This window comes from Pan paniscus, chromosome 4 (assembly GCF_029289425.2).
Source record: "Pan paniscus chromosome 4, NHGRI_mPanPan1-v2.0_pri, whole genome shotgun sequence".
Lineage (NCBI taxonomy): Eukaryota > Metazoa > Chordata > Mammalia > Primates > Hominidae > Pan > Pan paniscus.
In genome coordinates this window covers 84,728,152-84,872,330 of record NC_073253.2, presented here as the reverse complement: position 1 = coordinate 84,872,330, position 144,179 = coordinate 84,728,152, and positions in this window count along the sequence as shown.

Sequence of the window (144,179 nt, the reverse complement as noted above, 5' to 3'; positions counted from 1 at the left end):
GTGCAAATATCCTTTTATAATAAATATCTGAATTAATTTTCTCAACTTTCATTTTACTTCCTCTTGTATATGGGAAAATATATAGCTAAAATGACATTTCTCTTATTCCTTTGAGCTACAATCATTGATGTCAATTAAATTCTAACAATTCAGTGCACTCGTGAATTTGAGAGATAAAAGGAGGTAGGTGCCTGGTAGTATAACCTGCAGCATGGTTACAAAAATGTAACTATAAATATATCCCTAAATTTACCTGTGGCTATGTTACAATGTAATTAGGTCTTCAGCAAAATGAATTAACCCTACCTTTGGAGAAATATCATCAATAATCCTTGAGATAATTCTAATCTCTATAGCTACAATATGCGCTATGGTACAGCAAATTGGGTAGTAGGTTTTTGTTTTGTTTCTGTTTTTGCATTAGTCTATTTCATGGAGAAACCAGTGAACAGATATTCTGTGATTGTGGTTATTCCCCTAGATCTTCAATCCACAGTCAGAATAGTCATAAGTTTTTAACTGGCAGAATCTATATTGGCCCCTTGCAACATCAGCTCATTGACATGGGAACATACACTTTTACAGTAGGAAAGACCTCATAGGGTCTTAATGAAAAAGCAAACATGAAAAAACATCCAGGTACAAAGTTGGTTTTCATTATATATGCTGCATAAAAAAATGATCACCAAGAATTAGTGACTTAAAACAATACTTTTATTAGATCTCATAGTTTTATGAGTCAAGAATCAAGACTAAGGCTTTGCAGGTTGATTCCTCTCCTTAATGTAGCATTGACTGTGGCTTATCAAGGTATTCATCAGATTGCTTGCCAAAGTTAGAGGGTCTCAGATGTCTTTACTCATATACCTATGTGAGCATGGATGACTATTAAGTCTAGACTCCTGTGGGCCTCTCTTCCACTTCCTGTAGTCCCAGAACCCCTCCACATGTCTCTACAAAAAGGTATTTGCATTTCTTACAGGAGGGTTCAGGTTTCGTGGAGAACACATTAGCACCTACTCGTCCTTTAATAGAATATGCTCAGAACTGGCATTGTGTTACTTCAACCATATTGCATAAGTCAAAGCATCTACATGTCATACATCTATGAGACAAGTGTCAAAAACTGAGCCACTTTTAATCTGTTACATCCATCCAATCTAAGATGATCTCAGTAATCAATGATCAAATCGGTTCTTTCACTTCCCAGGTTATAAAAGAGATGGCAATATCCAGAAAAGGGGTATCTGTAAAAAGCATATCTTTTTATTGATGGCAAAAAAAGGTTGTTTGCTGCCTCCTTGCTTGGGGGTATTGATAAATTAACAGAGCATGAAGAAAACTTCCTGTAAAGTTTTCTTTAATTATTTTTTTCAGGAGAGGCTCACAAAAACATAAATATTTCTATTAAAGCACAACAGAACTTAGCCGTTTTATGACTGATGGTCATTTCTCTTCAGGAGTTATGTGTGTGTATGAAGAATGAGACTGGTGTGGGGACAATGTTTGGAGAAACCTAAGGGAGAAGACTGTTGCAATACAATTTCTAGGTGAGGCCTGAAGAAAGAGAGTAGCAATGAGCACAGTCTGGTCCCTATTAAGTGTGGAGGATCAAAGGATAATTTTTGTTGTTGTTGTTTTTGTTTTTTGTTTGTTTGTTAGTTTCTGTAGCAATTGGCTGAAATTGAATGTTAAATGTTTAGTTTTGCTTGTTCATAGACTGTTTCCTGTCCTCCTTGGTACAGTAAGTTAATTCCATGAGGGATGAAATGTGATTTTTAAAATCTGGCTTCAATTTGCAACCCTTAACTTAGTGTGTATTTTTCCTTGAGATATTTAATTAATATGCTTTAATTAATATATATATGTATGTGTGTTTGTGTGTATATATTCTTAGATTAAATTAATATAGTACTGTAGAGATATGTGAAAGAGGGTAGCAATGGTCACACACATACGTGTGTGTTTGTGTATACATTCTTAGATTAAATTAATATAGTACTGTAGAGATTGTACATTCATATCTCTCTCAATTAACTTATATCATGATTTTTATATGTAACTAATTACTGTTATTTTATTTTAAAGACAGCTTATTCAAGCACACTAATGAAATATCTCAAGGAAAAATACGCACTAAGTTAAGGGTTGCAAACTGAAGCCAGATTTTTTAAATCACATTTCATCCCTCATGGAATTAATTTACTGTACCAAGGAAGACAGGAAACAATGTATGAACACGCAATATTAAACATTTAACATTCAACTTCACGTGTGTGTGTGTGTGCGTGCGTGTGCACCCATTGCTACCCTCTTTCTTTATTTGCCACATAGAAATTCTATTCCAGTAGTCTTTTCCCTAAGGTTTCTTCAGACATTGTCCCACACCAGACTCATTCCTTATACACACACATAACTCTTGAATTTAATATGTATATAATTTATATGTATATGGATGGAATTTATTTTTTACGGCAATTTTACATCCACACAAATATGAGTAGAAAGGTGGAGAGATGTCTCATGTACTCCCTGACCCACATATGCACAGCTTCCTCCACTATCCAATTCCTGCACAAAAGTGATTCATTTATTACAATCAATGAACCTATATTGCCACATCATTCTCACCAAAAGTCTGTAGTTTACATTGAGGTTTACTGTTGGTGTTGTACATTCAATGGGTTGGGACATATGTATAATGACGTGTATCTACCATTATATATTATGCAGATTATTTTCACTGCCTAAAATTTATCTGTGTTCCACCTGTTTATACCTTCTTCCCTCTCTCCCCTCTAACTCCTGGCAATAATTGAGCCTTTACTGTCTCCACAATTTTGCCTTTTCTAAAATATCTTATGATTGGACTAACATAGTTGTAGCCTTTGCAGATAGACTTTTGAAATTAAGCAGTATGCTTTTAGGGATCCCCCATGTATTTTCATGCCTAAATAGCTAACTTCCTTTTAATGTTTGCTATAGTTTGCATGTCTCCCCTTCAAAATTTACGTGTTGTTAATGTGATAATATTAAGATGTCGGTTTTAAGAGGTGATTAAACTCTGAGGACTCCTTCCTTATTGGTGGGATTAGGTCTTTATAAAAGAAGCTTCACTCAGGATATGGCTGGCTTGTCAGCTTTTTCCTTTGATCTTTTGTTATGTGAAGACACATCATTCAACCTCTCTTCTTCCTTCTGCCATGTGAATATTCAGCAAGAAGGCAGTCACCAGATAACAAATGCTGGCACTTTGATCTTGGACTTACAGCCTTTAGAACTGTGAGAAATAAATTTCTGTTCTTTATAAATTACTCAGTTTGTGGTATTGTATTAGAGTAGCAAAGATAGTCTAAGGCAATGCTGAATAAAATTCCACTGTCTATAAATATCACAGTTTATTTATCCTTTTACCTACTGCAGGACATCTGGTTGCTTCCAAGTTTTGGCAATTATGAATCAATCTTCTGTAAACAATTATGTGTAGGTTTTTGAATAGACATAAATTTCAACTCATTTGGGTAAATAAATACCAAAGAAACTAGTTGCTAGATTATATGTTTAATTTGTAAGAACCATCTCCCAAGCTGTCTTCCAAAGTGGCCGTATTACTTTGCATTCCCACCAGCAATGAATGAGAGTTCCTGATGCTCCATTTCCTTCTTAGTGTTTGGTGTTGTCATTGTGGTGGATTTTGGCCTCTCTAATAGGTGTGTAGTGATATCCCATTGTTGCTATAGTTTGTAATTCTCTAACAACACATTACGTTGAGCATTTTACCATTTGCTTACTGGCCATATTTATATCTTACTTAGTAAGGTATTTTTGCCCATTTTTCAGTCAGTGTTACTTTATTATTGTTAAATTTTAAGTGGCTTTTAAAAATATTTTGGGTAGGCCAGGCACGGGTGGCTCATGCCTATAATCCCAGCCCTTTGGGAGGCCAAGGCAGGTGGATCACCTGAGCTCAGGGGTTCGAGACCATCCTGGCCAATATGGTGAAACTCCGTCTCTACTAAAAATACAAAAAAATTAGCTAGGCATGGTGGCAGGCACCTGTAATCTTAGCTACTCGGGAAGCTGAGGCAGGAGAATCGCTTGAACCCGGGCGGCGGAGGTTGCAGTGAGCCGAGATTGTGCCTTGCACTCTAGCCTGGACAGCAAGAGCGAAACTGTGTCTCAAAAAAAAAAAAAAAAAAAAAAAAACAGTCCAGGAGCAGTGGCTCATGCCGGTAATCCCAGCACTTTGGGAGGCCAAGGCGGGCAGAACCCGAGGGCAGGAGTTCAAGACCAGCCTGGCCAACATAGTGAAACCCCCTCTCTACTAAAAATACAAAAATTAGCTGGGCACGGTGGTGCACAGCCTGTAATCCCAGCTACTCGGGAAGCTAAGGCAGGAGAATTGCTTGAACCTGGGAGACGGAGGTTGTGGTGAGCCAAGATTGCTCCACTGCACTCCAGCCTGAGCAACAGAGCGAGACTCCACCTCAAAAAAAAAAAAAAAAAAAAAAAAAGGAACTGCATTTTCTCCATTGTTACTGACTGACTTAGCTCCTTTGCGAAAAATCAGTTGACTATGTTTGTGTGAGCCTGTATTTTGAATATTCACAAAATAATTGCTGGGATTTTGTTTGGAATTGCTTTGAAGGTATGAACCCAATTTGGAAGAGACGATATCTTGGCAATATTGAGTTTTTCTATCAATGAACATGGAATATATATTCATTTATTTAGTCCTTCTTGGATGTCTTTTATCAGAGCTTTATAGTTTTCCTCATATAGAATTTGTACATATTTTGTTAGACCTATACTTACATATTTTATTTTTGGGAGTGCTTCTTTAAATAGTACCATGTTTTAAATTTCACATTCCACTTATTTATTTCTGGTGTAAAGAAATGCATTGGCTTTTTAATATTAACCCTGCATCCTACAACTTTCCTGTAATCCCTTACTAGTTCTAGGAAGTTTTGGATCAATCACTTTGCATTTTCTAAATAGATGATCATCTTTTCCAGAAAAAAATATGTTCTTCCTTTCCAATCAGTATACCTTTTATTTCCTTTTATTGAATTATTACATTAGCTAGGACTATTACTACATTGTTAAAAAGGAGTGGGGAGGGGACATCCTTGCCTTGTTTTTTAGTGGAAAACTTCTAGTTTCTTACCAGTAAGTATGATGTCAGTTTGTGTGTGTGTGGTTTTTGTTTGTCTGTTTCGTTATCAAGTTGAAAAAAATCTTCCTGTATATATAGTTTACTGAGAAGTTGTAGCTTTTTGTTTTTGTTTTCTTTTTTGTCATAAATAGATGTTGGATTTTGTCAAGTGCTTTTTGTCTCTAGAAGTTCAATGCACTATCCATTGAGCCACACAGCCAGAAATCAAGTGCTTTTCCTGCATCTATTGATAGGATCATGTGATTTCTGTTCTTTAATTTGTTGATGTGATGGATTACACACATTGATTTTTAAATGTTGAACCAACCTTACATACCTGGTATAAATGCCACTTGGTTGGAGTCTATAATCCTTTTTATATATTGCTGAATTTGATTTGCTAACATTTTGTTGAGAACTTTTGTGTCCATGTTCATGAGAGATATTGGTATGTAGTTTTCATTTCTTTTAATGTTTTTGTCTATTTTTGGCATTTTGTAATACTGACTGCAGAGGACGCACTAAAAAGTATTCTCTCTGCTTCTGTATTCTGAAAGAGATTTTAGATAAGAGCATAATTTCTTCCTTAAATTTTTGGTAGAATTTATAATAGAATACATCTGGTTCTGGTGTTTCTGTCTTGCAAAGTCATTAATTATTTATTCAGTTATTTTAATAGCAACAAGCCTATTCAAATTGCCTGTTTCATTTTGTGTGAGCCTTGGTAGATTATGTCTATCATGAAATTGTTCCATTTTATCCATGATACCAAATTTATGGGCACAGAGTTGTTCATATACTTGATGTATAGTGATATCCCATTCCTCACTTTTGATTTTTAGTAATTTGTATATTTTTCCTTTATTTCATAGTCTGTTTAGAGGCTTATTGATTTTATTTTTTTTTTTTCTCAAAGAACCATATTTGGTCTTCATCGTATTTCTATATTTATTCCCTGTTTTGAGTTTTAATGATTTCTACTTTGTAATTAATTTGTTCTTATTCTTATATTTTTAATGTGAAAGATTATTCATTTCATATTTTTCTTCTCTTCTAATATAGACATTCATGCTATCCATTTTCCTCTAAGTGCTGCTTTTTCTACATACCATAGCTTTTGATAGGTTGCATTCACATTTTTATTTTGTTTAAATGTTCTTTTAATTTCTTTTGAGATTTCTTTTTTGATTCATGTGTTATTCAGATGTGTATTTTTCAGCTTTCATTCTGTTGCTGATTAATATCAGTTTGATATCATTGTGGTCTGAGGAAAACATTGCATAATTTCTACTTTTAAAAAACAGTGAATTGATAAGGTGAATTTATGGCCCAGAATGTGTGGTTCATCTTACTAAACGTTCCATGTGAGTTTTGAGAACGTGTAGTCTGCCATTTTTGAATGAAGTAGTTGATAGATGTTACTTATGTTCAGTTAATTGATGGTGTTGTTGAATTCAGCTATATTCTTACAATTTTTTTGGCTTCTGGATCTATTCGTTTCTTACAGAGGGGTATTAAAGTCTCAAATCATCTTAATAGATTTATCAATTTCTCCCTGCAGTTCTATTAGTTTTTGCCTCATATATTTTGACATTCTGTTGTTAAGCATATAGACATTAAAGATTGTTATGTCTTCTTGGAGAATTGACCATTTTATCTTTATGTAATTCCCCAATTTAATCTCTGATAATTTTATTACTCTGAAGTCTGCTCTGTATGAAATTAATATAGTTATTCTACCTTTATTTTGATTAGAGTTAGTGTGATAAATCTTTCTACATGTATTTAGTTTGAATCTACATGGATTTTCATATTTAAAGTGTGTGTGTGTGTGTGTGCAAACAACATATGTAAATCTCTCTGTTTACATTGCCTTACTGTTCTTGGATGCTGTCAACTTTGTCCATTAGAGTTCTTACTGTATTAATCATAGTTATTTTAATTTCATGTCTCATAATTCTATCACCACCACCACATCTATGTCTGCTTCTGATACTCATTATGTCTCTTCAAACTGTTTTTTACATTTAGTATTTCTTATAAGTTTTTATTGATAGCTGGACATAGAGTATTGGATAAAAAGAACTGTGATAAATTAGGTCTTTAGTATTGTAATGTGGAAAAGTGTGGTGGTTGAGGAATTCTGTAGATCTCTAACTAGGTCTCAGTCTTTTAGTGAGCCTGTGTCTCTGGACTGTGAACTTCACAGGTTCTCATTCCTCTTCCACACACACACACACACACACACACACACACACACACACACAAACACACACACACACAATCTTTTAGGTGGGACAGGAAGCCTGCTTAGGCTTGAGAGTGCTGGAGTTGGATGCTGTATTAGTCCATTTTCTTACTGCAGATAAAGACATACCCAAGACTTCTCAATTTACAAAAGAAAGGGTTTTAATGGACTTACAATTCCACATAGCTGGGGAGGCCTCATAATCATGGCAGAAGGAAAGGAGGAACAAGTCATGTTTGACATGGATGGTGGAAGGCAAAGAGAGAGCTTGTGCAGGGAAACTCCCCTTTTTAAAACCATCAGATCCAGTGAGACTTACTCACTATCAAAAGAATGGCAAGGGAAAGACCTGACGCCATGATTCAATTACCTCCCACCAGGTCCCTCCCACAACAGGTGGGAATTCAAGATGAGATTTGGAGGAGAACACAGACAAACTATACCAGGCATTTTCCATCTCTCACGTGATAGGCTAGAGTAGACTGGAATTAGTTATTTCCTATCTCCCAGGTAGGCTAGGCTCTGAAAATTAAAAAATAGCCCATAACTTAAACCTGGGTAAAACAGGTTCTCTTGAGAGCAGGTCTTGTTTAGGAGAACAGAATGTTCTGGTGTATTTCAAAATGGCTACTCCCCTCTCTCCTGACTAAAAGAATGAGAGAATTTTTTTCTCCAGTGCTCACTGTGGGAGTCTGGTTGAGCACCTGGAAATAAAAGTCAGAAAAGTGTAGGTATCCCCTTAGTCTGGGTCCCTCTGCAGATTTTAACTAAAACTTGCCACACTGAAGCCTAGTAATCTGTAGATTACAGTTTAGATTTTTCTACCCCCACACTGGTTCCTGCAGAAGTTTCTTACAGGTTTTGGCTCCAGTAAGTTGTGATATTCTGAATCTGCCTATCTGTATTTCCAGTTTTGAGGGCTGCAGTTTGTCCTATGACCTCTCTTCTCTGACAGATCTAAGAAGAATTATTGATTTCTCAGTTTGTTCAGTCTTTACTAGTTGTTAGGATGGATTAATGACTTCCAGGCTTCTCACATGCCAGACCAGAAGCTGGAAGTCCAAGGCTTATATTTTAAATCATGTAAATTATGCTGGCAAATTATGTCTGCCTCCCCATATTCTAATCCAATATTAACAATTTAGCAGTTATCTTCATGACAGATTGATTGATCATCTAATTAACTGCATGTAAATGTTTAATTTTGTATTTCTTTTTGATTAGATCAATGATCTCGAAAACTTTTTTATCCATACACTCCTATTAATAAATTAAAAATTGGAACATTAACTTCCACTATCTCCATACTTACTTATGATGTTGAAAAACTGTAGGTATAATACCAAACCCATATAGACTTTTTATATTTTAATGTACAGATAAGATAGACATTAAAAAATATGAATCTATATGTGTTTCTGTACATACTCACCACACGGACACACATATGTAAATTTATAACGTATAATTCCTGTACCACAATCAACAATGAATTATCCTATAAATCCCATGGGTTGCATGCCTTCAATTTTGTGATGATGGCCTAGATAACTATTTTAAGAGATTCAAGCTAATTCCTAATATTCCCCTTGCACATAGCCTCTCTGACGCTAAAGAAAAGAGAATATCATGGTATATAAATGTTAGAGTAAACTGTAATCTTCAAGAAATACATTCTATTTGCTATGAATGTCATATAAATTATTAGAATTCAAAAGACACAAGTATTAAAAATTTTCTAATGGGGTACCTTGGAAATACGTGTTTTATGTGATTTGTACTCATATGGGAAATGTTTAAGAGCTCAAATTTCTGTCTCCAGAGAATTTTCTCTTTTTATCAAGATAACTTATTCCCCCAAGATCCACAAAATTTCTTTGTTATTACTCTTTTCTAGATTATTTTGGAACCCCAGGAGGCTGTGATTGCTACAGGAAAGATTTCATGTACTGAAACACACTTTACAACACAATACAAAAATTATCTTAAGGAAAGTAATCATATTATGTTTTTACTGTGATTATATAAAAGTGTACATCATGCACACTTTTATATAATCATATACACTTTTATACAATCACAGTAAAAACAATATTTATCCTACATGTCAATATTACACATTTTAAAGAAATAGTGGTGCTTCTATTTTTCAATTTATGTAGATATCAAGCTATATAATAAACAACCCAATGGAATCAGCACAGGGTTTTCCTTATAAGAAAGTATCTATTTCTTGATATTTTAACAATATCTCAATTAAGATGTATATATTTTAAGTGTATCATTATTTGTATATGAAAATGTAGAATTTTCTTTACAAAATGACATTTGACAGCAGAAATTATTTTTCAAATTACACGTACTTATTATAAATATGTGTGTCATTTTTAAAAATATTACTAGTATGGCTCTTTGACAAATTGCCAGCTGAAAACTGCCATTCAACTGAAAAGAATCTACCTTTGAAGACATAGAATAAGTACATTTAGAGGATGTGAAGAAATAGGGACACTTTTACACTGTTGGTGGGACTGTAAACTAGTTCAACCATTGTGGAAGTCAGTGTGGCGATTCCTCAGGGATCTAGAACTAGAAATACCATTTGACCCAGCCATCCCATTACTGGGTATATACCCAAAGGACTATAAATCATGCTGCTATAAAGACACATGCACACATATGTTTATTGCAGCACCACTCACAATAGCAAAGACTTGGAACCAACCCAAATGTCCAACAATGATAGACTGGATTAAGAAAATGTGGCACATATACACCATGGAATACTATGCAGCCATAAAAAATGATGAGTTCATGTCCTTTGTAGGGACATGGATGAAATTGGAAATCATCATTCTCAGTAAACTATCGCAAGAACAAAAAACCAAACACCGCATATTCTCACTCATAGGTGGGAACTGAACAATGAGAACACATGGACACAGGAAGGGGAACATCACACTCTGGGGACTGTTGTGGGGTGGGAGGAGGGGGGAGGGATAGCATTGGGAGATATACCTAACGCTGGATGACGAGTTAGTGGGTGCAGCGCACCAGCATGGCACATGTATACGTATGTAACTAACCTGCACATTGTGCACATGTACCCTAAAACTTAAAGTATAATAATAATAATAATAAATAAATAAATAAAATAAAAAATAAAAAATTTCCAAATTAATAAAAAAGAATAAGTATATTTGAACATGGAAAGAAACATAATAATAATTGATTCATAATGTGAGAAAACACTAAGCAAAGCTACTCCTGTCATTAATGAAACTTAGGCAGCCAGGGTTGCAGATGTTGGGTTAGAAATAAGTCAAAACTAAGTATTTTTGTGGGTAAAAAAACCCTTGAATAACATTTAATATATGTCAGCAAATACAAATGATCTACCTCTGGGAGTCAAGTATATCAGCTAGACACAAAAATTTTCAGAAAATCAGGAAATTCTTTATCAAAAGAATACACATACATACTGTTTAAAAACACAAAAATAAAATGACTCATCAGAGTTTGTTTTTATTCAAACATTAGCTGAATTAACAACTCTGGGCAAAGATACTTCTTATTTTAGATAAATGTTTCCAGAATGATTTTGATATTTTAACTACCCTTTCCCTCTTGGTCTCATAGCAGCTTATATTTGAATTTACCATAACTTTCACGATGCTATATAGTAGTCTTGTTAACATGATTTTCCCTGAACAAACTCTCTCTTAGGACCAGAATCATGTTTGCAAGATGATTGCAGTGTTTTTGGTGCTAGCACATGGTCTGTAATAAATTGCCTCGTACACATGAATAAATGGAGAATTGAATGAATGACTGATAGAATAAACATTTTAGACTAGTCTAAAATTTACATTTTTTAATTTAACACATTATTTAAAAATACAGATCTCTAAAATAACAGACAAGTGATCAAGACATTACTAACAAACGTGCAAGAAACATAGTAAAAACACACAAAGTTGTATCCGATGGCCAAAATCAAATAAACGCAAAGAATGATAAATATATGCCACCCAACTGCACATTAGTATGAAGCAGAAATATTTTTTTAAATGCCAAATGAAATTGGCTGAACTTTTGCCATGCTTAGGGCGAAGGAGTGATCAATTTGGTAAGAAATAGGGCACTTCTGGAGTCACTAAAACAGAAATATCATACTGCATATCACAAATGTAGAATGGCTTCGTTTTCTCTGTTTGAAAAAACAATTGTCTTTTTATAAGTAGATAGTCTGTATGAGATAGATATGAAAGTTTCTAAGAATAGTTTCATGAAATTTTTATTTTAAATTTTTTTTAAAAGTATCACCTAGATAGTCAGGCTAGTGAAGTTTTCAACACTAATAAGACATTTCCAGAGGCACAGCTGGGAGCACTATTTCCTGACAGGTTCTTTCTGGTATGGACTATCTTCAGGAATTTGATTTATCAGCTCTCTGATTGCCACATGAATTAGAAAAAGAAGAGAGATGCTAATCACAAGATGCAAGCTATACCATTGCCTGTAATTGTGAGGCATTATTACATGTGGTTGGAGGTTAAGGTTGCTTGTGTGCTTTTGTGTGTGTCATACTCAGAATTTCCTATATACAATTATTATTATTTTAAAATTTTCAAACAAAAATATGAAAGGCCCTGGTTTCATTGAAATCATTAACAGAAAGATGATCTTTCTTTCTGTTTGTCTTTCCGTTTTGTTTTTGGAGGTTTTTTGCCTACATATATAGGCTTCAAATGTTTACCAATTCTATGAGAAGTTTTTAGGCTACCTAAGAAGAGTTACAAAAAATTTAACTACAACCTAAAAATTTTGTGGAGGCTAAAGCCTATTCTCCCAATAATAATATAGAAAACAAAAAATCTGTTTCATTCATGTGAATATTTAAGCTGGTGCTTAGAACATAGTGTATGAATTATCATTAGTATAACTCTAAGTAGTTACTAGAAGTAGTAGTAATAGTAATAATATTAAAAGAGTTGTCTTGATGTCAGGTACAGAAAATGTTAGAAACAGCTCAAAAGCACTTACAATTTATGCATAAATGTATAGTATAAATTTATGCAATAATACATATGTATTGGATGATTTTGATTGAATATTAATGCCACCATAATCGTTAGAGAAAATGTATTAAAGTTTTTGAGAGGGTCAGAACAAAATAGAAATATGAAAACACATTTTAATATTTCTCTAAATTTTCATCATGCTAAAAATAGCTAGAAATTGTCAGAACACTATTGAGATTAAAAAGTAATGAGAATTAACTAATTGAAATAATGCAGCTATTCTTAAAATGTTAAATACCATTAACATATTTTAATTGAAAAGCAATTCTGCTTGAACATTTTAAAATTTTACATAATCAACTTGAAATGATAGGTAGATCATTATTGTAAATAAAGTTTAATCTATTTTATACAAATCAAAATGTTAGATAAATATTAAACATGAAATGGACAAAAGAGGGTAAAAATACAGTAATTATCAAATCAAATAATGAATCATATTAGCATTCAAAAATTTAAAAAATTATAAAATATAACTTTTTTATTATTGTTATACTTTAAGTTCTGTGACACATGTGCAGAATGTACAGATTTGTTACATAGGTATACACATGCCATGGTGGTTTGCTGCACCCATCAACCCATCATCTTCATTAGGTATTTCTCCCAGTGCTATCCCTCCCATAGCCCCCCACCTCCTGACAGGCCCCACTGTGTGATGTTCCCCTCCCTGTGTCCATGTGTTCTCATTGTTCAATTCCCACTTCCCACTGAGTGAGAACATGTGGTGATTGGTTTTCTGTTTGTGTGTTAGTTTGCTGAAAATGATGGCTTCTAGCTTCATCCATGTCCCTGTAAGGGACATAAGCTCATCCTTTTTTATGGCTGCATAGTATTCCATGGTGTATATGTGCCACATTTTCTTTATCCAGTCTATCATTGATGGGCATTTGGATTGGTTCCAAGTCTTCGCTATTGTGAATAGTGCTCATGTGTCTTTATAGTAGAATGATTTATAAACAAACGTGTTCATGTGTCTTTATAGTAGAACGATTTATAACCTTTGGGGTATATATATACCCAGTAATGGGATCACTGGGTCAAATGGTATTTCTGGTTTTACATCCTTGAGGAATCACCACATTGTCTTCCACAATGGTTGAACTAATTTACACTCCCACCAACAGTGTAAAAGTGTTCCTGTTTATCCACATCCTCTCCAGCATCAGTTGTTTCCTGACTTTTTAGTGATCACCATTCTAACTGGTGTGAGATGTTATCTCATTGTGGTTTTGATTTGCATTTCTCTAATGACCAGTGATGATGAGCTTTTTTACATGTTCATTGGCTGCGTAAATGTCTTTTTTTGAGAAGTGCCTGTTGATATCCTTTGCCCACTTTTTGATGGAGTTTTTTTTTTCCTTGTAAATTTATTTAAGTTCCTTGTAGATTCTAGATATTAGCCCTTTGTCCGATGGATAGATTGCAAAAATTTTCTCCCATTCTGTAGGTTGCCTGTTTACTCTGATGATAGTTTCTTTTGCTGTGCAGAAGCTCTTTAGTTTAATTAGACCCCATATTTCAAGTTTCGCTTTTGTTGCTGTTCCTTTTGGCGTTTTAGTCATGAAGTCTTTGCCCACAACTATGTCCTGAATGGTATTGCCTAGGTTTTCTTCTAGGGTTTTTATGGTTTTAGGTCTTACATTTAAGTCTTTAATCCATCTTGAGTTAATTTTTGTATAAAGTGTAAGGGAGGGGTCCTGTTTCAGTTTTCTGCATATGGCTAGCCAGTTTTCTCAACACCGTTTATTAAATAAGGAATCCTTTCCCCATTGCTTGTTTTTATCAGGTTTATCAAAAATTAGATGGTTGTAGATGTGTGGTATTATTTCTGAGGCCTCTGTTCTATTCCATTGGTATGTATATCCGTTTTGGTACCAGTAACATTCTGTTTTGGTTACTGTAGCCTTGTAGTACAGTTTGAAGTTAGGTAGCGTGATGCCTCCAGCTTTGTTCTTTTTGCTTAGGGTTGCCCTGGCTATACAGACTCTTTTTTGGTTCCACATGAAATTTAACATAGTGTTTTCTAATTCTGTGAAGAAAGTCAATGGTAGTTTGATGGGGATAGCGTTGAATCTATAAATTACTTTGGACAGTATGGCCATTTTCACGATACTGATTCTTCCTATCCATGAGCATGGAATGCTTTTCCATTTGTTTGTGTCCTCTTTTATTTCCTTGAGCAGTGGTTTGTAGTTCTCCTTGAAGAGGTCCTCCACATCCCTTGTAAGTTGCATTCCTAGGTATTTTATTCTCTTTGTAGAAATTGTGAATGGGAGTTCACTCATGATTTGGTTGTTTGTCTATTATTGGTGTATAGGAATGCTTGTGATTTTTGCACATTGATTTTCCATCCTGAGACTTTGCCGAAGTTGCTTATCAGCTTAAGGAGGTTTTGGGCTGAGACAATGGGGTTTCCTAAATACACAATCATGTCATCTGTAAACAGAGACTATTTGACTTCCTCTCTTCCTATTTGAATACCCTTTATTTCTTTCTCTGGTCTGATTGCTCTGGCCAGAACTTTCAATACTCTGTTGAGCAGGAGTGGTGAGAGAGGGCATCATTGTCTTGTGCCGGTTTTCAAAGGGAATGCTTCCACTTTTTCCCATTTAGTATAATATTGGCTGTGGGTTTGTCATAAATAGCTCTTACTATTTTGTGATATGTTCCAGCAATACCTAGTTTATTGAGAGTTTTTAGCATGAAGGGCTGTTGAATTTTATTGAAGGCCTTTTCTGCATCTATTGAGATAATCATGTGGTTTTTGTCATTGGTTCTGTTTATGTGATGGATTACATTTATTGATTTGCATATGTTGAACCAGCCTTGCATCCCAAGGATAAAGCCAACCTGATCGTGGTGGATAAGCTTTTTGATGTGCTGCTGGATCCCGTGTGAAAATCCTCAAAATATAACTTGTTTTAAATATCTAGCTTATATGTAGCAGTTTGTCACATTCAAAGCCCTAGCGATTAACAGCACAATATCACACATAAAAGGCAGATATATATCAAAGGCATATATTGCTGTATAATTTACTGTAATTCAAATGTTTAACCAATTTCCTGAAAGGAGAAATGGCTAGGTATATAGTCTGATATATGTAAATACACAGAAATATATATTAAAAATTTTAGAGTTATAGCAATATGAAAATACATCAAATAAAACGAGATAGAAAATTCATCAGAAATATCTCATACTTAAATAAAATAGCCTATTGTATTGAAATAAATAAGTTCCCCACCATGTATCCTGGTAAACTATCATGATTATTTGGGGTGGTAATTTCACAAATATTTTGTTTCTTTATAATTTTCTAACATTAGCCACACTTTAATAATAACCATGAATTGTTTATAAAATAAAAATTAAATATTAATAATTAATCAAATTCCAACGTTAAAATCAGTAAGCATCTGGGGTGGTGGCTCACACCTATATCCCAGCACCTTGGAAGGCTGAGGCAGGTGGATCACTTGAGGCCAGGAGTTCAAGAGCAGCCTGGCCAACATGGGAAACCCCATGTCTATTAAAAATACAAAAACATTTGGCCAGGTGTGGTGGTGCATGCCTGTAGTCTCAGCTACTCGGGAGGCTGAGGCAGGAGAATCTCTTGAACCCAGGAGGTGGAGATTACAGTGAGCCGAGATGGTGCCATTGCACTCCAGCCTGGGTGACAGAGCAAAGCTCCATCTCAAAAAAATAAAATAAAAATAAAAAGAATAAAATCAGTAAGCCCTAAATTGTCAAGCTCAAAATTAGATCTTATTTATAGTTTCAACTATTATTTAATTCTCAATTGTGGTGTTCAGTATAATGTTTAAAAAAGTGTATATTTTTAAAAAACTTTTTAACTTTTTAAAATTACATGTATATATCAATTTAACATAGACAAGATTACTAATTTGAAAGAAAATGGTTTTTTCTTCTATAGACATTATCTTGTCTGACTTCTATATCAAGGGTGAAACAAATGACATTTACATACTGTCATAGCTAAATTTTGTTCAGATATAAATTAAGAAAGAAAGGCAATTTAATAGAAGAGAATTTGATTTGTACAAACAATCTAACATATTGTCACACTGTGGAGGAAACATTTTATAATAATCTTATTTTTGTAAATTACCTCTTTGGAAAAAAAAAAAGAAGAAGCTTAACCCACCTGAGTAAGTTTCATATATTTACTAGCAGGGAAAATATAATATTTAAAATAATCTCACTTTTTAAGGACATTTTAGTGGCATGAAATGTCATCTTCTTTCCATGCATTTTTGAAACTAAACATTTTTATCTGTGGGCTTCTTCTTTGCGGCAATTCAGTATAAAAAACAATTCCAATGAGAACTGAAACCTGAGACATTTGCTTATCTTACTGTCTATATTAGCATGAGCTTTCTCTTTGGTTGTCTGCATCAACATGGCTTTACTATTTCAAGAAACTCTTATATAGAAACCTACACATATTAGTTATAATTATTAGCAATAATATCTATATTATATCTATATTATAATTATAACAAATTATATTATATATATAAATATATATTTATATATAAAAATAATATAAAAATAAATATAAAATATATATTATTATATTATAACAAATAATATCTATATTATAATTATTAGCAATAATATAGATATTATTGCTATCTAATAATAACACAAACTTAACTACTCAAAAATAATTAAAAAAAAACACTAATCACACAACTCAGAATTGGAGATAGATGACTGGTTTGTTGTCTCACAGTTTCATAGGCCAGAAGTCTGGCCTGGCTTGAATGCTCATGTTTTAAAGTATTGCAAGGCTGAAATCAAAGCGCTGTCCAGGTGGAACTTTTGTCTAGAGACTTTGGCAAAGACTATGCCTCCAAGCTCACTCAGGTTGTTAATTAGAATTCTGCAGCATACCGTTGTAGAACTGAAGCCACCATTTCCTTCCTGGCTATTGGCTGGGGCCTGCTCTCAGCTTCTAGGCTCCCTTATTCCCTGCTGCAGGCTCCCTTCCATCTTCAAGCCAGCAATAGTACTTAGGAATCCTTCTAATGCTTCAAATCTATCGTATGTCCCTTTCTATCATGAATTAGAGAAAACTCGCCTTTTAAATGGCTCATTTGGCTAGATTGGGCCCACCTGGATATTCTCTCTTTTGAATAAGTCAAAATCAACTGATTGGTAGCCTTAATTACATATGCCACATCCCTTTGTCATGTAATGTAACAATCATGGGTTTCATATTTCATCATATAAACAAGTGGCTCAGAACTTTTTTGGCACCAGGAAGGTTTCCTGGAAGAAAATTTTTCCACAGAATGGAGTGCTGGGGCTGAGGATGGTTTCTGGATGAAACTGTTCCAAAGAAGGTGGTGCTGGGGCTGAGGATGGTTTCTGGATGAAACTGTTCCACCTCAGATCATCAGGCATTAGTTAGATTCTCATAAGGAGCACACAACCTAGATCCCTTGCGTGCAGAGTTCACAACAGGGTTTGGGCTCCTATGAGAATCTAATACCCCACTGATCTGACAGGAGGCGGAGCTCAGGTAGTAATGTAAACAATGGGGAGTGGCTGTAAACACAGAGGAAGCTTCACTGGCTCTCCTACCACTCATCTCCTGTTGGGCTGCTTAGTTCTCAACAGGCCACAGACTGGTACTGGACTGTGGCTTGGGGACTGCGGACTTGACTTATAAACAGTATTGCATGGATTTTGGTAGAAAAACATAAGGGTAGCATTTTAGAACTCTTTCTATCACAATTCAAATCAGAAATACAGTTTTCGCTCATTTTAAAAGCTTTCATAAAACCTAACATCCAGTATAAGATGTCACTAAGATTCACACTAAGATTGGAACAATCTTTGGAACAGTAGTCAAGAAATGGGGGGATTATCCTGTGGGATTATCCTGAGGACAGCTTTACAAACAAAACATGCACTGATGTGGTGGAGAGAAACACTTGGGAGCTTTTCTTGTAGAACACTGAATGATTAATAAGCCAAAGGTTTCATGAGGGAATGAAAAAGAGCTTCCTTTCGAGGGAAGGTAGAATTTTGCTGTGCACAATTGGCAGCAGTAGGCAGCAGTAAAGGCCAGGATTATACACAGCAGAACAGAGGGGCAAAGCAGGCAGCACCAGCACAGACCAGCAAAGCAGAACATCTGCTAGCCAGGACGCCAAGATAAATTAAACTAATCAAGAGATGACTCAACAGTTGGAGATTTATGAAGACACTGTTTACTACACCAGTGCTTGGGTGACCAGCATATGCCCTTGAGTGAAAAGAAGGGACAGATGAAGTGGGAAGAAACAATGAAAGACTGCCTGTATCTCCCGAAGTGATTAAACTATAAATTGGACAATAATGACAATATTAATCAAATCACTAGATCTGACTGAGTATACTGAATTGAAATAAAATAAAATTTTTGCTTAGGCAAATTGGGGAAATAAATTAAAATGTAAGCTTGTGTGCAGAAATTAATGAAAATTTGTTTTTATCTACATGTGAATCCCAGCATCTAAATTTGATTCTACTTCAGTTTCAAGAGATACAGTAAACACATGAGAGGTAGAAAACTATTGTGTCAATTTGTGGGTTCAATGGGCTCTGAGGTCCTCCCATCACACTTGTTTTTTATATCCATTGCATCATTGCAATGATACAACATCTGCCCTCTGAAATGTAGAAAATAAAGAAAAATTCCAAATAAGCACTCCTCAATGAGCAAACATATAGATGTATCATCTTTAACATTAGCAACTCCCATATATTTTCTGTGTGTGTGCATGTGTGATTTACCATTTCTGGAAAACTACAGATATGATTCAAAATAGTCCTGGGTCACTTGTTAATTGGTCAACTTGAAATGTCATGAGATTCTCATTCTAATCACCTGTAAGGGATGGAAAAGGTGGCGAGGTCAGTCACTGACTTGGCTTAAAAAAAAAAAAAAACAGAAACAGCATGTGGACAAAAACTGCTCTTACAACTTTGGTGAGTTCAGAACCACAAGCAAAGAGAGGTGTTATAGTTAATTTATCTTCCCTTCAAAGAAGAGAGGAATCTGCGGGAAAAATACACCTCAGTTATTTATTTCTTGCTGAGACATATTGTTGAAATCTCATTGAAAGAGCTTGAATACACTAATTCGTATCGTTTCATCCTTTTCAAAAGCCCTACAATAGATAGAGACCAAAGGTGGTGGGGATTTCATTTCAATAAATCAAAATTCTCACTATGTATTACTGTATTTTCCAATCCTTTTTATTACGTCCTTCTTTTCTTTTTAAAATCATACTCAACTTTTCAATTTCCACTGGCTGTTTCATATTATTCTAACAAAACGACTTTTGAGAGTAAGTGAGGCTTTTGTGTTGTTGATAGCCAGACTCATTCTGTGATATTCCCCAATCTCCCTAGGACTGTGTCAGAACACCAGACACTAAAAGTCTTACTCAATGAAAAAATGCGATGCAACAAACTGAGATATTTAATTATCATAATAGTTCATACACATGTAGTATTTTATATTATCTTACTATGTTTATATACTGCCACAAAATTATTAAAATAATTTAAAGTTAATATTTTTCTAGGCTCTAAGGAAACAAAAATGAAGTCGAAATTTCTGACTCAAAATAGCTCCAACCCTAATGGGTGACACAGAGAGAAGACCAAGTATCTACAAGAAATTCTCATAACACACAGACTTATGAGAGTCTGCAGGAGAGATTTCTATTCCAGTTTGGCTGCCTGATTTAGAATCTCTTAGTACGTGCTTCAGCTTCAGGGATAAATCCTAAAGAAAGAATGAAAGTTTTCACAGTAAACAAGATAAGGGGCAAATTTCTCAGATCTCACAAGGGAGAGAACATGGAAGGCCAGTAACGATGTAGTGTAAGAAGTTTGCTCCATTTGTCTACTAAGCACAATTTTAGAATGGATGTGAAGTGAGAGAGAGAGAGGAAGGAAGGAGTAAATCATAGAGGATCTTGTCATATTATAAGACCTGTATCATGTTATTTTAAAGGTGATAAGAAGCTTCACAGAAGGTTTATAAGAAGAAGAGCAACATAATCTATTTATTATTGCACAGTATAGGGGAGCAATATAGGATGGATAATGACTAAATTAACTACTTCTAGACTCTTGAAATGGGTTGCCTATTTTCAAATCTCTGCCCTGACACATGTGAGCTATATGTACCTGGGAAACTAAGTATCTCTGTGCCTCAATTTCTTCATCTCTAACATAGGATTGGGTAGGGGAATGATAAAATAACAACAACAACAAAAATAAACAAATACAGGATTGCTATGTGAATTAAATTTGGTTAATATAAAGTGCTTAGAACAATGTTTGTGTGAAAGGACAATAAAATCTTGGGACCCCAAACTCAATATGCAAAAGGAAAAGTTATGCTTGGAAATGGAGTCACAGAAAACCTGCCTTTCCTTTTGTTCCTATACATACATCTTGCTAGGTGATCTCCCTCATCCTGACAGTGTAGATGAATTGTTTATCTTCATAGGTATGGGACAAGAGGAGACTAAAAATCACCCCTCTGCCCACCCTGAGACGAATGCGTATTTGACTTCTTCCTCAACTCTATGTTTACATTATGTTAAGTAAAGTCCAGATTTACTGAGCGTGAGATGAATACATAATTGACTGTTCCTCTGCCCCATCTTTTCACCACAACATGTAGATTCAGTGAGTACTAATCAAGGCCTCAAATGAATGTAACTACTTGCCCCATTTGTCTACTCTGCCTTTTTCTTCTTTTTTCCCCCTCCGCCAACTTTTTCCCTTTTAAATACTGAAGCCCGCAAAACCCTCTTTGGAGAAGAGCTCAGGCCACAGATCATACTGTGGCACATGTCTCCTTTACGTGGGTGTGTCCTCAACATTGGAAAAATAAACCTCTAATTTGATTGAGAACTGCTTCAAATACTTTTTTCTTTTACATCTGAAATGCTTGAAAAATAATAATAGTTAAAACTAGTCTCAGTGTTGTTGCTAGAAGGTGTAATAATAAGGAATGCAGAAAGCATATATTAGAATATTGTATTTTTTTAAGAAACATAGTGTTGAATCTCTGAGATTGATTATTTGGTTAGAGAAAAAAAGATGAGCTTAAAAACACAAGGATGTTGGCTGAGTGCAGTGGCTCACACCTGTAATCCCAACACTTTGGGAGGCCGAGGTGGGCAGATCACCTGAGGTCTGGAGTTGCAGACCAGCCTGAGCAACATGGAGAAACCCTGTCTCTACTAAAAATGCAAAATTAGCCAGACATGGTGGCACATACCTGTAATCCCAGCTACTCAGGAGGCTAAGGCAGGAGAATCACTTGATCCTGGGAGGCAGAGGTTGCGGTGAATCAAGATGGCAACATTGCACTCCAGCCTGGGCAACAAGAGAAAAACTCCATCTCAAATAAATGAATAAATAAATAAAATAAAATAAAACAAAACACAAAGATGCCAAATTAGTATAAGATGGTAATTGTTGCAAGTCAAATTTGTTTCTCAGGTATCTAGTTCTGTTGATTGGTGTGCTACAATTTCACACAATAAACACAAGAGTGACAGATTTTTAAGAAGAAGGTTAAAAGAATTTTTGTTTGGAAAAAAAATTGGGTTTTTCTATGGTACTGGCAGATAGTAATGCTTACGCAACAACTGGATTCGTGAAAGATTTAGAAGTTTCTCTTATAGTTGCAGACTTTCTTAAATTTATCTTGTAATAATTTCACGTTGTAATTGTGCTGGTAAGAAGGGATAAACGAAGAGGTATTTTTTAATGTGTTACTAAAATTTGCCTCATTAGGCAATAAATAAACATTAGTTCACTATTTCTTACTGTATGTAATAAAAAATAATGCACTGCTTTTGTTTAAACAATACTGTGGGTAATGGAGTAGAGAAGGAGGATAACACTGTCAGAAAATTAAAATATCATCCTGAGGTAAGACTATTATGGTGTGCATTTTGCTTACACAGATGATTTACTGATATCCTGGGATTAGTATCCATTGTTACCATATTAGTTTTAATTGCAAAGCGATGAATACCAAACCTTCAAATTTTTAACATTTAAATTTAAAAAAAATTCTTGCACATGTATCTATGAGTCAGCTCTGTTTCTGCTGGCTTGCCAAGGCTTGCTTCCATGCTGAAATTTGGGTTCAGATTTATTCCTCAATTTTCCTCATTCTGCAACCAATGTCTCTGTTTCTCTCATGGTGGATTAGAGAAAAACACAAAAAAGCAAACCAAAGCTTACAGTAACATGTACAATATCTGCTCTCATCATATCATGTGGCAAAATGACTCACTGAGCTAAACCAAACATCAAGGTAGCAGGGAAATATATTCTATCATCTGTTTCTGGCATTGGAAAAGTCACATGGAAAAGCATATGGAGACGTATATGCAGAGAGAGAGAGAGAGAGAGGATAGACAGATAATAGATAGATATACTTCTATTATCAGAAATAAAGGATTGGCCATAATCTATTCTGTAACAACCTTAGTTTTTGTGTGTGTGTGAACAAGCAAATAAATTGGAAGTAAACTTTACTGAAAATTATTTAAACTTGTTTCTTTAAAGCTGTCTGACAATCCCATGAGAGAAAGTATTAATATTTTCTCCACTGTTAATTCTTCTAACTCACTCACCAGCTGAATGGTACAATTTGTAAATTCAACCCAGATAAATTTATGATTCTTCCTTACAGATTGTGTACAGTGAAAAGAGCCATTTCAGGAGCTCCAACATGTAAATGGTAGATGGAATAAGAGAAGATCACAGAGACTAAACAGGATAGGCCAGAGAGAGAGACACTGCAGAATAGAGTGGAAGAGAAGACAGAGCTCAAGAAGAGAGGGGAAAAATATCAATTAAAGTTGAGAATAAGAGGGTGACGAAGACTGACACATATCTCTTAGATGTGACAACTAGCAGTTCATTAATGACCTAGGCAATTAAGTTAATAAAAATTATTATTCACTTTATAGTTTCCGATTTTAAATAAATAGCAAAATTTAGAAAGTTTTACCAGCCTGAGGTAATTAAAAATGGATTATACAAATTCATTTTCTTGATAGCCTAGGATGATAGGAGTGCTTTTGAAAACATAATTCAATCCCTTAGTTTATGCTTATGACCAGAAAAAAACAATAATTTTAATATTTTTAAAGATTAAGTTAGAGATCAATAGCTTCCATAAGATGTTTAGTGGTTTCAAACTTCATAAAGAAATGCCCTACATGCTGATTATAATCACTGACCTCATATTTCTACAGATAAAAATAAACCAAAGTAACATACTTCTAATGTAAAACTTTCTATACTTCACTCCAAATATAATTGTTTTTCAGACAATGCTTCAGTATTGTTGCTTTTTATAACTTTAGAAACATCTGATATATTTTAAAACATATGATGCATAAGAATAATTTATAAACAATGTGTTCTCGTTTTGTTCTTTGCTTAGGTTTATTTATAAGATTAATTAGTTTTATATAAAACATGTAACTTATTTAGTGAACTGTTTAATTTATTTCTTCTTGTGTGTTCTGTTTCCAAGCTTACATTTTTAAGGATATAATGTCATTACCAGGAATTGGTGAACTTTGGTCTATAATTGATTTTAAATCCTGAAAAAGAGATAATTATATTAATGCCAAATATGTGTGTGTGTATGGACATGTGTTATGACATAACTGACAGCTTGTTGTAATCACATTGCCTTTAGTCACAAGCAAAGAAAGTAGGGATAATTTCCCATTAGCAATTTTGGAACACAAACATAAATCTTGATAAAAATATTATTTTAAATTTAGACTATATAGAAAATAATTGAGATAAGAGATACCTATTGTGAAAAACAAATGTACGTATTTTAGGATCTCTAAATATTTGCTGAATGTAATTTAGTCATCCAGAGAGTACCTCAAAAGTATTGTTGCACATGTTTGCTTTATAGTCAATAAGAGAGAATAACACATACTAAGCAAAAGCTTTAAAAACACTGATACGATGCTAATATATTCTTACATTTTTTCTCACTTCAAAAAAACCTCCGTATATAGTATATGCACTTCTACCAGAGACATGGAATAAAAATTTTCTCAACCAAATCTTCAACAGTTCTCATGTCATTGAACTAACATACGCTTAAAACTTTGCTTTTTCTTTTTTTAAAAAAATATTTACAAGAGTTGTTGAGCCTTCTTTCAGAATGAAACATTATACTGGCTTTTCCCTTACTGTGCTGATTTGTGGTTATTTTCATCAAAGGTGTTTAATCAACATATGGCCACTATGCTTTTGTTATTTATACTGAATATGAGTCAGTCGATATAATGATATTCACTGAAAATGATACAGAAACATAATTGTTCCAGAAGCTGTGGTTACATAACTAATTACTCCAAAACTTAGTGGCATAAAATAACCCTTTACAATGCTTATGGAGTCTGTCGACCAGGAATTCACATAGTGCTCAGCTTATTTTACTTCTCCAAGGGATAGTACCTCACCTGAAAGCCTAGAAGACTAGGGAATTTGAAAACTCACATACTCACTTGGCTAGGAGTTGATCCTAGACCTTGGCTAAGACCTTAGCTGGGATGGTCACTGGAACACCTACAAGGAGTCTAACCATGTGACTAGGATTTCTTCATTACATGGAAGCTAGGTTCCTTGGTTGAGGGTGAGAGAGAGAGAGAGACAGAGAGAGAGAATCTCTTTTTAGTGGCATAGCCTCAGAATGTTATGATCTCATAGCCTCAGAATGTTTCAGATCTCTGAAAAATATCACTTCTGTCATACATATTGTACAGAACAGTCAAAATCCTCCTTCCTTCAAATCCAAGGAAACAAAATTGATTCTAACATTTGATAAAAATGGATAGGTTTGGAAATGTATATGGAAATAGAGATGTTGCTGTGGGAACTTTTGGAAAACAATCCGCCTCAATATTGAAAAATCAAATGTGGTAATCTTAGAGATGTTGGTCTAGGGGTACTTATTTATGTTTTAATTTTTATTCTTTTCTTTGTGACACATTTTAAATAATAATCATATATTTCTCCATTAAAATAATTGAAATAAATAATATGGGTGTATACCAGGAAAATCATCAGCATCACGCATTTCTTATACAGATTAGAGAAAATATAAAACTATGTTTTATCCCTTTAGCTATTCATATGGTTTATATATATAGCAGGCATGAGAGTTAACCGTTTTATCCTGAATGTCCTTTATTTAACAAGAAGAAAGTATAGTAATTGTAGGCTACATTTAAAGATATCTATCAACTTTAAGATTAAGTAGTTGTGAGACCACATTGTGGAATAGAATAATAAAATGGTGATCAATGCTGTGATAACCGATTAATAACAATAAATTTAGAAAATATTATTCCTGCTTTTCAAATTTTTCTTTGTTGCTAAAGTATCAGTATTCATTTCCTAAGGGATTTCATAACAAATTACTACAAATCTTGGCTTGTAGATACATCACTTTGTCTCTTGTAAGATACTTGTCATTGAACTTAGGGTCCACCTAAATTATCCTAGGATGATGTTCTCTTGAGTCGCTTATTTTAAATACATCTGGAAAGACTGTTTTTCTAAATAACATTTTCTAAATAACGTTTCTAGTTGTAGGTGTGCATATCTTTGAGGGGACAATCATTAAACTCAATACAGTATCAATGGTTATATTACTCCAAATATATAAAGAAGTTATTAGTATACAAATTGAAGTCTTTTTAGCTGCTTAATTTTCAGTGGCTATTTTTTTTCCCAAAGTTATCAGCATCGTGCTGCTAGTCATCAGTAATTCACGTACTTTACAAATTCAGGAAATTATTTTTGATGCTGAATTAGCAATGAATTAATGTTACCATAGATCTCTGTAATATTTTATAAAGTTATAAATAACACTATTTGCTTATTCAACTAGTTGGTTTAAAATTCAGTCCACATGTGAACCAGCAGATTAAGATATCTCCCTGTTCACCAAGATACATCCTCCCCAGGAAAACAAAAGGAAAAGAACAAAGAAAAATATGGACTATATAATTTTTTTAAACTCTTGACTATCTACATGGCCTGTAATCATTCAGTTTATTCTAAAGTATAGGTAATAAGTAACAGATAAATTAAATAGATTATAATACCAGAAGTCTAATGTAACCAATTAATTTTTATTATTAATTTTTTATTGATATGTGCTTGTTGCTGACTTTCAACTTTTCCCAGATAGCCTCATGTATATTACTTTTAAAAAGCCTGATATTTACGTGTTCAAATAAGGTATAAAAAGTTATCTATTACATGTATGTACAAATTTTCACAATCTTTTTCTGACATCGTTCCTGTCTCTATAACATTATGATTGAATATAACTTCATGACGTTTGAAAATACATTATATACAATCTACATATTATAAAATCTAAGATGTTTATTTCCAAGAAAATATTACTTTCTGGATTAATTCATGTTACGTAGCGACTGTAAATTTTTGATACTCTTTGTAGATGCTTAGGCTTAAAAATATTTTCAAAATTTGTAGATAGTACAAGAGAGCAGTTTATTTGTCATATTTTTGCTTGAAAGTTATTGAAAGTATTCTTCACTTTAATATATGTGTACAGATTCCTGTTGTGACACTTGGTGAATAAATATAAAAGAATATAGAATTCAACACTGATACAGAGAAATAATTTAGATTTTAGAAACTCTGTGAATGAATTGTGTGTTATAAAACAACTGTTAGGGTGTTGAATTGATGAGGACGGTTAGGTCTAATTTCACAGACATGAGAATTTGTAGCTTGAAGAGAACTTCGTAAATTATGAACCTAAGGCAGATAAAAGTTAAATAACTAGCTCAAGCCAGTTTCAGGGCAAGTGAGAGAATATTTTGACTTCCAGCCTATTTTCTTTATATTGTATCATTACATTTAAGAAAATGACTTCAAATTGTGCCCCATATTAATGGCTTCATACTTTAGTTACAGACAAATTATTCAACAATAATTAAATATTATTGTTATCTGAAATTCCATTTGTGCATCATAATGTCTTTGAAACTTCTTTACATTTTTTAACAAAGAAAATATCTTATTTAAGCCAAAGTTAAAATAACTATTAACTAAGTTAAAAAATGTACAATATTATGCAAAATTAAGAGTTTAACTTAAATTGACATATGTAAATTTGAAAAAATAATCTTTTAACTTGAATGGTCTATTTTATGAGCCTGCAACACAAGTAGATATCATAAAACTAATTGTTTTAAAATTTGAAAAAGTTTATGCTTTTATTAGGTTCATAGAGTTATAATGTAATAACTGCTATTTTAATACTTCATAACCTAATTAAGTGTGTAGTGTTTATGAATCTGGCTTTCACTGAAACTTTTTCATTGGGTTTTAACTAAAACTATCTTCTGTTAACAAAAGGACTGGAAATAGCAATCTTAAAATTGGTCTGCTTTCAAGTAAATTTAATGCTTGAGATATCATATACTGTGTCCATGAATACTTTTTGAAAATTTTGTACATTCAAATAATTATTTATTCTTCTCTCCCTCTCCCTGTTTTCCCACTACACTTCTCAGCCTCTTAGCTTAAGATCTGGAAGGTATCCCTTCTTACTAGGTAGTCCTGCTCTCAGAATCATGAGGGCACCCTCTCAATGTTAACCACTGCTCTTTGTGTATCCTGTAAGGAAAACAAATGACCAATGTACATTCTTCCCCAGAAATCTCAAAGTACATCATTCAAATAAATATAATGTCTTTCCCCACCCACCATGGTTTCTGTTATTTTCTGTTCAATTTTTCTTATTCATTTTTAAAATCAGACACACAGTTTCAAAATTGTCAGATTTATTAAATATATTTAAAGTAGTTAATTTTACCATAAAATTCTACCTCAATGAAATAAAATTATGGAAGACAATATGGAAGGTCCTCAAAACAATAAAAAATAGTTCTCCCAAAAGATCTAGCAATCTCACTTCTGGGTATACCTCTAAAATGACTGAAATCAGGTTTTCAAAGAGATATCTGCACTTCCATGTTCACTGAAGAATTATTTATAATAGCCAAGATATAGAAACAACCCAAATTCCATCAACAGATGAATGAATAAAAAGTTGTGGCATACACATACAATAAAATATTATTCAGTTCTAAAAAAGGAAATCCTACCATTATTTGCAACAACATAGATAAACCTGAAAGAAGTTGTGCTCAGTGAAATAAATCAGTCACAGAAGGACATAGAGCACATGATTTATATGAGGCATATCAAATAGCCAAAGGTATGGAAGTAGACTGTAGAGTGTTGATTACCAGGGAATGGGAGAGAGGGCTATTGGAAATTGTTTAATTGATATAAAGCTACAGTTATACAATATGAGTAAGTTGTACTATGCAACATGATTCCTATAGTAAATAATAACGTACTTACTTAAGTACTTAAGCACTTTTTAAGAGGGCAGATCTCATTTTAGGTGTTCTCACCACAAAAACAAACAAAGCCAAAGGGACACACAAAAGCTTTTGGAGGTGATAGATATGTTTACTATCTGGATTGTGATGATAGTAACATGAGTTTATACATACATTCAAACTCATCAAATTGTATGCATTAATTATATGAATTTTTAATACCATTATACCTTAATAAAGGTGTGGGGGAAAAGAAATCATAGGAAGTCAGACAGACAATGTTGATCTCTGAAAAATAAATAGTGAGATTAATAAAAATGGACAGTAATAAAAATTATTTGAGGAGTCGTAAATCATTTTACTAGCTTTAGATTTCATTATGTGAGCATTTGCAACCATTTGGAGTATTTTTTATACAGTAAGTAAAATAGCCTAATATACATTTTAAGAAAATCACTTTTCTTATTTATTGAGAAATAGACTGAAAGAGGAGGAATTGAAATAGGAGACAAAGCATCATGGATCTAATATCTTTGCATTATCTTAAAGGCAGTGATGTGTGGTAAAGGTTGAACCACCAGACATGTGAGGAAAACCGAGAAAGAGAGAGAGAAAGGAAGAAAGGAGGGAAGGAAAAAAGAAGGAAGGAAGGAAGAGAGGGAAGGAGAAAGGGAGGGAGGAAGAGGGGAGGAGGGAGTGGGGGAGAGAGTGGAAGGAGGGAGCAGGGAAAGAAGGAAGGAAGGAAGGAAAGAAGGAAGGAAGGAAGGAAAGAAGGAAGGAAGGAAGGAAGGAAAGAAGGAAGGAAGGAAAGAAGGAAGGAAGGAAGGAAGGAAAGAAGGAAGGCAGGCAGGCAGGCAGGCCCCTGTTTTGTACCTATGACAATTTCCTTGGGTAAATACTTCTGCTATTGTAAATTTTCAGATACCAAAGTTATGTCAACTAGCCCACAAAATTCAAAATATTTAAGAATTGAATTTTATAGTTCTGTATGAGTATATATGAGCCCACCAATCTCTGGGGAAGAGATTGATTTTTAAAATTTAGACATGATCTAATAAGTCATGGGAAAATGTTAATGGTTACTGAAAAATATGCATCTGGAGAGTATAATTTTAACTTCCTTAAAACAAGGAAGAAATCAAAAGGTAGTGTATAATTTCTAGGTCAATTTGTTGATAACAAACTTACCATAAATGTAAAATCTGTGTCTCACCAGCAAAGTTATATGTTCATTTCTGATATTTTTTCATGATAAAACTTACATGGAAATAGAAGTGCCAAGAAGAGCAAAGGATGTCTTGAATAAAACAGTATATGTGGGATGACTTGTTCTACAGATATCAAGTCACATATTTAACAAGATTTTTGCAGTATAATTTAGGTAGAAGGAATGTACATTTTAAGGTTACAGTTTAATGAATTGTGGCAAATGAATACTATTACCTTGAACCAAAACACTTATTAAGAAATAGAACATTTATATCACCCTAGAAAATTCTTAGCTTTCCTTGTCAATCAGTTCCTTACAAATCTGTCCCTGGTAACAACTGCTATGACTTGTAATACTATGTAAGTATTGCAAAGATTATTTTTCAGCCTGCGGCTTGCGGTTTGATTATGTTAATAGATTTTTAAGAGTAATTTTCATTTGGTAAAGTTTAACATATGATTTTTACTGTCATTTTTTTCAGGCAGGGTCTCATTGTGCTTCCCAGGCTAGAGTGAGTGCAGTCATGTGATCTCTGCTCATTGCAACTGCAACCCTCCAGGTTCTAGTGGTCCTCCCACTAGAGTAGCTGGAACTGCAGGTGCTCACCACCAAGCCTGGCTAATTTTGTTTATTTTTTCTTTTTTGTAGAGACCAGGTCTTACTCTGTTGCCCAGGCTGGTCTCTAACTCCTGAACTCAAGTCATCCTCTTGCCTTGGCCTCCCAAAGTCTGGGATTACAGGCATGAGACACTGTGCCCAACAAATATGTCATATTTTTAAATGTTATGATTAGTGAGTTTGTGTGTTCTTTCAAGGAATCTGTTTCTACTCAAGATTCTATTAATAAAATTTTTGTGTTACTCTTTAGAAATTGTACAGATGTTACCTTTGGGCCTATGATCCATTAAAATTCGTTTGTTTATATGGTGTCAGAGTTGGGATTGGTATTCTATGTTTTCATTATATATAATGAGTTGGGCTAGGGCCATTTGTTTAACAAATTAGTCATTTTCTATTGAAGTACACTGCATCTTTGCCATACATCAGCTGACCAGATATACCTCTATTTTGGACTTTTTTAATTCCTTTCGTTTGTCTGTATTTACATAAATGTCACACTGAGTTCATAACAGTAGCTTTTCAGTAAGTACTGCTACAACTGGGTATAATTTCTTCAAGTTTGTCATTTTCAAAATAGTTTAGGCTATTTTGGGTTCTTTGCTGTTCCAAATAAATTTTAGAATTAGCTTTTTATTTCTAAAAGTCAACAAACAGAATCTCAGTTGGAATTTGATTTGGATTTTATTCAATTTGTTGATAAAATTTAAAATGGATGTCTTAACAATACTGAGTCTATCAATTCATGAACATAGGCCATCTCTCAATTTATTTATATGTCCTTGAATTTCTCTAATTTTTGTAATGCTTTAATATAGAGTCTTAGACCATATTTCACAGAATGTATTTCATTAAGGGTATTTCATATGGCTTGGCTGTGTCCCCACCCAAATCTCATCTTGAATTGTAGCCCTCATAATTCCTGTGCATTGTGGGAGTGACCCAGTGGGAGATAATTGAACCATGGGGGCAGTTTCCTCCATACTGTACTCATGGTAGTGAATAAGTCTCACAAGATCTGGTGTTTTTATAAGGGGAAAGCCCTTTCACTTGGCTCTCATTCTCTCTCTTCCCTGCTGCCAATGTAAGATGTGATTTGCTTCTCCTTGCCTTCTGTCATGATTGTGAGGCCTCCTCAGCCACATGGAACTCTAAGTCCATTAAAGCTCTTTTTCTTTATTAATGACCCAGACTTGGGCATATTTTTATTAGCAGCATGAAAATGGACAAATACAGTAAATTGGTCCTGGGAGTGGGGCGCTGCTGTAAAGATACCAAAAAATGTGGAAGCAACTTTGGAACGGGGTAACAGGAAGAGTTTGGAACAGGCTGGAGGGCTTCAAAGAAGACGGGAAAATGTGGGAAAGTTTGGAACTTCCTAGAGACTTGTTGAATGGCTTTGACTAAAATGCTGATCATGATGTAGACAATGAAATCCAAACTGAGGTGGTCTCAGATGGAGATGAGAAACTTGTTGGGAACCACAGTAAAAGTGTGTCTTCTTATGTTTTAGCAAAGAGGCCAATGGCATTTTGCCCCAGACCTAGAGATCTGTAGAACTTTTAACTTGAGATGATTTAGGGTATTTGGTGGAAGAAATTTCTAAGCAGCAAAGCAATCAAGAGGTGACTTGAGTGCTGATAAAAGTTTCAGTTTTAAAAGAGAAACAGAGCATAAAAGTTTGGAAAATTTTTAGCCTGACAATGTGATAGAAAAGTAAAACCCATTTTTTGAGGAGGAATTTAAGCCAGCTGCAGAAATTTACATAAGTAATGAGGATCCAAATGTTAGTCACCAAGACTATGGGGAAAATGTCTCCAGGGCATGTCAGAGAACTTTACAGCAACCCCTCCCATCACAGGCGAAGAGGCCTAGGAGGAAAAAAATTGTTTGATGGGCCCCTATGCTGTGTGCAGCCGAGGAACTTGGTGCCCTGCATCCCAGCTGCTCTAGCCATGGCTAAAATAGGCAAAGGCACAGCTCAGGCTATTGCTTCAGAGGGTGCAAGCCCCAAGCCTTGGCAGTTTTCATGTGGTGTTGAGCCTGCAGGTGTACTGGAATCAAGAATTGAGGTTTGGGAACCTCCGCCTAGATTTCAGAGGATGTATGGAAATGCCTGGATGTGCAGGCCAAAGTTTGCTGCAGGGGCAGGGCCTTCATGGAGAACTTCTGCTAGGGTAGTGCAGAAGGGAAATGTGGGGTTGAAGACCCCACGCAGAGTCCCCACTGGGGCACAGCCTAGTGGAGCTGTGAGAAGAGAGCCACCATCCTCTAGGCCTTAGAATGGTAGACACACCTACAGCTTACACTGTGAACCTGGAAAAGCCACAGACACTTAATGCCAGCCCATGAATGGAGCTGGGAAGGAGGCTGTATCCTGCAAAGCCACTGGGGTGTAGCTGCTCAAGACCATGGGAACCCACCTCTCGTATCCGTGTGACCTGGATGTGAGATGTGGAGTGAAAGAGTATCATTTTGGAGCTTTAAGATCTGACTGCCCCCTCCCTGGATTTCAGACTTGCTTGGGGCATTTAGCCCCTTTGGCCCATTTCTCCCATTTGGAATGGGTGTATTTATCAAATACCTGTACCCCATTGTATCTAGGCAGTAACTAACTTGCTCTTGGTTTTACAGTCTAATAGGCGGAAGGGACTTGCCTTGTCATGGATGAGACTTTGGACTGTTGACTTTTGAGTTAATGCTGAAATGAAATAAGACATTGAAGGACTGTTGAGAAGGCATGACTGGTTGTGAAATGTGAGGACATGAGATTTGGGAGAGGCCAAGGGCAAAATGATACAGTTTGGCTGTGTCCCCACCCAAATCTCATCTTGAGCTGTGGCTCCCATAATACTTGTTGTGGGAATGACCCAGTGGGAGATAATTGAAACATTGAGGCGTTGCTCCCCATGATGTTCTCATGGTACTGAATAAGTCTCACAAGATCTGATGGTTTCAGAAAGGGGGAACCCGTTTCAGTTGGCTCTCATTCACTCTCTTCCCTGCCATCACGTAAGATGTGACTTGCTTCTCCTTGTCCTCTACCATGATTGTGAGGCCTCCTCAGCCACATGGAACTGTGAGTCCATTAAACCTCTTTTTCCTTATAAATTACCCAGTCTCTCATATGTCTTTATTGGCAGTGTGAAAACGGACTAATACATATACTTCAGTAATATTTTCTCATCGTTTATTGCTATTATATGTAGAATTGATTATGTGTACTAACCTTGGACCCATGTCCCTGTAAAATTAATCTGCTATTTGAGTAGATAGCTGTAGATTGCTTGGGATATTCTACATAGACAATCATATCTTCTGCAAAAAGCAAAGAATTATTATTATTTTTATTTCGCTAAACGTATACCTATAATTTAGTTCTTGCATTATTTAATCTGTTAGTAATATCAGTAAAATATTGAATAGAAGTGGTGAGAACAGAAATCCTTGCCTTTAACCAATTGATCATAGAGGGAAAGCATTTAGCTTTTCACTATTAATAATGCTGTGAGTTATAGCATTTACATAGATAATCTTTATTAGGTTGAGAAAGTTCTTTAATTCATAAACTCCTGACAAGTTTTATAATGAATAGGTATTGAATTTTGCCAAATACCTTTTCTGCACCCATTTAGGTGATCACATGGGTTTTCTCTTTTTCATCTCTTTTCTGAAGTTATACCTTCAGAGATTTTGTATTGTTGACCTAATCTTGCATAACTGAAGTCCATTTAGCTATTATGTATTATCCTTTTGATATCTTCCAAGACTTGATTCACTAAATATTAAAAGAAGGTTTATGTGTGATAGTGTGATATACTTCTTAAAAATGTTTTTTTTGAAATGTCTTTATACAGTTTTAGTATCAGAAATGTGATAGCTTTATACAATGAATTGGGAAGCATATTGTCTCTTCTATTTATTTAAAGACAATCTGTAGATTAATTCTAATTTTTATTTTTATAATTCACCAGTAAATAATGTGAGGTGAAGTTCAAAGCCAGGTTTTTTATTACAGATTCAATTTCTATGCATTACCTTTTTGATATCTTCCAAGACTTGTTTCATTAAATATTAAAATAAGGTTTATGTTTAACAGTGTGATATACTTAAAAAAATTTTTTTTGCAATGTCTTTATACAGTTTTGGTATCAGAAGTGTGATAGCTTTCTACAATGAATTGGGAAGCATATTTTCCTTTTTATTTGTTGAAAGATAATCTGTAGATTGATTTTTATTTTTGTAATACACCAGTGAAATAATGTGAGGTGAAATTTGAAGGCAGGTTTTTGATTACAGATTCAATATCCTTAACATGTAAAATTTAAACCAAACATATTTGTTCATTTTGTTAACAAAGTAATTTACAAATGTAACTGGTTAACACAAAATAATTTGTTTGGTGTCAGTTATGGACAACTGTTTATATTTGCCATGTACAAGGGATTTGCTCATTTTGCCTATGTTAATTCTTATTCTTCTCAGAACTATGAATTATTTAAAAGTGTTTTTTAATTTCCAAATATTTTGGTTCTTTTCTGTTTTCTTGATATTTACATTTATTTTAATGTTGTGTCAGATAATACACTGTGTATGATTTCAATCTTTGTGGTCTGTGACCCAGAATATTGTCTGTCTTCGTGAATATTTCGTGGTCATTTGGAAGTAATTAGGTTTTTCTACTGTTTGGTGGATAAGTTTTCTGTAAATATAAAATAGATCAAGTTAGTAAATAACATTCCCTAAATCCTCCACAACTCTACTGATTATCTCTATCTATCTATCTATCTATCTATCTATCTATCTATCTATCATCTCTATATCTATAAATATACACATATTTGGTCTAACTCGTTCTATAATTACTCAGGGAGTGAAACTAATGTCTCTGATCCCAGTAGTATTGAAAATTTATTTATCCTTTTTATTTTCTCAGTTTTTGCTCCATGAATTTTGAAGCACTATTTTTAGGTCTGTATATGTTTAAGACGTTATGGGTTCCACATGAATTGATTCTTTTAGCATATGAAATGCCCACTTTTATGTCAATGAAGATAAAAACTCTTTTTGTTAAAGTCCACTTTGTCTGATAACAATACAAGGTGTTTTATGCTTACTTTTTTATGGCATACAATTTTCCATATTTTCAATTTCACCTATTTGAATCATCATATTTAAAGTATATCTCTTGGAACCGTATGTAGTTGAATGTTTTCTTATTATCTTGGCTGAATGCATGATTTTCTCATATAATTTAAGTACAAATCCCATTTCAAATGTAGATATTGGAATGATATTTTCTCAGATTATTAGCTATCATTGAATTGTTTATGATACCCATTATGTCACAGAAATTGTTACTTACTTTGTAATATAATTAATGTTTTTTGTCAACTGTAAAATTTGTACTTTTTAGATTTTTGCTTTAGAAGACGTTTGTCAATGAAAGATTACTAAAATAGCATATGTTTTTCTATTTGACCTATATGTTGCTTTGATATTTAAATTTTTATATTCATTTGAAGTATGCTTCATTTGTTGTCATATTTTCTCCAACTTTAATTTTTATAAACTCATTGGGTCAAGTGTTATTCATATAATCTACTACAAAGGTAACTTCAGCCCCTTCTCATTTGTTGGTAACACTTCCAACATGTACAAACTTCTTATATACAGAAAGATGTTTTTAGTTTGTTTTTCTAAACTCTTAGTACCAATTATTGTTAGGCTTATTTCAAGGAAAATATTTAAATGTTTTTATTTGTATGCCATTACAGTGTGATTTATAGTGTGTTTCATTTGGGAAAAAAACAGTAATTTTTGAATTTTATGTGTTCACGTATTTATCATTAATTCATGAATTTCACTGAAATTCTACTGGAGAATTTGTTGTCTATAATACAGAACAAACTTTTCACTGTTAAATACACATGATAATGTTATATAAAATTCAAAGAATCTTAATGATACAGGTGGTTTTTACATTTTTTGTTAGAAAGATCATGCAAAAAAAAAAGCCGCAAAAGTAATGTTTAAATCAAAATTCAGTGGGTTGATTTAATTCTCCCACTTATTCAAAGAACTTACCAAATCCAGATGGGAAAGATAACGCCAGTATATGCCAGAATAAACAAATAAAAATTTGGAAGCCAAATTGAATAATTGGTTTTTACTTTAGCTCTACCAGCTGTCTGGAAACTGATAACTCCAGCCACCTGCCTCATTACAATCACTACTATTCACAATTTGTACCAATATGTTAATGCAAAAGCGTTTTTATAAGACTACTTGTTTGGATTATTTTTAACTATCTTAAAGTATTTTTTGTTTAGTTGCCTTGATTGGCAATATACTGCAATTAAAACACCAAATAATATGTGCAAATATATCATTAATTCATCATTAAAATTTGAAAACATTGTATGATGATGTATTCTTTTACAAGGAGTATACATTAGGCAAGTAAAATACTAATTATTAATTAAAACATATTATGAAAAGCAGCATATGTTAAAATTGAGTGAACCAATAGATAATATCCATATTTATTTATTTCTATGTCTTTCTGAGTAATTGTACATAAGTGAATTCAAATTAATCAGAAAAAGCTGCTACATTTCAGAAATAAGAGTAATTTTCTAATGCCTTAATTTCAAATACTGTGCATCCGATTTGTTGGAACTGGTATAAATATTAGGTTGGTGCAAAAGTAATTGCGGTTTTGCCATCGCTTTCAATGGCAAAACCGCGATTACATGTGCACCAACCTAATAACAAATTTTGAAACGTTTTAGGCTTGCAAAAGTAATGTTATACCATACATTTATATTTTACACAATATAAAACATACAAAATAAATTCATTTAGAAATATACTTAATTTGGGCCGGGCACGGTGGCTCGCCTGTAATCCTAGCACTTTGGGAGGCTGAGGCAGGCAGATCACGAGGTCAGGAGATCAAGACCATCCTGGCTAACACGGTGAAACCCCATCTCTACTAAAAAATACAAAAAATTAGCCGGGCGTGGTGGTGGGCGCCTGTAGTCCCAGCTACTCGGGAGGCTGAGGCAGGAGAATGGCGTGAACCCGGGAGGCAGAGCTTGCAGTGAGCCGAGATCGCGCCACTGCACTCCAGCCTGGGCAACAGAGCGAGACTCCATCACAAATAAATAAATAAAAATAAAGAAATATACTAAATTTGTAGTAAAATACAGAGCATTCTCAATTCTATTACAAACACTGTTCCAATGACATTTTTGCTATATCAGAATGAGTAACTGAAATCCATATGCAAGATGTTGTACCATTAAAATATTAAATGTAGTATATCTGTACATAATACATAGTTATATATTATACTATATATCATTATATATGTAGATGATATATTACATACCATGAATAATTATATATATATTTCTTTTTTTTTTAATTATTATTTTTTATTATACTTTAAGTTTTAGGGTACATGTGCACATTGTGCAGGTTAGTTACATATGTATACATGTGACATGCTGGTGCACTGCACCCACTAACTCGTCATCTAGCATTAGGTATATCTCCCAATGCTATCCCTCCCCACTCCCCCCTCCCCACCACAGTCCCCATAGTGTGATATTCCCCTTCCTGTGTCCATGTGATCTCATTGTTCAATTCCCACCTATGAGTGAGAATATGCAGTGTTTGGTTTTTTGTTCTTGTGATAGTTTACTGAGAATGATGATATATGTATTTCTTAATGTGTTAAGCAATTTTCCAAAATACATTTTAAAGTCTTTGCATGAATATTCTACCAAAATTTTATTTTTTTAAATTGTGTTTATTTATTTATATATTTTGTGATGGGGTCTTGCTTTGTTGCCCACAATGAAGTGCTGTAGCATGATCATAGCTCACTGCAGCCTTGAACTCCTGGGCTAAAGCGATCCACCAACCTCACCCTCTGGAGTAGCTGCGATTACAGGCATAAGCCACCATGCTGGGCCCCGATCAAATTTTAAATTATATTCTATACCTCACATTACTGACCCAATGTTAATATGCATTTATGTATTGGAACTCAGTGTATAAATAATTATAGTTTACTAGTCATTGCAGTAATTGATTTTGAGAATTATGCTCATTAACAATGAGTAGAGCTGTTTTTGAACTACTCCTTAGATTTTGGAATATGACTGCTTGTATTTGAATATCTGCCTCAGAATTTCTCCCATATGTGAATTAAGGCAAATAAGGGAAAAAAACTGGTGAAGCATCATTTTATCCTATTTAAAATAAGGACAACTAAATAATGATTGTTTTGAGACTAATGAAAGTGATTATTTTAGTCTGCTCACATGCTGCTAATAAAGACATGCTCAAGATGGGGTAATTTATAAAGGAAAGAGGCTTAATTGACTCATAGTTCCACATGGCTGAGGAGGCCTCACAATCACGGCTGAAGGTGAATGAGAAGCAAAGTCACATATTACATAGCAGCAGGCAAGACAGCATGCGCAGGGGAACTCCCCTTTATAAACCCATCAGGTCTCCTGAGATTTATTCACTCTCATGAGACCAGCACAGGAAAGAACCCCCCCACTCCCCCACCACGATTCAGTTACCTCCCACACGGTCCCTCCCGTGACACGTGGGAATTATGGGAACTACAATTCAAGATGAGATTTGGGTAGGGACACAGCCAAACCGTATCAGTGATCCTTGATAGTAAGTACTTAGAAGAATGATTCAAGCATAAATCAGACCTTTTTGAAGTTTTCTATTACATTTACAGTCATATGTTGTTGGACATTTTCTGAGAAATGTGTTGTTAGGTAATTTCAACACTGTGCAAACATCACAGTGTATACATACACTAACCCAGATGTATAGCCTACTGCACACCTTGGCTGTGTTGTATAGCCTATTGCGTCTAGGCTACAAACCTGTACAGCATGTTACTGTACTGAATTCTGTAAGTGATAAAACACATAGTAACTATCTGTGTATCTAAACATATCTAAACAGAGGAAAAGTACAGTAAAAATACATGATTATAATCTTATGAGAAGACCACCATATATGTGATCCATCATTGACTAAAATATCATTACGAGGCACATGACTATGACTATATTTTTTAAATTTTTATGTGTTTGTTTTCTTCACTGGTATATATTGTTATTGCAAGTCCTCTTATTGTGGCCTTTAGTTTGCATGAAGGGCTAATTAAATCAATATTGATTGACCACCTGAAATTCAGGACTTCATTATGGATCATGATTGTGCACCTCCTTAATGATATGTTAATTTACATATAGCTGAGGGCAATGATTCTGATGGTGGGTGTGATTGTTTAATTTAAAATTGTTACTTCATACATTAAATTGCATCCATCTTCTCTCATTCAAGAAGACTGGCTCTGGCACATCTATCTTTACAGTTGTAAGAGAAACCCTAAGAGGAGACTGAAAAATAAAATAGAAGAGAAAATAGTATTGATGAGAAAAAAAGCAGGTGCCAAGGGATTGATAGGTTAGAGTACAGAAAAATTGTGTTCTTCACTTTTTCAACAGATTGAATGAAGTTAGAACCATAAAGAGACAAAATAATTACATCATACTACACTCACTTGGTATTATCTTGAACTGTAAATGCAGTCTCTAGGTTTCATAGTGAATAAGTAAGCTATTTATTGTAGTGTGTCAGTAATACAAAGCCTTTAATTAAATAAGAATGCATTGTGTAATTGGAAGTCTGATTGGTAGTCAGAGTTCTGATATTGGTAAGGCATGGGACAGTAATAATTTAGAGCAATATTGCTGTGAGATGGACTTATATTCTGGTCTCTCTCTCTCACTGTCTCCCTCTCCCCACTCTCTCTGGCTACCTTCCTTCACACAAGTGAATACCACGGTATGTCCTCAGGAGTGTACCTTTCTGGGAAATTAATGCCTTTTTCTCTCCACTAATCAAACTTCAGCTCTCTGGAACTTTTTCTGGAAGCAACCTCTTCCCTTGGAGGTGAACGTGCTCTAACTGAGGTAGTGCCAGTGCTTACTCTTCCTTTCTCAAAGTCCCCAGTGTCGTAGTGTTGGCGTAGCCAAAATGTTTTCTAACTCTAGCCAGTCTGACTTGCTTTAAACTTGTTTCCAGAGAGAAAATAAAAATGAATTAATAAAGGCCATTGGTGAAACTACAGCAACTCACATTTTAACACAGTAAATGACATTATCATTAAGTGGCATTTTTTTGTCAAGTAAGAAAAGGAAATGCACTCTGGGACTTAGTAGTTGGTATGAAGTCAACCTAAGAAAAATGGGATTCGATGTCCTAATACTGAAGTGAGAATGAACAGAAATAATATTATTTCAACATTCTTCTTAATGATAAGAGTTTCTTGACTGACTTCCAAGTTGAGATCAATGATACACATAAGCCCATTTATGTATTCAATCATGTATAATTATTATCTTCTCAGCAATTATCTCTACTTGTTCTATATGCATGATAATGTGTTGGTTGCATAAAATGTTCTAGACGTATGGTTTGCCTGTGGATAATTTTTATGTTAATTCTGTTAAGCTACCACTCTAAGTTCCAATGTCTTAGAAGGATATTTTATTATTATTATTATTTTTTAACCTGGTTGTTTCTGTGATTATGGTTTTATGGTTTGCACCTTTGGGAAAGCCTAAGGTTTACCCATTTTTGAAAATACCATGTTGACCACGTGAGAGTTGGAGTAAAGCATTTTAACTAAAAGTTTCAGAGCAAAAGCAAGCTTCCAAATATTTTTCCTTTTCATATTGACATGACTTGCATTTAACCTTACGTTTTTTTCTGTCTTGATTTTTAGATAACGTCAAATAGATACTTGTCACTCTAACTTTGAAGATGTGACTTAATTAATACTGCCAACATTTTATAATAAGCTTCAGGGAAAAAAGAATTCATTGTAATAATTTTTAAAACCTGTGATTTTTGAAAATGCAGATTTCTTGACTATTGGAAATTAACAATGTAACACATTTTAATAACTAATTTGAAATGCAAGATAATATAGAGAAAGTAAGCTGTTTTTCAAAAATTAAATTAATGTCACTTTTTTTGTTTCTGTGAATGGATAAAAAAATTCAAACAGTGCATATAAACTCAGTGTTGTCCCATCATAGACACAGACACTCATCAAACGCTCATTGATTAAATTGATGTTTGTAGCAAATTGGCGAGTGTCCACACAAAATTCAAGTCCATACAGAGCCTCAGAATGTCATTTTATTTAGAGAGAATCCTTGTAGATGTAGTTATGTTATAATGAGGTCATAGTGGATTAGGGTGGAACCTAAATTCAATGGCTGGTTTCCTTATAGGAAGAGGAGAAACGGCCATGTGACATACAGGAGAAAGGTCATGTGAAGACAAAGGCAGAGATCTCAGTGACTCATGTATCAGCCAAGAAATGTCAAGTCTTCCTGGCAACCATTAGAAGCTAGAAGTATGGGAAAAATTCTCCCTCAGAGCCTCTAGAAGAAACCAACCCCCAGAAAACTTTGATTTCAGACCTCTGGCTTCCAAACTATGAGAGAATAAATTTCTGCTGTGTTAAGTCTCCCAGTTTGTGTTACTTAGTAAGGGAGCCCTGGGCAACTGGAACAATTAGGCATCTGTCCACGTAGTGCTTAGGCCTTAGAGCAGAAATAGGAGAATATACACACACACACAGTATCACCAAAAACAAGCTATCTCAAATATCAATATGCTATATGTAAATGAAGACAAAATAATTTCCAAGGATAGAACAATAAGGCTTGAGCTTGACACTTGGTTTGAATACTTCTCAAGGGATGATTGGGATTTGTGCGGAGGTAGATTAGAGAAAAATCCAAATTTAAACTAGAATGAGCAATAGCACAAATTATAAATGTGATTAACACATGCACATTGTGCTTACAGCATATTATCTGGTTTAATGCAGAGACAATGAATGTCTCAGTGACATAATGAAGCTCTTATTTTTAAAAAGATTCTCTATTTTCATCTTCCTTTCACTCATATTAATATGTCTAAATTCCATTCAGTGTTCGTGACTCAAATGACAACTTTTTGATTGTAGTACTTCCGGATTCTTTTATTCCTTCAGTTCAAATTAAGCTTCCTGACACTTCGATTCAGCCTGCTTTTCCATGTAAATACAATTTTATTATTTCTGTGTCATAGCGGTGTTGGGGTGTTTGTGTTCACACCAGTCTTCTGCTATTCAGCTTCAAATTTGCTGAAGTAGTTTCAGGCTTTTTTTTTTTTTTTTTTTTGCTTTTCATTTATAATACAGCAAATTGTTTTACACAAAGGTGGTCCTTATTAAACATTTGCTGAAGTAAAAATATTATTTACATCTCTATGTATACTTGTTTAAATTCACTGGCAATTTTATGCCTCTGTGGCTTCAAAAACACTATAGACAGGTCTTTTAACTACTTAGAGAAAAACTGATATAAAAGTACATTTGCAATTGAATGTTATTAGAAAAACAAGGTACAGGGTATATTGAAGTGAGATTATTTAAAGGGAATTTGCAGCAATTCATCTCTGCTCTCAGGATATGTTGATTATGTGGTAAATATGGTTGTAGTATAATGTGCGGAGCCAGTTTTTTATTAAGCGGACGTATACATAGTGGACCAAATGTTTTCAGTTTTAACTAAGGCTCAATTTACACTCACCATTCAAGAATCTCAGCTGAAGTTCTATGGAAAGATTCTTGAATGGTGAGTGTGAAAAGAATGTAAGCAAATACAATAAATTGTAATATGTACTGGTAAAGTGTATACTGCCATAAATATTGTCTTTTATTCTATTAGGCTTTGCAAATCGGAATGTTGTACATTAAAAATTTGAATTCAATAAAATGTCGGAAAAACGGGTGATTTTTAGCAAGTAGCCATTTTTATTCGATATTGAGAAATAAACCTTTACAACTTATAAAATAAGCACAAAAATAAGAAGCAGTTTTTAATAGTGTTTTGTAATACAGGCTATTCATTTCATAATGTATTTTCTTTAAAATACTGTGCAGTTATACTGTATAGACTGTTCTTCCTTAATAATTAAGAAGAAACAAATATTTTTCATGCTTGCAACTATTATTACACTGTAATTAGTTGTTTACTTGATGAATTAATTTTTCTTATTTTATAAAATGCCTTTGGACATTGTACAAATTTGGTTTTTATGAAATAAAATTATTTGTGTTTGAATAATTCATGTTAGAAAGTTTTTTCACATGAAATTAATTTTAGTTTCAGCATGTCAAAGGAAAGAACGCAAAATAAAAATAATCACTATTTGGTCCATTAATGATTTTATACTTATAGAATATTCAACATGTTTACTGCTCTTTGTGCTAAGAAAAGAAACTAAGTATATTCAACTTAAATATGTAAAATTACACGTCTGATTTTAAAATATGACAGTCTTTTTAAATAAAGTACTTTTAAAAATGACTGATGTGTATATGTATTTGTGTGAATTTAGAGCTTAACGATTGAAGGTTAGTTTTCTTTTCCATTATAACATGTTTGCTATCAGTTATACAACCACAGTTTAATGGTTCAAATACACTCAAATGGTTCAAATACATTACTGAAATATAGTTATATTTAATTTCATATTTGATTATCAATTATGTTTTTATCTGAAAAACATGTTTAAATATTTCTCTAAATATAAACACAGCAAGCCAACTGTTTCTTCTATTCCTTCTCATTACTTTCAGAAAACATTAATTTCTTTACTGATTTTTTTGAGCAGATAATTTTTAAAAAAATTTTTGAAACATTGCTTTAACAATGAGCCTACAGATCAGCCAGAGGTGAAAACTTAGGATATTCTCAGTTCTTTACCTTTCTGAACTTACATTTTCCCCTGAGTATACATGTCACTTTCTCAATCCCCCAGTGTACAGGTGGACTTTTGAATGCCCTAATTATGAACAAGCAAATTTCCTCTCAGCTTTACATTTCAGGCTATCAGTGCTCTATACTTTGCTTCTACTTAAATATTTTGCCCCAAGGAACAGGTGGTTGTTCATTTGCCTTTCAAGGAATTCTCACTACTCATTTGTTTCAAGTCAGTTCTGATTTATGCTAAACAGCACCTTGTGTCATACCTTCATAGGGCTCCCAGACAGGGAATGAGACAAATATGATTATTTGATGATAAATTTTGCTATGTTCCCTCAAGAACCAGGGACGAAGACCCTACATGGGTACCATATGCTGCCATCTTTAAAAATCCTCGGACCCAGGGAGAGAGATAAGGTAAGCACGAGTAAAAATACCACAAACTTTGTTACCATTTTAAGTTGCCTTTTTAAAAATTCAGCATTTATTTTTTATTTTTTTTAATTATACTTTAAGTTCTGGGGTACACGTGCAGAACGTGCAGGTTTCAGCATTTAAATAATTGCTGTAAACCTTTGACTATTTCCCAGACTTGACAAAATTGATTCTAATTGTTTTTGCTTGATTTTCAGTGTTGCTGTGAGCAGATGGATCCTTCGGCCTTCCTACTTCACTATTTTCACTGATTGCACTCTGTTTGAGATTTGTTCTACACTCCAGTATACGATCTATCTTGGCAAGTGTTCCACGAGCTTGGGGGAAAAATGTATTCTCCAGGTATGCGATGAAGTTCCCACACATACAGACACATAAATATAAATGTATATATTATAAATCATATGTATGTGTGTATATAAAACTAATAGTATCTAATAGTTAACTATACAAAATACTAATAGTATCTAGTATATATATTAAAGATACCATTAATTTTTTGTCTTGTTCAGATATTCTAGATTCTTGCTAATTTTAGGTGTCTGAATCACTTGCAGGGAGGGGTTGTTAAAAGTCATTTATAATTGTGAATTTGTCCATTTATCTTTTCCGTTCTAACAGTTATAATCACCATAGCTCCCATGCGGATTCATCCTTTTATCATAATGTGATATCCTCCCTTGCCTCTAGTAATTTTATTTCCTCTGAAGTCCGCTCTGATATTTATATAGCCACTTCTGCTTTTAAAAGTTATTTTTAAAAATAATTGAAAGTGTTTTATCCTTTCACTCGGAATCTACCTATGTTATTGGGTTTACAGTTATTTCCTTGTGAACAAAATACGGTAGTGTTGTACTTCTATGTTCACTCTGCCAATTTTTTTTAGCTTATGTATTTATACCATTTATATATAAAATAATTATTGATTTGTAGGGCTTAAGAATGCCAATTTAATTTGTCCTCAGATATTTCTCTCACACTTTTTTTTTTTTTTTTGCCTCTCTGTCACACATTTTTGCCTACCAATGGGTTATTTTAACATTTCTTAGTGTTCACTCTTGTATTTACTTATATATTCTTTCGGATATCACTTTTAATAGTTTTCTTGGTGGTCACTGTAAATATTAAAATATACAAGCAGTTTATATCAGTTATCAGCATTTTGCCTGTTTGAATAAATATTTGAACCTTACTTTTCTTTGGTTATTCTACTCCCTTAATTTTTAAATATAAGTGAATCAGTAATATTCTCTCTGTATATCAAACACCTCAATAGTAGATGTTATAATTTGTGCTTCAACGATCAAGTATGCTGTAAGACAGTTATGAGAAGGATATTCTAGTTATCTATATTTTTACTAATTCCCGTATTCTAGTCTTCTATCTTTTCTGGTTTCAAGCCATAATCTCTTATCATTTCTTTATATTTGAAAAGCTTCCTTTAGCCATTTTTCAAGATGTATGTCTGCTGCCAACAAATTCTCTAACTCTTCCTTCATTTAAAAATGTAATTTTTTTATTCTTTCTTGAAGAATAGTTTAATTGGGTATCAAATTTGTCATTAAAATTTTTCTACGAATACTTGAAAATGTTAGGCCATGTTCTTCCAGCACCATGGTTTCACAAGAGAAATCTAAGCTCATTCAAATTGATATCCTCTTATAAGTAGTGTCATTTCTCCCTGAGTGCATTAAAATTTTAGAATTATGTTGGCATGGATTTCTGTGGGTTTGTCCTATGTGGGAGTTGCTCAGTTTTGGTGATGTATTAGTTTATGTTTTCTGGCACAAATGGGAAAATTTCAACTTTTTTTTTAATACGTTTTGTACTCCATTCTTTCTCCTTCTGATACTCTGATGATATAAATTTAGATATTTTCTTAATTTATCATAAGTCCCTTATAGGTGATGTTATTTTTAATGATATTTTATTCCTGTTAAGATTGAGTAAATTCTATTTATTTGTCTTTATGTTTTCTGATTCTATTGTCTCTAACATTGAGCCCCTTCATTGAGTTTTCATTTCAGTTAATGTATTTTTTTTAATTCTGACATCTATCCCATTTTTTACAACTTTGGTCTATATGCTGAAAATTTTTTAATTGTTTCAAGAAAATCAGTAATTTTTTGTTGAATAATGTTATGGTGGATTTTTAGAAAACTTTGTCAAATACTTTCAATTCATCTGTACTGACACAATTGTCTTGTCTTGCTTCTATATTTCTTCTGCATATGATGTTTTCTTGTCTGTTTCTAGATTTTTTTCTGCATATGATATGATAAAGTACTTCTGTACATGTGTGTCCATATACGTCAGTAAATGTCACTTGTTAACTTGTTGCTGCTGGGTGCAACGCCAGAAAACATGGTTTTGTTGATTCTCTGCCACTAGGTGGAGTGCCGGGAGATATCCAGTAGACGTCTGCTTTGTTTGCAATACTCTCCCCTTCCCAAACCAAATGGAAGGAGTCCTCCTGTTTTGCTACACTTGATGTGGTTTGAGACCTGGCTTTTCCCACCCAGGCTTTTCTCTCTGATAACACCACTGCAGACCAATTGGCTTGTCAGTGTGTGCGGGGCAGGAGAGGTTGGTTTGGGGCAGAGCTTGCCCACGTTCTGATGTTTCCATTGCTGCAGGTGATTAGACTCCCATTTCTACTGGTTACTGGTGTTCCTATCAAGTTCCTTCTGGACTTACTTCTTCCTATTTTATTGGCTGTAAAAAAAAATTTCTTCATATTACTTTCTATTTCTAATTCCTGTTAGCATTTTTTTTTATTTGTAGGTTTCACCCAGTCTGTGACGTGGGAGAATACAAAGAAATCCAGAAGGCTTTCCATAGTGTTGTGTTGGTCCTCTACTGCTAATGTCTCCTCAACACTCTTTTCGTTTATTTCTTTTAGAGTCTTTTTATAATGTTTGTTGAATAATTCCCATAGTAATTTGCTTTATTTATAAGAGAAGAACAAGAAAAAGTAAAGCCATATTATCTTGTCCTGGGACCAGAACTCTCCTTATATAATTTAAAATATAAATGATATAAATTCTGTATCTGACAATAATTTTATCTGTAATTAACAAACACCAATTCACTTACCATTTCTTCCCCACTACAGAATATGCTGTTAATACCATCCTATGGATTTTCATCTCAAGCACTGTAGCTTTTCGTTCTAGAATTTTAATTAGAGCATTTTTTTCTGACTTTTATTTTAGGTTCATAGCATACATATGCAGTTTTATTACATAGATAAATTGCCTGTTACTGAGGTTTGTTGTGCAAATAATCTTGTCACTTAAGTACTGAGCATAGTACTCAATAATTTTTCTAACCCTCCTCCTTCCCTCCTCCTACTTCTGTTAGTCCCCCGTGTCTGTTGTTCCCATCTTTGAGTTCATGTGTATTCAATGTTTAGCTCACACTTAAGAGTGATAACATGTGATATTTGATTTTGTGGTGCTGCATTAATTTGCTTAGGATAATGACTTTCAGTTGTATCCATGTTGCTGCAAAGAGCATGATTTCCTTTTTTATGGATGTGTAGTATTCCATGGTATATATTCACCACATTTTGTTTATCCAAGTTCACTGTTGGGGGGCATCTAGGCTGATTTCATGTCTTTGCTATTGTGAATAGTGCTGTGATGAACACGAGATTACATGTGTCTTTTTGGTAGAAAGATTTATTTTCTTTGGGGTGTACACTCAATGATGGGATTGCTGGGTTGTATGGTAATTCTGTTTTCAGGTTTTTGAGAAATCTTTAAACTGCTTTCCACAGCGGCTGACCTAATTTACATTCACAAACAAGATATAAGTTTTCTCCTTTCTCCACAACCTTGCCAGCATCTGTTATGTTTTGACTTTTTAATAATAACTATTCTGACAAGTGTGAGATGGTATCTCACTGTGGTTTTAATTTGCATTTCTAATTAGATAATTTTTATATTTTATGTCTTAAATTTATGTGAGTATGTTGATTATTCTTTACTGGGGTAAAATAATCATAACATAAAATTTACCACCCTAATCATTTTTCAATGTACAGTTCGGTGGTATTGAATACATTCATAATATTGTACAGCCATCACTACCATTCATCTCTATATTTCTTTCTATTTTATAAAACTGAAATTCTTGCCCACTAAACAATAACTCTCCAGTCACACCCTCAACCAACTTTCTACTTTCTCATTATGATTTTGACCTGAGTACTTCATACTATATTACACAAATACTATATATAGTATTTGTCTATGTATTTCCAGTTATGTGTGACTGGATTATTTTACTTCATGTAGTGTACTTAAGGTTCATCCACGCTGTATAATATGTCACAGTTTTCTTTTTAAAGGGTAAATAATATTCCATTATACATATATACTACATTTGCTGTTCCATTTATCTGTTGATGGACATTTGGGTGGCTTCCACATTTTAGTTACATTAAATAATGCTACTATAAACATAGGCATACAAATATTTTTTCAAGATGCTCTTTTTAACTATTTTGGGTATAAAGACTGAAGTGGAATTGCTGGATTACATAACAACTAGTAATATATTAATATTTTCTTTTTTTTGAAAAACCTTCATACTTTTTTCCTCAGCAGATACACCATCTTACATTGCTAGCAGCAGTACTCAAGGGTTTCAATTTTTCTACATCCTCATCCCTATTTGCTATTTTCATTCTTATTTTACAGTAGCCATCCAAAGTATGTGAGGTGGTATCTTATTGTACTTTTGATTTGTGTTTTCTTAAAGACTAGCAATGGTGAGCATATTTTTCTGTTTATTGGCCATTTGTATTTCTTCTTTGGACAAGCATCTACTCAAGTCCTTTGTCCATTGCTGAATTGGATTGGGTTTTGGTGTTTTGAGACTGGGGGATTCTCTAAATATTCTGAATGTCAATCTCTTATCAGATAAATAACTTGCAAATATTTTCTCTTTTTCTGTATGTTGCCTTTTTACCCTATTCATAATGCCTTTGGTTATATAATTTATTAAAAATTTTACAAAGTCCAATTTGTCAATTGTTTTTAGTTGCCTGTGCATTTTGTGTTTAAGAAATTACTGTCAATCCAACATCACAAAGCTTTTGCCCTATGTTTCTAAGAGTTTTACTGTTTTCACGTTACATTAAGGTTTTTGATCCATTTTGAGTTAAATTTTTGTATTTGCTGTTATTTAAAGGTCCAACTTTATTATTTTGCATCAGGATGTCCAGTTCTCTCAGCACTATTTGTTGACAAGACCATCATTTCCCCATTAAATGGTCTTGGCAACCTTGTCAAAATCCAAATGTGAGGGTGTATTTCTGGACTCTTCACCATAGTTTATTGGTCTATATGTCTGTATTTCAGTAAATATTGTTTTGATTACTGTAAATTGTAGTAATTTTTGAAATCAGGAACTGTGGGTATTCCAGTTTTGTTCTTTGTTTTCAAGATAGTTTTGGTTATACGAGGATCCTTCAGATTCCAAATGAATTTTAGAATGTGTTTTTCTATTTCTGCAAAAAAAAAAGGGGGGGGGGGAGGAATTTCAGGAGGGATTGCATCAAACTGTAGATTGTTTTGTTTAATATTGACATCTTAGCAATACTAATTCTTCCAACCCATGAACATAAAATGTGTATCCATTTATTTATGTTTTATTTACCATCTCTCAGTGATGTTTTATTGTTTTCATTGTACAGGTCTTTGACCTTCTGTGTTAATTCCTAATTATTTTATTTTTGATGATATTTTAAATGGGATTGTTTTTATGATTTCCTTTTCAGATTGTCCATTGTTACTGACTAGAATGCAATTTATTTTTGCTTGTTGACTTTTTATCTTGCTAGGTTTCCAATCTCATTTATTAGTTAAATTGTTTTATATTTATTTATTGTGTGAAATCTTTGGGGTTCTACATACAAACTTACATAATCTGCTTACAACGATAATTTTATTATACTTCTTTCTTTTCAATTTGGATGTCTTTTATTTATTTTTGGGGTAGTTGCTCTGGCTAGAATGACTATGTTGAATAGACGTGGTGAAAGTGAACATCCTTGCTCAGATCCTGATCTTAGAGAAATACCGCTCATATTTCATCATGTTGGCTATATATTTTTATATATGGTTTTTATTATGTTTAGGTAGTTTTATTTCTTTTTATTTCTAGTATTTCAGATGTGTTTATCATTAAAAAGTTTAGTTTTGTCACCTGCTTTTTCTGCATCAATTGAATCATGATTTTATTCCATTTCATTCAATTAAAGTGGTCTACTAGGTTGATTAATTTTGTATGTTGGATTATCCTTGCAATCAGGAATAAATCTCACTTGGTCATGATATATAATTCTGTTAATATGCTGCTGAATTTAGTTTGCCAGTATTTTGTGGAGGATTTGCATCCTTTGATGTCCAGGTAACATTAGCATCATAGAATGAGTTAGGAAGACCCCTGACTTTCAAATTTTTGGAAAAGTTTGAGAAGGAATGGTGTTGTTATTTAAATACTTGATAGATTTCACCAGTGAAGCTATCAGGTTTAGGGCCTTTATTTATAAGGAGACTTTTATTACTTATTCACTACCCTTACTAGTTGTAGGTTTATTCACATTTTTTTCATTATGATTAACACTTGGTGAATTTCATGTTTCTTGGAATTTGTCAATTTCATCTAGGTAATCCAATTTGTTAACATATGTGTCAATACTACTCTCTTATAATCCTTTTATATTTCCAGAATATTATCAGTAATTTCTTCACTTTCATCTCTGATAATAATTTTAGTCTTCTTTTTTTCTTAGTCTAATTGGCAAAAGGTTTGTCGTACAATCTAGCAAAAAGTTTTTTATCTTTTCAAGGAAGCAACTGGTTTTATTGGTTTTCTTTATTGTTTTACTATTATTATTTTTCATTTATCTATGCTCTAATATCTTTATTTCCTATCTTTTCTGTTTTTTTTCTATTTTAATAAGTTGTAAAATTAGGTTGTTGATTTGAGATATTTCTTATTTTTTTAATGTAAGTGTTTAAAATTATAAATTTTCCCCTAAATTATGTCTTTGCAGCATCCCAAAAATTTTGGTATACTCTGCTTTTATATTCATTTGTCTCTAAATGTTTTCTATTTTCCCTTGTGATTTCTTCTATGACCCATGGGTTAAACGTGTGTTATTTATTTTCCACAAATTTGCAAATTTTTCAGTTTTACTCCTGCTATTGGTTTCTAACTTTACTGTGATTAGAGAAAACACATTGTATGTCTAGCTTTTAAAATCTACTGACACTTAATTTATGGTGTATTATATGGTCGATTCTGTAAAATGTTTTATGTGCCCTTGACAAAAATTTGTATGGTGTTGCTGTTGGGTAGAGTGTTTTATATATGCCTGTTTGATTAAGTTAATTTATTGATATTTTTAAAATGTTCTTTATTTCCTCACTTATCTTCTGTCTGGTTGTTTTATTCATTATTTAGAGTAGTATATGGAAGTCTCCTCCAGTATTACAGTTTTCCATTGCCTATTTATCCCCTAAATTATAACAAGTAGTTTTATATATTATAATGGTCTGCCATTAAATGTGTAAATCTTCATAATTTCTATATCTGGTTGCTGAATTAAAACTTTTATTAATATATAATGTCTTTTGAATCTTTGAAACCTTTTTAAATTTAGTATCTATATTGTCTGAGATTGATATGGCCAACTTTGTTCTCTTTTTTACAACTGTTTACATGGTACATTGTTTCCATTTTTTACTTTCAATAAATTATTTTTTTCATTCTTTTTTTTCTTTAACTTTAATTTCAACTTTCCGGTGTACATGGGCAGGATGTGCAGGTTTGTCTTGAGTCTCTTATAGACAGCATATAGTTGAATCATAGTTTGTTTTAATCCATTCTGCCTATCTTTTGATTGGAGTTTAATCCATTTACATTCAAAATAATTACTGCTAAGGAAGGACTTCCTTCCTTCATTTTTCTATTTATTGTCTTTGTGCCTTATAGCTTTTTGTTCTTCATTACCTGCATTTATTTCTTCCTTTGTGTTTAGTGGACTTTTTTCATAGTGAAATGTTTAAACTCCTTTCTCATTGTTTTTGTGTGTATATTCAATGACTCTTTCTTTTGGGGTTGTCATGAGGATTACATTACTATCCTAAAGTTATAACATTGTAATTTGAATTTATACCAGCCTAACTTTAAAAAAATTAGGTTGTCGCAAAGGTAATTATGGTTTTTTATTAAAAGTAATGGCAAAAACCGCAATCACTTTTCTCAAAATGTTTTCTGTACCTGGACCTCTCTCTAGACATTTATAGTCACTTTCTAATTTTTTCTGTATATGCCTTTATTTTAAAAATATTCTACTGTTTAATATCTGACTCCCAAAACAGGAAAAGAAAAATTAAGGGGAAAAATAGGACACTGGCTCTTTAAGTCCCCATGAAGTCATTTCTACTGGAGGGAGAATTATTTCCAGGCAATAAACTGCCACAATTGTTGGGCCTGTTAGAGATTAGTGTCATTCATTGTCTGATGTCCAGTGCTGTAAATTATTGTTTATATATTTTGCTCTGCTTTACAGTTGTTTTAGGTAGGAGGCAAATTCATTTTCTCTCCTTTTGTCTTTGCAAGAAGCTGAATTTCTAATTTGTTAATATTTAATTATTTATTTAAATATTGTTATCTCCTAAAACCAATTGTATAAACACATGCATTTTTTGATTCTATTTTCTGTAATATTTACAATCACTGCCATATATATATATATGGCATATATATAGATATATAGCTCACAGTTTACTTTTGTTCCTTGGTATAGATTATTTGTCTCCATTTGTTCATGTTCTAATTCCCTTTTCTATCCATAATCCTTTCATCCAAAAAACTCTCAACATTAAAAAGTCACATATATAATACAAGAAACTGACTGCCATAAAAATATGCCTGTCACATTTCCTATTTTGAGGATAGCAATTGATTAACATCCCTAGCTGCTACATCCAAATTTGTACTGAGCACACCTTCCATGGGTAACTCAAATAAACTGAGCACAGTAGTGTTACAAAGATATTACTATTCCCTTGAAATTTCAGACAGATTGACTGGGTGACTTTGGCTTGAAGCCTCTCCATTAGTTTCACTGAAACTTTTTTTAGAAATGCATGATAGTTTGAAACCTTTTCTCTCTTCACTCTTCTTCACAGTGCTTAGAACTTCAATGTGGTCTTTTCATCGAGGATCACAACAAATACAGAAATTTATTTCATTTCTTATTTTCAATAATTGCATTATTATTAATAGCTAAAAATAGTTAAATTCTTAACACTCTCACCCATAACATTACATTTTAATGAAGAAAATTTGCAATAAACAAAATAAATTTTAAAATCCACTAAGAATTAATGGAAAACATATCTTCATTTCAACCTGTACTCACTTCCAGAAAACAAGGATATTGTAATATTTTAAAGTTTATTTTATGAGTGTGTAGGAAGGAGCATACTGTAATTGATCAGAGTTTTTCTTATAAAGAACATTTCTTTTTTATCTATGCCTGCTAGTAAAAGTAAAAGAATCATAAATCTTACTTATGCTGTTTTATTTCTTTAAATTTTTCTCCATTCATCTACTCATTTAGGAAATTTACGGAACCATTATTGCACATGTATGGACAGTGTACTAGGTTCTGCAGAGGGAAAAAAGCAAAACAAAGCTATAGACTCTTAGGAAACTCTCTTGAGAGAATTGTTTGTTTAAAAACAAAAATTCACACAAAAATTTGCAAACAAAAATTACAACTCCAATAATTGGACGTCCTTGTTACTATGGGAGAATACACAGAAAGAAAATGATAGGCTTTCAAAATTTAATAATAATGGGGTTTTTGCTTGATTACTGCATTAGTTTCCCTTTGCTGCTGTAACAAATCACCACAACCTTAGCGTCTTAAACGAACACACATTTATTCTCCGACAGCTCTGAAGGTCAGAAGTTTGAAATCAGTTTCAAGGTGGCAGCAGAGCTTACGTTCTCGGAGGCTCAGAGGGAAGAATCTGTTTGCCTGTCTTTTTCTGCTGCTAGGGGCTTTATTGGCTTATAGCCCCTTTCTCTATCTTGAAAGTGTATCCGTCCATTCTCTGCTTTCATATCACATCAGCCTCTCCTCTCTAATATTCTGCCTCTTCTTATGGGGACCCCTGTGATTATGTCAGATGAACCTTAATGATCCAGGAGAAAACTTTGCTACTCAAGATTCTTAACTTAATCAAATCTGCAGTGTAACTTATGCTATAAGAGGGAACATTCATAGGTTCTGGATATTTACACTTGGACACCATATGGGGGCCATTAGTAGCCTACCATAGTAAGCAATGAAATGTGATTTCATCCCGCAAAGTTATATTTTAGGCAAGTAAAACAGGTATTACACAGAAATTTTAAATAGCTCTTTGAAAACAACAACAAAATACTAATCTAAAACAATTTTTATGTTCCTTTTGGTTGGCTCTACTTACACATCTTTCAGGGAAATTTTTTATATTAATATATTATCTGAGAGAACAGACATTGCTACATATATGTTAATTCTTAGATTTTTCCCTGAGGCAAGTTTCCCTGCGAACATTTGCCAGCTCAAATGAAGAAGAAAATGGAGACTTCAATTTATGTATTTGCAGAGGTGACTCTCCATGTTATTTTTCCCGTGTGCCTCACTACATTTCTGAGAAGTAGATTTCTTTTGAAGTCATTGCACTCCATCCAGTCTCTCTTTGCCAATTAATCCCTAGCATATCATTTTATATGCCTGGCAGTCTGCCAATTATTGAAGGTGGCTTTTGACTTTAGTTAAATGTCCATTTTTCCATTTTTAATAAGATTCATACTCTTTGCATAGATATCGCTAAAATACTATTCCTTAGTAATTGTCATACTTATCTTTTTTTCTCATATATTAACTATATCTAAAATTTCATTCCTATACCTACTAATTTCCTAAAATGTTTCATTAGGCTAAATTTAAATAATAGGATACAAATGAACTTAAATCATTCTCCAATTTTAGGTCTAAATAGGTGAATTTATTGCATCACGTCTAGCTGTATCTTAAGTGCCAGCCACACTGTCTGTCCCCCAAACTGGAAGACGAGCATAAAATATATTTTATTTTTGTTTATGTTTCTCTTACTTCTAGTGTTAGAATGAAGCTGATTGAAAATTTTAAGCTCACTTAATTCTAAGATTTTTTTTCTCAATCAAAATACAAACACAGAGAATAAACACAAATTCAAAATAAGGATTACAGGTTTTAAAAAATGTGTTCTTTCCTGAGACACTGGGTTTAGACTATTTCTTTATGTAAATTCATTTAATTATTTAAAATACTCTGGACATTTTAGAATATTTGTGTATATTATATCATTAATATTGATGCAAACTTTATTTGAACAGGAAGGTATAATATTACCTATCAAAATGTTGCCTCACTTGAAAAATATAAAATACAGCATTTGTCATGGTATATTTTTGTTGCTCTGACTGGATAAAGAAAAGAGGCTTATTTATCTCAAGGCTCTATCACTCTCAGAAGTTTAAGGGCATAGTCCTGACTTCTGAAAAGTCCTTTTGTACTATGTCATAACATGGCAAAGATGGTCAATGGGGAATTACTTCTCCTAGACACATGTGAAGAGAGAAAACCGTAGGGCACCCTGGTTTTATGACAACCCAGTCTCATAGGAACTAACTCATTTTCTGGAGAACTAACCTGATCTCACCAGAGGATGAACTCACTCACTACAAGCACAGCAGTACCAAGCCTCTCCTGAGAAATCCACCCCCACGGCCCAAATACATTCCACTAGCCACACCTCCCAACCACCACCACATTGAGTAACAAATTTCAATATAAGTTTTGATGAAGGTACACAAACCATATCTAAGCCATAATGATATTTTTAAAGCATGATAGGTTATCTACATATAAATATAAATTATATATATATGTTTTAAATTGCATGTTTTTTCTATTTATAAAGGCAGCGATGCTTCATCTAATGTGTGCGTAAGAATCAATTGGGATGAGAGTTTAAAACAAATTTCTGGGCCTATTTAATTAAACTTAAGTTTGATTGAATAGATTTAAAGAAAGATACAGGAAAAGACTTTCTGTTTTAACAAACTATTCACATGATTTCGAAGCAGGCATTAAATACGGGACCATTTGGAAGACGCAGCAACACAGGTGCAGATTCTCTGCAGTTTGATTCACATCTTTTAAAGTTTACTGCCAGTTTAATCTTGTTTCTTTATAGAAAGTTTGGTGAATCGTGATTTGCTTTATACCAGATTATTAACAAAATATCTTGTTATTAATGTGGGAATTTATCCTTTGTTCCTGTATGATCTGGAAAAATGAAATCTGTAGCATTTGTGACTTTGAAATAAATAGGCTTGCTTTTAGTTTCTTTACTATAAACTCTTAGAGAAATCATCTGAAATTTAGTGAGACCATAGCTACTGTCATTGTAATAATTAAATTGATAATCAATATGGCTCCAGAATGTGTTCCATAAAATGCTATTTATTATATAAGAAAAATGGGAGCTGGGGGTGGGAGATAGGTGATGGGCAGAAGGCCTGTGGTTAAACATGGGGCATATGTGAGAAAAAAAGGATTTCTTAATGACCCATCCCTCACATTTTTAGCAAAAGTTTATTACTTCATGCAACATAAGATTATTAATGTTTTCGGATTTTAAAATGCTTTCTTTGGCATAAGAGACATATTATTTCTCTTTTGAGGGTGTATTGAAGTGTTGTATTCTAAAGCAAGAAAAATATTTGAAATTAATAAATTTCTAACTTATTAAATGCAAGATTTTTTTCTATAGCAGTAATGTGAAGTCATGAAAAATCTGAACAAAATATGTGTATTCATTGTTCATATCCTATAAATTAATTTTTGAAAACAAGAAAACTCTTTTGTGTTTAAATAAACCAGAATTAAAATCAGTATTTTTCTTTCAGCTACAATTGGCAGGAGCACATTTCAACCATAGAAAATACAAATGTATCTTACACCATGTGGATTGTTCTAAAAACTGATTGTATTTATTCTGTAGTCTAAAGTTATGATAAGTAAAGTCTTCAATAAATGATGTCAAGCATGATGACTACTTATTTGAGGATGGCCTTAATAGTGTCTCTGTTTTTAACTGATCAAAGGGATAGAACTATTAATTGAAATAATTATTTTAATTTTTCTTTCATTCTTTCTGTATTCTAAAACGACATTGATTATGTCTTTTTTACAGTTAAATCAAGTAGAATTTCTGATTGAGTAGCAAAATCCAAAATAAATCATGTTTAAATACAAATTTTAGGAATAATATCCCTAGGAAAGTCAATAGTGCATCAAAGTGGAATGGCTTAGCTGGATGATGTTAAATATCTGTGGTCATAATTAAGCTTTTAGAAGCCATTAGTGTGTCTTTTCAATAACAATATAGATAAACATAGATTTACTAAAAATCTTTCTTCTAAGAAAATATAATTTATTATTATTACTGTTGACATTTATTTAGTCTTTATGTGATAATCAATATGTAAAGAATCTTCAGAAATAAACTAATTGATTATATACACAACCCCTCTAAATTTATTATTTTTATCGCCCATATTTTACAAATGAGGACATTGATAAAATATACAAGTAACTTCCTCAAGATTAAAAAAACTAATAGAATGTTAAACTAGATGTTTCTTTCTCTACTCTATAATGTGAAATCACTGATTATAAACAAGCAATATAGATTCAATTAATCTATTATAGTTTGTTTATTTACAAACAATGGGGATATTTACAATGATCCATGTGAATTTCCTCTATATAATTCTTTTTCTTGGCGGGGGGCAGGGTACTGAGTCTCGCTCTGTTGCCCAGGCTGGAATGCAGTGGCGCAATCTCAGCTCATCACAACCTCTGCCTCCCAGGTTCAAGCGATTCTCCCACCTCAGCCTCCCAAGTAGCTGGGACTACAGGTACACACAACCATGCCTGGCTAATTTTTGTATTTTTTAGTAGAGATGAGGTTTCACTATGTTGGCCAGGCTGGTCTTGAACTCCTGACTTCAAGTGATCTGTTCACCTTGGGCTCCCAAAGTGCTGGGATTACAGATGTGAGCCACCATGCCCAGCCTCCTCTATATAATTCCTATAATTTTTTTTATTTCTGGTATTGATGCCAATCTATGAAAATAGCGAGTTAAGCATCAACTATATTACTCTACAATTTTTGCAATGCTTTATTTTTTAAAAGCAAACACTGTTCTCTAGTGGCAGCTAACATTTTTGAAAATATGAAGTTGACCTTCAAATAAATGGTAAATGGTTGTTTTGTCTGCCAATCATTTTTATCTGCAGTGTAAGGTAAAGGTGATATGGCTTATTGCAAAAGACGAGGGGCATCATGAAAATGAATTTCAATATTCTTTGATGTGTGTGAGCCATCAATTGTGAAAAAAAGCCTTAAGCATGAACAATGAAATCATAAATTCTCTTGCAATCTGTTATTTGTATAAAAGAAGAATAAAGATAAACCTAACTATGGATTGCATGTGATAACATCGATAATGCAATGCACTCAACCCATGATAAGGAGAAAAAAATCATGTTTGATCTGTTGATAGGAATACATACTGTATTTATTGAAAATGATATTAAAACGTTAAAGAAATGTAGATACAGAGGACATAAAAGCTCTAATTTATATGTAATAATAAATGAAATATAGCTGACATATAATAGAAGATAGAAGCAAAAGTACTTACAGATTTAAAAAATAGAAGGGTGAATAATATTGATCTCTTCCAAATTTCTATTCCAACATTACATGATTTGAGGGTTACCTACTGTGACAAAATGTGTTGGATACAATAAAGTATAAATTGGCTTGCTATTACGGACTCTAAAAAAACTATACCATCACCACTATGTCTTATCATTTCAGCAATGCCCTCACTAATGACTCGGATAACCCATTGATAAACAATTACTGAAACATTTAGACGTACATGGTAATCTTCAGAATCCTGGGGAGAGTCCAGAATATTCAATAGAGGAAGGATACCCTGAAAAAAAATTACAATGTATGTGGGATATCTGTTAAAAATATATATAACAAAGATTAAAATAATTACACTTAATAGCATCAAATGGTTTGAATAATAATGAAAGCATGGCATATATAAGTTCACTGGTGGATGAGTGCTGCAAGCTGGCATGGTTAGGGAAAATATAATAACTGAATTGGTATTTTTACATAAGAAAGACAAAATAATAACTGAGGAACTAACGAAACAAAATTGTATGAAATGAGATGTCATGAGCAGAGGAGATCTTTGTAGCTACCAGGTCAGCTACAAACTTTGTTTTTATTGCCTAGCATTTGGGTGCGTCAAAACAGTATGTTGACTTTAATTCGATGAGAAAGTGTGTATATATTTTTTATGTCTTAAAATAGACAACAGTAATAATAAAAAATTGGTTTTGAGTGGCAATTTAAATAAAAAATATGGTAGTAAACATGACCCAACAAAAAGCTTAGAGATCAGCTTTTTTTAAAGAGAAATTACCTGCAAAAAATCCTGATATTATAATTTAATCACATTTTATTGCCTTTAGAAAAATAACATATAGATGATTAGAAATTCTGCATTTAGTTTGCACACAATTTTAGTATTTTCCTCTTCACCTCCAGATAAGGATATACTGTATTAGCTATTTCAATCTTTGCAACATAAATAAGATTAATTAGTATCAATGTAAGATAATATAAACTGTAAAGAGAAACATTGCAAATTTTTCTTTACATCATACACTAACCTTTAGAATGATAGCTTTCTTAAAAGCTGAAAGAAATGAGTGCCCAGATATTTGTGAATACGCCATTCTTTTCAAAATTCCTTTAATCTAATTCAGTAAATCAAAAATTTTGTGTTCATAAAAACTTTTATATTTCACGGGCAATTTGAGGAATTATCTTTTCTTTATTATACAGGACTTTTGCTTTAAATCAGCCTCTGTAATTATGCCATCCTTTGGAGAAGTGAGAAAATAATCACCTTTTTTGTCATTTTAATGTTCTGTGGTTTTCAGACGTAAAAATGTGGTTGAGAAAGAATTCAAAAACTGATTTCAGAAATTATTCTAAGGAGGAAAATGTGATTTCACAGATGAAATAATATTTTTACATAAAGCCTCAATTTTCTGATGCCTCAATCTTGAAAGCACTTCAGTTGGCTTGAGGAGCTGGTCAGCCTACTTCTAGCAGTGACTGTTTGAAATTAACTCTGTTTTGCTTTATATTATTTCCTGGTGTTCACCAGCATTTGGTCCTTATAAAAAGCCCTCTCTGATAATGCATGTATTTAACAACAAAGTTAATATTCACTAGCAACTTTCTTCTATTTTATTTTAGAATATTTTACTTTCACTTTTGCTAACTAATAAGAACACCAATGTTTACTCTAAATCCACTGTCTCCATTCCTATTCCTTCAAAACACTAACCATCAACATTCCTTTGATCTATTGATTTTCGAAATGGAGGTCATCTCGATTGTTGTCTTTGGAAAAATATTCACATTAATCTGGAAAATACATCACAGAATTACAGTGCTTAATGACTGAAAACTATAAGTTAAAATTTCATTTGTTGCATTCAGTTCAAAGGTTACGCCACCCTGCCAGGCGCGGTGGCTCACGCCTGTAATCCCAGCACTTTGGGAGGCCAAGGCGGGCGGATCACCTGAGGTCAGGCGTTCAAGACCGGCCTGGCCAACATGGTAAAACCTCGTCTCTACTAAAAATAGAAAAATTAGCCGGGCATGGTGGCACATGCCTGTAATCCCAGCTACTAGGAAGGCTGAGGCAGGAGAATCACTTGAACCCGGGAGGCGGAGGTTGCAGTGAGCAGAGGTCGTGCCACTGCACACCAGCCTGGGCAACAAGAGTGAAACTTCATCTCAAAAAAAAAAAAAAAAAAAAGCAAAGGTTACGCCACCCATGCCTTGAAAATGTTCCTGATGTTTATCAGGAACATTATTGGGGCATAAATTGGTATGGTAATAATAGGGGAGTTGATTGTAAAATATTGCTGTGAGAAAATATAATTTTATATATAAAGATATTTGATGAAAATGAATTATTTTTAATTAGGTAGAAAACTAGCCTAGTTTTGGACCCCGATACCTAAAGATATTATCAATATAATCTAATGTTCTAAATGATAGCTCAGTCTATATTTTTTCTGCATTTTTTGTGGTATACAGTACCTGCTGATAAAAGTAATGTATTTTGTGACAATATTTTTTAGACTTACATACATATATGTATATATATGCACACACACTAACATATGATATGATTTTGCAAATATAATTGCCCTAATAATTGCTTATACTTTTTAAATGCAACTATTTGTACTTTAACAATTACTTTTTTTTTTTTTGAGATAGGGTGTTGCTTTGTTGCCCAGGCTAAAGCAGTGTAGTGGCCCAGTCATGGCTCACTGCAGCCTTGACCTCCTGTGCTCAAATGATCCTCCTACCTCAGGCTCTCAAGTAGCTCAGAGCACAGGTGCATGCCCACCATCCAAGCTTTAAAATTTTTTTTTTTTTTTGTAGAGATGGGGTCTCACTATGTTGCCCAGGCTGGTCTTGAACTCTGGGCTCAGGTGATCTACCAGCTGTGGCTTTGTAAAGTGCTGGGATTAGAGGCATGCACCACCACATCCAGCCTAAAAAATTACTCCTAAATAACCAATCCTTGGATCAGAAAAAAAAATTAATTTTATTATCTAGTCCTTTGTATCATACAGTAATTCTACAGTATTGCTTGTCCTGTAATTTTCCATTAAATTAATAAAATCATCAGTATAGCTCATGGTGTTACAGGATATTTTCTGATTGACATCTAAACTTTCTTTACTGACAGCTACTTTTTAAAATCATATTCTAAAGAAACAGACAGAAAAGTATAAATACCAAGCTCTCATATTTCCCTTTACAACAAAAATAAATTAGTATGTCAATTTGAGTCAATATGCTTTGTATGCAAATAAGATATTTTAGTGCATGATTCTTGCTGTTAATATGTTTTTAAAATATAAGTGCAACAGAGAACAACTAGCTAAGTTATTGCCAATGATATCATACATTAAGAAACAAATTATTCAAGATTTTTGTTTAGAACCATATGTAATTATTCCTTTTAACATTTCAGATCACATATGAAATGCAGTCTTGATCAAAAAGAAAAAATTAGCTAGAATAAATTCTATTTATACATGAGATCTAACAATAATTACAGAACATCAGTGCTGTTATCTTCAATGTTTTTATTATTTTTAAATCATAGTGATAATTATGGTAAAAATATACTTCTATAAAATAGATGATTAAATACAGACACATTTGAAAAACTCTGAGAAATCTATTATATACAAATAGCGGGATTAACGTAAATATTTGTGTTTGAATATATAAAATCGTGAACTATTATTCAAGTTATTTTTTTGCCATTAAACATAAAATACATCTAGGTTTATCTTTCATAGTCTTTAATATGGAAAAGATATATATGGCAAATAAAAAGTACAAGCAATATGCCATGAATTATACCAAATTGAAGATATAATAGTCTTTCTCATTTCGTTTAGGTGGTAGGGAAGCTGGAAATAAAAAATTCAATTCTGCATTGCAAAATTGTAAGAGTTAGGCTTGCCAAAAAAAAAAAAATGACAAACTGAATGTACATATTAAATTAACACTTAATATTATATCCATATTAAACATTGATATTATACAGCTGTATTCAATGTTTAGATATAGATATTACATTAATATATTTATTCATAATATATTTTATTCACAGTATGACTGTGTGTATTTGGCTTGAAAATGAGAGGCCATTCAGTAGTGCTATTCAAAAAAGGTCAAGTACAAAGTGATAAATTTGCTTTCATATCTGAATTTCCAACTTGATGATTTTATACTACAATTTTATATATATAAATTGAATTTAAGTGCACATTTTATAGAGAAGTGAGGGGTTAGGTCAGTATTTCCTGCAATTAATACAAAAGTTGAAAGTCTTACACTAAGAGAAAATGAAATCACAAATATATTTTGCTTTTGTGAGTAGCAAATATGATCATAAATGCATCATAGCATCACTGTGTATATATTAAATATTATTTTATGGTTATAATAAATATACACTTTTAGTTGAATAGAGATGATTATTAATATAATTAAACCAGCATTCCCTTTTAAATCTGCTATTGTAAAAACTTTGTCAGGAAAAAAAGGTAAGAAAATTTAAAGTGATGATACCAAGATAATTGTGGCTGCTTGCTCAGAGAGATTTTATTGGTGGCATTGCTCTTTTGCATTTATTGTTATCTGGGCTATGACACTGGTTTTCCTGCCACAGAGACAGACTAGCCATCCCACCACGAGTAGATTTATCTCTCAAATGTTTCATCCCTCCTATTACACTAATTTACAACATCTGAAGGATAAATCCAGATTCACAATTTATTAGTGTGTAGTGAATAAATAAATTATTCTATGGAAAGAATACATGTTATCTTCTGGAAAATGTCTGAATGGAAATTGCCATGTTTTCATTAGTAACTCATTTATGCCAATTGTATACAAGTGGGCACTTTGCTAAGCTCTCACACATGATATGTTATTTAATCCTCACAACAGCCCTGCAATTGAGGGCTTTTACTATTGACATTTTAGATATAAAGAAACTCATTCATAAGGTCAAGTGACTTACTATACTCATCCATTATCACACTGATATAGAGAACTACCTGAGAAAGGAATTTATGGAGAAAGGAGATTTAATTGCTTCACAGTTCTACAGGCCACACAGGAAGCATGGCTAGAAGGCCTCAGGAAACTTTCAATCATGACAGAAGCTGAAGGGGAATCAAGCACATCTTACTATGGAGGAGTAGGATAGAGAGATAGATAGAAGGGAAAAGTACCACACGCCTTGAAACCATCAGATCCCATGATAACTCACTATCATGAGAAGAGCAAGGGGAAAATTTGCCCACATAATTCAATTACCTCCCTCCAGGCCCATCTTCAAATTCAAGATGAGATTTGGGCAGGGACACAAATCCAAACAATATCATTCCTACTCTGGCCCCTCCCAAATCTCATGTGTTTCTTACATTGCAAAGTATAATTATCCCTTCTCAATAGTCCCCCAGGGATAACTCATTTCAGCATTAACTCAAAAGTTCACAGTCCAAACTCTCATCTGAGAAAAGGTAAGTCCCATACATGTATGAGTCAGCAAAATCAAAAACAAGTTAGTTACTTTTAAGATCCAATGGGGTTACAGGCATTGGGTAAATGCTCCCATTCCAAATGGAAGAAATTAGTAAAAACAAAGGGGCCACAGGGTCCATGCAAGTCCAAAACACAGCTGGGCAGTCATTAAATCTTACAGCTCCAAAACAATCTTTTTTGTCTCCATGTCTCACATCCAGGCACACTGATGCAAAAGGTGGGATTCCGAGGTCTTGAGCAGCTCTGCCCCCATGGCTCATCAGGGAACACCCTGCCACTGCTTTCATGGGCTGGTGTTGACTTCTTCTTGACTTATCCAGGCATGTGGTGCAAGCTGTCAGTGGATCTACCATTCAGGGGTCTGGAGAACAGTGACCCTCTTCTCACAGCTTCACTATGCAGTGCCCCAGTTGGGACTCTGTATGGGGCCTCCAACCTCACATTTTCCCTCTACACTGCCATACTAGTGATTCTCTGTGAGGGCTCTGCTCCTGCAGCAGACTTCTGCCTGGACATCCAGGTGTCTCCACACATCCTCTGAAACCTAGGTCAAGGTTCCCAAACCTCAACTCTTGCCTTCTGTGCACCTGCATACCCAACACCATGGGGAAGCCACCAAGTCTTGGGGCTTCTTACACCCTATGAAGCAATGGCCTGAGCTGTATGTTGGCCCCTTTTAGCCACAGCTGGAGCTGAAATGACTGAGACACAAGATGCCATGTCCTGAGGCTACAAAAAGCAAACAGGCCCTGAGTCTGGCCCAAGAAACCATTTTTCTCTCCTAGGCCTCCAGGCCTGTGATAGGAAGAGCTGCCGTAAAGTTCTCTGACATGGCCTAGAGACATTTTCTCTATTATCTTGGCTATTAGCATTCAGCTCCTCTTTAATTATGCAAATTTCTGCAGCAGGCTTTAATTTCTCCCCCAAAATTGGGTTTTTCTTTTCTACCACATTGCCTTGCTGCAAATTTTCCAAACTTTTATGCTCTGCTTCCCTTTTAAATGTAAGTTCCAATTTCAGACCATCTCTTTCTTCAAGCATATGACAGTATGCATTTAGAAAAAGCCAGGGTCCATCTTGAATGCTTTGCTACTTAGAAATTTCTTCTGCCAGATACCCAAAATCATCTCTTTCAAGTTCAAAGTTCTAAAGGTCTCTAGGTCAGGGACAAAATGTCTCTAGTCCCTTTGCTAAAGCATAGCAAGAGTCACCTTTACTCCTGTTCCCAGTAAGTTCCTCATCTCCATTTGAGACCATCTCAGCCTGGACTTTATTGTCCATATCACTACCAGCATTTTGGTCAAAACAACACGACAAATTTTTAAGAAGTTCCAAACTTTCCCACATCTTCTTGTCTTCTTCTGAGCCCTCCAAACTGTTCCACCCTCTGTCTGTTACCCAGTTCAGAAGTCGATACTTTCAAGTATTTTTATAGCAGTGTCCCAATCTCCTGGTACCAATTTTCTGTCTTAATTTTTTTTTTCACACTGTTATAAATAACTACATGAGACTGGGTAATTTATGAAAAAAAGAACTTTAATTGACTCATAGTTCTGCGGGCTGTGCAGAAATCATGGCTAGGAGGCCTCAGGATACTTACAACCATGGAGGAAGGTAAAAGGGAATCAAGTACATCTTACAGTGGTGGAGTAGGAGAGAGAGAGAGAGAGAGAAGGGTAAAATGCCACACATTTTTAAATTATCAGATCTCATGAGAACTCATTCACTATCATGAGAACAGCAAGGGGGAAACCCTCCTTATTATCCAATCACTTCCCACCAGTTCCCTCCTCCAATTTGACATGAGATTAGGGTAGGGACACAGATCCAAACCATACTACCTACCCGAGTTTAAATTGTTAGTAGATGACATAGCTGTAGCAAAAATCCACATTCTACTAAGTAACCTCTGTGGTACTACTCTGGCAAATGGCTTGTATGATCAATTGATGCACATTTTTTTTATGGATGCTATGATTATAATTCATTTATAGTAAAGCTTTATTATTCTAGGAGCTGCTATTTAAATTTAAGGTAATTTTACCTCTTTTATAATTATGTGTGGATTGGCTTTTTGCAGGGAAAGACATGTAATCAATTTCATAGGGACAACTAATTGTAATCACTTTAAATCTTTCAAATATAAAACAAAGCTTCACAATTTCAGATTTGCTGACCCATTAAATAAACATTTTATAAAGGTTGATTTTTTTCTCTGAAAAAACTGAACATTACCTTTCCAAATATTAAAATGTGAAGAAAATATTAATGGATTGAAAATAGGTTAGCTTCTTCCAGGCTACCAATTTTCTTCAATTGCAATATTTTAACAGCTTTTTATTTTCTATTTTAGTACCCATTCTTGACACCTTCAAAATGATCACCCATGTTGCAAAATGTCTAAAAATGAAAATCATAGAATGTCACGTCGCATCTTAAAACCTTCTCAATTATTTTTTAAGAAAAAAAATCCATTATTCTTAAAATGATCTAAAACATCTTGCTTCATCTAGCTCCTCACTACATCTCACCATGTGCCACAATCCCCTTAATTCTTATGTTTTTCTATTCAGGTTCTCAAACATAGGTTTTCTCCTGACTCAGAGACATAGTTATATTCCCTCTTTTTTTTTCCTTTTTTTTTTTTTTTTTTTGAGACAGAGTTTCACTCTTGTCACCCAGGCTGGTGTGCAATGCTGCAATCTCGGCTCACTGCAACCTCTGCTTCCTGGGTACAAGTGATTCTCCAGCCTCAGCCTTCTGAGTAGCTGAAATTACAGGTGCCTGCCACCACGCCCGGCTAATTTTTGTATTTTTGGTAGAGACTGGATTTCGCCATGTTGGCCAGGCTGGTCTCGAACTCCTGACCTCAGATGATCCATCCACCTCGGCCTCCCAGAGTTATATTCTCTTGTCTGCAATATTATAAACTCAAATACAGTCTAAATAACTTAAAATTCTTCTTCATATCTGTTATTAAACATGACTTCCTCTGCAAATTCTTTAGAGATATGTAGCATTGACTTAACTCTTTTTGCTTTTTATACTGCTATATAATTATATACCTTGTAATCAACATTTACTCTGTTTTTATATATGTATAACTGCTTTTGATTTTTGTATTTACCTTTAGGCTAAATATTTTCTTTAAAAAGATACATTGTCTAGTACATTATTCCCAACAGCCACCATATTGCCCGGTATAATGCATTTTGCTGAACTAAATAGTTCTTCTATTCAAAAGAATAGTGGGCTCAGGATCACTGAGTAGCTGGAGTTGTCACCCTAGATGACATGACCATGGTATTTTAAAATATTGAAAACTGTCTTTGTATGTGTATGAGGGAGGTTGCTCTATTTTACATTCTATCAAACACTATATTCATACTAAATTATTGAAATGTTTCCTAAATTGATTGAGTTTTAGTATCTTCTTAAATCTCTTTACAGAAATATTCTATAAAGGATCTGGGAAATGGAGAACTCAATGAAATAGAAACAACAAAAACAAACCAAAATACAAATTTTACTGTGTTCTCCAGAACTTTTTTAAAAAGGGCTTTCATAGGTCCTGGTGAGGTGACTCACACCTGTAACCCCAGCACTTTGGGAGGCAGAGGCAGATGGATCACTTGAGGTCAGGAATTCAAGACCAGCCTGGCCAACATAGTGAAATCCTGTCTCTACTAAAAATATAAAAACTAGCCAGGTGTGGTGGCATACACCTGTGATCCCAGCTACTTGGGAGTCTGAGGCAGAAGACTCACTTGAACCCAGGAGGTAGGGGCCTCAGTGAGCTGAGATCACACCACTGTACTCCAGCCTGGATGACAGAGCAAGACTCTGTCTCAAACAAAAGGAGGGTTTTCATAGAATTTCATCAGTATCTTTACTGATATTAATTGGGGTAACTCAAAACAATAAAATATGGTTGACAGACCTTGATATTACTCCTGTCTGAGCCAGTTTGTGTGCATAAAAACATAATGATAACATAAATATCCAACATTCAGCTATGTAAGAAATGTGCAGGTGGGATAGGGAGTTAAAAATCAGAAATAAGCATAGGTAGACATAGATAGTGAGGACTAAACTCTGATTTTTTATCTTGCCCAAGCTCCTACCTAAGGGGCCTACGGAATCATGCCCTGCAAACCATAAATTCTCATCAGGTGGGTTTTATTTGACCCTATCATGACTTACTTTTCAATCTAACTCTAGCATAACATTATGAGAGAAGAAAAAAATATTTAACTTCAAAATATTTTTTTTGCCATACCTTTAAATTGCCTTGCAAAGTATCTTGTGGGAAATATCCATATTCTACAGAGAATCTTCTTTCCCCTTTGTTTTCCTTCCTTTCTTTGCAGATCCAGAAGATAACCAACTAAGAGCCAGGCACCCATTTAGGTCTGATAAGAAACATTTTACAACCTGCCCTCTCTCTAAAGTCTGGTATCTGAGAGGCTGCTCTGCACAATAAAACTTTGTCTCCACAATTCTTTACCTTAACCTAAACATTCCTTTCCATTGATCCTAGGTCTTCAGATAAACTCAACCAATTGTCAACCAGAAAGTCTTTAAATTGATCTATAGCCTGGAAGCCCCCACTTTGAGTTGTCCCGCCTTTCCGAACAAAACCAATGTTTTTCTTAAATGTATTTCATTGATGTCTCATGCCTCTCTAAAATATATACAACCAAGCTATACCCCCACCTTGGGCAAATGTTGTCAAGGACCTCCTGAGAGCTGTGTCACAGGCCACGGATATATTTGGCTCTGAATAAAACTCTTCAAATATTTTACAGAGTTTGACTCTTTTCATCGAGAATAATCTGGCGCCCAAACACATGGAGCCTCAGAGAAGAATCAGGACCCCAGAGGAGTCGCTTGAAATGGGAGCTAAGGTACTAGCAGGGGCCCAATGAAGGCCGACCGAGTTCAAGCTTCTCCTCCAGTGAAAATGGTTAGTCCTCTTGAACCCTGGACTTCCCTTTGGTTGACAGCCCTTGGTTTATTCTAAGCTTTTTTTTTTTTCCTGGGAAGGTGTTGTTTAAGGATCCTAATTCAAGTTCAGAGATGCATTTCTAAAGAGTCTTCTCAATTGCTTTTCTCTCGGAATTAACTAAGAATAAAGAGAAAACCAGGAGAATGACCCCCCTTTAGAGCACTCTGTAAGTTTAATGGCACCTCTACTTGAAGTAATATGGTCTTTGTGCACAGTTTACATTAAGGCAAAAGAGTCCTAAGGTCGACCTGGAAACTATAGAGTTTCTAAGTTCTCATTCTCTATTTTCTTTTCTGCATGCTTTAAAACTGCTATTACTTTTCTACTGAGATAAAAACCACTGTTCGGAACTAACAGTGTTTTTTGAAACCTGGCAAAGTTGAATGTATCTCATGGCTAAAGTACTGAAGTAATAGCTATGGGAAGTTTCTGTTTGTATGTGTGTGTATGTATTTAAAGACCTTTATAATAGACTTCTATAATGTTATGTTCAATTGACAATTGAATCTATTTTAATTTCCCTCTAGCACACCAGACTTTCTCCCCATACCTTATGATGTAAAGTCTGCTCTCTGATCTTCACCTGAGTTGTTTCCTTTAATATGCAAATTTAGGGCTACTTAGCTGACAACTGCCTAGGGTGATGTAACATATTATCAAGAACTTCCAAAATAGAAAATAAGTGGGAAAAGGAAGTCTTTCATGAATCTATAAAATACTTCTATCAGCATGCTTAAATACGTCTATTTATTTATGTCTGTGTACACAATATTTTCACTACTAAAAATATATGAAGAGCTCTAATTAATTGGCTTTAAAAAAAGAAAAACTAGTCAAATGATTTTTCAAGTTCACGTGACTTAAGTGAAATCTTTACTAAATAAGCAGGCTTTAAAATTATTAGTAAGATAATATCAGCAATGTCTTCAGAATGTTAGCATTTTGTTTGCATCTATTGATCAAGTGGTTTCCTGTTTATTTCTGCAAAATACTATAAGATTTGCCATAAGGGTTATAAGCTATAAAACCCAGCCCAAGGCAGAATAATCTTTGCTTGTATATGCTTATGAAATATTGTTGGCTTAAATGAAAACAGCTAAATGCTGAATTATTGGTATAAATACCTGAGATGAGAAGTCTTCTCCCTATCAAAGGTCTTTTCTCAATTGAAGGGATCGTGGCCTCACAGGCTACAAGGAATGAATCCGTGGACCGCAGTGGTGAGTGTTACAGCTTGACTGGAGAAATGCGTGTACCCAACGAGTGTGCGGTGGCAAGATTAAAGTGAAAGCGAAAGGAAAGCGAAAGTGAAAGTAAAAGTAAAGTTTCCACTTGGAAGGGGACCTAGAAGGGTTGCTGTTTCTGGCTTGGGTGTCTTATGCTTATATCCCCTTATGACCCTTCCTTTTTTCCTTTTTCTGTCCTATAGAATTAGCTTATTTTCAGTCCGCTTGTGGGTTTGCTGGCCTGATTAGTTAAAAACGTCAGGCTGCAGCTAGAGCTTAAACTCCCTGTATGATTGGTTGAAGTTTCAATCCACAGCTTGCATCTGTGACTCATTTTGGCTTAGGGGAAAGTCCTTTTTGATTGGTTGAAGTTTCAATCCCTTAGCTTGCAGCTATGACTTATTTTGGCTTATGGGAAAGCCCCTTCGGGAAGTCCATATTGACCCAGGAAGTCCAGCCAACTTAGCCACTTAGTCCCTCATACCCTTAAAACTAACCAACCGTAAGTTTTTTTACTTAAGTAAATACCTGAAATTCACAGCTACAAAAATGGTTAGTAGAAAAATAACTTTAAATATTGGCTATCACAGTTTTTTTTGTTTGTTTGTTTTTTGAGAGGGAGTCTTGCTCTGTCCAGGCTGGAGTGCAGTGGCGCGATCTCAGCTCACTGCAAGCTCCGCCTCCCAGGTTCACGCCATTCTCCTGCCTCAGCCTCTCAAGTAGCTGGGACTACAGGCGACCCCCCACCGCACCGGGCTAATTTTTTTGTATTTTTTTCTTAGTAGAGACAGGGTTTCACCATGTTAGCCAGGATGGTCTCGATCTCCTGACCTCGTTTTTTAATAAATAATCTAGGTAAAGTATTAAATTCAATCAGGTAAATGTAATGGAATAAATGCTTGTAAACTAACTTGTCCTAGTTTAGGATCTAAGATTATTAATTGACATTAAGTATCTGGGCAATTTCCAATTTAAGAATTATAGAAAAACATTTTTTAATGTTCCTAATGGTAAAATATTGTTAAAAACAGTGATTTTAGGCAGATAGGAAAAGGGGTTTGGAAAGTTTTTGTTTCATTTAAAGTAGCTCCAGAAATGTTTCTTGTCTATCAGGAAAGCCCTGGCTCTTAGAGCCAGGCCAGCAAGCTTTGATATGCAAATTCAAGTCATTAGAAACTGGGTCCACCCGAACAGAGCGATTCCCGCTGTCTTTTCCTTGTTCACACATGCGCCTGGCAACATGGCCACCCCCACATATCCCCATGTGTGTAGAACATCACAGCGCCCTGTATTTGCATATTAAAAGGCTAAGGTGAGAGGGCCAGTTTTTTCACGGGCTACATGAATGACATGCCTGATCAAACCAATCCCCTGAGCCCTATGCAAATCAAACACTACCTCCTCCAGCCTCCACATATAAGCAGCCACTTTTCCACCCCACACGGGTTTTTCTCTCTATTCGAATCCACCCTCCCTTTGTTTCTGTACAGGGGAGCTGTTTTCTTCTTCCGTCCTTTCTTGCCTATTAAACTTTTTGCTCCTTAAAACCATTCCACGTGTGTCTGTGACCTTTTATCCAAACTGGTGCAAAACCAAGAACCCAGGTGTTCCTCTAGTCATTGGAGCTGTATCAATATCTTTGTCTAATTCAAAGCTTATTTAAGTGTTATATATGAAACAAGGTAAAATAAATCAGTAAATAAGAGAGATATAAAGAAAGTTATAAAAATAAAGAGGTATTTTTGGTAAAAAAAAAACAAAAGGCTTAAAGAAAAGTAATTTTATATAAGAAAGAATCTTGTGTGGTAAATTTTTGTCCTAAGATTAAAAAAATGACAGAGTTGTACAAAAAGAAGGGATATTTTAAACAAAACAATATAAACATGTTGTGAATGAACTATGTAAGTCATAGTAAGGTCAGTAAGAAGGAATTTTTAAGAGGGATTGCATAATTCAGTTGGCTGTGATTAAGAAGATATTATAATAGTCTTTCTAGAAATGGGTCTTTGATATTAAAAAATACACAAATACTAAACTAAAAAATTAGTTAAAACAAGATTTTTATTACAAATATTTAACTTTTAATGCAAAATTTTTAAATTTTTGTACTCTATAATCTGTTTATTTAACATTCTTCAGATTGATATCTTCAGATTGTTATCAAAAAGGCCTTGAATGATGGCTCTCTCCTTCATATTTTGTTGCCTCCTGTAACTTTTACTAATTATCTAAAGTAGGTGAGAAAATGTTTGAAAACAGGCAAATAAAATACCTTTTGGACCTGTCTTTTTTTCTACATGCCTGTTATATCTCTATCTTTATATGTGTTATGTAGAAATGATATTTTATTAAAAAACTACATGAAAAACTATTAATTAGCTTAATAAATGTAAATGCTTATCAAATTGGCAAACACTAGCTCAGATGTCTTTTAATTCACATGACCTTGGTAATCTTTGGTAAAAATAAATTTGGTAAATTTAATCTCAAAACTCTCTCCAGTAATTTAATACCTTAAAGTCATGTTAAAACCTCAGTTCTGTGACCCCCTCCAATGGAAATTTGGGTAACTAAAAGTTAAAATAATAGGAGCATAAAGTACACTTTGGGTAAAATTTTATAAAACACATGGATGTCAATTTTCCAAAAAAAAAATGTAAGGGTTTTGGTTAAGGAACTATTTAAGAGTTGCTTTATAATGAAGGAAATTATACAGATAAAACTAAATGAAAAAAAAGAAATCTAGGGCAACAAAACTCTGAGCCCTATGGTTACCAAGAAAATAGTTGATATAGGGGAATGGCAAAATCAAGTAACTATTTAAAACCAAAGGGTGTAATGTAAAGGAATTGTTCCATTTTGTAAATTGGTTTCATTCAGCTTTGAAAAACAATCACCACAACAACAACACCCAAAAATCAGAAAAAAACCTTTACTATAGTGGATTTTGGATTGTAAAAATAAGCACTTTAAGGGCAAAATTCTTAATTTTAAATGCTATAGAATTTAGAGCTTGTTTGGATTAATGCAGGACCTACAGCTCATTCATGAACAGTGACTGAGTATATGTGATCCAAATGCACAGGGGGTTATCCTGAGAAAGCAATCAGCCTTATGGGCCAGATAATTCCATTATAAGATCTGTCTTTCCCAGAGAAGGGGACTGCCCAACCCTCCCTATAAAATACCAAGTGAAGTGCCCCAGATGAAGCAGTTGATATGTTTCATATGCAAGCCATGTTGGACTAGGCTTTATGATAACTGGAATATCTTCCCAACAAATATGTCTATTACCCAGGACATGGTAAATTTGGGGGTTAAGAGGGCCCTTTTACATGGGTGCCCATCCCACAGAATCACAGGTCTGTGTAAGAAGACTTATCTAATCTGCTTTCCTTCATAGGTCTTACAGATGCAACTCCCTGCTGGGAACCCAAACCCGTTTCACCAGAAAAGGTAAAAATGGTCTGGGGGTAAAAAAAGGCTTCCTGGGACCAGAACATAAAAACATACAAGATAATAGAATTATAAAATGTAAGATGTTTAACAAGCTTTATATAAGGTAATTGTAGCCCCTTTTATCTAAATGTCTTATGAAAATGGGTACTATATCTAACTGGGGGATGTTTTCTCCTTTCTATACTATAAAACTAAAGACATTTACATCTGCTCATGTAAATCCTCCACTGCATAGCCTTTTGTGTGGAGCATTTATGGAGGTGATGGCAAAACTGTGAATACTTTTCAATAACAACGACTGAGCTAGAGAATTTCTACTTGACGGGACATTTACTCCCTTGCTACAGAATATTAACTGAAGCTACCCCTATACTGATGGAAATAATGTTTCCCAAAAAGATCCATGATGAAATAAAATTGATTTACATAAAATATTGCTACCTTATAAGCAGAGAGCATTTTTTCTAGGACTAATGGGGAAAAGCTGCTAAATTCTATAGCGTCTAATAACTCTTATGAGCTGTTTGGTTTATAAATACCATTTCCAAAGTAAACAAACATCTTGTCTTAAAAGCTGCTACTCTGCTTAAAGGGGGGTCATAAAAATCTTTTTCTTTTTCGTTATTTGGGTAAAGTATGTTTATGTAAGCAAATTCACCTTTCTGAGTCCTCCAAAATTCAGATTGTAATTTTATGTAATATAGTTGTCTGCATAACTATATGTAATATAGTTGTCTGCATAAGTTCAATAATTTTTTTTTAACAATTGGAGACATTGTTTATTTTTCCAAAACTGAAACTAAAGTAGCTTATTTTTAGGTAAATTTCAGCAAAACCAACTTTAAAGGAGTCTATATGGCAAGTCAATTATTTGCTGCATTTTATGCAAATAATCAGGCAAGCATAATAAGCCTAAAACTAAATTTGCACACAAATTGTTCTTCCTATAATATTCTCTTTAATAAAAAATGCAGCTAAAAAATTGTTTCAAGGGTAAAACGTAACATTTAATAATAGATTTTAGGCCTAACTTTTTGAGTAGAGTAAATCATTATTTCTTGGCTACAACAATCCTCTAGAAAGTACCAGATTTTAATTTTTCCTCATGTTTTTAGTTGGTGCCCTAATAGAGTAGGTTCCTTTTTCTGTTCTGACATACAAATTACTCTTAAAATTGTCAAACGATGATTGTTATTTATCTTTTTGTTTTACTTCCAAGGAAACAAAAATCATAGTATTCTGAAAACCAGAGACACAAATCTCCCTCATATGGCATCCCACTGGGCCCAGATCCGTTTCACTGCTAATGCTCTGCTGCTAGAACTATACAAGCTACCTCCCTCTAGGCCCAGGGACTATTGCAGAAGAGGTGGGCGTGTAAGATTGTAAGGGCTGGTGTTGAGGGATAAGCTTAGGACAAGATCAAACCCTCCAAATCAAGAAATGGGTACAAAAAATGCCTAAACAGCTGGCAAAACAAAGTTAGTTGCCTTCTAAACTACAATGTGTCACTTTTACATCCACCCCAACCATAAAAATTTTTGGCTTACTATAAAATTAAAGGAAAATATGTACTAACAGCATAAAATACCTTGTTACAAAGCCTCTTGGGATAATACTGCCAATTATGAGTTGTGAAGATTATCTAGGTATATATGTTTTTTTTTTTTAATTTTTCAAAACAATGTTTCTGTTTTGTATAGCTAACTATAAGTCTATAACAAAAACCAAGCTCACAGCAGCTCAACACATAGAAGTTAAAAAGAAGTCAGTCTTGTAACTTTTCCTTTCGGTTTTTCTGTCAGTCTTTTTACTTAAAATGATAATTTTAAGAAGTAACAAATGCCTGTCCACATCCATTCCTATCTGGCCTAGAACAATTAATTGGCTATAAGTCTTTTGACACTTAAGGCCCGCAGCCATAGGGAATCCTGCCAAAGAAAAAATGACACTGTAGAATTATATGACTTGTAATGTGACAAAACCTTTTCTCTCTCAAATACCAGTATATGGTGCAATACAACAGTCAGGGGAAAATAGATTTGTCTACTGTTAACAAGTCTATAAAAATTGAGACACTGAGGACAAGGTGTTTCTTGCTTTTAATTTATACTTTCCTCAGGATGCTATACTTATGGAGATAAATTGGCTGGAAAGGAAATTAACTTTTTAAAATTCTAATTTAACATTGTTCTTACAATTCTCAAGTAAGTTTTATCACAACATCCAAATAACCCTTGATAAGGAGGGTAAGCATATTGTGAGTCTTATCAAAGAGTATGATGACACATGCCTCGGGTTTATGGCTGCTTAAGTTGTTTACTGCCCTCTGACTCTACCTATTACCTTCTTGGATGCCTAATCCTTGCTATCTTTATGGTATTTGTCAGTGTATTAGCATTATATATCTCTTATAAATGTTATGCCAGATAGAGCAGAAGGAAAGGCAAAATTAAAGACCTAGATCATGACAGCTCAGAAAATAGATCTGATCCAGGATTTTTTTTTTTTTTTTTTAGACTAAACCCTAGGCCTGACTCCATCTAACCCATTAAACAATTGGCTATTACATCAGTTCAAACCATGTCCTCCCCCCAGTATCCAAATCACTAATATTTAAAACTATTACCATCAACCAGGCTACTCTAAGAATGAGGCTTCCTAGCACCATAACCTCACCAAATGACCAGATCAGACAACTCTAGGAATGACCCTTCCTAGTGCCATGGGATCTGATGTTGTTGGCCTGCATACACATTCTGTGGGATGCTTTTTGGCCATGAGTGGGGACTGAGGACTCAGCTCTGATTTTTTTATCTTGCCCAAATTCCTACCTAAGGGATCTAGAGATTCATCCCCTACAAACCATAAATTCTCATCAGATGAGTTGTATTTGAGCCTATATATCGTGACTTACTTTTCAGTCTGACTCTGGCATAACATTATGAGACAAGGAAAAAATATTTAACCTCACAATATATTTCCTTGCCATACCTTGACATTGCCCTGCAAAGTTTCTTTTGGGAAAAATCCACATTTTATAGAGAATCTCCTTCTCCCTTTGTTTTCCTTCCTTTCTTTACAGATCCAGTAGATAATCAACTAAGAGCCAGGTACCCTTTTAGGTCTAATAAGAAGCATTTTACACCCTATTCTGTCTCTAAAGTCTGCTGAGAGATTCCTCTGCACAATAAAACTTGGTCTCCACAATCCTTTACCTTAACCCAAACATTCCTTTCAATTGATTCCATGTCTTCAGATAAACTCAACCAATTGTCAATCAGAAAATATTTAAATTCACCTATAGCCTGGAAGCCCCCCTGCTTTGAGTTGTCCCACCTTTCTGAACCAAATCAATGTTTTTCTTAAATGTACTTGATTGATGTCTCCCTAAAATCTATAAAACCAAGCTGTACCCTGACCACCTTGGGCAAATGTTCTCAGAAGCTCCTGAGGGCTGTCTCATGGGTCATGGTCACTCTTATTTGGTTCAGAATAAATCTCTTTAAATATTTTACAGAGTTTGACTCTTTTAATCGACAAGAACTAAATTTAAACTCATTACATGTGGGAGCCAGTCCAAGACTTAATTCTTAGTTCATCCATGTAAGTATTATAAGACTTTTACAACTGCTAGTTTTAGAGCCAATTTATTTTGAGAAAACAGCAAAGAATTACCATGTAGAGGTGAAAATAAATCTAAGAAAAAACACAGATTTGGAAGTTACAGGGGATAAAAAAGAGCCTGCATTTGAAGTAGAATAATAAAATGCTTGAAAAATACTTGAAAATCATAGTGTCATCAGGAAGAGCTGTAGAAGGAAGAGAGGAAGCTGATGTTTAAGTTCTCTGTTTTAAATGTTTAAATGATATACTTTAAAAAGGGCTAGGCTCAGATAGAAACATTATTGTGCAAAAAGTTTTCATTAATCTGACATTCTTCCTCCTCAGATCTTGGACCCTGATTGTAGAAAAATACATAATTATACTGACTACTTTTATTTTAAATTTGACCGCAAATCCACTAAGCTCTCAATGCTAACTTACTACATTTCCTTTGTCTACTAATCTTCTGCTCTCCTATATCACTCTTTTATACTCTCATACTTTTTTCTTTCTTTCTTTCTTCTTTCCTGCCTTTCTTTCCTTCTTTCTTTCTCTTCTCCTTTCTTTCTCTTTCTTGCTTTTTCTTTCTTTCTTTCTTTTTCTTTCTTTCTTTCTTTCCTTCTTTCTTTTCTTTCTTTCTGTCGCTTTCTCTCTTCCTTTCTCTATCTATTTTATTATTTATTTATTTATTTATTTATTTTTACAGACTGGGTCTTGCTATGTCACTCAGACTGGACTTTAACTCCTGGGCTCATGCAATCCTCCTGCCTCAGCTTCCCGAGTAGCTGAGATTACAGATGTGTGTCAGTGCTCCTGGCTACGCACCTCTCTCTAAATCCTCGATATTCTCTCCCTACTCCTTATGTTAAGTGGTACTACTTGTTTTCTTATCTTTGAGACTCTAAAGACAATTAAAAGAGAACTGTCATGTGCATGTTTCCACACACTCAGGACAGACTCAGCTTTCTCTTCTGTTAATACAGAGGGACTATTGGTTCTTCCTGCTAAGGAAATCTTACCTATTTTTGTGCTCAGTCCAATACTCTCACTTATTCCATCATGACCCAGAAAATGGTTCTGTCTTCCGTAAGTTCTTTTTCTACACTGATTCCTTCCCATTAGATTATTCAATAGCAAATAGGATGTACTCATTCATTTATAAAGCAAACAAAAAACAAAAAGATCTTCTTTGTCATCATATATAACCTTTCACTACCTTCTGCCTAATTACCCTAACTTTCTTTGCCCATATTTATTTTTCTGTTCCTCAAATACATTCGGCATGCTGCTACCTCAGGACCTTTGCACATTCTCTAACTTCTACTTGGGATTCCTTCCTCTTGACTGCTATATAAATCTGCTTCTAGATCACTGTCTTTTTCTTCAGGTCTTTCCTGAAATGTCATCTTATCATGAGGTCTTTTATAAAACCTTATTGTTTTCTAACTCTGCTCCTGCTGTATCTTCTCTCCTAGCCCTTATCTTTCTCTGACATATTGCCTATTTATTGTCTGGCTTTTTTGCTGTAAGGTGAGCTAGTTGAGAATAGAATTTATTTTTTTTAAGTTTAATGATAAGTTCTAGTTAAGGAAATATAAAATAAATATATAAATATAGACACAGAAAGTGACAATAAAAGTAGAAATATGTTGTCAAAATGTTAATGGCACAGTGGAAAAACTACCAAATAAGGACAAAAAACTCGGCCAGGCGCGGTGGCTCACGCCTGTAATCCCAGCACTTTGGGAGGCCGAGGCGGGAGGATCACGAGGTCAAGAGATAAAGACCATCCTGGCCAACATGGTGAAACCCTGTCTCTACTAAAAATACAAAAATAGCTGGGTGTGATGGCGCATGCCTGTAATCCCAGCTACTTGAGAGGCTGAGGCAGGAGAATCGCTTGAACCCAGGAGGAGGAGGTTGCAGTGCACCAAGATTGCACCACTCCACCCTGGGTGACAGAACGAGACTCCATCTCAAAAAAAAAAACCTCATTATTTATACATATATAGCCAATTTAATTAAGTTGCTATTCCAACTCAATGGAAAGTGCTACTCCAAGTTAGTGGAAAGCTGGCTAGAAACGGAATTTAAAACAATAAGTTTAAAGCCAGGCATGGTAGCTTATGCCTGTAATCCCAGTACTTTGGGAGGCCAAGGCAGGCAGATCATGAGGTCAGGAGTTCAAGACCAGCCTGGCCAATATGGTGAAACCCCATCTCTACTAAAAATACAAAAATTAGCCAGATGTGGTGGTGTGCACCTGTAGTCCCAGCTATTTGGGAGGCTGAGGCAAGACAATCACTTGAACCCGGGAGGCAGAGGTTGCAGTGAGCAGAGATGGTGCCACTGTACTCTAGCCTGGAGCCTGGATGATGGAGCGAGACTCTGTCTCAAAAAAAAGAAAGAAAGAAAGAAAGAAAAACAAACAACTCAATAAGTTTAATAAAATTCAATTCTAATTTGAGTATAAGAAAATAGAAATTTCATACATAGTTGTTATGAATGTTAACTGGAAAAGCCTCTTCGAAAAGCAATAGGTAGTATCTACGTAATATTTCTTTCAATCAACACAGTCCACCTTTGCAACCCTATAATAAAGAAATACAAATGTTTCTAAAGATATATTTGAAATATTTAAATATTTAAAAATAGGATGTATATACATGTGTGAATTACACAGTTAGAAAATAATTAAAAATACATACATTGAAGCTGGTTGTATGCCTATAGTTCCAGCTATTTGGGAGACTTGAAGTGGGAAGATCACTTAAGCTCAGGAGTTCAAAGCTGTAGTGTGTGATGATCATACCTGTGAATAGTCACTGCATTTGAGCCTGTGCAACAGAGTGAGACCCATACTTCTGAAATAATAATGATATTAAATAAATAAATGCATTTAAAGTAAGAAAGAAGGACTGAAGTGAAGAAAGAAGGAAGAAAAGAGAGAAGAAATGAGGGGAAAAGAATAATTATATTCTAGTTGTGGTATATGATATTTTTAGTCATACTCAAAAATTCCAGGGCAGCCCAGTTCCTCTTTGCCTCGATAAGGATGACCACCTCTTCATACACTATACTGGTATGATGGGCCAAAGCCAGTTGTACAAAAGCCAAGCTGTGCTTCAACTTTTGGCAGCTCTGAGTGGACTTTGTATATAGAAGTGTCTTTGTTCCATAATATTAGGCTCTTGGCTGTGCTCACTGCCCTTTTCAGTCCAGAGTAAGGGTTTCCAGGAGGGAAGTACAACAGACATCCAGATTATTTGGCTAATATCTGCTACCAGTCTGTGTGAAGAGCTGGTATGCTCATGTCATGGACCCTCCAGTTATGTTATCCAGTCTGATGCTGGGAAGGTTGTGCCCCTGTTCAACCTCTGGAACCTAGCACAGGAATTCAGTAGAAGAGACTGAAAAAAACAACAACAGCAACAAAAAACCTGCTGAATATGACTGATGGAAAAGATCAAAGCAGCAAAACATTCATTTGCAATAATAAAAAGACTTTAATGCCTTTTAAGAACTTCACTGTTTAAATTAATGAATGACATTTTGTATCATTACCTAGCAATGAATTAAAAACATCAACTTTAGATGTAGGTGTCAGCAAGGTTTATTTGTCAGGGTTTTCCAGAGAAACAGAACCAATAGGATGTGCATGAACATAGAGTTTTATTTTAAGGAATTGGCTCATGTAATTTTGAAGGGTGATAAATTAAAAATTCTGCAGGGTGTGGCCAATGTGGTGGCTCACACTTGTAATCCCAGCACTTTGGGAGGCCAAGGCAGGCAGATCACCAGGTCAGGAGTTGGAGACCAGCCTGGCCAACACAGTGAAACCCCATCTCTATTAAAAATGCAAAAAATTGGCCGGGCATGGTGGCAGGGGCCTGTAATCCCAGCTACTCTGGAGACTGAGGCAGGAGAATTGCTTGAACCCAGGAGGTGGAGGTTGCAGTGAGCCGAGATCACGCCACTGCATTAGAGCCCGGATGACAGTGCGAGACTCTCCATCTAAAAAGAAAAAGAAAAAAAAAAAATCGCAGGGTGACCTGATTAGCTAGAGATCCTGGAAAGAACTGATGTCATAGTTTAACTCCAAAGGCTATCTTCTGATAGAATCTCTCCTTGCTTGGAAAGAGGTCACTTTTGTTCTATTCAAGGCTTCAACTGATTGTGTAAGGCATAACCACATTATGGAGGGCAATCTGCTGTACTCGAAGTCCACCAATTTAAATGTCAATCTCATCCATAAATGCCCTCAGAGGAACATTCAGGATGTTTGACCACATTTCTGGGCACTGTAGCCTAGCCAAGTTGACACATAAAATTAACCACACAAAAGACAAAATTAATTTACAGTCTTAGCTGTAATGACTGTGATAGTTTAAAAAAAATAAGCTAAGTATCCTTAAACAACCTAAAGGATTTATCTCTATACACTATTATTTAAAATGCTGGACCAGCTAGAATTTACAACAGGTTATATAAACCTTATCTCAGAAAACGAAAATCTACAGTGCTAGTCTCAAATCCAGTAGCGATCCTATGCATACTAAATGTAAAGCAGAGACTATGTTGTATTTATGTAGCTTATGAATATAAACTTTCATTTTATATTTTGCTTCCTCTAAAATGACATGAAGTCTTAGATTAAGAGGCACTATGATAGCAGATTTTTCCAGATGGAAGAGAATGGCATAATTGATTATTTGCTGTATATTAAAAGATGATATTTTAGACAAATTGCTATCCACTTATTTTCTCCAGTAGGAGCTACAACTTGATTTAAAACAAGATTTTAAATGTATAGTTGCCGGCTATGTGAGTAACAAGGAAAATAGCTATGTAATAAATGTGAGATTTGGTGTTTTATGCAGATTCAGTTTGTAAATCTCATAATATATTTTGGGCTTATGTTTGCAGTAGAATAGTAAAAAGATATATATTCTACCAAATGGTATTATAAATTATATAAGTCAAATTCTCCATTTTACATATGAGGAAATTTACCACAGAATGGAAGTACTTTCCTTGTTCATGAACTTTTCATTGACAGAACAAGAACTAGTATAATAATCTCCTGAAATTAATCTCCTGGCTGCAGAGAAATTAACTACAATTATTCATTTTCTTAGTCTATTTTGTGTTGCTATAAAAGAATATGCAAGACAGGGTAACTTATAAAGAAAATAAGTGTATATGGATCACAGTTATGGAGGTTGGGAAGTCCAAGATCGGGCAGCCCATCTGCTGATGTTCTCACTGTGTTTAAACTCATAGTGAAAGCATAAGGAAGGAAATGGGCATCTGCAAAGAATCCAAGCAAGAGAAGGAGCAACCGGCTTGTGAACTCACTGCCTTAAGACAGCATTAATATATTCAAGAGGATCTGCCCTGTGATCCAAACACCGCCTACTAGGTCTCACTTCCCAACACTGCCACATTGGGAATCAAATTTCAACATGCGTTTTGTCAGCGACAAATCACTTCCAAGCCATAGCAACCACGTACCCACAAATAAGAGTCATAATCTATTAGGGTTTTTCTTAAGTTGATCATTTTTTCTGTATATAAAGTGACACATTTCAGAATAAATTAGCATGATTTAATCCTGTCTCAGTGACTATTCTTTCTTTTATCAAAATGGTTTATTACGATAAATGTAGTGGTCATATTTCAAATGCATTGTTTACCTTTGCATACACTGTATATATAGAATCCTCAAAAACATATGGTATTATGAAATTTTTATATTTGCATGTGCAATATCACATAACATTATTATACAGTGTGCTTTTACCACTCAAAATTATGTTTCTGAGTTCTACATCTATCTATATCTATGTATGTAAAGATTGACCTATATGTGATATTGTTCTACAAATAGAATTTTTCTATTTTCAGTAATTTATTATTATGAACATAATGCTATAAACATTCATATGCCTTTCTACTTCTATAAAGTTGCAAGAACTTCTCTGTCATTTACTCAGAAGTAGTGTTTCTGGTCTTTATAGTAACTTTTATTTTTTATTTATTTTTTATTTTCATAGTTTTGGGGGTACAGGTGGTTTTTGGTTACATGGATGAGTTATACAGTGGTGAATTCTGAGATTTTAATGAACCCATCACCCAAGCAGTGTACACTGTACCAAATATGTAATCTTTTATTTCTCACTCCCCTCTCAACCTCTGACCTTGAGGCCCCAAAGTCCATTATATAATTCTGTGTGTCTTGGACTCATCAAAGCTTAGCTTCCACTTATAAATGAGAACATATGGTATTTGGTTTTCCATTCCTGAGTTACTTCACTTCAAATAATGGCCCCAGCTCCATTCAACTTGCAGCAAATGTTTCATTCCTTTTTATGGCTGAGTAGTATTCCATGGTGTATATACACTACATTTTCTTTATTGATCACTCATTGGTCAGTGGGCACTTAGGTTGATTCCATATCTTTGCAATTGCTAATTGTGCTGCTATAAACGTGTGTGCATGTGTTCTTTTCATACAATGGCTTCTTTTCCTTTGGATAGATACCCAGTATTGAGATTTCTAGATCAAATGAAAGATCTACTTTTAGTTCTTTAAGGAATCTCCATACTGTTTTCCATAGTGGTTGTACTCGTTTACATTCCCACAAGAAGTATAACAGTTCTTCCTTTTCGCCAAATCCAACAAATATCTATTGTTTTTGACTTTTCAACTGTGGTCATTTTTGCAAGATTAAGATGATATTTCATTGTGGTTTTAATTTGTATTTCCATGATAATAAGTGATGTTGAGCACACTAATGTGTTTGTGTATCTTTATCTTCTTTGGATAAATGTTTGTATATCTTCTTTGGAGAAATGCCTGTTCACATCCTTTACCCACTTTTTGATAGGATTATTTGCTTTTTTTCTTTTGATTTGTTTGAGTTCCTTTTAGATTCTGGATACTAGTCCTTTGTCATATGCATAGTTTGCAAATATGTTCTCTCATTCTGTGGGTTTTCTGTTTACTCTGCATAGCAAAATAAATATTTTTTTCTATGCAGCAGGTTTATAGTTTAATTAGGTCCCATTTATTTATTTTTGTTTGTGTTGAATTTGCTTTTGGGGTCCTAGTCATTAATTATTTGCCTAGGCCAATGTTCCAAAGAGTTTTTTCAAAGTTATCTTCTACAATTTCTATGGTTTCAGGTCTTAGATTTAAGTCATTGATACACCTTCAGTTGATTTTGTATAAGGGAAAAGATGAGGATCCAGTTTAATTCTTCCACTAGTGGCTTGCCAGTTACCCAGCCCCATTTCTTAAATAGGGTTTCTTTTCCCCAGTTTATGTTTTTGTATGCTTTGTTGAAGAACAGTTGGCTGTAAGTATTTGGCTTTGTTTCTGGGTTCTCTTTTCTGTTCCATTGGTCTAAGTGCCTGTTTTTACACCAGTGTAATACTGTTTTGATAACTGTAACTTTGTAGCATAATTTGAATTCCAGTAATGTCATGCCTCAAGATGTGTTATTTTTGCTTAGATTACTTTGGCTATTGGGGCACTTTTTTAGTTCCATATGAATATTAGAATTGTTTCTTCTACTTCTGTGAAAAATGGTGATAGGATTTTGATGGGAATTGCATTGAATCTGTAGATTTCTTTGGGGATAGTGGTGATTTTTGCAATATTAATTCTTCCCATCCATAAGCATGGGATGTGTTTCCATTTATTTGTTTGTGTCATCTATGATTTATTTCAGTAGTGTTTTGCAGTTTTCCTTGTAGAGAACTTTCACTTCCTTGGATAAGTATATTCCTAGGTATTTGTGTTTTTTTGCAGCTTTTGTAAAGGCGATTGAGTTCTTTATTTGATTATCAGCTTGGTTGTTGTTGGTGTATAGCAGTACTACTGATTTGTGTACACTAATTTTGTAACCCGAGACTTTATTGAATATGTTTATCAAATCTAGGAGCTATTTGGATGAGTCTTTAGGGTTTTCTAGGTATGTAATCATATCATCAAAGGACAGTGACAGTGTGACTTCCTCTTTTTTAATTTTGATGCCCTTTATTTCTTTCTCTTGCATTATTTCTCTTCCAGTGCTATGTTGAATAGAAGTCATGAAAGTGGGCGTCCTATTCTTTTTCCAGTTTTCAGGGAGAATGCTGTAAACTTTTCTTCAGTCGATATGATGTTGGCTGTGGATTTGTTATATACGGTTTTTAGTACTTTGAGGTAAGTCCCTTCTATGCCTACTTTGTTGAGAGCTTTTACCACAAAGGGATACTGGATTTTATCTACTGCTGTTTCTGTGTCTATTGAGATAATTATATGGTTTTTTGTTTTTAATTTTGTTTATATGATGTGTCACGTTTATTGACTTGAATATGTTAAACCATCCCTTCTTTCCTGAAAAGAAACCCACTTGATCATGAAATATCATTGTTTTGATGTGCTGTTGGATGTGAGTGTTTCATTCAAGGTTTTTGCATCTATATTCATCAGGGATATTGGTGTCTAGTTTTCTTTTTGTTATGTCCTTTCCTGGTTTTGATGTTAGGGTGAAACTGGCTTCATAGAATTCTTTAGGGAGAGTTCCTTATTTCTGTATCTTTTGGAATAGTTTCAGTAGGCTTGGTACCAATTCTTCCTTGAATGTCTGGTAGACTTCAGCTGTGAATCAACCTGGTTGTAGACATTTTTTTTCCTTGGCAGTTTTTTATTACTGATTCAATCTCACTGCTTGTTATTGTTCTGTTCAGGATTTCTATTTTTTCCTGGTTTAATGTAGGAGGATTAGATTCTTCCAAGAATTAATTCATTTCATCTAGATATTCTAGTTTGTGCTTTTAAAGGTGTTCATTGTAGCCTTGAATAATCTTTTGTATTTCTGTGGCATCAGTTGTAATGTCTCTAGTTTCATTTCTAATTGAGCTTATTTGAATCTTATCTCTTCTTTTCTTGGTTAATCTCCCTAAAGGTCCAACACTTTCTTTTATGTTTTCAACAAACCAGTTTTTTTGTGTGTCATTTATCTTTTGTATTTTTCCAGTTTCCCTTTCATTTAATTCTGCTCTGATCTTTGTGATTTTTTTTTCTTCTCCTGGCTTTCAGTTTAATTTGCTCCTGTTTCTGTAGTTCCTTGAAGTGTGACAATAGGCTACCATTTGTGCTGTTTCAGACTTTTGGATATAGGCATTTAATGCTATAAAATTTCCTCTTAGCGTTGCTTTTGCTGTATCCTGGAGGATTTGATAACTTGTGTCACTATTATTGTTCATTTCAAAGAATTTTCTAAATTACTATCTTGATTCCATTGTTAATCCAAAAATCATTCAAGAGCAGATTATTTAATTTCCATGTATTTGTATAATTTTGAGGGTTCCTTTTGAAGTTGAGTTCCAGTTTTATTTCCCTGTGGTCTGGGAAAGTACTTGATATATCAATTTCAATTACCTTAAATTTATTAAAACTTATTTTGTGGCCTATAATATGGTCCTATCTTGGAGAATATTCCAAGTGCCGATGAGAATGTATATTCTACAATTCTTGGGAAGAATTTCTGTAAATATGTGTTAAGTCCATTTGTTCTAGGGTATAATTTAAGTCCATTGGTTCTTTGTTGACTTTCTGTCTTTATGATCTGTCTAGTGCTGTCAATGGAGTATTAAAGTCCCCCACTATTATTTTTTTGCTGTCTGTCTCATTTCTTTGGTCTAGTAATAATTTTGTTAAAAATCTGGGAGCTTTAGTGTGAGGTGCATATAAATTTAGGATTGTAATATCTTCTTGTTGGGCCGATTCTTTTATCATTATATAATACCCTTGTCTTTTTTTACTGCTATTTCTTTAAAGTCTGTTTTGTCTGATGTAAGCATAGCTTCTCCTACTTAATTTTTATTTGTGTTTGTGTAGAATATATTTTTCTATTCTTTTGCCTTGAGTTTATAGAAATCCCTATGTGTTAAGTGAGTCTCTTGAAGAAAGAGGAAATTTGGTATGTGATTTTTTAAAATCCATTCTGCCATTCTGTATCTTTTAAGTGGAGTATTTAGACCATTTATATTCAATGTTAATATTGAGATGTGAGATACTGTTAGATTCATCATGTTAGTTGTTAACCTACTTTGTGTTTTTTTTTTCATTGTGCTATTATTTTATAGACCCTGTGAATTTTATACTTTTAGAAGGTTCTATTTGGTTTATATTGAGTTTTTGTTTCAGGATTTAGACTCATTTTAACATTTCTTGTAGAGTTGGTTTGGTAGGGGCAAATTCCCTCAGCATTTGTTTGTCTGAAAGATCTTTCTTGCTGCTGCTTCAACTTTTATATTTCTCACTGCTCCCTCAATCAGTTCTAGCCCTGGGTAGGGTTAAGGTCTTCTCCCTTGGCCTGAATTCTTAGGTTCCCTGAGGGAATGTATATCCTAAAGGCAGTCTCTCTCCCTGTCACACTCTGGGGACTTATGGATTTTTGCCTGTCTCATGGAGTAAGCTGCAGCCTGGCACTGCCTTCAAAAGGTCTGTGGATTCTTTTTTTTTTTTTTTTTTCTGTTAAGTTCTTGCATTGAATCTTATACTGTGAATCTCTACACACTATTTTGTCTGTCCAAGTGAGAGAGGCATTCTAACACTGCCTCCAATCTGCTATCCTGGAAAAAAAAAAAACCAAAAGCTTTACATTAAAAATGAATCCTACCAAAAATATCTCTAAGGTGGTTGTCAAAAATTTGTATTTTCTTCATTAATCCACGTGCTTGCCAAAATTAATATAAGCAAATAATTTATTATTTGAAACACTGATGATATTGTCTTGTGTATTTTAACTTTTTTCATATATAATATCTAATATACATATAATAAAATGTGTATGTCAAAATCATAGTTTGCTTAATTTGCACAAATTGAACACACGTGTGCAACCAACAATCATAACTCAGATTAGGAAATAAAATTCTACTACTATTTCAATTACCACCTCATGCTCCCTTCCAGACACTACCTATCTCAAATGTCACCATAGTCCTAGTTTCAAGTAAATTTATTTTACCTAAATCATTCTTTAGATAAATTGTGGCTTACAGTCAATATTCTATTGTGTCTGACTTCTTCTGCTTAGCATTTTGTTAGTGAGATTAATCTTCATAGTTGTACACAGATAATGTATTCTAAGTTTTGGTAGTCATGATTTACAGCATTTCATTGTATCTATATACCCTATTTTATTTATACATTCAAATTTGATGGGAATAAAGTATATTTTGGGGAAGTGAGTGCTATTATAAATAGTATAGCTATAAGCTTTTTAGTGAATATAATTTAATTAACAAGTGTATTAATTCATTTTGTGTATATATCTTCAAATGCACTTAGGGGGCCACAAGATACACATATGTTCAATTTTAGAAGATAACGAAAAATATTTTTCCAGAATCATTGTTCAAATGTATACTCTCACCAGCGGTGTATAAAATATTGGACGTACATATCCCGGCCAAAACTTGGAATTGTCATTCATTTTCATTTTAGCCATTCTTGTTTGTGAAAATTTATATCATTTCACTGGTGGTTGATGGAGTTAAACATCTTTTAAAAAGATGCTTATTGTCCATTTAAATATGCTTTAATGTGAAATACTCATTTCTTCTTGCTGCTTTTTGGATCATTTAGCATTTTCTTGTTCATTTGTTGTATAAAATAAATCAATATAAGTACAGTGATGATCTTTCATTAATTAGTAGCTTGCCTTTTTCTTCCTTAACTGTAATTCTTGAAGAACAAGTGTTCTCAATTTTATTATAGCCTGTGTTTTCCTATAACAAATTGTGCTTAGTGAAACATGTTTTAAAACTATCTATCCCACATTATTATCATAAATCTATTTTTCTATAGCCCCCTCTAAAATATTTATTGTTTTAATTTTATAATTATATGTGCAATAATTTTGAATATAATCAATAATATAACTTAGAATATATGAAATAAACATTGATGGAAATAAATTAAATACAGACATTCCATAATTCTGGTGGTGGGACTTCAACACATTTTCCTCAACAGCTAATATTACCAGTCAAAATATCAGTGTGGCTGTAAAATGTGTGAACAAAACAATCATTAAATTTGACCTAATAGGCATTTATGGAACACTTTGCATAATTACATTCTTTTCAATTGTTTATGCAACATTTACCACATTGACTTATAAAGAAAATGACCAATTTCAAAATATTAAAATCCTTTGTGTTTTTTCAGAACTTAAACAAAAATCGGATTTAAGCTAAAAATAAACAAGTAGATAACCAGAAAAAAATCCAATTTGCAGAGTAAAATGTATACACTGCTAAATAATTATAAAGTTAAATAACCATATACAAATTTTAAAAATATTTGAACATAATGATAATATGGCAGCCACGGCATATTCTCTCTTGTATGATGCAGCTATCATAATGCTTAGAAATAATTTGATAGCCTTAAACATATATACTAGAGAAGAAAAATCAGAAGAAAATTAATGACTTAATTTTCCATTTCAAAAAGAATAACCGGAAAATCAAATCTGAAGGACAAAGAAGAAATAATCCAACCTAGAACAAGAGTCAATGAAATAGAAAACAAACATAAAATAGAGCAAATCAAGAAAGCTAACCATAGTCCATCTAAAAAGATTTATTAAATTAATAAATTTATAGCAAGATGATAGAGACTAAATAGAGATGTTTCCAAAATCAGATGTTTCCAATTCTTCTAAAAAAGAATAATACCAAACAAGAGTATCATCCCAAATCTTCCTGACAAACTTAAAGTAACAAGTGAACATTGTGAGCAACTAAACATTACATTTGATAGTTTGAATAAAGTAGATTAATTCTCCAAATAATTACCCTACTGAAGACTACTGGAGAAGAAATATAAGACATGAAGGCTCTGATATCATTAAAATATTATAAAGACATTTTTAAAAAACCTTTCAATACAGAAAGACCAAAGATATGATGGACCCAGTGGTGAATTTTTCTTAAACATGTTTTTCTTTAAGAAATTAAGGAACAAATAAAGTGAATCTTACACAAGTCATTTTAGGGAGTAGAAAATGAGTGGAAATTTACACTTGGAGACTACTGAATCCCTGCTTCTATAACTGTGACTGAAACTTGGCCACGTAATTAATATCAAAACATTTCTCCTATTTTTGAAAAATTGACTTAAAATTATATCTCACATAACTGTAATTTTGACTACAACTCTAACTAAATTATCTTTGTTATTCCCATTATTATTCTCATTTCTTTTTTAATTGATCACAGTTTTGTTTTATTTTATATTTGTTTCTAAAGCAACAACATACATAAAAGCAACAAGGAAATTATAACTATTTTGAGAGTGTCTGAAATCACTCGGGTGATTTTCAAGAATGAATACTTTAGTCTGGAAAAGAAGTAAGAAAACCTAAACTTGCAAAGGACATTGCTTGCAGGGCACTCTGACAACCAAAAACCGTGGTGTAGAAGTTCACCTGCCTAGAATGTAATACTAGTCCCTACTCAACTTCCAGATACTCAGTTTCGATCTATAAAATGTAAGAAATGGTATTGCATTCCTCAAAGTATTGTTTTTGAAGAATTATGAGATGATTATAAATTCCTCAGAACAGTGCATGACTTTGGTATGTGCTTAGTATCAGACATTATTTATTATTGATAACTCATGAGTGAATGATAAGACAGGGTGTAAAAAGAGGTAGTTTTAAGTGCAGGGTAAGTGTATGTGCAAACAGCTGCAGAAAGATCTCTTTATGAAGGGCAATGTGGGAGAGTTCATCCATTTAAGGAGTTCTAGGTGTGGTTTCTATGGAATATAGATTGCTTACAAGTGAGGCTTTGAAAGCTTGGGCAATGACTGGCTTTAGGGACAAAAGACTATCTTATTTTTGTAAGCAATGTATTGAGGGTAATGTCCTGTGTGAGTCTGAGTACCTCTACCATGTAGCCTTGTAGGGTAGCTTAAGGACTATGAGACTGAGGAAGGTCAATGCTGAGTGAACATTCATGACATGGGACAAAGAGAACAAGAAGATGCCTTAAGACTGGATCCTTTATGAATATTTGTTTTTCTGTTTCTTCCACTTTTTTATAAAGATCGAATGGAAGGATTGACCTGAATTCCTCCATTTGAGAAAGAATAACACTGATCTTGCAAAATAATTGTATAGAGATACATAACAAGATGACAAGTTTATACACAAAATTGCAAAAAAGCTGCAGCTTCTTCAGTTTCTATGTTAAGCCTCTTGAGCTTCAAGGCACCAGGGGTTGTGGGAGAACATTTAACTTACCAACGAACTTACTCTAGTCTCTGGGTTTTAAAACAATCTCTATTTCTCTGGTATATGAGCCTGTCTCCTTTGGAGAACTTCTTGTTTTTGTTCTGTTTCTGGTTTGTTTTGTTTGGGTTTTAAGGTGCGTGTAAATAATAGGAGGCTTGCCTGGTTTTGTTTGTACCTAGAGAGTAATGTTAATATTTCAACACTGGTCTTTGCTTTATCTTCTGTGCAGTGATGACTCCCTACAGTGAGATGAATAGTCTGGCCAGGTCTGTAGGTAATGTATATTCTTGCCCTTGAAAAAGGGAAAACTTAAGTTGTTGCAGTCCTATGATTCAGGCAAGAACTGTGATACTGCTTTGTTGACATGCTTTGACCTGCAGACCTCTGAATGAACACTCTTCATGCTATCTTTGCATAAAGAGTTGTTGCTTACTAGCTTTTTTGGTTAATGTCCACTGCCTCTATCCAGAAGGCTCTAAACTCAGTGACTCTTTTAATCACCCACAGAAATATGGGATTTTTGTATCCACTAAATACCAAAAATCTATTTATTAAGACAGGGAGTTCTCATTCTTTTTGTCTACGCATGTAATACACATAATGTTTTCTTTTTCATAACTATGCTTTTGGCATGAGACCACACTGGTTGACCCTTACAATTATGATTAGGTTTTCAGTTAACCTAATGAACACCTATCCTCTTCAGGATTTTAATTTGTAGTCTGTAGCCAAGATACAACCAGTCTGACTGCATGCTTCCCTCACTTTGTTTCCTATAATTTTCTCACCCTTCTGACTTTCAGAAGAAAAAGTACAGGATTTCCCTGCTTCCTGGAAGAATGAGGACTGTTCATTCCATTATACATTGTAGTGTTTAGCTGTGTTATATGATAAAACTGAACATTCAAGCAGTCAGGCCTGCCTCTTATATAAGAAGCTTAAATATTTTAAATAAGTTTTAAATCGCTTTTTACAAAAATGTATGACCATTTGCATTTCAAGTATTTTCTAGGGCTCTGATGTCTAATACAATAGTTATTACTCACAAGTGGCCATTTAGTAATTGAAATGCAGATTGTTGAAATTGATATGTGTCATGAGTGTAAAATATATGCCACATTTTACAGACTTATGAAAAACATAATATGAAATAGCTGGATAATATTTTTGTTCAAATGAAATTTTTTGTACATATTTGGTTAAATACAATTAATTTAATGTTTCTTTTTAGTTTTGAAAAATTATGCCTTCCAGACAATTTAACATTATCTGTGTGATTCACATTATATGTCTATTGGACAGTGCTATTCTAGGGACTGAAATGAGCCATCTGTGTGCTAAATCTGAACATTAACTCTTCATTTCTCTTTCATTTCCTCTGTAACAAATCTAATTTCTCTTGTGGCTTCATCTGACAGAATGAATACCTGGAAAAGAAGAAAAGCGCATGAACATTTTTTTATTGATGTATTTTTCTTGTTTTGAATATAAGCAAGAGGATTTTAAGGGCAAACAGAGTGCCAGGAATTCCCTACAAAGTTTCCATCAGGAATTTAATTCTTTGAAGGAAAAAGAGCACTGATGGAAGGAGAATCCTTACTGAAAAAAATTCAGTGGCACATATTGAAAAAAAATAATAAGCATGTAAGGGAGCATATTGGCTATGGCTGTTTGACACCGTGGCCCAAAGCAAGAGGACAAAATATTTATATATATTCATTCATCTTCATTTGCTTTAAATTGAGGTCCAATTTACAATATGTAAAATTAATTATTAATTATTTTAACACATAAAATTAAGTGTCATTTGGTTCATTCACAAGACTGTGGAGCGTCTATCTGCTTCCAAGACAGTCTCATCACCCCAAAACGTTTTGAAAGTGGGCAAACTCCTACTCTTAAGGATTGTTGTTTGCAGGCCAGGCACAGTGCCTCACACCTGCAATCCCAGCAGTGTGAGTGGCTGAAGCAGGAGGACGCTTGAGCCCAGGAGTCTGAGACCAGCCTGGGCGACATAACAAGACCCCATCTCAAAAAGAAGAAGAAAAAAAAACTATAAAAAGGATTCCTGTTTGCTAATGGGATCGCATTTTTTGGTTCTGATTATGACAGTGGCATAATTGAAGTCGCTTTTTATCTGACCAATGTTAGCAGCGAAGAGCATAGTGTACTCGCCACTCTCCTCATTCACTCTTCAGGCCGCATAGTCTCACATTCCTTTGGGAAAGTTGCTTTTATTACCGCCATCTTGACACTGTCTGTTCTGTGCAAGCAAAACTGTAAATGTCTTTAGAGTAATTTGTAATCTAGAAAATAAAATGAATTATTGGTCTTCCAGCTTTGTCTACTGTTTATTGAGTTTATTTTAATACCTCTTCTCTGCTTCCATTATACCTCTGCTTGACCCTTAAAGCTCCTATGTATTAGGTCACCAATTTTATACATATACTATGTATTAGGTCACCACTTTTGTACACTTTTATATACAGCACTTAGTCTCATGCTTTGTATACTAAAGAGAACAGTACACATAAATACGATAAATGAATAAATATATATTCTGAAATGTCCCTATTGTAAAAAAAAAAGAACGTGGTGCTTATGAAGATAATTATTAAAACTGTTATATTATTATGTTGCAAAAATGACAAGATAATACTTTTGCTTACAATTATCAATCAAGTACCATTTACATCAAAGAAAATTCAAATAGCATTTACTTTTTTTTTTTTTCTGAAACAGGGTCCCCCTGTGTTGCCCAGGCTGGGGTGCAGTGACATGGTTCACTATAACCTCAAACTCTTGGGCTCAAGTGATCCCCCCACCTCAGCCTCTCAAGTTGCTAGGACTACAGGTGTGCACCACCATGTCTGGCTAATTTTTTATTTTTATATTTTGTTGAGACAGGGGTCTCACTATGTTGCCACAGCTGGTCTCAAACTCCCAACCTCTGGTGATCCCACTTTGGCCTCCCAAAGTACTGGGATTGCATGTCTGAACCATGGTACCAAGCTTATTTACATTATTTTTTATTTATCTTATTGTTAACAGAGTTTCTACCTTTATACCCTAACTTTATTCCCACTATCTGACATTTAATATTCAAATTGACATTTAATAAGGATTTTATTAACAGTTTAAAATTGTCAGTTTTATAGACATACTGCCATTTAAAGTATGTAGATATTTGCTATGAATTCGTCTATTTCAAAGTTCACAGAACAGAAAGACAATTGCTGAGTTTAAAAAATGTATTCCTATAAATTAAAATCACTGAATTGTGAAGTTGTGAATTAACACAGGATGTACAAATAACTTTAGGAAATAAGGGCTGAATCTTTTAAAAATTACTCTTAAAAATATTCATAAATATATACAGATTTTTAAGTTCCTAAGTAACGCATGAACACTGTAATGTAAAACTATCAACCACAGCCTCCAGTTTAGCAAAAAAAGCACATGCTTTAGACACCCGCAGTCAGTTATGAATCCTGAGAATAACAGAAAAGATAAAGAATTTAGGCTATAAATAAAAGTAAATAATTAGAAAATAGCTCTGGAAAGTATGAAGGGCAGATAAATTAACTCACTAAATGGTAGAAAGCAGGTGTCATTATACTGAACACTAAAAGCAGATTCCAAAACATTCTTAAAATATTTCTACTAAAACAGAGGGCTGCATCCATCCATACCTAGAGACGTTGCATAAGTGACAAGTGACGGATCATAACAGCAGGGCCTCTCCACAGATCAAATGCCACCCCAGAAACATGTTCAGACACACAGGATCAGACATACACACACATATTGAGCCAGGAGAAGGTCACAGAACTGTGGGCTTAATGTCAGAAGATGTCACTCCACAATTTGCGGGAGAGGGTCGTGCTGTTTGTGGCTGGAACCATCCATGAGAAAGGGAGACTACCCATGCCATAATGAAAAGCAGCCTAAGTACCAACCCCAGAGCACACGTCAGCCTTCACTCACTGCGTGGATGCTACGAAGCATCACCTAGTTATACTCCCAGCAATGAAGGGCTTTGTATTCCCGCTTCTGGGAGCAACCCTCCCTGGTAATCCATCGGAAATTCTTGAGCTGAGAATAGCCACCTTGACCAGGGGCATGTCCCCTTCCCAGTAAAGCCAAAATCTGATGGCTAATTGATGAATCGTATCAAGGCCTGTTGCTCACACACAGAAACTATTTTAAATGCTTTAACATTTTTATTTTTCTCAAATTCATGTACTACTTAACTATTTTCCATTGTACATTACTCCAGATAAAATTCAAAGCATGTTCTGATAGAGGATAGTCATTTTACTGATCATTATAGAAACAGCTTAAAGGTGTGATTGACACACTGAAGAATAAGATGCATCATGAGTCTCAGGCTCTTCAGTTATAATAAGTGTGAAAAAATAATCTTGTGACCAACAGACTTAAACAATCAAAATTATCTTCCTCTAAATTGTTCATTCAGGTAAAGAGCAGAGATGTTTAGAAACAGGAATTTCGTACAACTTTCATTTTAAAATCTTATTCCCTATGAGATATCAAGCAGGAATTTTTTATACAAACATGTTAATATTTATCTTGTAAAGTATTTCATGCTATGAGCAAGAAAATGTGTATTTTTTCTTTTTGTTTTCAAACAACTAAGAATATCAAAGATGTGCTACACTTTTAATTTATAAATATATTCTGAATTCATGTCATGCATTTATGATTGAATCCAAACACCCCTTGTATTTGAATAGAGAAAGTTTAAAATAAAAGAGTTATTAAAAGGTGATTAGAATAATTGGGAATTGCTTACGTGGAGGAAAAGAGAGAACTCTAAAGGCTACTCTAGGTTTGAACACAGGCATCCAAGGAAGGAACACATTTTGAAGAGGAGAATCCTCAGGTAGAATGGGGATCAGATCAGATCTCTTTGGAGAGAGTCATTGAAGTCCACAGAATGGTGAAGTTTTCCACCGTTTTTGGTCAGAGATGCAGCTGGTAGGTGTAAAATTACCTGCTGGTACTCTAATAAAATTTTGCAGGCAAGCTACCTGTGTGGGTTGCTGTAGACTTGCTGGAAAGTCCACTGAAAGCACTGGCCAAATTCACTAGAAAGCTTCTGGGAATCCTGAGCACTGGAGGTGAGGGCTTGTTGTCCACAGACTTGGAAGGTGCAGGTTACCTCTGGCCATCATCCAGGTGGGGAGGGGTGAGCTGAGAGAAGATGGGGAATTGCTGTTTGTTGTTGTCCACCAAGACACTGCTAAATCACACATAAAGAATAGACTAGAAGCGCAGCTAAAACAGCACATCTATAGGAACCAGATGTATTAGTCCATTCTCATGCCTCTGTGGAGAAATACCTGTGACTGGGTAATTTTATATATATATGAGGTGTAATTGACTCACAGTTTCATATTGCTGGGGAGGCTTCAGGAAACTACAATCATGGCAGAAGGCAAAGGAAAAGCAAACACCTTCTTCATAGGGAGGCAGGATGGAGTGAGTCCAAGCAGGGGAAATACCAGATGCTTATAAAACTATCAGATCTCGTGAGACTTGCTCATTATCAGGAGAACAGCCTGGGGGAAACTGCCCCCATGATCAAATTACCTCCACCTGGTCCCCCCAACCGACACATGCGGATTATGGGAATTACAATTCAAGGTGAGATTTGGGTAGGGACACAGACCCAAAGCATATCACCAGGAAAATAAAATCCTTTAGCATTCATGACTGTCAATGCTTAACATTGTGCTGGCTGGTAAAATTATATATATATATATATATTTACAAGGTGCAGGTACATTGTAACCAAGCAGAGAGTCCATCAGTTAATAACTAATACAGCCCCTTTTGCTATTCAATTACTCAGCTTCTATATGTACCAGTCTATACATATTTAAACTTCTCTACATAAACAAACAAGTCTAGGCTTCTGCCTAAAAAGCTATAGCCACTCTATTAGTCCATTCTCACATGACTATAAAAGTACTACCTTAGACTGGATAATTTATAAAGGAAAGATGTTTAATTGACTTACAGTTCCACATGGCTGGGGAAGCCTCAGGAAACTTACAATCATCGCAGAAGGTGAACAGAATGCAAGCAACCACTTCACAAGGTAGCAGGAGAGACGAGAAGGAGGAACTTCTAAACACTTACAAAACCATCATATCTTGTGAGAACTGACTCACTATCATGAGAACAGCATGAAGGAAACCACCCCCATGCTCAAATCACCTCCCTCCCTCTACACATGGGGATGACAGGTCCCTCCCTTGACACGTGGGAATTACAATTCATGATGAGATTTGGGTGAGGACACAGAGCCAAATCATATCAGCCATCCTCATTGTTTTCTCACAATAAAAAGATACACTGTCTTAGTAGGCATTGTAGTTATTGCTGTGGCTACTTGCTGTGGTGCCCCAAATTCTGTTACAGTGCTAACCCACTTCACCTAAATTCTAAATTGAGAGTCACCCTTTAATGACTTTTCTATTACTTTTTAAATGGAAAGAAGAGAGAGAAGAAAAATGATTACTGTATGCAAATAAATACATCAATATGGAAATCAAAGAATATGAACAGCTAGTATAGTCTCTATTTCTTTAATTGAAAAATATAGTATCTATGGCTTTTTTTTTTTTTTTTGAGATGGAGTTTCACTCTTCTTGTCCAGGCTGGAGTGCAATGGCATGATCGCAGCTTGCCGCAAACTCTGCCTCCTGGGTTCAAGCGATTCTCCTGCCTCAGCCTCCCAAGTAGCTGGGATTAGAGACATGTACCACCATGCCTGGCTAATGTTGTATTTTTAGTGGAGACAGGGTTTCTCCATGTTGTTCAGGCTGGTTTCGAACTCCCGACCTCAGGTGATCCACCTGCCTTGGCCTCTCAGTGTTGGGATTACAGGCATGAGCCACCACGCCCGGCTATGACTTCTTTTTCAACTATCTGCTAGGTATTTCCCTTACATTTCTCAAAAGCATAAACTGACTGAGATTCTTTATCCAACAGGGTAACTCAAACCTGAATTCTAGACTAGTTTGAGTCTTCATATCTTGCTTGTTTGATGGCAAAAGTCTTCATATCTTGCTTGTTTGTTGCAATTTTCCTTTTACCTTTATTACTTGGAATGGAAAAATTAAGTCACCAGAAGAATACGCTGGGTTCCTATCATCGTGCTGTTTACGTGTTTTTCCCCTTAGTAATCAAAATCAATCACTCCAGCAAGTAGAGTGTTCTGTCTGTTGATTTAGTGGCATAAAGAGCCAGAAATGGCTATGTCTCTTCTTCAAGTTCAATAAAACTCTTATTGTGTCCTGTAAGAATTCTCTCTTTGGCAACCAAGACATTCAAACCAGCAAAAGAAAAGAGCAAAGTGGCCAGAACAGAAAGAACAAAAAAATCTACAAACTGGTTATTAGGTGTAATCTTGAGAAAGGTCACTTCTAATATTTCTCCTTGATTTCCAGAATTTTATATTCTATGGGGGAGATAGTACTATACAGAAGCCTCTGTAAGACCAATTCTGTATTTTAAGAAGTTATCTCACATTTGTACCATAACCTAGTCTTCCTATGATACTGTTTTAACTAGTGAGCCTCAATGACATGTTTGAGTCACGGTTTTCAATGTTAATTCCGAGCTAGTGTGTAGTTACCCAGAATGTTTAGAGTATTTTCTTTTCTTTTCTTTTCTTTTCTTTTTTTTTTTTTTTTTTTTTTTTTTTTTTTTTTTTTTTGAGACAGAGTCTTTCTCTGTTGCCCAGGCTAGAGTGCAGTGGCATGATCTCGGCTCACTGCAACCTCCACCTCCCAGGTTCAAGCCATTCTCTTGTCTCAGCCTCCCAAGCAGCTGGGACTACAGGCACCTGCCGCCATGCCCAGCTAATTTTTGTATTTTTAGTAGAGATGGGGTTTCACCATATTACCCAGTCTCGTCTCGAACTCCTGACCTTGTGATCTGCCCACCTCGGCCTCCCAAGATGGTGGGATTACAGGCATGAGCCACCACACCCGGGCCCGAGTATTTGTTTTTCTCCAATGGACTGCCATTCTAGCAATATTCATAGGTCCCTTTGGAGAAAACTTAGAGTAAGATTTAGAGTGTGAAATTACGGCAAAAGTGCAAAACCCAACCTTGCTTCCAATCAAGAGTCTTTGATTCTGTGAATTGACTCAGGTGTGAAACCTGGTAAAGAATCTGCAAATCTCTACTGTGGCGCCTCAAATCAAGTTTTTTGGCTAACAGAACTTAAGTTGTTGTTTGCTTATACGTATATATAGTTTTCTGCCATATATGTCTAACATTACTGTAGTTGACTGTGCATCTATTTTATTTCCAGGGACACTATGTTCAAGCATAACTGTGGGGCAAGGCATGCTGAATATCAGCGCACCTCTGTTGCCCTTTACAGTTCCTCTGCCCATCTGTGTTGGTGATTTAGTGTTGTCACTTCTATTCTAGGATTTCTCTTAATCTCCACTGAAACTGGGGAGCCCATCTCAATGGTGGCATAGGAGATTTGTAAGTCTTGCATACAAACGAGAGCAACCACAAAGATTTTTATGGATTCAGAAGCTCTTCTCACTCATGTATTTATCAATCAATTTTGTTATGTATGCTATTTTCTCTTGGTTCAACTCATGTACACTTTGAGCATGCTAATTCTATCATAGTGTTGGATCTAGCAGAAACAGAACAAGCTTATGGTGGGTCTTAATGGAAATTGCTATCCTCTTTCAATACATCTGCCCCAGTTGAGGTTATCACAGGGCTTCCAAGCAGAGGAAACCTAATCACTTCAGACACTAAAAGACTTCTGGACTTCCACTGATAAGTGAGTCTCAGAGGGACTTGGAAGTTCATAGTGCCAGTTTTATCTGAGTCACACCAGTTGTCTCCAACAACTTTCAGGATCCGATTCCTTGCCATGCAATACCCTTAACTTCACAGGAGAAACTCTGTGAGACTGTAAATTCAACTGTACTTTTAATTCTATAATACACATAATCAATATTTGTATTTGATTTTCAGCAATAGTAGCTGTGGCTACTATCATTAAAATGTGTTAAAAAATACAATATAGCTGTTGCTATAAGAAATACTGGATTATTTTAGGGATGTCATGAAAGATCTTCAGCTATTGCACTGTGACTTAATTAATCTGACAATTAATTTATCTGAACTTGCCAGTGTTTCCCTGTAAGCAGTCAAGTGTACTAAAAAGAGCCCATTCCAAATGCAGTCTTATAGTCATCCTGATTGCCGTAAAGGTAAAATGTAATAGCCCTTTGGACTCCCAAGACATATACTTCAGTTGCCACTTTATCACAAACAACACACATGAAAACTTGATTGTTTGTGATATAATATATTGCCAACATTCTATTTCCTATTGGTAAGGAGGTCAGCACTGCCCTCAAGCCAAATTTTATGACAAAACAAGTCCCAAAATCTCATATCTGTGGGCCAGTCTCTAGGATCCATGTCTGTAATCAATTCTGTAGTAGTCGAAGTGCAATAAATATAAAGTAACATAATTCAATGAGAAATGTTAATATAAACAATTATTAGCAAGAAATTAACATAACAAGAAATTGTCAAAACAAAAATTGTAAAGGAAGCCATAAAGATAAAGACTGTACCAAAAGAAAAAATAATCTGTGAAGAAAAAAATGCTCCCCAAGACTGGGATTTAGATTTCACTAGATAAGGTGTGGTTGAAGCCCCTTAAGATGGTGAAGAAGCTAGCTAACAGTCTCTAGCAAGAGCTGGTCCACAGTCTGCAAGGTAATATGATAAGCTCTGGAATGCTGGAAAATTAGCTACTAAGCTCCTTGTGGGGACTGCGGTTAACTTGTTTGAAATTCAGTAATGGAACTCATTTTCTTGCCAAAGAGTTGCCATGAAGACTCCCAAGAAGGGTGTTTTGAGGCTGATAGCTAAGTGGGAAGCAGGGATGTCCATGGAACTCAATAGCTGATTATAGAAGTTTAACTGAAATTACAATCCTAAATGTTACACAGGAGCACTAACTACCACCAGAAACTATGTGAAAGAGAGGTATGTGTTCTACACAAAGTTGTTCATAAGGAGTTGCCACTTGCTGCTGGCTGCAGGATTACTGTTGGAAAAAGCCACTTACTCTGCAAAGGCACGGCTAGATGAGCATACCAGAACAGGAGAGAAAAAAAAAAATTGCTCTCCTGATGTCCTGTCAGTATTGTCTGTCAACAAGGATATTTTCTGGAAGGCCAAGAAGAAATATTAGAAAGTCCTGCTCCATTATCAAAGAACAGATAGAAAGATCAAATTTTGGAGCTGAAAAAAAAGCAGTGATATCTGGTACCACATATTCTAAACAAAGATCACTTTTGCTACTGTAAAGATGATTAGTATATTGAAATTACTTTATAGAATCATTTCCAAGTTATCCTACAATCTCAGAAAATATGACTCAAAATAATGCTTTCAATTATGTCACTTTCTTCAGCCAGTGATTCTTAAAAATTATTTCTGTACATATGGAGATCTCTTAAAAATAATGATTGGGTTATCAAAGTTGATTTGATTTGGCATGTCTGTATAGCTTCATAAATAAAATATTCAAAATTTATAGTAGATTATTCTAACTAAATGCAAATTATTTGTCCAATTCGACTTTTTTCAACTGTGTACATAATATGACAAAAAATCATATAGTTAAAATACTCAAAATTATTATAGTCAATATTAGGAGGAGGTCACAGCAAAAAATGATAAATAGAGATAACAAAATTAGGTCTAAATAATGTGAATTCAAATACATGTACTTGAAAATTACATTTGAAACTTAGCAACTCATAATATAGAGATTTTATTGACCAGGAAGGTTTTTCAGTATAACTTCAGTTATACAAAATTAACACCTGGTTTATGTCACTAAAGCCATCTGTATATGCTGGCAATTGGAGACCACGAATGGTTCAATAACTGGGGCAGCTAAAGATACTATGTCTGTAATCGATTCTGTAGTAGTAAGGCTCCTGTTCACTGAAAAACACTTGCCCTACACACATACTGAGAAATAACATTTTTGACAGCCTAAAATCAATGGAAATGTATCCCTGAAGTCAATGTTTCATGTCAGTGGGGGGAAGCCTGATTGTCGTAAATTTTGTATTCAAGAATTGCATTTATAATTTCTTTTCTTCCTTCTATCTTTCTAATTTATACCTGATTTATGGTCAATTTCATACAAATGTTAACCTTCATGTGTATGCATAAGAAAAAGGAGAATGTGTGGCACAAGTAGACATACGTTAAAATCTTCTCTTATTGGTAACTTTTATTGTGTCTATCTCTTCATCTTGCTTAAGGTTTTGTCATTAAATAAACTGCTGTATATGGTATAATACTTAGTGGGAAAAAATTACCATACCTATTTTTTAATAATGAAGGAAAAAGGCTGACTTTCTGAATGACAAAAAAGGGCTGTGGTAAATGAATTCACCCACAAAATAAATGGAAATATGGACAAAACAACTAGTTTTAACCATCTGAGAAGTCTGGAAATTGAGCAAATTCACAGAATGAACTGAAAGAAAATAATATATCCAGTGGAAATATCTTAACCTTAGTAAGAAAAAGAAGCCTGTGATGTTTTGATTCAGGGCTATTCCCACCTTCTCTCTCTCCTGAGTTCCCTGTTGAGTAGTCCAGAAGTCTTCAGCCTTACAATCAACAGAGAAGACTGACCTATTTTGAAGCCATTGTGAAGTTACTACCTTCAAAGCACAATCAATATTTTGCCCAGACTTTCAGCTCCCGGAAATACATTATCATGGTGTGTTGAGCATTTGATTTGACTTAGTGTTCAGCTTAGGAAAACAAACAAAAGTCTACCCACAGAGAATTAACAAAAGGGATAGAAATGTAATGGCAACAATTTAGCTATCTAAGAACTGACTTTAATTGAGGTAAACAAGACTCAGAACAAATACAATATTTAAATTAATATGCTAGAGAAGTGGTTAATCATAAAGAACTTTGAAAAACTATATATTCTTGGAGATCTAAAAATCTGTTTGAGTGGAGAATGCCATATACATTTCCAGGAAAGACTTGAATAAAAGAGAAAGTCTCTGCAATTCCATTCTGGGTGACTTCAAGACCAGTAGAAGCAGATAATAATAATAATAACAATAATAATGAAATTTAAAGTTGTTGAAAACTTCCTAAATTTTGAAGTTCTGCCTTCTCACAGATATCCTGTAACGAATACAGTCAAGGCAATTAAGGAAAACTTCTGACAAATTATTGCCAGATCAGTAAAGAATACTGAGCCAGGAATGATCCCTATAACACTGGACATAAAAATACAAAAACAAAACAAAGCAAAACAAAAGAATCCAATCCCTCTATGTCACACACAGACAAGGTGCCAAAGACCTCAGTGTCTGAGCATTGCAGAGAATGGAGGATCTACACAATTGGTCCAGGAAAATTGCTAATAATTATCTAAGAATGAGAGAAATAACAATAACAGTAAAAACCAGCAACAATAACAAATCATAGGCAGATTGAACCTGATACTAAAGCTGTTCCAATATATTGTCTAAAATAAATAGCTTTTGACCAAAACTACTATATTAACAAAGACATAGAAAAATATGCTGTATACAAGGGAGAGGGGAGGAGCAATCATTGAAAATATCCCTGAGGGAGCATGAATTTTGGTTTTAATAAATAAAACTACTAAATATATATTATAAGAAATAAAAGAACCCATGGGTAAATTATTAAATACATATGACAATATGTCTCATAAATAAGAAATATTATTAAGGAGGTAAAAAGCAAACATAAATCCTGGAGTTGAAAATTAAAGAAACAAGTACAAAGTTTAGTAAATGGGAAGAACAGATTTGACCTGGAAAAAAAGAGAATCAGTGAACCTGAGGATACCATACAGCTTGTAGAGTCTGAGAAAGAAAAAAGAAATTAAAAAATTGACACAATCTCATTAAACATATAGGACACTATCAAACAGTCAACATATGCATGATAGGAGTTCCAGCAGGTAAAACAAAGAGGACATGGCAGGAAATACATATATATTTGATGTAATGATGACCAAAATTTTCCACATAATAACGTTAATCCACATGCATTAGTCTTTTCTCATGCTGTTAATAAAGTCTTACCTGAGACTGGGTAATTTATAAAGGAAAGAGGTTTAATTGACTCACAGTTCAGTATGGCTGGGGAGGCCTCAGGAAACTTACAATCATGGTAGAAAGGGAAGCAAACATGTCCTTCTTCACGTGGCAGAAACAAAAAGAAATGCTGAGCAAAAGGGTGAAAGTGCCTTATAAAACCATCAGATCTCATGAGAACTCACTCACTATCACAAGAACAGCAGCACTGGGGTAAATGCCCACCCCGATTCAATTACCTTCCAGTGAGTCTCTACTATGACATGTGGGGATGATGGAAACTACAATTCAAGATGAGATTTGGGTGGGGACACAGCCAAACCACATCACCACTTATCAAATAAGTTCTATAGATTCAATTAAAATAGACACAAGAAAATTTACCTTGGATCCACTATAGTCAAATTTTTAAAAAGTCAGTGACAAACTACCTTGAAAATGGCAAGAGAATATTGACTTACCAAATAGAAATGGTACTAATTAAGATTAACAGGTAAGTTTACGTCATAAATCATGGAGGCCAGAGATGGTGGTTAAAATAATGTTTAAAAGTGCTGAAGGAAAGGATATCAACCAAAAATAGCGTTATTAAGCAAAAATAAACAGAAAAATCAGACATTCTCAGAGAAACAAAATCAAGCAGAAGCTGACACTAACAGATTTTTCCTATTAAAATACTAAAGTGATTCCAGAATGTTAGTAAAAAAGGACAACAAACAGTAACCCAAATCCATATTGGAAGGAAAGTCTTTCAGTAAAACTAGCTATATAAGACTAAATTTGTAAAATAGGCTATCATCATATTTTCATTTGTAACTTTTTATTTATCTGTTTTAAATAATAACTGCATAAAGCAATTATTATAAAACAGTATTGATGGATTTATATTCCATGATAATGTAATTTGCATAGAAGTAAGCAGATAAAAAGGAAAGGATGGTGCTATATGAAATAAAAGCACATAACAACTGTGTTGTAAACTACTTAGTCCCTAGTTCAGCTAGGCCTGCATTCTTGTCTGAGGACCAAGAAGAATAAGACAGGCAGACACCAGAGTGTGAGTAGGGTAGGATTTATTAAGCAAAAGGAAAGCTATCACCAAAGAGAAGGGACCAGAAAACAGGTTGCCAGAAATAGGACTGAGTTCTGGGTATTTTATGTGGCAAGATCAAGGAAGTCCTCTGTGGGTTCTGCGCAAAACAGGTGGGGAAATACCAGACGCTTATAAAACCATCAGATCTCATGAGAACTCACTCACTATCATGAGAACAGCATGGGGGAACCATTCCCATGATTCAGTTACCTCCCACTGGGTCCCTCCCATGACAAGTGAGGATTATGGGAACTACAATTCAAGATGAGATTTGGGTGAGGATACAAAGCCTAACCGTATCATCCACCCTGGCCCCTAACAAAATCTCATGTCCTCACATTTCAAAACACAATAATGCCTTCCCAACAGTCCCCCAAAATCTTAACTCATTCCAGCATTACTCAAAAGTCCAAGTCCAAAGTCTCCTCTGAGACAAAGCAAGTCCCTTCCACTTATGAGTCTTAAAGTTCCAAAATGATCTCCTTTGACTCCATGTTTTATATCCAGGTAATGCTAATGCAAAAGGTGGGCTACCATGATCTTGGGCAGCTCTACCCCTGTGGCCTTGCAGGGTACAGCCTTCGTCCCTGCTGCTTTTACAGGCTGGTATTGAATACAGCTTTTCCAAGTGCACGTTGCAAGCTATCAGTGGATCTACCATTCTGCGGTCTAGAGGATGGTGGCCCTCTTCTCACAGCTCCACTAGGCAGTGCCCCAGTGGGAATTCTCCATGGGGGCTCCAACCCCACATTTCCCTTCTGCATGGCCCTAGCTGAGTTTCTCCATGGGGGCCCTGCCCTTACAGCAAACATCTGCCTAAATGATCCCAAGAAGTGCCAGCCCATGCTCTGGCCTTTTGTAAGTCAGAGTGCTTTGTTAAAGTGGCATCAATTGAATCTGTCCACATATATTGAAGGTAGGCATTAACTGTCCAAACTTCCTTGTTCTGACACGTTTCAAAACCTCTAATTCCATTATACATTTGATAAGCAAAAGCTTGGGAAGAATAACAATTGTAAGTAAAGGTCCCTGCTGCTTGACATATGGTGTTCCATGTTGTTTGTCTTCAGGTGGAAACACGGAGTATTGAGGAGTACTGAGGAAATCCTTTCTTATAGAGGTGTAGGCCCCCTATCTTTGTACCAAACCCATCATCTAAATGTTTGGATTTCTGGGACTATTGTTGCATTTTCATGAAAGAGTTGGAAACATTTAGGAAAATGAGGGGTTTCTGTTAATTGCATCTGGCTTATGAAACTATTTCTTGTAAATGTGCCAGAAGTACAAAGTGTACTCTCAAAGGTAAATGTTGTAATAGTAAAGTTTAGTTCTTTACTACATGTATAATTTGCGTTGTTCTGGAGGGAGTGTATATATATTGTTTGAGGGAGGTCCGCATTCCCAGTGGAGGGCTCCTTATAGATAGTATAAATGGAAGGGCTGAAACAAAAGGACTGAAGAAGCACTGTGGCCACCCTGGAGTTTTTGGTGCCTTCATGTAAGGGTGGTAGAGCTGACAAATTGGTTATGGGTTTAAATTTGTATAAGTATTGTGTGGACATTTCAGGAGATTCATGGCATATCCAACAACTACTGATTCTGAACTTTTGCTCTAGCCAGAGATAGCTGGAATAGGTAATTTCCATTTCCTACCTTGCAATATTATTTAAAAAGCCAATATAAAAAAGCAATTCATAATATAAGCAGAGGTAAAAATTACTTACCTAAGAAGTTTACATATGCTTAGAACAAATACAAGTGCTATATAAGAACAGCTAGGAAGGGAAAAATACAGGAATAAGAGGTAAAATAGGCTAATCACTTTGAAAGAAATGTGGCTAGAGCTGTTTCACTCTTGTGAAAATCACTAAATTCTAGAAGAGACATAACTACTTAGAAAAGTAGATAATCCCATGGGCGTTCCAGGTTAAGGGGTCCTTGACAAAGTTGTTTTATGATAAGGAGCAAAACAAAGGAAGAGCAGTAAAAATAGGCAACATTATGAGAAGAATATCAAAGAGCGTCTTATCTATGGGGAGGTACAACCCTAATTTTTAAATGGATGTTGGGAGGTCTGATTCCAAATGCAATTGACCTCTCCCAAAGGATCAATAAGATTAGAAACCAGCAAAAATATGAAAATGGCTGCTATAGTCTATAGTAACTATGTAACAAAGTTACCAAAGGAAGCTGGTAGGCATTTACTTATCTTGTGGCTGTCTTTTAAACAGGAATTTCAGGTCTTCCACAGGTTTACTGTTGCAGTGGCTGATGACAGCCTCAAGTTCCAGGTCCAGAGCTTTAGGTATTGTAGGCTTGAGCCTGGAAAGATGTATCTAAATATCTTATTTCCTGGTCTGTTTTTAGGCTGTTGGCTAGTTCTTGGTGTGCAGAGCCTTGAGTTTCAAACCTCTGGATCAGCGTCAGTCTCTACCAGAGGGAGGCAGAGGTTCTGTCCTGGAACCATGGTTTCCATATAAGCTAGAGTACTTCCGTCTAACAGAGGACCTGAGCTTTTATGTATGACTAAAAGGCATGAGTTAAACAAGAGGTTTTCCTAGTTATAGCTGAGGGGAAAATATTGAGTAAAAGACTTTCCTGAGATGTTCCTCATGGTGGTGCTAAAAGGAGGAGGGGAGGCCTGGATTGCAGAGGAGAAAAAAAATGCTGACTCCAGTATCCAGAAAAATGTTCAACTTCCTCCCTTCAACCTCTAGAATTACCAGGGGCTCCTGAATGGTAATGACAGTCTGAGCTATGGGAGCTGGGGAGTCGAGCCCCAGGACCCCTCAGTCCTGCTGGACCGTTTCTAAGACTGGTTCTGCACCCGGTGACCTACAACTCCAGGAACAGTCTGCCTTCCAGTGGTCTCCATCACAGGCTGGACAGGGTCGGGGTAGCTTCCTCTTGCTACCTGGGCAATCCTCAAAGTGCCCTGATTTGCCGCACTTCTATCAGTTAACAGGTGCCCCTCAGGAATCCTGGGTTTTACAGGCCTGAAGAATTGCCAATAGACCCTCTGCTTCTTTCTTGTGCTTTCTCTCTTTCTCTTGAGCCTCCTCCAGATCTTTATTGTAAAAACCAAGGTGGCCATCTCCGGGAGGTTTCCTAAAGTGCTATCTGGTTATATGGCTTGCTTTTGCAGCTTCCTCCTGATATCAGGAGCTGCCTGAGTAATAAACTTATTCTTCAGAATTAGTTGTTTCTCAACTAAATCAGGAGATAGCGAGGTACACCTCACCAAGGCCTCTTCTTATCCTTTCTAGAAAGGCAGAGGTATTCTCATCTGGTCCTAATTCTAGTTCTTTGTAAGCCTTCCAAATTGTGCATCTCCTATGTTATCATTGGGGTCCCATTTAGGGTCCTCAAATGGTACTGCTGTCTTTCCAATTGGATAAGGCTCTTCCCACTCTGTGGCACTATGAGATGCAAAGCTCATCTCCGAATTTCTTTGCTGTTGCTGGGCTGCCTATTTCTCAGTAGTGGTCAGGGTTTGATTTAAGAGTAACCTATTATCCTTCCAGGAGAGCTCAAATACTTCTGTTAAATTCTGGAAGGCCTCTATACATGAGTGAAGTTGGGGCTTGCCCAGAAAAAACTTTAGAATCTGAGGGTTAAAGGAGTCCCAGTGATCCAGGCTGCACTTGACGTGATTCCAGGCTGAAGATAGGTTGTTATTCATCTGTAAAGAGAGAGGAGAGAAAAGGTGTCCGTTAGTCTCCCTCCCACTTTTGGGGTGACCTGAGATGGAGGGAGAGAGAGAGAGAGAGAGAGAAAAAAGATGTCCCCTGTCTCCTCTTTCCCTCTCAGTATTCTCTGGATCCCGGAGCCTTTCATAGGTGCCATCCATGGATGCAAGTGTGACTTCCAATCACAGACCAGGAGGGTTGACAAGTAGGAACAATCATACTTACCTATGCTGTGTTCCCGCCCTCTGGTGTCAATGATCTTTGGGGTCCCTCAGATCTATTTCTTCTTTTGATTTTCCAAACTGGAGCTTGGAAAATACATTCAAGTAATCTAATTTGGGCAAGGAACTCTAATGGAGGTGTTGGCCTTAAATCTTTTAGAGCATTCCTTGACTGATAGGTAATGAACAGAGCCAGATCACAGAATTCGAGGAAATGGGAGTGATTAACCTCCAAACATAGCCCCGTCTTCCCATCCAGGAGTCCTTATACTCAGAGGCAGAACAGGTATCTTAGAAAATGAAGGAGTTGGTTTGGCTCATTTCCTGCAATTGTAGTGAGGAATTAGGGCTCCCCTGGACATAGGGCTGATAAGGCTCCCCACAAAAACAAATCTTTATCTCTTCGGGCACTTTGATAAGGTTTGCAATGTTAGCCTGTAACTTTGTGTCCAAATCTTTTTCAGACAGAGATTCAAAAGAGAAATCTGGGGCTTTCAGGGGACCCCCAAAATAAGCCTCCTAAGAGGAGAAAAGTAATTTGCCTCATAGAAGGGCTATCCAAATTCGCTGGGCAGTGCTGAGCCCTCACAGGGAAAAAGAAACAGCTTAAATGGAGAGGATACTGACTTGGGGAGAAACCATCCCTGTGCAATGCCATTGGGTGCTATCATTAGGGGATAAAGAAGCCTTTGGATCTAGATTTTGAAATCCCCATCTCCAGAAAATTACAAAGACAACAATTATTTGAGTTGCATTTCTGGTTACTAATGCATTTGCTGACTATACCCAAAAAATTATATCTCAAGTTTGCAAAAACACCTGCAACACTGCATACAAAGAAGAAATAAGAGCCATGATAGCCACGAAAGAAAGAAAATGTGATAGAAGACCGGAGATTCTCAGTAAACACTCTAACAGGCTGTTGGGTTCTGGGTCAATTCAAGGGCCTCTGGGTAACGCCAAGATGTAGGCTTAGCCAGATACCCTCATTTGCCCCAGGACCTCCTTCTGATCCCACAGCGATAACCAGACCTCTGTAAAGAGAAATTGGATTGGAACAGAGCCAATGTTGCCAACACCCAAGAGTGATGGGGGATTGACAATGTCCTCCCCATCAAGCCTGTTCTCTGAGTCTTAAGTCTGGCAGCCATGTCATTTGTTCTTAACTTGCCAACAGAAGCCCAGTGTTTTATTTGATCTGCAGAAAAAAAATAAAAATAAAAAATAAAACAAAATAAATAAATAAACGGAGAATGAGAAGCCTCGGAAATGAAAGTAAAAGTTAGAGGTCTGTTCCTACTCACCCTTCCTGATTCCAGACAAGCCCCCAAAATGTTGCAGTCTGCTTAATCTTTTGTTCAGCTAGGTTCAAGTTCTTCTTGTTCCATGACCAAGAAGAATAAGGCACATGGACACCGGAGAGTGAGTAGAACAGGATTTTTAAAGCAAAAGTAAAGCTCTCAGCAAAGAGAGGAGGCCTGAAAGCACGTTGCCCAAAATGGGGCTGAGTTCTGGGTATTTTCTGTGGCAAGAGCAAGAAAGTCCTCTCTGGGTTCTGCACAAAATGGGAGAGGTGAAATTCCCTCCTAAGGGTGTTGCAATATGCACATGCCTGGGGTTGACCAGATTGGCTCCATCTTGGTTATTACTCACAAGTGCCTTAGGGAAACTCAAGAGGGGGATAAAACGACAATGCTATTTTTTATGTTAGTGACATTATAATCAGCCAGGTCAAGTTAAGGACATTTAGGTTAATTTATTGTACCTGCACCTAAGTTGGGGCAGTCCCTTCTGAGCAGACATCCTGGCGTAAGAGGAAATTCTTGAACACATTTCTTTCCATTAGCTACAGGGGCTGTGCAGATGTGGTCCCATGGGTATTTTTCCACTTCCAAGATCCTCCCTCTCTATCTGCCTAACCAGCCTCTACCTCTGTCTCTCACTTGTAGCTGGTGTTATTCATAACTAGATTGTCTTAAGATGCTCATTTTAACACCCAGGGTAATCACTAAAAATAATAATAATGATAATGATAACTCAAGAATATAGAAGTACCAACAGGATAATTCAAATGGTATGTAGAAAACATCTATTTAACTCCAGAGAAGGCAGTATAAAGAAATAGAAAAATGAAAACCGAAACATAAGACATATAAAAACTAAATAGAAAAAAGGCAAACATAAATCTTCTTTATTAGTAATAATATAGAAGATAAATGGATCAAGCCTTTCAATTAAACAGAAATTGGAAGGTTTGATTAAAAAGTAAAATATGATCTATCAACACGCTGTCTAAAAGAGGCATATTTTACTCCAAAGACACAAATAATTTGAAAGTAAAAGAATGGGAAAAGGTATACCATGAAAACAGTAATCAAAAGAGAGCTGGGTGGCTATACTAACATTATGTAAAATAGACTGTAAGAAGAAAATTATTAATAAAGAGAAAGAAGGTCATGTAATAATAATGGAGCTCATTCATCAGGAAGTTATAGCAATTATAAACATCTATGCACTTTACAATAAAGCCCAAAAGGACCTGGGTGTGTTATAATGGTGGCATATACAAATCACCTTTAATATATAATTCAGTTATGAGGCAGAATCAGCTGTAGTATCATATGTAGTGTGATATATATATAAACCTTACTTTTTAATATTAATGTAGAATGAACTTAATTTGGACACTTCTGTATCAAAATAAATAAAAATGAAGGACATTTAGCAATATTAAAATAACCTTGTTACATTAATTGAATATTTAATTCACAATAATCCAGTTGAATGCTAAATGAAAGAGAGCACCGCAAAAGATCACTTTACAAACGATACTTCAAGAGATTTGAAATAAAATGGAACAAATTAATGCCAGAGTATAAATCAGATTACTGAATGAGACAAAAGTTATAGCATTAAAATAATGATATTATGCAGTCCTATCCAGAGATATGAAACTATGGTAGTTTTCTTAGTTCACATATCATCCAGTATATATAAGAGTTGCTGAGTAAAGAACTTTGCAATATGCAGCTTTTTTATCCCATGACAAAATTTGCAAGTACAGCATTAGAAATCAAAAGGACAAACAAAGTGATAAAGTTCATTACAGTGGCAAAAGTCCATGTTTTCTCCCTTATAACTTAATGAGAAAAGAGACAAAATAGTCATGAAGTAAGGCAAACTTTAAGGTCAGTTTGCTCTGTTTAAATTCAAGCATCAACACTTATCAGAGATGTGATCTTGAACTTTTAATGTATGATGTAGTCCAGTTTTCTTACCTGTAGAAATAAGAAAATCATACAATGTATCTCATAAGATGATTATAAAGGTTAATAAATGTGTTAATATATGCAAAATACTTAAACATGATTATTAATGGCCATTAATAATGACCAATTTTCTAATCAATATGGAGGAAACAGAGCAGAGTGCCCATAGCCAGATATTTAGCTTTCCTTTCTGATTACTCTGCCTCTGAAATATTTATTTCCGTCTTGATTTACTACCAATAGGGCAATAGATGTACTTCTCAACACTGCTTAAATCAAAGAAATTATCATAATGAATACTTAAAAATATACTTTTTGGCATTGCTGAATGATATGCTCAATCAGTCTTCTCTCTTGGTAGCTGAAGCCACCCTTTAAACACAGGTATTGATTTATTTTAGGAAAGTCCTTACGAAGTTCCTTCCACCTCTACCTACTATGAACTACCTTGCAATAATGCATTCTTTTTACTGAGAAAAACAACAAAAAAAATGAAGAAAGAAGCAAATGCTGATGTCCTTGCAAGCATTAGAGAGCTATCAAGGCAGCTAGTGATTGAGAAATCAAGGTTCCAGATAAAAGGTGACCCAAGATTTTTTATATTTCTTCTTAAAACCTAAGCAATGCAGACTGAGAAGCACCTAAGATGAAACTAAATGCAATATTAGTTGCACTCTCACACAGCTAGACAGAAAATAGAATTTAGAATAAACAAAATAAAGGCCTTGGGAATAGGAATATGTCTCAGAAAAATACAGGTGGCTCTGTTAAGGAAGACCCTTAAGAATAAGAGTAAACTGAAAATAGTTCAGACTTTAAGGAGGTTGAAACCTTGTTTTCACTCAGCTAAATTAAAGACTGGGCTAAAGTGACACGCTCCTACTCTAGTACCTGTCAGAACTTGAACAAAAATTCTTTTTTTTTTTTTTTTTATAAATACGGAGTCTAGCTCCGTCGCCCAGGCTGGAGTGCAGTGGTGCGATCTGGGCTCACTGCAAGCTCCGTCTCCCAGGTTCATGCCATTCTCCTGCCTCAGCCTCAAGAGTAGCTGGGACTACAGGCACCCGCCACCACGCCCAGGATAATTTTTTTGTATTTTTAGTAGAGACGGGGTTTCACCATATTAGCAAGGATGATCTCGCTCTCCTGACCTCGTAATCTGCCCGCCTCGGCCTCCCAAAGTGCTGGTGTGTCCGGAATTGGTGGGTTCTTGGTCTCACTGACCAAGAATGAAGCCACGGACCCTCGCAGTGAGTGTTACAGTTCTTATAGATGGTGTGTCTGGAGTCTCTTCCTTCTGATGTTGGGACATGTCGCTGACTTCAGGAGTGAAGCTGCAGACCTTCGCTGTGTGTGTTTCAGCTCTTAAAGGCGGGCATCTGGAGTTGTTCCTTCCTTCCGGTGGGTTTGTCATCTCGCTGGCTTCAGGAGTGAAGCTGCAGACCTTCTTGGAGAGTGTTACAGCTCATAAAGGCGGCATGGACCCAAAGAGTGAGCAGCAGCAAGATTTATTGCCAAGAGCAAAAGAATAAAGTTTCCACCGCACGGAAGGGGACCCAAGCAGGTTGCCACTACAGGCTCCGGAAGACTGCTTTTTTTCCTTTATCTGGCCCCACCCACATCCTGCTGATTGGTCCATTTTACAGAGAGCTGATTGGTCCGTTTTGACAGGGTGCTGATTGATGCGTTTACAAACCCTGAGCTAGACACAGAGTGCTGATTGGTGCATTTACAATCCTGTAGCTAGACATAAAGGTTCTCCAAGTCCCCACTAGATTAGCTAGACACAGAGCACTGATTGGTGCGTTTACAAACCTTGAGCTAGACACAGGGTGCTGATTGGTGTGTTTACAAACCTTTAGCTAGACACAGACTGCTGACTGGTGCATTTACAAACCTTTAGCTAGACACAAAAGTTCTCCAAGTCCCCACCCCATTCAGGAGCCCAGCTGGCTTCGCCTAGTGGATCCTGTGCCAGGGCTGCCGGCGGAGCTGCCCGCCAGTCCCATGCCACGTGCACTCCTTAGCCCTTGGGCAATCAATGGGACCGGGCACACGGAGCAGGGTGCAGCACCTGTCAGAGATGCTCAGGCCACGGGAGCCCACTGCGGGGGTGCTCAGGCACGGCGGGCTGCAGGTCCCAAGCCCTGCCCCACGGGGAGGCGGCTGAGGCCCAGCGAGAATTTGAGCACCGCACGGGCTGCCGGGCAGTGTCAGCGGACCCGGGTCACCCTCCGCAGCTGCTGGCCCAGGTGCTAAGCCCCTCACTGCCCAGGGCCAGTGGCACTGGCCCGCGGCTCCAAGTGCGGGGCCTGCTGAGCCCGTGCCCACCTGGAACTCATGCTGGCCTGTGAGCATCGCACGCAGCCCTGGCTCCCGCCTGCTCTTCTCCCTCCACACCTCCCAGCAAGCAGAGGGAGCCAACTCCAGCCTCAGCCAGCCCAGAGAGGGGCTCCCACAGTGCAGCTGTGGGCTGAAGGGCTCCTCAAGTGCAGCCAGAGTGGACACCCAGGCCTGAGGAGGTGCTGAGAGTGAGCGAGGGCTGCTAGCACATTGTCACCTCTCACTGGGATTACAGGCCTGAGCCACTGCACCTGGCCCATTCTTTTTTTTTTTTTTTTTTTTTTATAACTTCCCATGTATTTACCTTTACTTAGATCTTTATTTCCTCACATGGCTTCTAGTTACTGTCTGTGCCCTTTCATTTCAACATGCGGGACTTGCATGAGCATTTCTTGCAGGGCAGGTCTAGTTGTAACAATTCTGTAGGCTGTTGTAGCTGTGTCTATGCCAACGATCAGGCTGAGATGTAAACTTAAGGTCTTCTCAGGTCTTTTCTAAGCCTGTACCTTACCGTGGGCATGTTCTATGATTTCATTTTCTAATTTCTTCCATATGTGCAATTGCTTTTGAATGTTCAGTCTTTAATATCTGGATCCCAAGAAGGGAAAAACAGAAAAACATAGGAGGGGCTGGGGGACCCGCTGGCCCTTTAAATCTCCTGGAAATCGCTTCAGCTGGAGAGGAGCTTGCAACAATGTGGGGAGGAAAGAAAACAAAGGCCATCTGCTATATCTTTGTCTGCATCACTGTGATCAGAAGCAGCACTCAATAATCCAACACAGACCCCAGATATTTGGAGAACATGGTCGTTTTTGTTCACCCTGGCTTTCCCAAGCTGCATGCAACCTGCTCCTAGAACACGTGCATGGCAACAGAGCTGGGTGTGTGGAGTGGGAGCTGCTAAGTGGGTAGCTGCTTTCAGTGAAGAGCTGAAATTGACCACAATTAATCACAATTTATTGCCCAAGAATCCCCCTGGAAGTTGCAAGCCATCAGTAAATACCAGAGTTCCGAAATAGTTATATTACACAGATTCTTCAAGTACAATTTTTGTCTAGGTGGGGAACCAGATTCCCGATGATTCCTGCCCTGCCATCTTTCCAAACCTCTCTCACATTACTTTTAAGTGATATAACCATGTCACTGGAACAACTGGCCCAACTTCCCCAAAATCTGACACTTCATACTTCACTGCTATGTATATAAAATACAATCTATATTTTTACCTCTTTTTGATTAAGTTACCAGGACTGAGTATAGAGGCTTAGGATACTGCTGACCACTAGAAACTGAATTGATCTCTTAAACTCACATTAAGCAGCATTTAGAAGAATTGGTGGTCAGCAGCAAATAGGTTAAAATCAGACAGACAGAACAAGTGAGGAAAACTGAATACAGATACCATGATTGGAATTAATATGGAATAATTCTATAATATATCATGTCCTGATACATTTAATGAATTTCTCCTTTCTATGACAGATAATTCTACTTTTTTTAACTAAAAAAGTAAAAAAAGTAACCATCATAACCTTAGAGAATAAAGTAATTTTTTCCTGTCTGATCTATTTTATCTGCCTCACTTCTGTCTTGGACCTTTACAATATTTTATTCTGTATCTATTTTCTCTGTTCCAGCATGAAGACAACAATCTCTGGGGACCTGAATGCCACAATGTGAATTTGATGCAGTTGCAAGATAAAAGAATTGACTTATCAGGGCTACTATTCTAGGGACACTTGTGTCAACTTAAATGAAAAAATCTTGAAGAAATTTATTTGAAAAAAAATCTTGGTAAACGTGAGAAATATATTACAGAAATGTAATGTACACATTTACCTTTGATGCAAAAGATATAAAGTGTTTTGTGACTTCTTTGCCTACCACTAACTTTAAGATGTAAAAAGAAAGAGTCATAAACACAAACAACACAAAAACAAAGAACAGGTATGATATATTAAAAGGGTTAGAATACCACATAGGTGCACACACATATACACACAAATGAAGATGGCTACAGACCAGACTAGAGTAGAACAAAAGTTGATTATTATCAGCAAGAATTTATAGGTACAGAAATATAAATATATGAATCTATATAGACATATGTATCATTTTAAACTGTAAGGAAAGTAGATTTCTTCTATAAAATGTCCTTCCATTTTTGATACATATTTTTCAAAAATTAAAATCATTTTCCGACATAAGTAAATTTTTAAAGAATTTTCCAGAAAATTTAAGATTTCTAGTTTTCAAATAAAAAATTCAAGATAATGGAAATGTACAAGAAACCTTAGAGAAAAAAAAATAAACCAGAGAACAGAAAAAACAAAATTGTCAATATTTTAAAATTAGTGTAGTGTAAACTAAAAAGAAATTTGCATCCATAAAACAAAGTCTGACTGTTTAAAAAGGACCATTTAGACAAGGAGAAAGAGTGTGTAAATATATATGAGTGATAAACCTAGAAAATTAATCACTAAATAGATGAAGGGCATTTGGAAGAATTCTGAATAATCTAAGACAAAGACAAATAAAAGGCAAACAGAAAATAAAAGTTAAATAAATAAGGACCGTTTCAACAGTCCAAACTCACTTACTATTTTAACTACAGAATATAAATGGGGAAATATTGAAAAACAATAGCAGAAAATGCTCATTAAACAAAGTTATATCCTCAACTAGAAAGCATCTATTTGCCAAGTAGTTTGAACTGAAAGAGGCCAAAATGCATACACTTGTGTGTGTGGGTGGGTGGGTGAAATTTAAAGTATCAGAGATGGAATGAAAAACTGAAATGCTTCTAGAAAGAAAGGCATACTTACAAAGTAAAACAATAATCCGATTGCCATAAAGCTTTTCATATGTTCACATAATAGAAGAAATGAAGCAATGCCTTCAATTTTGTAAAAGAAAATAGTTTAACTTATAATTTTATACCCCATTCATATCACCAACCATGATATATGAATAACATATTTATGGAAAACAATAACTTATGATTTTTACCACCTGCATATGCTCTAAGGATTAAGTAATTAGAGAATATGCTAAAAAAATAGAAAAAAATAATATCTGAAAAAATGACAAGGAAACAAGGGAACTAGCCAAGGGTTCAGTTGAAGTTATTCAGGGATAATTACTATTCAATAAGGTTCAGAATCCATAGGTCCAAGTTACATGAGGGATTCAATTTTGTCCAATGTCTAAGAAGAAATTAATGCGATTTCCTAAATAATGTTGTTAGGAAGTTGACTGATTTTTATAAAAATGTATCAAAAAAGACATTGCCAATATAAGGTAGTAAATAAAATTAGTATTACACTTCTAACATCATAATGTGGTAAACTACAGTTTATTTTTCTCATTTACTAGCCTATGGCTATTTTTGGGTGGTTAAATATTCCTGAGTAGTGCTATCTGTATGTTTATAAGATTTATTTTCTACTCATTCCAAATCTTCCAATTTGGTATGGCATTCACATGTTCATAGTATTATAAATGTTGTCATTAATTATTAGGTTTTTAATTAATCTTTACCCATAAAACGCTGCCACTCAGGAGAATGGCGTGAAACCAGGAGGTGGAGCTTACAGTGAGCCCAGTGAACTGAGATCGCGCGACTGCACTCCAGCCTGGGCGACAGAGAGAGACTCCGTCTCAAAAATAAATAAATAAATAAATAAATAAAGGCTGCTGTCACTATAGTTGAAAAATATAATTTGAAAGTATGAAGATTATAGCACCTTAAGGAAAATATTTAGAAATAAATGTAGTGCAGAAGATGAAGCAGCATCCTTGAAAGAGGGAAACATTCTTTACGGCTAAAAAGAAATAGGTATTTTAGAGCATTGCAAGGAGCCCTAAAGTTATCTGCTGGAATACTTTAAAAATAAATTCAATCAATACCCGAAAGTTGATCTATCAAGAAATAGTAATATAAGCCTATTATGCAGACCTACCAATGTGACTAATAGAATAAATAAATATAAAGCAGTTAGATGTCTTTACTTCTGAGGCATCACAGTTTAAAAATTCGTTGACCTGTAATTTGTGGCTATCACTAGGGAGTATAATGTGAAAGGTAACATTCTGTTTAAACGTGATAAGCATGTGTTATTTTGAAATGGACTTGAAGCTCTTTGGTGGCAGCAAAGGATAGGACATTTTTAGTATTCTACTATTCTGTCTTCTTCTTTCAGTCTAAGCACATGAGCTGATTATATTTCCTGGTGTTGAATTAGGCCCAGACTTTTCATAAGCCCTGTATCAATCACAAATGCAGAAATGAACAAACAGAACACAAATGCAGTGAGAGATGTGAAATTTGAAGCTGTTTGAAGTGCTAAATTACCACAAGGACTACGGCTGCATTGTAGATGTTTTCAAAGCAGACCTTCCATAAGAAAAAAATAAACTTTTATCATATTAAGTGGTTGAGATTTTGGTGACATTTATTATGTCAGCATTGCAGTAATATTAAGGGCAACAGAAGAAGAAAACTGTCATAATCATTGTAAATTTAAACCAACTAATTGTGAAAGACCAGAGAATATTGAGCAACACTCTCATTCCTTATTTTCCTGCATGAATATGAGATGATTAGGAGACTAGATAAAGTTATATGAATTCATGAAGACTAGGGTTATATATAAATTTTGTAATGTCATCTTTTGTGAAAAATATAAACAGGAACCACTTCCAATAATTTTTCATGCTCAAAGTTCAGATGCTTTCTACTTTAATATCTGTAATTAACCACTTCACTCAAGCTTTTGTGAAACTTCAGTCCATTTCCTCTATATTTTATCAAGCTGTCAAAATTATTTATGTATCTACATTTCCAAGTATTCTGGTGTTCAAATTACACTTTTCTGCTGATTAGTATTCATCTTAACCTAACTCAATATATTATTTTTTGACAATAAAACCTATCATTGAAAATATTCCTTTACATCCATAAACAACTACCTATAAGGTGTATTTTTATTTAGTTTACTTAACAATTTTAACTTTCCAGCTCAAGATCTTTCTTTTGCCGGGCGCGGTGGCTCATGCCTGTTATCCTAACACTTTGGGAGGCTGAGGTGGGCGGATCACCTGAGGTCAGAGGTTTGAGACCAGTCTGGCCAACATGGGGAAACCCCGTCTCAACTAAAAATACAAAAATTAGCTGGGCATGGTGGTACATGCCTGTAATCCCAGCTACTCGGGAGGCTGAGGCAGGAAAATTGCTTGAACCCAGGAGGTGGAGGTTGCAGGGAATGGAGATTGCACCACCGCACTTCAGCCTGGGCGACACACACACACACACACACACACACACACACACGGATTTTTTTTTTAATGTAAAACTAAAAATTAGCCACAAACATGTTTTTATCTATAATTATCTAAATGGAATAAAGGAAGTGTGTTTATATTCATCTCAATAACCATTTTATAGCCAAATAATTTCAAGAAATAGCTACATTTGCATTGATGTATGTGAACAAAATTATTTATTAAATGCAATTTAGAGTTATTAAGTTAAATTATATTTTCAAATTTGCCACTAATATTTAGAAATACACAAAAGACATCTGAACAACTTTAGGGAAAATAATGAAAAGAGGAAAATATACAGAACTCAAATAAATAAAGGCAAGAATGAAGAAACAACGAATATAGAAAAGCAGAGCAAAGAGACAGCAAAAAATAAGACGATAGAAATAATCCAGAAGTAGAAAAAAACATATAAGTAAGCATATTAACTCCCAGTTCAAAGTCATTCAGTCTCAAACTTCATAAAAAACCCAAATATTTCATTGTAAGCCATTCAGAAGACACATACCTGAATATAAGCCAAATGTTTGTTGAAAGTAAAGTGAAAGATAGGCATATTCCAAGCAGATACGTACCCAGAGAAGACTAGGTAATATCTTATTGGACAATAGTATGCATAAGGCAAAAAATTAAGTAAAATCGCACACAATGATGCAAGATTCAGTATATCAAGAGGATAAAACAAGTATTGTAAGGATGTTAAACCAAAGTAAATTAAAAAATAACAACCCCAAAACCTTAGGAAACAACTAGGCATTGACAAATAATTCTGAACATGCTCATAATGTAAGTAAAGCTATTGTACTCCATTTATATATCTAAAAATATACCTGGTGGTATTCACATGACATCTTCATTTGCAATAGCAAAAAATTCTGCCCATTAAAATTTAAGTAGATGAATACAGTATTCATTATTTCTGTAAGACCATGAAAAAACATAAAGCTACACTAATTAAAAGGAATGTGTATTAAAAAGTTTCAATGAATATATTTAGAATGAAATATATATATTTATATATATCAAAGTACATTCATACAAATATTTAAAAGAATTGAACTAAAGAATATATGTACCTAGATATTACATATCTATTTTGTAAAGGGAGAAAGATATGACAGGGCATATCACAATAACTTTTGATTGCTCTGATTCTGTGTGATTTTCTTAAGCTTGCTAGTAGCTAACAATCCATACATATTTGTTTATTACATTTCTGTAACCTGGCCACTTTTAGAATATTTTTACATGTCATATTTTGTAATTAAAAAATAATTTAAAACATTAAAGGTCACTTTGTGACAGTACTGAAGGAAAGTTTAAGTGTTAATATACAGGTATGCACATATAATTGGAATGATGTAGCCATGAGTTAATTTTTCTCCAACATTTTCTTGTATCAAAATATTTAATCAATTGAGGTATATTTTATGGCAAAAAGTAACTATAAAAATTCATCTTTACAGACAATGAATTTATTTCTTGGTTATATATTGTCTTTGATATGTCACAAAAATAACATTGTAATCTAAAGAATCAATTTATGTAATAGTTTTTTACTTATAAGAAAAAATAAAACAAGATTTAATATTGAGCCAGTAACATATTTAATTGTAGTAGGAACTTGATAGGTATACATCAGCTTCCAACAGTTCAATAGTATTAAGCATAATTGTCAGAAAGCAAAGAAGTCTTTTCACGATCCATTTCCTTTGGCATTACATTTTGAGATTCATTTTGAAATTGTCTGTCCTGACAAAATAGAGAACTGTGTACAATGATAATATTCAAGTCAAAACAATCATATTGAATACTGTAAATACATGAATATGTATACTTTTAATTTTTAGTTCTGTATTTAATAATAAATTCTAACTCAAGATTATAACAGAACACATCAAATTTATGTAATGTTTACCTTTGTTTCAGAAAAAAACTTATGTTCAAAGAAGATAAGCTATAATGCAAAATATTTACATACAGATGTTGATTTTTTTCTCTATAGATTTTAGTTTTAATTCTCTATATGTTTACAAGCATAAACTATTCATAATTCTGTATATTTTTAGGTCACATTTATGAGTAAATAATTGTTATAAATGAACTCAAAAAATGTGGGGCTTTTTATTTTAAATTAATTGAAAATTATTTGGTATATGGCTAATATTGGCTGTTCGCTGTTTTAAGAGCTAGAAATACCCTAATTAAAAAAAAAAGAAATAAGAACCCTTATCCTCTGGAAGTTTTCCCTTCTAAAAGATAAACTTCTCAAGGTAGCACCTCATGAAAAAAGAACTGTCACAAGCATATAAAATTGTTCCTGTATTTCTTTATTTTTTGATTTTTATTTTAGATTCGGGGTACACATGCATGTTTGTTATATAGATAAGCTGCCTGTCATGGGGGTTTTGCATACAGATTATTTTATCACCCAGGTAATAAGCATAGTACCCAATGGGTATTTTGGGTCATCTTTTCCCTCCTCCCACCCTCCACCTTCAAGTAGGCTGGGTGTGTGTTGTTACCCTTTTTGTGTCCACGTATACTTGATGTTTGGCTCTCACTTACAAGTAGGAACATGCAATATTTGGTTTTCTGTTTCTGTGTTAGTTTGCTTTATCTCTATCCATGTTGCTGTTGTTTATTATGGCTGAGTAATATTCCATGGTGTATATGAACCACACTGTTTTTATTCAGTCTACCAATAATGGGCATTTAGGTTGATTCTGTGTCTTTGCTATTGTGAATAGTGCTGCAATGAACATATACATGCATGTGTCCTTATGGTATAATAGAACCATTTTTATTCCTTTGGGAATATACTCAATTATGAGATTTCTGGGTAGAGTAGTAACTCCGGTTTGAGTTTTGAGGAAACCACGCTGCTTTTCACAATGGCTGAATGAACTTACACTCCCACCAGCAGTGTATAAGCATTCTGTTTCTCTGCACCCTTGCTGGCATTTGTTATTTTTGGCTTTAAATAATAGCCATTATGACTGGTGTGAGACGATATTTAATTGTGGTTTTGATTTGCATTTCTCTAATGATTAGTGACGTTGAGCCTTTTTTCGTATGCTTGTTGGACACATGTATGTCTTTTGAAAAGTATCTTTTCATGTCTTTTGCCCACTTTTTAATGTGGTTGTTTTTTTGCTTGTGAAGTTTGATACAGATTCTGGATATTAGACTTTTGTCAGATTCATAGTTTGAAAATATTTTATCCCATTTTGTAAGATGTCTGTTTACCCTGTTGATAGTTTCCTTTACTACGCAAAAGCTCTTTAGTTTAATTTGGTCCTATTTGTCAATTTTTGTTTTGGTTGCAATGGTTTTTGGAGTCTTTGTCATGAAATCTCTGCTAGGTCCTATATTGATAATTGTATTTTTTAGATTATTTTACCAGGTTTTTATAGTTTTAGGTTTTACGTGTAAGTCTTTAATCCACCTTGAGTGATTTTTTGTATACAATTACAAAATTGTATATAATTTTGTTGAAAATTAAACAACCTCTTCCTGAATGCCTTTTGGGTAAATTAAATAATTAATGCAGAAATCAAGAAATTATTTGAAAGTAATGAGAACAAAGATAAAACACCAAAATCTCTGGAACATGGCTAAAGCAGGGTTAACAGTAAAGTTTATAGCACCAAAATGCCCAAATTAAAAAGTTAGAAATATATATTAAATTAACAACCTAGCATCATAATTACTGGAACTAGAGAAACAAGAGCAAACCAACTCCAAAGCTAGCAGAAGACAAAGAGTAACCAAAATCTGAGCTGAACTGAAGAAAATGAGATGCAAAAATAAAACCAACCATACAAAAAATCAATGAATCCAGGTGTTGTTCCACTAAAAAAAGTAATAAAATTGATAAACAACTAATGAGACTAATGAAGAAAAAAGAGAGAAGATCCAAATAAAGATATTTAGAAATGACAAAGTTTACATTACAATTGACCAAACAGGAGTACAAATAACAATCAGATAATATTTTGAATAGTTCTATGCAAACAAACTAGAAAATCTAGAAGAAATGGGTAAATTTGTGAACACATACAACTTCCCAAGACTAAACCAGGAAGAAACTGGATTGCTGAACAGATCAATAATGAGTTCCAAAATTGAATCAATAATAAAAAGCTTACTAATCAAAAAAAAAAACAAAAAAACAAAAACAAAACTAAACAAAAAAAAGCCCAGGACCAGAGAGAGTCACAGCCAATTTCTACCAGATGTATAAAGTAGAGCTGGTACCATTCCTACTGAAACTACTCCAAAAAATTGAGGAGGAATGAGTTTTCCCTAACTCATTTTGTGAGGCCAGCATCATCATGATACCAAAACCTGTCACAGACAAAACAAAAAAAGAAAACCTCACGCTAATATCCTTGAACATAGATGCAAAAATTCTCAAGGAAATCCTAGCAAACTGAATCCAGCAGCACTGAAAAGCTAATTCACCATGAGCAATTAGGCTTTGTCCCTGGGATGCAAAGTTGGTTCCTTTATTTCTTGATAACATCAAGAGATTTCTATGATGCCAATAACTAGACAATGGCATTCACATGCATATGAGGATCAGAGTCTCAGAAATAGTTAATAACAATGGAAAAAATATTTATTTACCATATGGAATATAAACCTCTAATACAGTAAACAGTTGGAAAATGTTTATAAAGCTAGTTTTGCATAATATATCTATATCAATGTTCCTTGACTTACAATGGGGTTATGCACTGAAAAATCCATCATTAATTGAAAATATCTAAGTCTAAAATGCGTTTAATACATCTAGCCTACCAAGCACTTTTGCTTAGTCTAAACTACCTTAACCATGCTCAAAACACTTACATTAGTCCATACTTGGGTAAAATCATCTAACGCAAAGTCTATTTTATAATAAAGTGTTGAATATCTCATGTCATTTATTGAATACTGTACCAAATGTGAAAAACAGTTGTATGGGTACTCATCATTAATATACCCAGCTAAAAGCATACTGAGCCTGAAGAATATTTGAAGCACTGAACTAAAGTTAAATGTTGGATAATGAGGCTATTATAGTGACAGGGTCATTGATGTAGTTTGGCTGTGTCCCCACCCAAATCTCACCTTGAATCGTATTAATCCCCACATGTCAAGGATGGGGCCAGTTGGAGATAATTGAATCATGGGGGTGGTTCCCCCATACCGTTGTCACGATAGTGAATAAATCTTATGAGATCTGATGGTTTTATAAATGGAAGCTCCCCTGCACAAATTCTCTTGCCTTCCACCATGTAAGACATTACTTTGTACCTCCTTGCCTTACACAATGATTGTGAGGCATCCCTAGCCACATGGAACTGTGAGTCAATTAAACCTCTTTTCTTTATAAATTACCCAGTCTTGAGTATTTTTTTATTAGCAGCGTGAGAACAGACTAATACAGTCATCAACTTCTGTCTCTTCTGATGAGGCTCAAGAACAGCTGTTAGAAGGTACTGGGGCATGGGCTGAGCATGGTGGCTCACCCTTGTAATCCCAGCACTTTGGGAGGCCGAGGTGGGTGGATCACTTGAGGTCAGGAGTTTGAGACTAGCTGGCCAACATGGTGAAACCCCATCTCTACTAAAAATACAAAAAAATTAGCCAGGGGTGGTGGCACATGCCTGTAATCACAGCTACTCCAGAAGCTGAGGCATGAAGAATCACTTGAACCCGAGAGGTGGAGGTTGCAGTGAGCCAAGATCATGCCACTGCACTCCAACCTGGGTGACAGAGTGAGACTTTGTCTCAGAAAAAAAAAAAAAAAAAAAGATACTAAGATACTGGGGCACGGATATTTGCTGGTTTAGCAAATCTAGGGTTCTTCAGGAAAATATAAAGTATCCATTGTTTTCCATCATAATTCTGAAAGAGACTGGGAGCTGTGGCTTGCTGCTGCTGCCCAGCATCAGGAGATAGCATCTTACTGTGCATTGCTAGCCTGGGAAAATATCAGAATTTAATATTTAAAGTACAATTTTTATTGAATGTGTATTGCTTTCCCAACATTTTAGTAGAAAAACTTTAAGTCAAAGAATTGTTAAGTCAAGAATCATCTGTATTTAAATTTAATATACTGTTCAACACTTAGTTACCCCTCTTGGTGATGTTTTACTACCAAATATTTTCAATCAAATTTCACAATTTATATTTCCCTAACTGATATCAAGCATATTTTAGGCATTGAATCTATTAATATATCTTTTTAGAGATAAATAATTTAGACATGTAAATATAAGTGACCAGAAAAAGTATCTTTTCTTATAATTTGAAATATCAAATACTTGAGCATACATTTTTTAAATCACTTGGTCTTGATTATATCTTGGCAATTCTTCAAAATAATTGTGACTATAAATGCACTGGTAAGATATAAAATGAATAATGTCATTATTTAAAAACTTAGTGGCCAAGATGGCCAAATAGGAACAGCTCCAGTCTGTAGCTCCCAATGAGACCAACTCAGAAGGCAGGTGATTTCCAAATGAGGTACCCAGTTCATCTCACTGGGACTTGTTAGTCAGTGGGTCCAAACCAAAGAGAGAGAGCAGAAGCAGGGTTGGGTATCACTTCACCTGGGAAGTACAAGGAGCCAGGGACTTCCTTTCCCAAGCCAAGGGAAGCCTTGAGGGACTGTGCTACCCAGCCGGGTTACTATGCTTTTCCCCTCATTTTTGCGATCTGCAGATCAGGAGAATCCCTTGTGTGCCTACACCACAAGGGCCCTGGGTTTCAAGCACAAAACCAGGCCGCTATTTGGGCAGACACCAAGCTAGCTGCAGAAGTATTTTTTTGTGCCCCTGTGGCAGCTGGAACCTCAGTGAGACAAAACCATTCACTTCCCTGGAAAGGTGGCTGAGGCCACAGAACCAAGTGATCTCACTCAGTGAGTCCCACTCCCACAGAGCCCAGCAAGCTAAGAGCCACTGACTTGAAATTCTTACTACCAGCGCAGCAGTGTGAAGTCGACCTGGGATGATCAAGCTTGGTGAGATGAGGGGCGTCTGCCATTACTGAGGCTTTAGTAGGTGATTTTCCCCTTACAGTGCTAAGGAGGCTGGGAGGTATGAGCTGGGTGCAGCAAAGTGGCTGTGGCCAGCCTGCTTCTCTAGATTCCTCCTCAGTGGGCAGGGCATCTCTGAAGGAAAGGTAACAGCCCCAGTCAGGGCCTTATAGAAAAAAACCCCATCTTCCTGGAACAGAGCACCTGGGGGAAGGGGCAGTTGTGGGCTCAGCTTCATCGGATTTAATTGTTCCTCCCTGCTGGCTCTGAAGAGAGCAGCTGATCCTGACAGGAGGGATTCTCCCATCACAGTGTACCAGCTCTGCTAAGGAACAGACTGCCTCCTCAGCTGGGTCCCTGACACCCATGCCTCCTGACTGGGTGAAACCTCCCAACAGGGGTCGACAGAGACCTCATACAGGAGAGCTCTGGCTGGCATCTGGCAGGTGCCCCTCTCGGATGAAGCTTCCAAAGGAAGGAGCAGGCAGCAATCCTTGCTGTTCTGCAGCCTCCGCTGGTGATACCCAGGTGAACAGGGTTTGGAGTGGACTTTCAGCAAACTGCAGCAGACCTACAGAAGAAGGACCTGACTGTTAGAAGAAAAACTAACAAACAGAAAGCATCAACATCAACATCAACATAAAGGACTCCCACACAAAAACCCTGTCCAAAGGTTGTCAGCCTCAAAGATCAAAGATAGATAAATCCATGAAGATGAGGAAAAACCAGTACAAAAATGCTGAAAATTACAAAAGCCAGAATGCCTCTTCTCCAAATGATCGCAACTCCTCTCCAGCAAGGGCACAAAACTGGGCAGAGAATGAGATGACAAATTGACAGAAGTAGGCTTCAGAAGGCTTCAAACTCCACTGAGATAAAGGAGCGTGTTCCAACCCAATGCAAGGAAGCTAAGAACCTTGATAAAAGGTTACAGGGACTGCTAACCAGAATAACCAGTTTAGAGAGGAACATAAATGACCTGATGGAGCTGAAAAACACAGCACCAGAACTTCATGAAGCATACGCAAGTATCAATAGCCAAATCGATCAAGTTGAAGAAAGGATATCAGAGATTGAAGATCAACTTCATGAAATAAGGCATGAAGACAAGATTAGAGAAAAAAATAATGGAAAGGAACAAACAAAGCCTCCAAGAAAGATGGGACTATATGAAAAGACCAAACCTATGATTGATTGGTGTACCTGAAAGTGACAGGGAGAAGTTGGAAAACAAATTTCAGGATATTATCCAGGAGAACTTCCCCAAAATAGCAAGATAGGCCAACATTCAGATTCAATAAATACAGAGGACACCACAAAGATGGTCCTCGAGAAGAGCAACCCCAAGACACATAATCATCAGATTCTCCAAGGCTGAAACAAAGAAAAAAGTACTAAGGGCAGCCACAGAGAAAGGTCAGGTCATCCACAAAGGGAAGCTCATCTGACTAACAGTGGCTCTCTGAAGAAACCCTACAAGCCAGAAGAGAGTGGTGGTCAATATTCAACATTCTTAAACAAAAGAATTTTCAACGCAAAATTTCATATCCAACGAAACTAAGCTTCATAAGCAAAGGAGAAATAAAATTCTTTCCATACAAGCAAATGCTAAGATATTTTGTCACCACCAGGCCTGCCTTACAACAGTTCCTGAAGGAAGATCTAAATATGGAAAGGGAAAACTGATGCCAGCCACTGAAAAAACATACCAAAATATAAAGACCAATGACACTGTGAAGAAACTGCATCAACGAATGTGCAAGATAACCAGCTAGCATCATGATGACAGGATCAAATTCACACATAACAAGATTAACCTTAGGCCAGGCACTGTGGCTCATGCCTGTAGTCCCAGCACTGGGCCGAGGTGGGTGGATCACTAAGTTAGGAGTTCAAGACCAGCCTGGTCAACATGGCAAAACCCCATCTCTACAAAAAATACAAAAATTAGCTGGGCTTGGGTTGGGCATGTGTAATCCTAGCTACTCAGGAAGCTGAGGCAGGAGAATTGCTTGAATCCAGGAGGTGGGGGTTGCAGTGAACTGAGATTGTGCCACTGTGCTCCAGCCTGGGCGACAGAGCAAGACTCCAGCTCAAAAACAACAACAAAAAAATTAACCTTAAATGTAAATAGGCTAAATGCTCCCAAATAAAAGACACAGACTGGCAAATTGGTTAAAGAGTTGGGAACCATTGGTGTGCTATATTCAGGAGACCCATCTCACATGCAAAGACACACACAGGCTCAAAATAAAGGCACGGAAGAATATTTACCAAGCAAATGGAAAGCAAAAAAAAAAAAAAAAAAACGCAAGGGTTGCAATCCTAGTCTCTTATATAACAGAATTTAAACCAAAAAAGATAAAAAAAGACAAAGAAGGGTATTACGTAATGGTAAAGGGATCAATGCAACAAGAAGAGCTAACTATTCTAAATATATATGCACCCAATACAGGACCACCCAGCTTCATAAAACAAGTTCTTAGATACCTACCAAGGGACTTAGTCTTCCACAAAATAATAGTGGGAGACTTTAACACCCAATGTCAATTTTAGACAGATAAACAAGACAGAAAATTAACAAGGATGTTTAGGACTTGAACTCAGCTCTGGATCAAGTGCAACTAATAAACATCTACAGAACTACTCTCCACCCCAAATCAACAGAATATATATTCTTCTCAGTGCCATATAGCACATATTCTAAAATTGACCACATAATTGGAAGTAAAACACTCCTCAGCAAATGCAAAAGAATGGCAGTCATAACAAACAGTCTCTCAGACCACAGTGCAAACAAATTAAAACTCAGGATTAAGAAACTCACTCAAAACCACACAACTACATGGAAATTTAACAACCTGCTCCTGAATGACTACTGGGTAAATAACAAACTTAAGGCAAAAATAAATAAGTTCTTTGAAACCAATGAGAACAAAGACACAATGTACCAGAATCTCTGGGACACAGCTAAAGCAGTATTAAGAGGGACATTTATAGCACTAAATGCCCACAAAAGAAAGCTAGAAAGATCTAAAATTGACACACTAACATCACAAAAGAACTAGAGAAACAATAGCAAACAAATTCAAAAGCTAGCAGAAGACAAGAAATAACTAAGATGAGGAGAACCGAAGGATATAGAGACATGAAAAACCCTTCAAAAAAAAATCAATGAATCCAGGAACTGTTTTTTTTTTTTTGAAAAGACTAACAAAATAGATGGACCACTAGCCAGACTAATAAAGAATAAAAGAGAGAAGAATCAAATAGACATAATAAAAAATGATAAAGAGGATATCACCACCGATCCCACAGAAATACAAACTACCTCATCAGAGAATACTATAAAAACCTCTACAGAAATGAACTAGAAAAACTAGAAGAAATGGATAAATTCCTGGACACATACACCCTCCCAAGACTAAACAAGGAAGGAGTCGAATCCCTAAATAGACCAATAACAAGTTCTGAAATTGAGGCAGTAATTAATAGCCTACCAACCAAAAAGAGCTCAGGACCAGAGAGATTCACAGCCAAATTCTTTTTTTTTAATTTCCTTTTTAAACTATACTTTAAGTTTTAGGGTACATGTGCACAACGTGCAGGTTTGTTACATATGTATACATGTGCCATGTTGGTGTGCTGCACCCATTAACTCATCATTTAACATTAGGTATATCTCCTAATGCTATCCCTCCCCACTCACCCCACCCCACAACAGGCCCCGGTGTGAGATGTTCCCCATCCTGTGTCCATGTGTTCTCATTGTTCGATTCCCACCTATGAGTGAGAACATGCGGTGTTTGAATTCTACCAGAGGTACGAAGAGGAGCTGGTACCATTACTTCTGAAACTATCCCAAACAACAGAAAAAGAGGGACCCCTCCCTAACTCATTTTATGAGGCAGCATCATCGTGATACCAAAATCTGACAGAAATACAACAAAAAAAGAAAATTTCAGTCCAATATCCCTGATGAGCATCGATCAAAAATCCTTAATAAAAGACTGGCAAACCAAATCTAGCAGCACATTAAAAAGCTTACACATCACAATCAAGTCAATTTTATCCCTGGGATGCAAGTTGTTCAACATATGCAAATCAGTAAATATAATCAATCACATAAACAGAACCAATGACAAAAACCATATGATTATCTCAATAGATGCAGAAAAGGCCTTCAATAAAATTCAACAGACCTTCATGCTAAAAACTCTCAATAAACTAGGTATTGATGAAACATATCTCAAAATAATAAGAGCTATTTATGACAAACCTATAGCCAATATCATACTGAATGGGCAAAAGCTGGAAGCATTCCTTTTGAAAACTGGCACCAGACAAGTATGCCCTCTGTCATCACTCTTATTCAACAGAGAGTATTGGAAGTTCTGGCCAGGGCAAACAGGCAAGAGAAAGAAATAAAGGGTATTCAAATAGGAAGAGAGGAAGTGAAAATGTCTCTGTTTGCAGATGACATGAATGTGTACCTAGAAAACCCCATCGTTTCAGCCCAAAATCTCCTTAAGCTGATAAGTAACTTCAGCAAAGTCTCAGCATACAAAATCAGTGTGCAGAAATCACAAGCATTCCTATACACCAATAATAGACAAGCAGAGAGCCAAATTTAGAGTGAACTCCAATTCATAACTGCTGTAAGGACAATAAAATACCTAGGAATCCAACTTACAAGGGATGTGAAGGACCTCTTCAAGGAGAACTACAAACCACTGCTCAAGGAAATAAGAGAGGACAAAAACAAATGGAAAAACATTCCATGCTCATGGATAGGAAGAATCAATATAGTGAAAATGACCAAACTGTCCAAAGTAATTTATAGATTCAACTCTATTCCCATCAAGCTACCAGTGACTTCCTTCATAAAATTAGAAAAAACTATTTTAAATTTCAAATGGAACCAAAAAAGAGCCTGTGTGGCCAAGACAATCCTAAGCAAAAAGAACAAAGCTGTAGGCATCATCCTACCTGACTTCAAACTATACTACAAAGCTACAGTAACCAAAACAGCATGGTACCAGTACCAAAACAGATACATAGATCAATGGAACAGAGACCTCAGAGACAACACCACAGGCCTATATCCAACTGACAAAAACAAGCAATGGGGAAAGAATTCCCTATTTAATAAATGTTTTGAGGAAAACTGGCTAGCCATATGCAGAAAAGAGAAACTGGACCACTCCCTTACACCTTATACAACAAATTAACTCAAGATGGATTAGAGATTTAAATACAAAACTCAAAACCATAAAAACCCTAGAAGAAAACCTAGGCAATATCATTCAGGACATAGGCATGGACAAAGACTTCATCACTAAAACACCAAAAGCAATTGCAACAAAAGCCAAAATTCACAAATGGGATCTAGCCAAATTAACGAGCTTCTGCACAGCAAAAGAAACTATCATCAGACTGAAGAGGCAACCTACAGAATGGGAGAAAATTTTTGCAAGCTTCCCATCTGACAAAGGCCAAATATCCAGAATCTACAAGGAATTTAAATTTACAAGAAAAAAACAAACAACTCCATCAAAAAGTGGGCAAAGGATATGAAAAGACACTTCTCAAAATAAGACATTTATGCAACCAACAAACATATGCAAAATGCTCATTATCACTGGTCATTAGAGAAATGCAAATCAAAACCACAATGCAATATTTTCTCACGCCAGTTAGAATGGGGATTATTAAAATGTCAGGAGAACAGATGCTGGTGAAGCTATGGAGAAATAGGAATGCTTTACACTATAAATTAGTTCAACCATTGTGGAAGACAGTGTGGCAATTCCTCAAGGATCTAGAACCAGAAATATCATTTGACCCAGCAATCCCATTACTGGGCATATACCCAAAGGATTATAAATCATTCTACTATAAAGACGCATGCAGAAGTATGATTATTGCAGCACTATTTATAATAGTAAAGACTTCGAACCAACCCAAATGCCCATCAATGATAAACTGGATGAAGAAAATGTGGCACATATACACCATGGAATACTATGCAGCCATAAAAAAAAATAAGTTCATGTCCTTTGCAGGGACACGGATGAAACTGAAAGCCATCATTCTCAGCAAACTACACAGGAAAAACCAAACACTGCATGTTCTCACTCATATGTGGGAGTTGAATGATGAACACATGGACATAGGGAGGGGAACATCACACACCAGAACCTGTCATGGGTAGGGAGAGCATTAGGACAAATATCTAATGCATGTGGGGCTTAAAATCTAGATGTTGGGTTGATAGGTGCAGCAAACCACCATGGCACATGTATACCTATGTAACAAACCTGCACATTCTGCACATGTACCCCAAAACTTAAAATAAAATAAAACTTATTAAGTGAGATCTAAGGGTTTTTAACATGATGTCACATGTACTACTCTATTCTTATAATTAAAAAATATAGTTTCTGTACATGAATAAAATGATTAAAACATAATATGGGTTCATTAAATTAAAAAAAAACCTAGGCCTTAAAGTTTTATTTTGTTGTTATTCAACCATGTGTTTGCCAAAAAACAAAAACAAAACAAAACAAAAAACTAAGGTTCTTATGTTTCAGTGTCTCAAATAATTGTTTCTAAATTTTATAAGTATTTCTTGGCTCATTACTTCTGCAAATAGATAAAACCACATGTTACTTAATATATCCCTGAAAGCCGTTTATTGGATTTTATATGCTGGAGAATCGGGGACGAATTCTAAAATGATAATTTACTTTAAGCTGTCTGCTGTATTTCACATATCATATAAGCAATTATAAAGGAGGAAATTGAGCTGGCTGCAATACTTTAAGCAGTCTACCTATTTGTCACGATCATAATAATCTTGCTTTGAATAGAGATGTGCTTCTGCATCTCATGCCTATTTATTATTTATTTTGAGACAGGGTCTCAATCTCTTGCCCATGCTAGAGTACAGTGGTGTTATCATAACTCACTGCAACCTTGAATTTCTGGGCTCAAACCAACCTCCTCTCTCAGCCTTTAGAGTGGCCGGGACTACAGCACACACCACCACGCCCCATTTCTTTTCTTTTTTTTCTTTTTTTTTGGTAGAGATGGGAGTCATTGTATTTTGGCCAGGCTGGTCTGCAAGTCCTAGGTTCAAGCAATTCTCCTGCTTTGGCCTCCCAAAGTGTTGAAATTACAGGCATGAACCACCACACTCAGCCCACTCATGGATAAGTGAAGCAAATCACTTAGCTTTATTCAGTAACTTTTCAATTCTTGAATCTGGGCCACAACCACATTTTGGGGGACAAGATGCCTACATCTTTTGAGGGCCATTATTCTGTAATACATATTCCAAGGTATATGAAGAAAATATATGTGAGAATAAAATGTGTCTATATGAAAGTGCAAAGATTTATTAACTATCTCTCAATTTTTTTCTTTTATTCTTTATAACATTCACTACAAACTTATTTTTTAACTTTTATTTTAGATTCAGGGGTGCATGTGAATGTTTGTTATACATGTGAATTGCATGTCATGGGGGTTTGGTGTACAAATTATATTGTCACCCAGGTATTAAACATAGTACCCAATAAGTAGTTTTCTGATCCTCATCTGACTTCCACTCTCCATTCTCAAGTATGCCCCAGTGTTTGTTTTTGCTTTATGTTCATATGTACTCAATGCTTAGCTCCCACTTATAAGCAATTACATGTGGTATTTGGTTTTCTGTTCCTTTGTTAGTTCCCTTGAGATAATGGTCTCTAGTTTCATCCATGTTGCTGCAAGGAACGTGATCGTATTATTTTTTATGGCTGTGTAATATTTCATGGTAAAATACGTAACACTTTTTATCCTCTTTACTTTTTATGGACATTTAGGTTGATTTCATATCTTTAATATTGTGAATATAGATGTGAAGAACATAAATGTGCATGTGTTTTTATGGTAAACAATTTATATTACTTTGAGTATATACACTATGATGGAATTGCTGGGTCGAATCACAATTCTGCTTCAAGTTCTTCGAGAAATTTTCAAACTGTTTTCTACAATGGTTGAACATACAATGGTTACATTCCCACCAGCAGTGTATAGCCTTCTCTTTACTCTGCAATCTGCTAGCATCTGTTATTTTTTGACTTTTTAAAAATAACCATTCTGACTAATGTGTGATGGTATTTCACGGTGGTTTTGATTTGCATTTCTCTAATGATTAGTGATGTTAAGCATTTTCTCATATGCTTGTTGGTTGTGTGTATGCTTTCTTTTGAAAAGTGTCTGCTCCTGTCTTTTACCCGCTTTTTAATGTTTTTTTTGTTGTTGATTTAAGTTTCTTATAGATTGTGCATATTAGACCTTTGTTGGATGCAGAGTTTCCAAAAATTTTCTTCTATTCTTTAGGTTGTCTGTTTACTCTGTTGATAGTTTCTTTTGCTGTGTAGAGCTGTTTAGATTAATTAGGTTCTGTTTGTCAATTTTTGTTTCTGTTGCAATGGCTTTCGGCAACTTTGTCATGAAATCTTTGTCAGATCCTATGTCCGGAAAGGTATTTCCTGGGTTATCTTCCAGGATTTTTATGGTTTTTGGTTTCACATTTAAGACTTTAATCCATCTTAAGTTGGTATTTGTGTATGGTGTGAGAAAGGGGTCCAGTTTCAGTATTCTGAATATAGCTAGCCAGTTATCTCGGCACCATTTCTTGAGCAGGGAGTCCTTTCCTCACTGTTTGTTTTTGTTGACTTTTTCAGAGATCAGATGGTTGTAGGTGTGTAGCTGTATTTCTGGGCTGTCTATTCTGTTCCATTGGTGTATGTGTGTGTTTTTGTACCAGTACCATGCTGCTTTGGTTACTGTAGCATTACAGTATAATGCTATCAAGTAATGTGGTGCCTCCAGGTTTGTTTGTTTTACTTAGGATTGCCTTGTCTATTTGGGCCCTTTTTGGTTCCATATGAATTTAAAAAATGTTTTTTCTAATTCTGTGGAGAATGTCATTAGTAGTATGATAGGAATAGCATTGAATCTGTAAATTGCTTTGGGCAATATGGCCATTTTAATAATAAGAATATTTCCTATCCATAGGCATGGAATGGTTTTCCATTTCTTTGCATTATCTCTGATTTATTTGAGCAATTCACTGCAATCTTTATCTCCCACAGTTAATCATATCTGCTCTTTTCAGTGTCACTAATAACTTCCAAGTATGTCAGTCCAACAGCATATTTTTGTATTCATCTAACGTCAAATCAGTAGCATTTGACCTATATGATTTTTTTCCTTCAGAAATACTTCCCATCCGTGCTTCCAGGACACCACACACTCTTAATTCTTCTGTTTTACAGGTTGGTCCTTATTAATGCCCTTTGTTAGTTTCTCTTGATTTCCCCAACTGTTACTTTTGTAGCACTGCAAGGCTCAGTATTCAATGTTTGCTTTCTCTTTTTATACTCATTTCCCTGATGATCATCCACTACCAGAGTTTGAATACCATCTACATTCAGATCACAATAAAACGCACATCTGTACTTTAGTCTATAGTCCTAAATTCCCACCTACCTACTCAACCTACCCATTTGAATATTCATTATGAACTTCACATGTTCAAATGTAGCAACTGAAACTATAGAAACTTCACCATAGAGCGGGAAACTCTAAAAAATGAACCAGTTCTTCAAGGATGAAGGGAACAAATATCAAAATGTTCAGCTTTGAGTAAGTGGTTTTCCAGATGAAGAGAGGAAGAAAAAATACTTGAAAATTGGTGGCTGGCATGAAACATTTTCAAATATGATGGAAAGTTCAAGAAAATCTAAAAGAAGGAGTTGGTAGGCGTGCAGACATATTACATTGGGAGGGAGTAAGTGGAGGGATGAGAATTACTGTTAATTTCTTATCAGAAACAATGTGAGCCAGAAATTGGAACAAAATTTAAAGTGCTGAGGGAAAAGAAGGAGTTGTCTGTCAATTACAAGAAGAAAGAGGCCAGGTGTGGTGGCTCGTGCCTGTAATCCCAGCAATTTGTGAGGCCAAGGCAGGAGGAGGCTTGAGCCCAAGAGTATGAGACTGGCCTGGCAACATAGTGAGACTCTGTCTCTGTAAAAAATTAAACAAAAATTAGCCAGATATGATGGCTCATACCTGTATCCCCAGCAACTTGGGAAGCTGAGATGAAAGGACTGCTTGAGCCTGGGAGGTTGAGGCTGCAGTTAGCCAAGATCACACCATTGCATTCCAGCCTGGGTGACAGACTGACAGACAAAAAAAAGGAGACAGTTTTACAGGCGTGAGCCAGCGCACCCAGCCACACACTACAAAGAAGATTAAATTGAATTGTTCAAATTGGGAAAAATAGTTCTAGATTAAAATTAGAGCTACAAAAGAAAAGGCAAACAGCAAAATGTTGAATAAACTGTATTCAGCATCCTATCATGCACTAATGACAGAGCTAGTGGAGACCTCACACTCTGACTTTTTTCTAATAATTACTGCCTAGTGGCTTCACTATATGGCACTAATAATGTATATTTCCTGGCAAGTGAAAGTGTACAGCATGTGAAAAAAATTTATTATTAATTAAATCAAGTATTAATCACATGATTGAATAATGTGGTTATTAATGAATAATTATCAATTCAGGATGCTTAATATTGATTTACTTAATTTTTATTTGTTTCAGACTTAGAATAAAATCCGACCATAATCTTATACCATTTTCAAAACTAAAATAATTGACTTTGCATACTCTGTTTTTTCCAAAGATTTTTCAATAGGTTTTATAATGTATTTTCTATTCCAGAATTTTCTGATTAAATAAGTTGTGCTCATGATCATGTGCATCCCTGGTATTTTGTAAGATAGGTACAAGTAGTATCTTAAATGAAAGAGAAAAATCTCTATTTTTTTTTCTGATAGCTTTTGTTGCCACTAACAACCAGACATTCCTGACAAATGATAGAATTAAGAGAAATGAAATTACCGAATAATATTACATCGATGTATTCACTTATATGTTTATATATTCATTGACTCAGCTAACATGTAAAATGTTGTTGCAACAATTCCCCTCTTAAATTATGAGTAAAGTATATGAGATTTGTTGTCATTTTATTTGGAAATATGTCATGTACTATAAAGTAAATGATAAATGTATAGGTATTGTTATTATTAAGGATTATCTAAACAGATCATTTCAATTTGTCTCTTGTATTACAGTTGGGTGGTATTGCCTTAAGAGAGTTCAAATCACTTCACAAGTAGTAAAATGAAAATATTATTAACCTATGGAATTCTATGTTGACAGTTATATGTCTCAGCACATTAAATAGTTTACTCATTCTTTTCTGGCTTCTAATGTGGTTGACAAATACAGACTGCTGCTGTCAGCATTCTTATTGTTTATTTATAGGTATTCTGTCTACCGTTTGATCTTAAAATTGTTCCTTTAGCTTTAATATTCTGCAGTTACTAAAACCCGTCTAGTTTTACTTGACTCAGTGAAATTCCCAAACATAACATTGTATTATTTGTTTAATTGTGAAAATTCTTAAAATTATCTTTAAATATTGCTCTGTTTCTATTATTTTTGTTATTACTTTATTCTAACAACATCTGTCAGATGTCACAAAGATTTATTAAGACCAAATATTACATTAAACTTATGTGTGGATTTGTACTCGCACCTATGAAAGTCACCTGCCTGAGTCATGGGCAGAGACATGATGTCTCTTTTCTGCTTGGACCAGACAAAACGGGTTTTATTCTTCCTCCCTCCCTCTCCTACTTCCTTCCTTTCTACCTTCTTTCCTTCTTTCATTAAGCTATTCTGTAGTCTCCATTATAAAAAACTATCTTACTCATAGTTTTTTCCTTTTGTACTCTCAAGAACATATTTCCTTCATGTTCCTAGTTTAGTGTTAAAATCTCAGCTTTTAATTTGAAAACTTACCTTTGTGTTTAATTACCACCCACCCCAGTGCTAATGTAGCATCAGTTTTAGTGCTTATTTACTTTTGTCAACTAACAGTTTCTCTTTCCTTCTTTAATCTCATTATATATTTTAATATGTTAAATTATATTTTATCCAACATTTCCTATGTATTTAAAATAGCACAAAAAGAACCATCCATGTTTAGTCTGACATGTTGGTAAAATAGTATGTTTAGTCTGACATGTTGGTAAAATAGGAAATCGACATATTGTTACATCCTATGCTGATATTAAGATCTATTTTTATGTTCATAAGTTATAGGATGAAACTGGCATACATTGATGGACTTTCAGGGATTTTAAGACCACTGACTAGGAATATTTGAAAGAATAAAACTCATTTCATGTCAGTTAATTACTGTATATATTTATCTCTGCCACTCAGGGATCACAAATTCTGTTAGACTGTAAGAACTACAATCCTTGATATAGTACAATGTATATGAGCAGTTTGAAGTCTGATTATCATATATTTCTTTATATAAAACAATATATCTTTAAAGATGCTTTCTTGAGTCTATTTTAATACTTCGATATTTAGTATTTATTGTATTCTGTAATCTTTCTGATTACATCCCTAACAACTCTAACAAATTATATTCATATAATGTGTTAATTCAGCAGATTTATTTCTTCTATAGGCCTTTCTGTTTGTTTAAAAAGACTATATTTTCTGCTACTTTTGATTTTACTTTTAAATATGAAAAACTACAAGTTAACTAGATGTTTATACCGGGCATAGAAGAGGGCAAAACAATTCTGCATAACTCTTTAAAATATAAAATATAGCTAATTGCAATAATTACTATCAGAAATTATTTGTATGCTCTTCTAATTAAAATAAATACTTCTAAAACTTCTCAACTTTTGTCTACAAGATGTCATGTCAGTATTGTTTTTCTTCATTGTTTTAGCAAATATAATAACATCTAATGTATCTATGATTGCCAAATTATTGAATGACATTTTTTAATGGTACTTACTTGATTAAAATAAATTACATTCAATGTGTTTCCAAATTTTAAAATAATCTATGCATATCAAACTTTTTGAAATGCATAGAATTATGTTAAGAAAATTTTCTATCATAATTAAATAATATGCATAAATCATATATTTAAATCATACAATTGATTATATAATTCTATTAAAAAAGCCTTGGCCTTTTTAAAGAAACTTAATTATTATTATTTTTTGCTACATCAGCTGTTGTGCTTTAATTTTTTCTATCCTAAATTTCTAGAATATTATTATACACTATGTAATAATTATATATGATTATGATTGAAGTTCAGATGATTTAAACTTTTAAGATTCAATAGAAGGCATTAACTTTTTTGTTGTTTTTATCATAATGCTATACTGAACTGAACTGAAAGGTTGTTTTACTGTAGGGTGGCATATTTAGACTAATTCATGACATCTTAGCAAAACTAAGAAACATTGTTATATAGACCTTCAATATACTAGATAACAGTACAATATGTTCACTTTATTTTTTATTTTCTGAATAACAAAAATTGAATTAATGCCATCATGTCAGGTTTTGATAGTTTTTGACAGTAAATAAGACAGTAAAATATAACTATGAAATATATTCTGAAGCATTTGGTTGTGTACTTTAACCTTTTTAGTATTCTGTATTTCAACAGATGGTCATTCTAGCTCTTCTCAACAGGGGTTTGAGTTTTTAAATAGGAGAGAAATGTCCATCCAATCAAATTCAGCGTTCCGAAAAGGTCAATTAGTATAGTACATGGCAGTTATTCTCAGAATGTATTCAACATTAGCAATCTGACAGCTTATTGTTTTGACACAATGTAAGACAACTTTCCACATGAGAAAGCTTTTAACAAGGAAGAAAAATGCAAGTCATTTGACAATTTTCATTACAACCTTTGCTAACACACAAATCATGGAGAACTCAAATACTGTAATATTATTTACCTTTAAAAATATGTTCTAAAAATTGAAATATTCACTCAATTTTATACTTACCAGTCATTTTATATCTCTCAACCTATTTTTAAATGTTATTTGAATCTTGAAAATGATATGTGTATTGCACATTCAATATCACTTTTGTAAAAAGAATTAGTTTTAAATGTTATTCAAATTTTTTTAAAGGCAGCATTACTCTTTATAGAAAAAAGTTCACAATAGAAAATTTTGACAAAATAAACCATATAGAAAGATTTAAATTTGTTTATCTTTAAAATACAATTCTAAAATAGGCTTTAAGTTTTCTTATTATTTATGTTATATTTTTACATTTAATATTTATCATTTTACTATTCTGTAACTTTCCTTTAAATATTATATTTATAATTGCTTGTATTTTTGACTAATTCAAAATTGTGATATTTTATGGGCCTATGTTTGCCGTTCATATAACAATATACTGTTAAGATCTTTCTTTCCTCATAATGACAGTATATTTTCATCATCATCTCTACAGTGTTAATTAGCAACAGCAGCAAAAAAATAGAATTCTTCACATGCATTAATAAAATACACAGTAAGATATGCCTCATAAAAAGTGAAATGTGTAAAATATAACAACTTAGAAACATTTCTTGTTTCCTGTACTTCACTGCATATATCCAAAAAAAAGACATAATAATAGCACTTAAAAGTTTGGGTTGGATTGTATTTGTCTAATAAATATAAAATAAATAAAATACGGTCAGGGTTACTGTTTGCATTTTATGTAGGCCACAGAAAATTACAGAGGCTCATAGTCATTTTCAAGTTATGTATTCCTTCTTTATTTATGTTACTATTGCTCCATGTTTCACTATATAATGTCTTGAAAGAGAAGGAAATAATTTTCTAAAACAATAAAAAGTCTATATTTTTAATATAAAGCAGGAATAGGAACTATGCACATGGACATCA